General features: G+C 33.6%; 2 protein-coding genes across 2 annotated transcripts; one reads left to right on the top strand and one right to left on the bottom strand.

Moving 5' to 3' along the window:
• The first annotated feature begins 2,907 nt into the window (after positions 1–2,907).
• On the top strand, positions 2,908–38,262 carry LOC129231883 (protein shifted-like). Its single transcript, XM_054866274.1, has 8 exons — positions 2,908–3,039; positions 4,785–5,034; positions 7,198–7,302; positions 9,857–9,952; positions 13,696–13,791; positions 17,324–17,446; positions 22,342–22,431; positions 35,214–38,262. The coding sequence occupies exons 1-8, from the start codon at positions 2,908–2,910 to the stop codon at positions 35,249–35,251; spliced, it is 930 nt and encodes a 309-aa protein (XP_054722249.1). The 3' UTR covers positions 35,252–38,262.
• A 6,505-nt stretch (positions 38,263–44,767) lies between these two features.
• Positions 44,768–106,993, bottom strand: LOC129231464 (myc box-dependent-interacting protein 1-like). Its single transcript, XM_054865789.1, has 13 exons — positions 106,864–106,993; positions 106,005–106,085; positions 98,109–98,163; positions 86,782–86,876; positions 84,700–84,795; positions 81,273–81,380; positions 76,033–76,118; positions 72,632–72,796; positions 65,566–65,651; positions 60,606–60,727; positions 51,674–51,730; positions 51,431–51,532; positions 44,768–45,747 (listed from the first exon to the last, which is right to left on the bottom strand). Exons 1-13 carry the CDS (start codon positions 106,906–106,908, stop codon positions 45,673–45,675), a joined length of 1,173 nt encoding a protein of 390 aa, XP_054721764.1. The 5' UTR covers positions 106,909–106,993; the 3' UTR covers positions 44,768–45,672.
• Positions 106,994–144,179: the final 37,186 nt, after the last annotated feature.

Below are 144,179 nucleotides of genomic sequence, written 5' to 3'. Positions count from 1 at the left end.
GCAAATTTTGTCTGACGATGCGGCAAAATTCTGTAATCTATTCGGCAAAATTATCATCATTCGGATAAACGTTGCTCTTCAATTTTTCAAAAATGAAAATGAAATGTCCTAAAAAAGACAATCTTTGCTGAAGTTAAGAGAAGAAGTTCGGGCGGGCAACCTTTTCCCGATTTTTTGTTTGAAATTCAAGTCCTAAAAACGCAACTTTAAAAGATCTTTAATTATGTGAAGAGAGCATTAGGCACTCCTTTTATTTATTTTTTTAAAATTAAAATCCCAAAAACCCTTTTCTGTGCTATTTTTGATGAAGTTAGGCGACAGGATGGGGTTTGAGCTTCTTTGCGGAATACTTCCAAATTTAAGTTTTAAAATCGCAGCTATAGGACATATTTCAGGATAAGAGTTGCGGTTTAGAGAATCTCTCAGAAGTTTGATATTTAAGTTCTTAAACCGAAGTTTTAGACGATTTTAGATGATGTTAGAGGGAGTTGAATTCTGGACTCTTTCGCGGAAATTTGAAAGGATGAACCCTAAACGAAAATGTAAGATAATTTTAGAGGGCGTTGGGGGATCAGATACTCTGGTATGAGAGGGAGGGCTGCTGCAACCCCATAGCCATTCTCTTAGATTCGCCACTGAGATCAAGTATTGATGCTACTCTAAAATGATGCCATTTTTTCCCTATGTATTTTAAATTTCAAACAATGCAATAATATATTTTTACTTCCTTTTACAAAGTAAAGGAAGTATTGTATTCACGAAAAAATTTTGACCCAAAAATAGGCCTTAATTTCCATTTTGCTCGCCTCCGAATGAATGTTGAGTTTTTTTTTTTTTTCAACCCATAAGAAATGCTTCGCAATTCCCTTGCGGGTCGCGACACAGGTTGAGAACCTCTGCATTAAAGGCTGTTCATAAATGCTACCTTTTCCAACATTTTTGACACCCCTTCCCTCCCCCTCTTGTCGCAAATTGTCACATTTCCCCGAACCATCTCTTCTCCCCTTGTCACAAGTCACGCTATTATCCATAAAAAAAAAATTCTTCAAAAAAATGTGACATCACTCTTCTTGTTATCCCCCCCCCTCCCTTTCACGAATCCCCCCGCTGCTCCCGAAAGACTACATTTTGTGGACAACTCCGTAAACTTTTTTAACGATTTGGTGCTTCACTATTTGTTACTTCTTCGTTTTCTGCGGTTTAAGTCTGATTTTTTTTTTCTTTATAGCAATAAAAAAAAAAAACGCATCGCTTTTTGTAAGTTAACTGTTATCCTTATTTTAATAATGACTGCCGATAAGTTATTTTGCTCTCTCAGTCATTTGCATTTCTTCCGACAGAATCACTGCATAAATTATAAATAATACTGTACCCCAAAAAAATGTGGAAGAAATTATGATTTGCTTGGTTTGTGCCAAAACCAATAGAATAGGTCTAGCTCTCCTCGGCTAACACAGCCAACCGTGCTAGTTATTTATGACTAAAACATTCCATAGATGTCGCCACCACAAATTTGTAGCAAACCGAAATAGGGACAACTATGGAGCTGCAACCTTTTTTTTTTTAAATTTGTGTAATTTAAGTTAAAATTAACTTTTTTTTTAACTAAGAAATCTTGCAGAACTGAACTATTTTCTTGCCCACAATCCATCATAGATTTTATATGTTTTTGTGTTTCGGTACAATATATGCTGTAGCAGGGAGCTTCATGAGTAGTTTATATTTGCGTGAGTGATTAAAATTGGTGGCATCTGAATTTTTTTAAAAGCATCTTAAATATACAGCGAGGATAACATTTTAAGATCGAAGAACTTAAAATGAAGTTTAAGACTATCTTCAACAATGTTTGTTAGGAGGACGCTCTCCCGAAAAATTTTAGAAGTTAGCTTTTAAAACGTAGTTTTTAGAGTATCTTTGCTAATGTTGGAAAATTTCGTGGGCCCTCCCTCTGTATTTTCTGAAATTTAAATTCCAGAAATGTAATAGCAGATGATCTTCAATGATGTTTCAACAGGGAGTTCGGGTGCACTCCCCCGAAAAAATTTTCGAAATTGAAACTAAAATAGAAATTTTAGACGATCTTTGATGATACTAGAGGTTGAGGGGTGGTTCGGGGATACCTGGAAAATTTTTTCAAATTGAAGTTCTAAAGACAATTATTAATAATGAAACTAAGGACATGCGTTTCTTCAGGGATTTGAGGGGGAGCGTTTTCCTTGAAGCTTTTCGTAATCGACGTCCTAATTTAGTAGTTGGTAAAAGCCATCTCTGATAAATGTAGTGGAAAGGATGGAGCTTGGGTCTCCCCCGAAACTCTTTCAAAATCAAAGTTTCAAAAACACTTTTCTAGGCTACCTTTGGTAACATAATATGAAGGGATAAGTTTCGGGGACTTTCCTCCCTTTTGCTGTGTCCCTATCTTCTTTTTTGTTTTAATTGTTGTTAAAAATATTGTGGAATCCCCTTCTTGAGTTTTTCTTTTCAAAAATCACTTGAAGGCTTTGGTTTTAAATAATCTATTTTTTTTTCTTTTCAGCCTATTTTTATTTGTTTAAAATATTCGCGTTTGCGGTCTCAGTAATACTTTTAACATTTTAGACTTAGACTGATGTGGTACTTAGAGATACAGGATAACAGGAATGGCTCTCACCAAGGGTGCAACAGGAAGAGGAGCCGTAGATTATTTCGAAAAAATATGATTTTTTGAAGTTAATTACTTTAATGATTTTTTCGAAGAAAATTAGTTGCAATAAGAGTTGGAAGGAAAAAAAGAGACTCCCTCCCCCCTCAACCATAGACCTTCCCTGTCTCACAAAGTTGCAGTTCAGGAGACTGAGACTGTTCTCTTGTTAATCTCTTGAGATAACTCAAATTTTTGATATGTGTATTTCTATTACAGGTTTCCCGATGGATATTTTTGTCATTATGGATGCAGCTGTCTTGCCATACATACTTGATCCAAATTTTGAAAAATATTTGCCGGTTATTCCAAGCGAAGTCAACGAATTCAAATTTACGTGGAGGAGCCCGGAGCAAGAAGTACGTGAAAACTGTCTATATAGTATATACATATATGAATAATGTCGAAAAAAAATTATAACCAACAATTGAGTATTTACCCGCATTGAACTGTCGCATTTTTTCTGTTTTTCAAGTGTGATGGCTTAAAATAATGACTGAAGTCACTTAAATTTAAGTACAAAAAATTACTCTTAAATGGATGCTTCACTCGCCAAATCGATTAACTCCATAAAACAAAAAGTCGAGAAAAGTGATGAAGAAGATAGCGTTTTCTGTAGAAGTGAATGGGCCCCCGTGTTACATTTTCTGCCATCGCAGGATCAGAAATGTACTGAACGAAAGTTTAATATAAATTCACATTCTAAGCATTGATTAAGCACTATTAAAGCAGAAATGAGGATTTTTTTAAAAAGTGGAGTTAATCGATTTGGCAACTCAGGCATCCACTGAGAACATGAGGCAAGTACAAAAACAGTTTAGAAAGGGGTTTTTACGAGATGTACTAACGAAACTCAGTTATTTGTTTGGTGAATAAGTTTAAGAGAGAAGGAACTGTTAAGAATGTCAATGAGAAACAGTTCGAAAAAATGTTATTCCTGGATTTGTAAACACTCTTAGTGAAGATGATCGTGGCGGGAGAATTGAATTTTGTGAGTGATACCATGCAAAATTTCTAGAAACCGCGCGCGCACGCGATCAACTCCCATACACCTTCCTGCGGTCTTTGGATTTGACCTCGATGATTTTTTTCTGTGGGGGTATGTCAAGCACAATGCTTACAGCACAAAAGTTGCCATTCACGCAATGAGTTGAGAGCAGCCGCCGAGAAGGATTGTGCCCAAATACCAGTCGAAGTGATTTCAAACCCCGATAGGGATGCTGGTTAAATTCAAGGGTGGTGGGTGGGTGTTTTAGGTGCTCATTCAACTGTAACAGAATGCTATCGGATTGAATCGAATACGTTTAATTAAATCTACCAATCGCGCACCAAAATTTTTCTTTACCCCAAACCCAAGGAAATTTCTCGCTATGCTACTGGTAGATAGAACTCGATCTAATCGAACAAGGTCGAGTAGAACGAACCCCTTATTTGGAGATTATACGGTAGAATAAACCTTTATTGTTTATTATAGGGCAAATAGCCAAAAAAGGGAAAAGAAAATATGAGACTTACAAAAGCAGAATTCCTGTGAGCTTCCATGCACATTAAGCTCAGACTATAGCTTAATGGCTCTGAACGAATTCAAAGGGAGTTCATTTAGTAAATAATGCTGAGTTGAAGCTATAATCGGAACTGAAACAAAATTTTCTACACAATTGACTTCTTCCCTCTTCTTTCGCTTCTCGATCAAGAAAAGCTACCTCTTATGTACCAAGGTGCTTGGCTTTCTTCAATTGATAGTGTTTGATTTTAAAATAAATAAGTAAAGGGAGGCATCGATGACAGAGTTTACACACGTATACCTGTTGAGACAGAGAAAATGCTCATTTACTTTTAACATAGGTTATGCTAGGGAAAACAAAAATTTCCTAATAATAAACAAGGAAATAATTATAGGAGCAGGGGTTTCTTCTCACGTAACCTATAGGCCTAACTAACCAACCCTAGCCTAACTGACTCATTTATTTATTTTGTTAATCAAAAACCCATTTATTCAGCACCTAAACATAGTAAAAGATCTAGTGTTGATTTTGACTTCTTGTTGCGTAAGTGTATTTCAGTATTCTTTATTATTTCATGATTTTTCTTTTGTGTTTTTCAGTACTTCTACGAGTTTTTCAAGCTCAAATCCTTGCAAGATAACATCTTGTCGGATCCAATATTATCTATCGATAAGAAAGGCAAAGTACCAAGAAAGAATAAATCATTTTCGGTAACTCTACTCTGTGCTGGTAACAAAAGTAGTGTTGCCTCGTTTGAAATTGGCTTAAAAATTGAGAATGCACGTGGATTTTTTTTGCCTGGAACTCCATTGCTATTGCGACTACGTAAGCAGTGTTCAACCCAAACTGGTAAGTAATTAATGATTAAAGATTTTTTTCTGAAGGGCAAATTCTTAAGTCGCAGTGGCTGGTAGTTACAATTTCATTAGAACTGCATATACTAACTATTTATACTATAACAATACTATCATCTGCATACAAACGAAGACTACTTACCCAGAATTTGTGAGCTTTAAGTTTGAGGGGAAAGTCGGGGAATGCCACTCACTTAAGGGAAAACATGAATAACTAGTCGAATTTTTCGCCCAAAAAAAAAAAAATCGAAGTATAACTACAAAGTCCTAAAAACAGTTTGCAATCAACTAATTTACATGAAAGTTTCATGATTTTTTTTTTTAAATCGTTTATATAACTACACCATTGATTGATCGGTAATAACCGACTTGGTAGGTTAATTGCGCTTATTGGATACGATATTTAAGTACGACAAAAGTCATATGTAATTGCGTGGGCTGTTCACACCCCCACCTATGTGCTTGACCAGTACAGGAGGCTTTATGCGACCACTTTCCACATACTGTGACTACGTATTGAGTATAGCGAAATCCCGTTTCGTTATCTTATCCCGCAGATTTATGTCTACATATCCTTTTTGATTGGCAGAAAATCATCTGGATCATCATCATCATAATACAACCGAGATCCATCAATGTGAGCAGGTTTCAACCACTCACCTTTACCCTAAATCGCCATGTTGAACTTCTTGAATGCACTTTAATTGACGCAAAAAAAAAAAAAAAAAAAAAAACTACAAAGATGAATAAAAGCATGAACGCCCAGCTAAACGTATATAATGTATTTAGTAGCCGTAATGAATAAATTAACATTTGAAAACAAGAATGTTCACTTACTTGAAAGTTAGAATGTCATAGTGAAATAGCTGCAAACTAATTACGTAAGGTCACAAAAACACCCTCCCTCCGGCAATGATTATAGCTATACTATAAATTGATAATGGTGTTAGCTATATGGTGGTACCATTGAGAAGAAATAAAAGGTGGAGAGCGCATGAAGTTTTTTGCTCTTGAAGCAAAGATCCTAAGTCCCATGATAGTATTTGAACTGAAGTATTGGAAGAAATAAGGTTTATTTCATTAGTTTTACTCAAAGCGTGTCGTCCATTCGTCGTAGTCGAATCACGTGACTTGGAATCTTTGCTTCAGCTTTTCCCAAGACAATGATTGGACTTGCTCCCTCCAGTTACTAATTCCTGCTGCAAGGGTGTTACCACGATTGTTTGTTTTTAACTATATACTATTTAGAGATGGAGGGTGAGTGAAATTACCCGCTGAGCCTCATTAACCTACTTTCCCCTAATACGTAAAATGACACACACAATTGATTGAAAGTTAGAATTAAAGCGTAGCTTTTCAAGCTTAAATTTCAGGTAAAAGTTTTGTAATAATAGCATATCTTAATCTAGTAAAGTATAAATAGTATTAACATATGGCTAAGTATTATCCTCATAATTCATTATATATTGCACTAAGTATGACAAACATATTTTATAATTTACTGCATTTAATGCTACAATGTTTCACAGTTTATTTTATTACCTTTTCCAATATTATTCGGAAAACCAACTACTATATTAAAGTTTTTAATCTACTGTACTTAACATTAAAATTTAGGCCGAACCGTATATGTTTATATTTAAAAAATTTCAAGATTTCTTAGAACGAGGCAAGAGGGAAAGTAATTTCTGTCAGACCAATGTTTTAGAGGTTTTAAAACGTATGGCGATCTTTTAAAATGTTGCCCCATTTTTTAGTGGAATCAGAGCATCATGTCAGCTAAGTGTCTTCTCCATCAAGTTTCGTTAGCAATTTTTGGTGTTTCTGGGCAGTGAGATAGCAAATTTTTGTACAATAAACCTTTGGTCGCAGTGCTAGTGCTCTCTGAGCCGCCCCAAAGAACAAGTCATAAGATAGCAAATGAGAGCAGCTTGGTAAAAAAGAACACAACTTAATTATGAAGCAAATTTGTAAAATTACTGCCAGAAGGGTTAGGCCTGTAGTCCAGAAAATCTCGTCTAAACATCACTTTTTTGTGCCATTTCCTCTAAATTGAAATAACATTGCTATGCATAGGGTACAGGTTAGCATTTTTATACATTGTTTTCTGATATTTGTAATTTATGACTTTTTGAAGCATTTTCAAAATTGTTTTCAGGTCCTGATCCCGAATGTGATAAAAAATGTGCTAACGGAGGACGATGTAATAGTAACAAATTCTGTGAATGTCCTAAAGGATATATGGGAAAATATTGCGAATCAGGTAAAAAAGAAATATTTGAACATGGTTTTTAATGATAACAATGGTAGTGCAGTTTGAAGTAATTAAATAAATCTAAATAATATGTGAATAAAAAGTTATTTTGAGGCCAGGCCCGGATCTGAAAATTTTGGGTCCCCCTGCAACAAAATTTGTAGGGCCTCTCCCCCGAGGCCAGCACTGTAAATTTGTAACGTCTGTAGCACTGTAAGTCTTAGTGCTAGTTTTTTTTTTTTTTTTTTTTCATTTTTTTCTTCATTTTCTTGGGTTGTTGGGTCCCTTAAAGACGTCCCCCCCCCCCGCAATGCGGTGTCTGCGGGTACGCAGATCCGGGCTTGTTTTAAGGCATTGATGTACACAACCAGTGACGGCGACTTGGAGGGAGGGAGGTATGGGGGATGATCGCCCCGGCGTAAGCATATTTTTCATCAACAAAGATTACCTAAACGTTTTAAGATTTTAATTTCAAAAAAATTCCAGGGCGATCATCCGAACCATGTATCTGAAGATAGCTTAAAATTGCAATTTTAATTCTCTATTTCAAAAATTTCCGGTTCAAAAATTCCCAAGTTAAGGTACTATCCCAAGTATGGTAATTTGACTGTAATTTGTAGTTAAAAAATTTGACAATGTATTTTATTATGCCTGCTAAAAAAAATGTTACTTCAAAGCACCTACAAGGTGTCCTGAAATAGACTGATTTCAAAAACTTATAACAGGAAAACAGTTAATGATTAAAAAACAAATTCTTGCAGAAAATTCATGTGGTGGGCCGTAATTCCCCCCCCCCCAAGAGTTCCGTATTTTAGTTGAAAAATTTTTCAATAGATGGCGCAGCAGATGGCGTAAGCCTTTAAGGCAAAAAAGAAGGAATGAAATTCACCGATTTTTTCTCAGATTGCGACATGTGGCTGCAGCCGGCGGTAGACATTTTGAAAATATTGTTGTGTAGTTTTGTTTATTAAAAACATTTTTCGAAAAACTAGGATGCAATTTTCTATCTTTCTTTTAGTTACGTCTTTACGATCTGCAGCGCCATCTATTAAAAAATTCTAGAACTTAAATTTGGAACTCTGGGTGACAAAACTTACGGCCCACCACATGAATTTCCTGCAAGAATTATATTTTTATCATTAACCGTTTTCCTGTTATAAATTTTTGAAAACAGTTAGTCTATTTCAGGACATCCTGTATTTACTAACTTTCTAGAAGTTTTATACTGTGGTGCTATAAGCTTTTTAGAAGAAAGGTAACAAAAAAAAAAGTGTTTGATGATATAAAATCCCAAAACGCCTGATCGCCCAAGGTGATTAGTTTATGATAAATGCTATTTCATTTTTTAAAAAGCAACTTTGCAATGCTACTTTTGTGACATTTATTTTGGACAGAAGGAGGTGGTTTTTTGTTATTCCGAAACACATGTGTGAAATTTTTATGGCTATTGAAACTTCATCTACTTTGTTTGGTTCCTTATAATTCAATTTTTTCTGTCTTACTTTAATCAGTTATCTGTCACATTTTACTCAGACTAAAAACTGACAGAGTTATTACACTGGGGAATTCTAAAATTAAGCATTGATTTGTCGATTTGAAAATATGTACATCGCTAACCTGTGACAGTTTGTACACTGTAAATGATATTTCAGTGCTAGCTAAGACTTTTTGAAGTTCTACTGGTTCTTTATGTTTTTGAATTACATTTTATGCATATACATTTCCCTATACTGTGATGTCCTAATATAATATAGTGATATATGCTTTAAAAAAAAGTTTCATTTCATAACACGGGAGAAAACATCTGTACATCTTCTGGACGGCGGGAATTTTTCCAACCTTCTCGTAAATGGGAATCACACCGATTCAGTATGTTTAGAACAGCAAAAGTTGAGCTACGGAGCGATGGCGGATGAACTGGAAGTGGAAACAGAACACTTAATTTTGTAGTTGGTACAATCAGCGAAATTGGGCATGCAGTAAAACCTTCTCTGCTTTTGCGTTCTGCCTGATCCTACATATTACAAAATGAAGTGGTCAGTTTCTCTTTCAGTTCATCCGACGTCTCTCAAATTTAACAAGAAATTGTCTAGAACTAATCGAGCCTACTTTTCCGTTTTCCCATGTACAAACATAGAATTGGCAACTCTCTCTCTCTAAAAAGTAATTTGGGGGTAAGCAGACCGAGAGTCATGCATTTCCTTAGCTCATAATCCTATATGCAAATATTTTTATTTTTCATTATTTATTGAATTACTGGATCTATTTCAGCATTCATTTTTCCTTTCTTTTGCCGTATTTTTGCGATACATTAAGGCCTCGTTGCTACTTCTTTTCTTTCTTTAAAGTGCGCTAAAATTGAGCAACAGGTTTTTGTAAAAACTGCGTAGTTAAAATGTCTTAGTATGTCATAAATGTCTCTTACCGCCTATTTAAAAAAAAATAGTGGTTTGATTTGTGTGCATTTTTAATTTTTGCTGTGGTTAAAGTTTAAGCATCATGATTATCAAATTGCATTATTGAATAAAAAATTTTGTAACCTTTGTCAAATTGATGTTTTCAGCACTGTGTTATCCGAACTGCATGAATGGTGGAACTTGTGTCTCGCCCGGAATCTGCGCATGCCCGGATGGATATCAAGGCCCTCATTGTGAAGGAGGTAATCTATACTATTAAAATATGTACGTAGCTGTCTGTTAGGGTGGAACGAAAATGACTTTAAATTTTTTTTTCAATTTTTTTGGTTTGCCGTAGGGGGGAAAAGTTGTCATTTAAGTTTAAAAAGAAGCAGAAGAAATTTCATTGCTTTACTACAACATCTTTAGGTGCCGCAACGAGCTTAAAGTTTGATAATAACCGAAATTTCCATTTAACAATGAAATTCCTTTTTATGCTTTCCTACTGTATATAACGGCACAAAATATGGCAGTAAATACATTTTTTTAAGCATTATATTAGGAAAAAAATACTAATTACAAAATACAGTTTAAAAAAAAAAATCATAATCATTACTAATAATAAAGCTGAAAGTCTGTCTGAAGATCTAGATCGCTGTTTGGATCTATGTGACGCGCATAGCGCCTAGACTTTTCGGCTGATTTTCATGAAATTTGGCACAAAGTTAGTTTGTAGCATGGGGGTGTGCACCTCGAAGCGATTTTTTGAAAATTCGATTTTGTTCTTTTTCTATTCCAATTTTAATCACATTTACCCGAGAAAAATTATAAGATGGGCGAGTAAATTACCAAGTTGACATAACGTGGAACCGTAACATGGGTAAGCCAATTGGCGAGAAATTCTTCTTACATTATTTGTAAATATACAAGCAAACCAAATGACCTTTTAATTTTCCTACAACGGGCAAAGATGTGCCGGTATCACTAGTATACTATAAAAGACATTAACAATTCCATTTTTACCATTTAAAGTATTCTTAATGATTGTAAATAAATGGTTAAACCTGTATGATGTTTGTGTCTACTTCTTTGACACATTAAAGTTTTTTTTTTTTCTGTACCAAATAACTTTTTCTTCCAAATAACTCTTGAGTCTATTTTTCCTCTCCTGCGACTGGAACATACTTTTTAAGAGCCGCTTAGTGGTTACAAGTTTCACTTTGAGGGATTCACTAGACAAATGTTTTACCAAGGGGGGTTCGGTTATTTTATTTTCAACCCACGAGATCAAATCGATGTAATTTTTGGCAGCAAATATTATTTGTTGAACTTTAAACTTCTTAACCCCGCCTCTATTTTTGTTCTTGCATTCAACACACGTAGTAATCCCAGTTCTCCTACATTTCTACGCTCTTTGCATAACATAGCCAAATGGAGATTTTCTGTTGCATCAAAATACCCATTTCTTTATATAACCCGGTCTATAGTGTTCTTAAAATCATGAGAGAGATATCTTGAATGTAAGATACGTTCAAATAAATGTTTAGAGCCGTAAGTACGAGAAGGTTTTAACTTGATCTTAAACCACACAGGAGTATACGCTTTGCCCACTTGATCCGTACAAGAAATGGATCCTTTCTTGAAAATGTATGAATGAATAATGATTACTATTAATATATTTCAGTGTTATTATTTGTTTCAAACAATCTTAGCGAAATGCTACGCCCATATAAAGGAAACTACACTTTAACAATGTACTGAGTCAGTCTTGAGATTTTCAGTCGGATTTTTAGTTGCCACGTACAATCAAAATATACGGTTTGCAAATGTAAGTCATCTGGAGTGGGGAAGTTTTCCTAGGTTCCTTGAAGATAAATCTAGTGAACAAGTCCCACTTGATATAGTGACACACATATCCAATACATATTTGTGATCGGTACTTATGTCCTGTATGTTCTCAAAAAGAACGTTATTTTCAATAGGTAAGGAAGTAACCACAGGAAGATTAGAACAGGTTTCTAGCTGTTGACCTATTTTGTCTTTAAATTCGTTTGATTCTTTTGTTTTACCATCTAAGAACCCATTAGGCTTATATTTCTGTTGTCTCAAAGAAGCTCTTAACCAAATGTAATCTATTCTGGAAACTAAAAAGTCATATATATTTCCCTTACAGAAAGATCTTTTCCAGCCGCACTTTTTAGGCCGTGTCTAATAAAGCAGTAGCATTTCATTACATCTTCGTAAGTAGGTAGAAAAACTTCATTGAAATCGCTAAAGATTCCAAAAAGAGGACATTCTGACGTTTGTCTCGTCTGCACTTGTTTAGACTGAGCCATTGCAACTCACAACAATGAAGTATCTTACCAACTAACGAAATTTTACGTTACTCACTAACTCAACTCGACAAAGAAATTGACACTTGATCTGAGCTTGGCCCCACTCACACAAATCACTGCTGACCAGCCCCGCCCCATTTACACATCCGCTGCTGCAATGACTCAAGTTCCCAGATGCCAGTGCATTCGGCAAAAAGTGCGTTTTTGCGAAACTTACTTCGCTCTTGCGGCACCTCAAGACATAATCCGAACAACAAAAAAAAGTTATTTTGCGACCTGTTGAGCATAAAAGTTGCTTTTCGACAGCATTTGAAGCATAAAGATAAATTTGAACTTTAAAAAAAAAATTTTAAATGTAGCAAAAATTGCAATTTTGCAAAACTTTATGCTCTTTGCGGCACCTCAAGACGTGCTTCAATATTTTTAATATTTTTTTTACATCTTGTTTGCATGAAAAGGCAACTTTTCCGCACTACGGCAAATTGAAAATCAAAAACTTTTTTTTTCGTTCCATGTGTGTAAGTAAATATGTAATCCTATCTCTTCCAAGCTCTGTATACCAGGTCAATACTGGTATCGGGGGTTGACGAGCAAAGCGAGAAGGGGACTTAGCCTCCTAGTTATTCAATTAATCGTCTAAGAATTACAGCTTTTTTATCTATTTTTATGAGTAATAGCATTGGTTTTAGTGGCAATAATTTGACAAGAAGTTAATGCAAATACTTTTTGTATTTGAAGTAAGATTCACCGGTTTGCTAATTACTTCAAATTTAGTAGCGTTCAGAATGTGATGAACTAACTTGATATAGTGTTAAAATGATATTCGTTTATTCTCGCATTTCCCAACCACAATGTTGTGATTACCGTCTTCTATATAAATAGCTAAGCGAAAAGCAGAAACAAAATAGCAAAATGCATAGGCTTTTTGAGCATATGGTTTTGATCTATTAAGGTGAGGTCTGACCTTGAAAATATTAGTTTCTTCTCAGGAGAACATGCAGTAGGAGGAAGAAATGTTATATTTGTTACGTTGGGCATCGCAGTATGTTATTAGCGAGGGACTCATTTAGGCGAGCAAGAGCTGGCTAGATTTGCCTCCTGTGGCTGTTAAGTGTAAATTAAGCTAATTTAAGCCGCCTGATATTAGCAAAAGAATGTTAATGGATGCTTTTGAGGTGTAAACTACATTCCTTCACAGGAAAAGAAGAAAAAAGTAATACATCACATTAAAATGCAACTTAATCCACTCTCGCCCGAACCAGAAATTATGGGCAAGCGTCCAATTTTACTTAATCCATTTCACCGTACCAGACATTATTCATAGGTGGCCAACTGTTGCATCGCTCCGGTACGGATGAAGCACAGCTGAAGATTTACGTTTTAATTGATATCTTCCCGATTTCAAATCATACAAAGTGGAGACTGCGCTATCCATAATACTAGTAAAATTTCAGATCGTTTGATACCTCGTTCGACCCTCAGTTCTGTGCCGTTCTCAAGAAGTTCGAGTGACATATATACATAATTATTTTCAAATACCTTAAAAAGGCATTTCTTTCTCTCTATCTCTCTGAATTACACAAGATAATTGTATTTCAATAATAGGAAATCTTGAAGCTGTTTTTTAGTGCTTGCTTGATTCCAAATGAGTACTTTTGCTCCTTCTACAGGTTTGTGCAGTAATCCTTGTTTAAACCTTGGCAAATGTGTAGGAAAAGACAAATGCTTTTGCAGAAGGGGCTATTATGGACTCAGATGCGAGTATAGTATGTTGTTATTTTATTTATTTACTAATGTAATTTACTCACAAGGTTACAAATTTTGAGAGAAAGTAAAAATATTTTGTTGCAGTATTTTTTTTTAAATTCGATTTTAAGTTATGAAATGTGTGTTAATATAATTAATTTCATTCTTTGATTTTTAATTCATATTAAGTACAAAATTAGAAACAAATTGCTTTAAAAATATAAGTTTTCAAGATTTTATTTGTTTATTTTAAAGACTTCAATAGCAGTTGTTCAGTGTTTAAATTTTCAATCTTATTTGCCCTTTTCAGTCGAAATCGTCGTTGTGGCATGTTTCTTAGCTCATCATCGACGATCTTAAAATAGTTTTAATTATTTTAAGCTTTGAAATGCTTTGTTATGAAGAAATAATTGTAATGGACAGTCTCTCCATTCAACTACACTGAAGTGGGAAGGTAATACACAGTATCGGCAGAAGCGAGTTTTTGAGATATTTTTTTAAAGAAACGTGTTTCAGGTACTAACAATTGAGAAATATTGGAACTGGATTTTTTTTTTTTTTTTTTTTTTGTGCTTCATTTTCAGCAGAAACCAAATATGCAAGTTTGTACAGTAAAGCTTAAGTATAATAGATGACAGAAATGCAAGAAAAAAAATGGAAAAACTTATACCGCACTTTACCTTCCCATATCAGAAAAGTACATCTTTTTGTTCAATGTCGATACGGTTAATATTGTCTTGTATTTTTACCTGTAAATTTTAATTTTTTGTGGGGGCTGGGGTGGGGGGGGGGGGGGGGCGAAATTTACATCTTTTCTGATTTGGAATGAAAAAACTTTAGTTCTTCAATTTTTCCCTCAAGTTGTACACAGAATTTTTCTTTATTTATATACTTTTTCAAATTCTTACAAAATTCTATCGAGGGTTTGGCGAGCGAAACGAGCAGAAAGCGGAGTCCCCTAGTAAAACTTTTTGCGGACCTGTGAAATTTTTACCCTTTTCTAAAAACAAATAAAATAAATAATAATAACAATAATAATAACTCCGGGGCTGATAAAAACTTGTGAAAAAAATTCTGCGTACTGATGAGGGGTTTTTTTTTACAAAGTAATATTAAAAATGAATAAAACAATAAATATCTACCTACTTAACTTGGTATCAAAGAGTTGTCACAAATATATTTAAATTTAAAGACTAGTAATTATTTCAATAATCATAGTTAAGTTAATAATCATTTGTGAGAAATAATACATTTACTACTACATGATCCGTACCGAAAACCGGAAGTAAAGTGTAGAGGTACTTATGGATTATTTACTATATGAAGAGCCAAAATATATTCTGGGATATTAAAGTTACAGGAAAAAAAATCGTTTCACAAACATTCAAAAATTCAATCAAGAGTAACAATAAAATAAAATGCACATGAAGTTTTTTGACAGATTAAAAACTTAAAGAAATTCCTAACGCTATCGAAATATTAACCGCTAACAAGAAATGATTCAAACACTTGAATGAAAAAGCAAAAAAAAAAAAAAAAAAAAAAAGCTAGACGGAGATTTCTTTCTTTTTTTTTTTCGCTTGTGGTATTCTGTTGTAATCTACGAAGCACAAGAATCATTTTTATTCGGGTTCTCACTTGTTGATTATTGATAATCTTATTGCGGTTATTATTTTGGTGATTAAATGTTGCTTATCAAGTACTCAAGAAAACAATGATAGATATATTTAGTAGCGTTTTGAATGATGGAAATTTCACGACAGTAACGGTAACTGAAAAGCAGTAAACGTACTTTTAACTATGTTTGAAAGCCGTTAAAGCTAAAAAGTGATCAAAAGCTGTATTTAGTTATTTCGGAGATTAATTTTAGAAAAGTTGAGTTTTAATCCAATAGTGTACTTCATTCAATGTGAAAGACATAGAAGGCCACGCGTAGATGCAACCTATCATTCGTCCGCCATATCGAAGTGGTTGAGTGTATGCCGGAAGCGCATGCACCAGCAAGTCATTCAGCGATTGCTTGCTGTTTTGGCACCCCTGTCTGCGATTGTCTGCTGTTTTGGCACCCCTGCTCTATTTCCTGGCCAGCATGGCACCCTTGGGCACGATGCTTTTACCTTAGGGAGGAATATATTCACTCGTCTGGAACCCATGGTTATAACAGTGTAGGGCTTCAATTTTGAAAACGTTTCAGAGGGAAACCCTGAAAAGCATCACTTCGCCTCCTCCTTCCCATTGCTATTAGATAGAGCTGTTGTTTAACTGGTTTAAGACTTTAATTTCAAAAAAAAAAAAAAAAAATGGGATTAAGGGGTAGAGTCTCGAACACAATCTCTCATTTTATGTCAAAATGATGCTAACAATTTCGCTTTTGAGGATTCAATTTCAAAGATTTTAAGTCGGAAGTCCGGAACCCCATCCCTTTCTCTAACGACATCAAAAATTGTCTAAAATTGCGCTTTTTGAGATTCAGTTTTGGAAAATTGCTAGTGGTGAGTCCCTAAATCTCATTTCTGAATCTTCTCTAATGTTACCGAAGGTGACCAACAATTACGTTTTTAAGACCAAAGTTCCGAAATTGAATTGTCCTCAAACTTTTCTTCCCTCCTAACACCGAAGGTTGTCTAAAATTGCTGTGTTTAGAACAATTTAGAAATATTGTGGGGAACCCCTAATTTCTGCGTGAACATTACGTAATTCACCCGGTGTGTGTACGCCATTCTATTAATGATTCCCATCTAAAATGGAAGCTCTGTACCATTCTACATGTATACCATACAGTCAATACCCTTGAAAAAAAAAATTGCAGGCCGCCAAACTCACACACCTTTCTACTCTCAGAAACTAAAGAATCAACAGAAGTTTTTTTTACCATATGTTACCCCTCCCACGGATATTTATTTATTTAGTGAGGGAGGGGGGAGATAAGCCGAACATTAGTATAAATTTATAACTTGATGTTTAAGAATATTTAAACTTTTAATCAGACTAGGTACTTTTGAATTTATTTCGGAGGGGGGGGGGGCTGATAACCATTTCCCACTTCCTTCAGTACGCCCTTGCCCCCCAGCCCCCACCCAATTCTCAAAATATCCTCTCAGAGCAAAAGGTTTGAAGGAAAATATACAATCGATTCGCTAGTTGGCTTTTCTTAATTAGTCTAAATTTTCTATTCATGTCTAATGAAAGCATAACGCCGAGCATAGGAAGGGGGGGGGGGGCGGACGCTGGTGTAAAATTAAAGTAGGAGGACATCGACCCCTTGCCCTTGCGTTCCGTCTCGACTGTACCACTGGATGCACCGGATGAGGCGTTCTACGATGGCATTGTTGAATTGCGTCTGTCTAAAATGTGCATATCAGCACGTTTCGGAGACGGACTCCATCAGCTAGAGCTGAGAGCTATTCTCTCGTTACGCAGACTTTAGTGCATTTATTTGTGTTATGCAGCTCAGCCATGACACATCTTAGTAATACCTTAATTAATTCTTTTATTTATTAAGCATTTATTTTTGAGTGATGTATGCTATTTTATTACTTCTGAAATTTCTAGGTAAGTGCAAAAATGTTCCATGTCTCAACGGTGGAAGGTGCATTGGAATCAATAGATGCCGGTGCAAAAGAGGTTTTACAGGAAGTCAGTGTGAAAACCAAGACAAAGTCGAGATTGTCAGAGGTTAGTATTCATAACAATAAAGTGGTGTCCAGACATAATAAAGGCTAAACCCAAGCTGCTGGTATCGGTTCACCAAGTGGTTGTTCGATCGTTCAGGACAATCGCATAAGCTACACCCTCAAAAATGAAATTGCAACACAAAGACAGAATGCGTAAGATCATGAAAATTGAAGGAGCGATGGTGGTGAGATTTAACGAAAGTTGTTGAAAAACACAAAAATGATTAAAAATTAATTTATTTAATCAGTATCTAATATTGAAAGCTCGGGCAGCTATACATTCGGTCAGGCATGCTATTAAAGAGTTCATTAATGGTTTCTTAGGTAACCTTTGACAAACCACGTCTACTGTTGTGCGCAGGTCTCTTCTATTATTTGTGCCAGTGGTCCTCGGTTCATGTCTCGTCCAATGAGATCCCACAGATGCTCGATGGGGTTGCAATCTGGAGAGGATGCTGGCAAGGGAAGGATGTTAAATCCGATCAGGCTGTTACCAGTTCGCCGTGCAACATGCTGCCTGACATCGCCTTGGTGTAATACCGTGTTGGGTACGACCTGAAGAAGGGCAGAACAACTGGTTCAGGCCCGGATCTATAAATTTTGCCCCACCCCATGCAACAAAATCTGTAGGGCTCTCCCCAGAGGTCAGCAGTGCATAACATATTAGCAACGGAAATAAGTCTTAATAGTTACTTCTTTTTTTTTTCAATTTCTTGGGTCATCGGGCCTCTAAAAAACATGCCCCTCCGCTCCCCACACACACTGCGGGGTCTGCGCTTGTGTGACGTTGCGATCTGCTGTCAAACTGTCATTCAATTCAATAATAATAGCTTTAATATATTTTATTTTTACCTAGGTTAATTTTTTTTAATGTTCTTTCTATCTTTCTGATATAATGTTTGTATTGACTTTGTAATGTTTTTCGCATTATAAGTATCCTGCGCGATGCGGAAAAATTCAACTGCTTCTCAAAAGATGGCAATAATGTACTGTTAAAAACTTAATAAATGAGAGAAATTTCTCTTGTTGAGAGTGGTGGTTACGTAGCAAAGATGCGAAATTTAACGTTTGAGATCGATGCTTAACTGTCCCTGAAATCCTATCTGTCGGGGGACCTACCTCCCCCGATACCTAAAACTGATGAACCGTGCAAACGGTAGGTGCAGGGGACTTCACGATGCCATACCAGTTAAACTGCCGTCCATGTGTACATGGGGCGTTCAGTGATCAAACATAATGCCAATCTAAACCATGATGCTCGATGCAGTTACGTGCACAGCACAGGTATCAGCCACAGCGGTATCATTGGCTGTTCAGCACAGGGCTAGACGTCTAGCGTGGTGTCTGCGTCATCAAGCCTGGATCATCTAATTGCATCGGGCATTGTTCACAGATGAATCTCGTTTCTCTCGGGGGTGAAATGATGGCCCTGAGAAACGCTACGAATTAGCCTATTTCGCCGAGCGTCACGCTTGTCCTACCGCGAGCATCAGGTTTATTGGTAGCGTTATGTTTGATCATAGGACGCTCCTGGTACAAATTAACGGCAGTTTGGCAATGAACAGCTACATAACACGAGTTGTGGGGCCTGATATTCTGCCCTTGTTTCAGACCGCAACCAATACGGTATTACAGCAAGACATTTCCAGACCGTATGTTGGTCGCACGGCGAACTCTTAACAGTTGACCGGATCTAATATCCTTCCCGAGCTGACAGCTCTCCAGATCTAAATCCCATTAATCACCTATGGTATCTCATATTGGACGTGACATGAACCAAAAACTACTGGCACAAACCATTCATGATCTGCACACAGCAATGGATGAATGAGACTTGGCTAAGGTTACCTCGAGAAACCATCAATGAACTCATTGATAGCCTGCCTCGCCAGTTTGAGGCCTGTATAGCTGCTTTAAATAATAAATACATTTATTCTGTTTTTTAATTATTTGCATATCCAAGTCACCACTATCGCTCCTGCAATTTTCATGACGTTACGCATTCTTTGTTGGCGATGCAATTTCACTTTTGAGGAGTATATTTTGACTTCATAATATTATGCTTCATGTGCTCCTGTTCATTTCTAGACGCAAACGCGACTTTATATTAATTTCATTAATGTTCAGGGGCGGATACAGAAATAATTTTTAGAGGGGACACAAGAAATTGGAAAGCTCCCCCCCCTCCCGCATTTCAATTTTTCATAGCGCTTTTCTAAGCACATCTTCACACATTTCTTTTAAAATGTCAATTACTGGTTCCATCAAAGAAGAATTAATAGACGAATGGCGGTATTACGTTCCTTTGAGTTCAAAGCAGTAAGTTAAATTGCCACTCTGGTCTCTCCAGTATTACTTCTGAAGCAAACGAAAATGCTTTTATTCAAATAAGTTTTGTATCTTTTGTCTTCTTTTTTAATAACTCTAAAACATTTCTTCATGTTATATAGAGAAGTGAATGAAAAGAAATAGTTATATTAAGTTTTCCTTTTTTTTGGCGGGCCCCCTAAAATCCGCTACTGTTAAGACTGCTATCAGGATAGGGGCTAAGGGCCCTTTCTAGAACTTGATCTGGCAAGTAACCTTATGCGTTCATTCTCAGTAGAAAGAAAAAAAAAAAACATTTCAACCCTATTTTTTCTGAAGAAATAGGTCTTTTAATGGTGTGAAAATATGCGAATAGAAGGAAGTACATAAAAGTTTTCTTATTACTACATTAGCAGTCACTTAATAAAAGGTGTATAATGTTATGTAATAATGTAATAATTAAACACATAAAAAAGCGATATAGGATCTTGCTTTTAATTTTAACTTTGTTTATAAGATTAAAAAAGTATAGTAACACACACACACACACATATATATATATATATATATATAATTATTCAACTTGGAACTAGTAAACCGTATTTTTCTCCCTAAGAGTAAATTTTGGTTGCTGGAATATTAAATCAAGTAAGTGTGGAATTAATATATTTATAGTTATTGGTGAGACTTCGCATCTTTCTTCAAACAAACTAATATTTTCGCCCCCCGTTTAAACAATAACACCCCTATCTGAAAGCATTTTATTTTTACAATATTTAAATAAAAATCATAAGTTTCATAGTTGAGCACCTATGAGCAGAGATATTGCTAGCTTTTCTTTCCGGGCTTGAAAATACTACTTGACACTTTTTAAAGAGGACTGAAATTAATTTTGGAGGAGTGAAACATATGAAAACAATGCAGGACTACAATAGTGATCAATTCCTGTACAAATGTAAGTTTTTAAACATTAACTGAAAGACAACAGGTAAAATAGAGATGCGTGCTATTTTGATTTTTAATACTTAGAATGATTGACATTTTGTATTAAAAAAATAATATTTAATATTTTAAACATTTCCATTATGTTAACTTTTCATTTCAAACACAAAGCATAAAAATAAGCTTGACTAAAATTTTGAGGCGTATTTCCAATTGAGTCAGTGAGAAGTAAAGGGATGTAAGTGGCAAAATTAAAAATTTTGAGATAACCAGTACATGGTAGGTGAACCTTTCCTCAGTCTTGGGGCAAGAGATGGTACTAGTAGCTCTGGTAGTTTCTGCTATACAGCATGATTTAGAAAAATATTTCAATGAAAGCCTACCTAGGATGGTATCTTTAACGCGTTTTACTCAAAACTTGAAAATGTCCACTTACATCCCTTTGCTTTTCTCACTGCCTCAATTTTCTATGCGTGGAATACGCTTGCAGTGTTAAAAAATATCCCTGCTTATAATTCTATTCATGTATGCATCGATTCTTGTTTAATAAGTAGTTCTTATAAGTTGTTTGGACAAAAATTTCAGTCATAAACCTTGTTTTGCTATTAAGTATTTTGATCGTGTGAGAAAATATTTGATCAGGTTCGGCAACAACTTAGCACCATCAAGATCGTCCGAAGTGGTTGCCTTAGGGTAGATATTAATGATCACATGCGAGAGGAATTGAACCAGAATATGAATTACTGTCATTGACGGGATTTTGTAGCATTATATTTGAAGATCTTCACATTACATAACACTTATTATATAATGTGAACGTTATGTAACGTCTTTACATTACATACGCGGGAAACGCAAATGATCAGTACGAAAAAAAATTTTAATATTCACCAAAACCAAATTCAGTGATGAACAGGAAGTGCAGGAACACTCGCGACAGTGTTTTTAATGATCAAAAAAGTCATTTGCTCCGGAAAACAAAATATTTCATGTTATAAATCTTGTCCCCCCCCCCTCTCCGAAATGCTTTACATTGGCATGAAGATATGACTAATTTAAAGGAGTGGAAGGTCAACCTCATATTTAGCACGCATTCATTCTTTAAAGAAGTTTTTATTTCCTTTTCTGTAAAAAAAAACTTTTTAAAGATAGTTCTATGTCTAAAGTGATCCCCGCTCCCCCCCCCCCCCCCGTTCGCTTTATGCAATAACCAGGCTTCGATTGGCATACTACGTGGAAAAGAAATCAGATGTTTAATACTTCATTTAGGATACCTTTTATGGTGTATTACTATAGAATCTGCTCTTATTCTATGAACATATTTTGCAATTTTTTAAAGTAGTTTAAAATAAATGTTTGCTTTAGGATAGAAAAGTAGTTCCCTAGAGAGAGAAATAAACCCAAATATTTCGTTATATAATTTAGATCATGTTCTTTTTTTTTTTTTTCATCTACTTTTTTTTTAAACTGGAAGGTATTCTTTATAAATTACTGATTTAGTTCCAAAACATGTGAAATTTTTCTCTGCCTATTTTCATTTAAAGTAAAAAGAAATGAAGAGATATTTTTTCTGATAAATCTATGGATAAAAATGATACAGAAAACTTACATTTAAACTGTATAATATGCTTAATAAATTGATTTCAGAAGTTTGCAAGAAAAAATGCATCCATGGGATTTGTATCAACAAACATTGTTCTTGTGAAAATGGCTGGTTTGGTGGCAGATGCAACAGGAGTAAGTTGAAGTTATTTCTTTTTTGAAACCATTTTTCTTCTTCACAAAGCTTTTTAAAGATGCAAAACATTCAAGTCTTACGTTTTGAAACTCCGACATAAAGAATTTTTTTCACTATTCAAGGGACAAAAAAAAGTTCCTAAATTTCGAAATGAATGAAATTAATAATGTTTTCCAAAAGGCATATATGAATGAATTTTGGTTTAATTTGTGTAACTATCGACCCACAATACTACCTTTTGACTGAGGTAAAGTTTGACTACGGAGAGATGGTGGGTGAACTGGAAGTGAAAACGGACCGCTTTATTTTGTAATAGGTACACTTTAAGAACCAGAGGTGCCTAATAGGCAAAACGGTGCCAGCGCCTCAGGGTGAAGGGGAGGCTAAGAAATGTATTAAAGAAGCCTTTTGGCACCTCCCCCCTGGGTGAAGGACACTAATAAAGGTGCCCATGGACCACGCAATAGCAGGGTGACTCGTTTGCGCATGCGCTCTGACATCGTTCACTCACTTCAATGGCGGGCGAAAGAAGATGCACTTTCACATTGAAGTACAATATCGGATTAAAACTGAACATTTCTTGGATTAATCTTCAAAATGTCGCGTAAGTACAGGCATTTGATCACAGTGTAGCTTTTAAGACTATCGAACATGTTTAAAAGTGTTTCAAATTACGTTGGCTACTGCTTATTGTTCAGTTTATCGATATAAACACTGTAATGTCTTGCTATTTCTACGAGGGTTGATCCAAAAGTAAAGTTCCCATCACTTTTACAAATATACAGCACTGTCTATTCTCATTAAAATTTACATCGTTTGAAAGAAATAACGTTTCTGAGTGATTCCATACCAACTCAACCAAAAAAAAAAAAAAGTTGGTTGCATGACCAACTCGGATTTTCTTTAAATTTGGTACACAACTTGATGATATAAAGGCATGAAAAAGTCCAAATTTTTAGGTTCCTGCTCCACTTATGTTTTGAGATATGGGTCCTCGAAGTTTGTCCACCCGCTCAAAATGCCAAGCAATTGATGTCATTTATTTTTTTTCCCTTAAAAATTCTACTCATACAATATAGAAGTGTTTGGTATCTATGAAAATTAGTCACTCCAGGCATTCAGGAAAAAAATATTACAATGTTTAAAATGAAAACGGTTAAGGTACAGTGCTCTTAGAAGTTACTACCACAAAAATTTGATTTTGCCGATTTCGCTGAAATTGAGACATTGATTCCAAAAAAAAAAGGGAAACAAACCAATGGTTTGTTCACTTTCTGGTAGTCTACCGGTGTTCCCTATAAATAACTACACAATAAATTATTTGGGTTTCACACCCCTTCTTGGAAATATTTAAGCTGAAAAACAACCCATAAGGCAAAAAAAAAAAAAAAAAAAAAACGCAATTTTGACCATCTTGGCAGTCATTTTTCTCCTAAAGGGAAAGCACTAGGAACTTATTTCTTTTTTTTAAGTAAGCTACTGATATGTTAGCTATTCACAGGAAAAGAGTTCCCTTTTGGTTATTATTTGCATGAAGAGATATCCCGCTGATCGCATATGCATGTTTTCCTCGTAATACCATATGCTTGTGTTCGTCCCCTCAGACTTAACAATAATAAAAAAGAAAAATAATGCATTTATTAGTTGTACTATACCTAGAAGAATTAAAAAAAAAGTAGCATATTACTGCATTTAAAAAAATACTATAATTATATTTTTTTAAATATAATAATTATAAAGTACTAATTAATTTTTTAAAAATCAGTTTTAAAAAAAGAATTATAAATATTTATCTCACAAGCAATATAAGTTGAATTTACCGTAATATTGAAAATTGATACATAAATAATTTTATTTAGCTGCAAGCGTAAGTTCCTGTATTTTTTTCTTCCCTACAGCAGATACTTTAATCTGATTAGATATGTTTGCAGCCACAACAGATACCAAAAGCATAGATTCACTGATCGGAATAAATTTATGGTATTCTCTTGTACCCTCAATGTTGCAGCAAAAGCTACTTTTTCAGAAAGCACAAATAGGATTTAGAAATAAAAAAAATTTGTAAAGCATAATGAAAAGAAAGAAAAAAAACTTTATTAATTTCAGACTCTTCACGCATATGGTTTTAGAAGGAAATATGCTACAATAAAGCATGGTCTACTTTTGTAAAATTTTAAATTTCACTTTAGTTAAAATGTTTATCGTTCAGTTCCTGTAGCGGCTTAAAAATTACCACTTCAATAGTGCTTTACGCATTTGGTATAGTTTACTAGAAGTAGCTGTTAGATACAACTGAGTGAGCAGTTTTAGGAAGGGTTCTTAATCTTCATTCGGGATTGATAAATGGACCAAGACTAGCCTAGCTGGGCCCAGAGCCTGTTGCTTGTCGTCACTTTTGTTTTTGAATAAAATATATTATTGTGAAGGTAATTTTAAAATGATAAAATTTTTCTTTGCATCTGAAGAACATGTAGCAAACACAAGAGAATTGCTTTCTGAAAGACTAGTTTTTGCCGCAACAATTGAGGCTACAAGAGAATACCATACATTTATTCCGATCAGTAAATCTATGCTTTCGGTATCTATTGTGTCTGCAAACATATCTAATCCAGTGGTTGGAAAAACTACATTTTTTTTTGTAGCGGACTACAACTACTTTATGAAAAATGTAGTTAACTACAACTACTTTTTTCAAAATGTAGCAACTACTAACTACTTTTGAAATGTAGTCGCTACTTCGCTACTTTTTAAAAAATATATAAATAAAAACCTACACATACACACCGTTTGAGAATTGAACAAAAAGAATTCAAAAAGTGGTTTAGACTAATAAATTGACTAATTTGAACATGGAATTTTACTAAGAATTATTTATTCTTTCCTTCCTGTAATTAGCTAATTTGTCATTCGAAGCATTTTTTACGATTTTTACGAATACAGTAAAACCTGTGTAAGTTGGCCACTCGCGGTGCACTACTTTAGTGGTCAACTTAAAGAGGTTGATTTATATGATAAGGGCTAATTCCGTGCCTAAAACGAGCGGTGTAATTGGACAGGTGGTCAACTTACAAAGGTGGTCAATTTCACAGGTTTTACTGTGAACTTTATTCACTTTAGGAAAGGATTAAAAGTTGAAAGAATGGGGTCGTTTCCAAAATTTTAAAAGTATTTTTTTTTTCTGAACGAGCATGCTTTAAAACATAGGCTCTGACCATTTTTTTTTATAAATTTGTTTACGTTTAATAATTTTAAAAAATTACTTTAATCGTAGCCTTTCATTTTTTACAGCTTCTGCCGATGACATCACAAATGATGAAATGCCATTCAGTGTTGCCATTCACAGTGCAAAATATTTAATTCACATCTGAATTGGCAACGATATGGTTGATAGCAAGCGTAGAGCGCAATTTTAATTCGTTGCTGGGTCATTAAATAGTGACTAACGTAACATTCGCAGCTGATTTTCTTACTCTTTTTACCTACACCGGGAGTAAAAAAAAATTTTTTTTTTTTTGATTTAATATGCAGATTTAAAATGTACAAGGTGACTATTTTTCATTTCAACCAAGAATTTGAAACAAAATAAGCGCTGGCAAGTATTTTTTTTACAAAAAAGGCATCGTGACTAACGTAACATTTTTGCAACCCTGAGAAACAATGATTATGTTACGAGGCAAATTTTTCTCAAAGTTACGCAGACATTTAAAATTGGCCGATACATTTGTAAGAGGCAAACAGTCTATTTAAAAAAATATACTACAGATTTATTACACATGAATCTTTTTTGGCCCTTAATGGTGCGTTTACGGAAAACTGTGTGTGACTAACGTAACGTGACCAACGTAACCATCGGATAACCAGCAATGAATGCATATAAAAAACTTTTTGTAATTAATCTTTTGCTCTTATATTACTTTTACACTTTTTAGGAACTTCCTTTATGTTGCAATAAGGTTCTTTCTTTACTTTTTTTCTGTATTAGTGTAAGAAAGTGAATGGAAGGATTCAGTTCAATTAACTCAATTTGAATGTGCGAAAAAAAATTTAATAAATGAATAAACAAATAAAAAAACTGCTTTTACTAACTGAATAACCTCATTTTTTTGGCTAATTAAATTCTAAATATCTCGCTTTTAAAAAGTTAACTTTACACAAGTTGATAGTTTCACCAAATTCTAGTATTCTGCCGATATACTAGTTATCGTCATAAAAAACTCCGTAGTACTTTTCAACGGCATATTATATTTTGAGGTATACTGATTCATCGAACGAATAGTGTTGTGCATCCTGAATTAAAAAAATGCAACATTGAAAAAAAAATATTCAAACATTTTTGCAGAATGAATTTTAATTCCGGATATCACCGCAAATGTTTGAATTTCTAAATGATCGTTCTTACATTTTCTGAAATGTATGGCAGCAGCTCTTATTCTCACTGTATCATGTAACATCTTCAAATGTTTTCCCCCCAACGAGCTGCCATTACTTCATTTTAATAATAGGTGGAGATGTATTTTCTAAAAAAGTGACGTTCTTCTTTGTTAAGACTGTCTTTATATTTTATTAATTATTTAGCTTGGATTCTTGTGTTGAATGCACATTCAGCAGAGTACTCATTTTGCTTTACTCACCTTTTTTTTTTTTAATAATAATTCTTTAAATTGAAAGTATATTTTTAAAGACCTTTAAAAAAGTATTTTTTTTAAGTAGACAGAAGGTCTACAATGTGATATTACTGGTATTTTTCACCCTTTATATTTTTAATCAATATAGAATGCCTACTTATTCAAAATTGTTCATGAAAATGTACACTACATTAAATAAGTTTTAAATATTAGCAGTCATTTTTAAAATGTGACCTTAGTTACATGCGAGCTGTTACGTTAGTCACAGCTCAAATGTTACGTTAGTCACACTAATTATTTTATATCTACTGATACTAAAATAAATATTTTGCACTTTTTAAGTAGATATGACACAGATGTAAGAAAATAAAAAGTGCTGTTTGGTTCAATCATCTGGTTTAGTTTTTAAGCAGAAAATAGTACATTTTCGTGACTAACGTAACTTAAATATTTTCAGTGAAATAACTAAATTAAAATACTTATCTTATAATGTATGCAAAAAGAACAGTCAATTTTATTGCGCCAACATCTATTCTTTTAGAATAAACATAGTTCTTTTAAAAATTTTCAAAAAATTTTACGTTGCACAAGAAAACTTAGACGCATGTTTTTAGCGTATTTTAAGCCTTTTCTACAACCTCGCACGTTTAGAGCCAGAAGAAAAATACCGAATGAAATTTTTGCAAACTGTTACTGGATTTATGTACTAGAAAGTATGCTGAATGAAATGATAGGCCACAATTAGGGCTTTGTGGGGAAAAAAAAAAATTCTGAGGTTAAGGTTGACATTTCTATGGGATGACCCTGCTTGATTATCATAACGTGGTAACGTAGTAGAAACATGCGGCAAAGTGCATCATTTGCGACGTCATCAAGACCACGCCTTGTTTGAAAAATCGGACATTTAAAAAAAATAATAAAAAAAAACTTAGGAAAATGAAGGTATTTTCTGGGTCCATGTTTTTTTTTTTGCTCATTCTATCCATTTCAATGACTAAAAGTAGTACTTTTGACTGAAGGAAACCATACCCCATTCAACTTTCAAATTTTTAATCCATTCCTACAGTGAATATTTAATTCAAGAAGTGCAACTTGGCTATTTGAAAATGTAAATAGATGCAGTAATAATTTAATTTAAATTTTACACAGACATACATATTCATAAAATTGATTTTAGATGATGAAAAACATTTTTTAAACAAAATTTAACTATCATTATAGGAGTTAATTTTATAGGGAACTTATATTTTTTGTAGGAACTAATTCATTGATTTTGAGCATCAAGTAGGTGGTCCGGACCTGGACACTATCCCCCTTTTTTTGCCACTGATAAAATGAAATAAAAGCATTTTTCAATTTTACCGAAAGTCTCAAAAACTAAAGTATTTAATAATTGACTTTTATTAGGTTAATGTATCAACACACTCAATCAGTAAAAAAAAAGAAAAAAGAAAGAAATAGAAAAATAGCGAAAACGGTACTAGTATTTATAATCGAATACTAATAAATATTCGAAATATGAAATAAAAACCTAATTCTCTTCAATGTATAATTTTAAACTACAGTGAACTCGCGCGGCAACGCGATTCGATTTATGCGGAGTTTTTCTCGAGTAACGAATTTCGGAACTAAAGCGAATTCCTCACCCGCAGCACACTTAATATTAGTTTCGTGAATAAACTTTCCCTTTAGCAATCACTGCAAGCGGAAGTTCCCCACACCGTACTAGTCCAAACATCGCTTTGTCAGTGTACAAGTCACTCCACTTCTTTTTCATTCTAAATATGAAGTTAATGATACATAATTTCCCATAAGTTTATCTGAAGTTCAAAAATTGAAGGAAAAATAGAAAGTTTCTGACAACTAATGAAATGTTAAGATTTTCTATATGCTTGAACAACTAAAGAGTGTGTAGAATATAATTACTGTATCCACTGTACAGTACTATTGTAATGTTGCATTTTATTATAGCTACATACTATACGTACAGTACTGTTTCACTTTATGCCATTCTCCTCCATTGAATTTGTGCATCCTAATAGTGCTTTTATTCAATAACACAGCTTATTATTATTATTTATTTTTTTAATACAGTAAGATTTTAGTTCTCTATATTTAAATTCGGTACCATGAAGTTAAGAAATGGGTTAAAACAGTTTGAGGGATGCTTTTAAATGTCAAAAATTACAGGTATGTTCATGAAATTCGTATAGATACCTTTTTGCCCCCCCCCCCCCCTCTGTCAGAAAACACAAACGCGGTACTAAATTGGCAGCTATCGCTTTTTCTTTTCTTTCTAAGCCATGCTCTATTCAAGGCGAATATTTGGAAAATGAAAATTTCGATGCCAAACTAACGGCGTCAATAAATGGAACGTATGGCACCAAAATAATGTGTCTGAGGTCAGCTCGAATTTTTCAGTCTTACAAATTTGATTGGTGCAAGTTATACTTGTGTAAAACTTGCACCCGTCAGATTCGCTAGAGAAACCTCTTTACTTTTTTTTTTTGAAAATTTATTTAAAAGTAGTTTTCAGAAATCGCTACAAACTACTTTTTTTTGTATCGAACTACTCGCTACTCTACTTTTTTAAGAAAGTAGTGCGCTACACTACAAACTACTAAAAAATGTAGCTACTACAGTAGCGTCGCTACTTGTAGCGCGCTGCTTCCAACCACTGATCTAATCAGATTAAAGTATCTGCTGTAGAGAATAAAAAAAATACAGGAACTTACGCTTGCAGCTAAATAAAATTGTTTGCATCAATTTTCAATATTATGCTAAATTCAACTTATATTGCTTGTGAGATTAATATTTATAATTCCTCTTTTTAAACTGATTTAAAAAAAAATTATTTAGTACTTTATAATTATATTTAAAAAAATATAATACTTTGTAATATTTTTTTAAATGCAGTAATATGTAACTTTTTTTTGAATTCTTCTAGATATAGTACAATTAATAAATGCATTATTTTTCTTTTTTATTATTGTTAAGTCTGAGGGGACGAACACAAGCATATGGTATTACGAGGAAAACATGCATATGCGATCAGCGGGATATCTCTTTATGCAAATAATAACCAAAAGTAAACTCTTTTCCTGTGAATAGCTAACATATCAGTAGCTTACTTAAAAAAAAAAAAAAATAGTTCCTAGTGCTCTCCCTTTAGGAGAAAAATGACTGCCAAGATGGTCAAAATTGCGTTTTTTTGCCTTATGGGTTGTCTTTCAGCTTTAATATTTCCAAGCAGGAGTGTGAAACCCAAATAATTTATTGTGTAGTTATTTATAGGGAATACCAGTAGACTATCAGAAAGTGAGCAAACCATTGGTTTGTTTCCCTTTTTTTTGGAATCAATGTCTCAATTTCAGCGAAATCGGCAAAATCAAATTTTTGTGATAGTAACTTCTAAGAGCACTATACCTTAACCGTTTTCATTTTAAGCATTGTAATATTTTTTTCCTGAATGCCTGGAGTGACTAATTTTCATAGATACCAAACACTTCTATATTGCATGAGCAGAAAATTTAAGAAAAAAAAAATGACATCAATTTCTTGGCATTTTGAGCGAGTGGACAAACTTTGAGGACCCATATTTCAAAAAATAAATGGAGCAGGAACCTAAAAATTTGGACTTTTTCATGCCTCTATATCATCAATCTGTGTACTAAATTTAAAGAAAATTCGAGTCGGTCATGCAACCCCTATTGGTTGAGTTGGTATGGAATCACTCTTCTCTATTTTTATACATATTCGCCATCTTTTTCTGTGCATTATTGTGAGGTGCCCTAACTTATGTATCGAGTGTCACAGAATTCCACAGCCAACCCGTTGAGCAAGCGTTTCACCCCTTTTTTGACTTCGTCGTCGCTCTGGAAATTTGGCCATCAAAGTGTTAAAGCATAGGGCAGGCCTATCACAGGCATAAGTTAAAAATTTCCAGGGTCGAATTATGGTTCAAAGTGTGCCGTTTTCGTCATTTCGAGCCTAAAAAGTCAAAGAGGGAATTACAGTAGGAGGCTAATTTCAACTATGTTGCAATAGGTTATACATACTATAGAAACACAGGAAAAAAGAATCTGATACTAGTTATCCTTCATGATGAAAAAAAAATTGCTTAAACTTTAGAAAAGATTTAAAAAAAAAAGGATTTTTCACTCCCCACAAAACCGTTCTGTGGGTTAGGTGATAAAATCTGAAAATGTTAGAGTAAGAAGCTGTTATGTTGTCCTTTAAAACGAAACAAAAACTGTCTTGTTTTTCTAAGGCGTAGAAGAGATTTAAGTCTCTGAAAAAATTATCTGTTTTTGGTGAAGAATTATGTTTTGTAAATGTAGTTGATAAAAATTGAAAGCTATTTGTTATTATATTTCAATGAAATTTGGTTAGATGGTATTCTATAAGGTATTTATTCTGTCTACTTAGTCTCTTTTAAGTAGTGTGCAAAAGTTATTACTATATGACTTTAAAAACGCTTACATCTTTTCTTTTCGTCTTAGAAAAACAAGACAGTTTCCGTTTCGTTTTAAAGGGCAATGTAACAGCTTCTTAGTGCAGCATTTTCAAATTTTTATCACTTTAACCCACTTGCCGTTTTTGAGGAGTGAAAAAAACTGATTTTTTTTCTAATTAGCTTTTTTTTTTTCTTTTTTCTTTTATACTTCTAGTATACATAATTAACTGTAACAGGAAAAACAAAAATAGTCTCCCACTGTAAATCCCTCATCGACTTTTTTAGGCTCAAAGTGACGAAAACGGCATTTTTAGATCCATGATTTGAACCAAGAAAATTTCTAACTAACTAGGCCGTTTTCATCATTTCGAGCATTAAAAAGTCAATGAGAGACTTACAGTAGGAGGCTATGTTTTCCCTGTTGCAGTTAATTATGCATACTAGTAGAAGTACAGAAAACATAAAGCTGATACTAGGATTCCTTGATAATGAGGGCGGGGGGGGGGGGGATGCTTAAACTTAAAAAAGAAAAATGGGTTTTTTCCCTCCCCAAAAACAGCCTGTGGTAAAAATTTGAAAATGCTGGGGTAAGAAGCTGTTACATGGCCCTTAAAAACGGTCCTGTTTTTCTGAGGTGTAGAAGAGATACAGCCATGGAAAAAATAAGGGCACGTTGAAAAATGAGTGTTATATACAAAAGTAATCCTCAACTGCAAACTGCCTTTGAAGTAATAATACAGTAATAACTTTTGCAAGCTACTTAAAATAGGCTAAGTATAACTTTAAATTTTTATTTACTAAATATAATTTTTCACCGAAAACAATTTTTTTTTTCAACGGCTCCTATCTCCTACGCCTTGAGAAAAACAAGACTGTTTTCGTTTCTTTTTAAAGGACAACGAAACAGCTTATCGTAATTGCTTCTTTGTATTTTCATAAAAAGCTCAAACCTTCCTTGACTTTTCCTGAATCATCATTCTGCATACTAAAGTATGCATAATAATATAAAGTTTTCAAGAAAATTGTTTTTTTTTTTTGAAAACTCAAACTAAAGTAGTAAACCTATTAGTCTAGGCAGGCGTCATTTAGATACCTTTGAGAAAAAAAGAAATGCAAATACATTTACTGATGCTAAAACAGAGCAGAAACTCAAAAATGCCTCTTGTTGTCGTATGTCAAGTACAAAATGAAATACAATTAAAAAAAAAAAAAAAAAAAAGAGAAATTGTGAACCGAAAACTTCAAGAACGGCTTTGGCGACTTATTTCCTTTTCTGTGTAGAGCGTTTGCTTTGTGCAGTTCAGGTCAATTTTGAAGACGGTCACTACGATGGACGGGGCAATTGAAAATGTGTTCCGGGTCAAAGTTGTTTTGCCTGGGCAATGTAGGGAATCTCAGAAGATTCTGGATCCATCAGGTATAATCTTCATGCCCTTCAAGTGCCCCGTTCTAAGTCTTGGTGATCGTGGTAGTTATGTCTCTGTTGTAGTTCAGTTCAGGTAAGGAGTATTTTTTTATTGAGATAGTGCAAAGTCTCATTTTTGCGACTGCACTTTCGTCGGACGATGTAGTGGATAAGGGAGTAGGATCAACAGTTCTAGCTTTCTTGGCAAGAGAATCGGGTTGCAACAGAATCAGAATTTTTAAGAAACCGCTTCGAGGTGCACACCCCCATGCTACAAACTAATGCTGTGCTAAATTTCATGAAAATCGGCCGAACGGTCCAGGCAGTATGCATGTAACAGAAATCCAGACAGAGATCCAGACTTTCAGCTTTATTATTAGTAATGATTAGGTTTTCCTCTCCTTAAGAAAAGGAGCTTTGAAAACTGATTGAGAATAGAAAAAAATATTTCAATCACTATTCCTCTAATAAATTTTACACTAGCATCTTAATAACAAAATCTAGTAATCTCAAATGATTAAATTCAACAATACATTGATTAAACTTATTTTCCATTATTTCACCAGTTTATTTTTTTCGGGGGGGGGGGGGGATTGTTAATTAATAAAACACCAAGCATTTGAACTCCAAAGTACAGTTTACTTCTCAGAGATATTACAAAGTCTCATAATTAAGGCAACTGTTATTTACTTCCTATTAGAATATGGAATGCTTCAATCAATGAAAAAAATAATTTGCAAGTTATCAGAAACACTAATATCAAGAATTATGGATGGCTACTTTTGTGGTTTTTAAGTTCAATAGAGCCTGATGACCAGACAGGCTCAAGAGGCAAAATCACTACCTGCTGTTATAAAAAGAGTCAAATTCTTTCAAAAATTTTAAGAAATACTAATAGATATAGTAATGTTATAAATGTTGACATTTAATTCTCTCTCAGAGGTCATTTTGATATTCAAGATTTGAGGTCAAGATAAATTATGTACCTCAATTTTAATGAACCTATTTTGAAATATATGGGTCAGTCTTCAAAAAGTAACTTTCTTTCACTCCCCTTTTACAGTAAAATCTTTAAAGAACAATTCATTTAACATTTTTTAAAAATTTCATCAAATATATCTTTAAAAATACCAAAAACTTTTAAATAATTTTTATTTTAATATATTTTTGTTTCACAACATGCGAGTTCTCACCTCTCGTGGTATGTCACACACATGTGAATGTTTATGTTGCTTAATAACTTGTTTAATTATGGTATATATTTATTTATTATTTCTTTCACAAGTATCTCAAATGCTAAGAGTTTAAGTATATTTAATTTTTTCATATAGTGTTCTAGTGCGTTTTAGTAGGATAAGGAATTGTGTCACAGAATAAATTTTCACCTCCGTTACCCAAACACAAACTGCCATTTCTCATTAACAAATGGCAGTAATCACGTCACATTTTATTTCCCATGATACAAGGGAGCCCGCTTGTTTATTTTCAACCATAAAGAAGTTGGGAGATTTTTGTTTGAAAACCAAAGTATAGTTATTAGGAACTCTCACTTCTGTAAAGTTGAATTTCAGGAGTGTAAATGAATGTAAAAAAAGAAGTGCACATGTTTTCATATGCTTAACATGTGCAAATTGTAGCAACAAAGAAAACAAAATAATACCCTGAAAAATGTATCCAGTAGGCCTATATTAATGGAAAATTTCTCACCTCCCTGCGACCTCATCAATGCCATTATTTCTGAGGTGAGAATAAATGATGGAGGGGAAATACATTTTAATTTTAGGCCGTTAACCAAAATTATAAATTACCAGTATATTCTCAAATTCACTAATTTGGAAATATAGTAATACTATACAATTTTTTAACACAAATTTAAACTAAAAAAGGATAACTAAAATTTAAGCCATGCTTTAATTCAGAGAGCTTAATATTACACACTATTCATTAAAATAGCTCATTGTTTGCACAATGAACAAAATTACTACTTTGATATTAAGTTGGCCTTTATTTTCAAACACTGAAAGTATTTTTTTATTTCCGTGAATGTGTAGCAGGGCCATTGCTTATGATTATGTGTAGTAGGTAACGCTTTCATGTAAGAATAAAAAGAAAACAAAAGGTTTTGAAATTGAAAATATTTTCGTTTGAAAGTTACATTCTGGAGAATGACCCATATGCATTATAAAAATACAGCAAAAAGAACAACTTGTTATCTATCATTTTGATTATTTACACAAAAAACAAATTATCCAAGAAATCATATTAACAACAACTTCAATTTTTTCTTTCTTCTAGGACGACAGAAAAGGAGAGGGCAACGGAAGCTACACTGAATAAATTAAGAACTTCATTTATCAAGAGCACAACTTCTCAATCGGATGATGAATTTCAAAGAGACTGAAGTTGGTAAATTTACCACTTGCTGTGTGTGCCAAAATATTTTTCTCAAAAGAAAAAAGCTAGAAGTTTAGGGCACAAATCATTGTGGTGTGTTTGTCAGGGCTTAGTAGAAAATAGGAGGGGGTAGAGCAGAGCGCATCTCACAGAACTCGCTATCCTAATTAAAAGGTTGTAAAATTTCACTGACTACAATATAAAATCAGATGCAAGGAAAAAAAATTATAATCTGAACTTCATCGTAAGATAAGTTTTTATATAATTTTGAAGTATTTAGGCCAATTTAATTTTTACTATTTTTCAACATGTGGTGAAACCAACTCGTACTTTTAATATAAAAGTAATGACTTTGCTTACACATTTTAACCATGAAATTACTGGGTGTTTGAGCAGTTTAATACACAAGAATGAAATTGTTTCAAGAATTCTCAAATGGAAGTTGAGAGATGTAAGAGGAACTTTTTGCAGTTTTGAGTAAAACATGTTTAAAGTTCAGATCCTACTCAGGCTTTCATTGAATTTGTTTTCTAAATCATGCTGTATAGCAGCACCTATCGGAGCTACTAGTACCATTTCTTGCCCCACAACAGAAAGATGTTTTCCTAACATTTGCACTAGTTTTCTCAAAATTTTTAGTTTTGGCACTTACATCCCTTTGCTTCTTACTGCCTTAATTGTAATACACACACACATATATATGAAGAAATAAAAAGGTGAAGACTAGTAACATTGTGATAAAAATAGACAGAAAATCACCTTTGTAGACATCTTAATTTTTAGCTGAACAGAACAAAGCCGTATTAGTCACATGAGTGTGAATGTAAATTGAATGGGATGTTCAAGAGTGAAAACATACAATCATCCAGCATGTGAAAGCCCTATACTCCAATAACTGGAAGGAAAATTAAAAAAATGTGTTTTTAATAGAAGCACAATGAGCTCAAAATTAAATTGGCCTAAACTTTGTCAGCTTACATCATGTACCAGATGACTGTAAACTTAGCTATATAGTTTAGGAATTTTATTTCCAATTATGAGGTGATGTCATAAACTTTTATTCATATAAATTATTCGAATTTTGAACTTCTGAGGAAAACTATATTTCTCTAAAATATAAACTGTCTAAAAATTTTATCAATTCCCTGCACTTTTTACAACAGATATGTTTCCAAAATTATACCATGATATGGTCATAAAAAACATGTAGAAGTGGAAGCTTTGGGTTAAATTAGAATATAATAATCAAATTAGCAAATTACCATTTAGCGGGCAACAACCATCATCCATATGAATAATATTCAAGCTAAAACTTGGGAGAAAACAACAAAAGTCCACACAGAAATCAAGATTGCATACATGGCCTTGTATGGGAAAAATAGACAAGTAGTTCAAGTCTAGCTTGCTGTAATCTAATATCAACAGCATCTAGGAAGTTCACAAGCACTTTGAGATTCATATTTTAACTTCTTTCTCAAATTCTCAAAACCTAACACAATCTACTTAAAATTTGTAATGAACTGTATATTATTTTCAAAATGTCAAATTCTTCAATAATGTTGTTAAAAAAATAGCTAATAAGTTGAAAATAAACAGCAAATGACAAGTAAATTTCTAGTTGATCATATTACATTCTCTTTGTAGAAAATATAACATCACATAGGTAAATATAAATACATTTCAAAGCAAAATTGAGGGAAAATATATAAAACAGATTGTTGCGAATATATCTTTAAATTATAAAATAAGTTAGCAAAGAGTGTACTTTGAATAGATCATGTATAAAGCTTGTTAAATAAATAAACAATTTGCATGAACTTTCTTAAATTTTATAAATAAAGCAAAGCATTATTTATCTTTACAAAACATAATTGATTAGTGCTACAAATTAATATAGAAAAGCAAATATGTTTGTGATGCAACCTGAATAATGGTATTAAACTAAAATAAACAGGGGTCTATTTCTTGCTATTTCATATAGGCACTTGTTACCAACGGGAAGGAAAATGGCTCAATTCAAGCCAACTAAAGGGACCTTTTTGAAAAGTTTCTTTTTATAAACACCTACAACTGGCAAAATTGATACAGATTGAAATTGGTACACAACTTTTTTTGGACTATGGTATGTTTTATTTTTGGGCACAAAAATATTTCACTGTAATGAAAGCAAGAGCTTGTATAAAAATCGATATCCTCGAATTCAGCATTTGGCAATGACACTGATTTGAAATCCTGGATCTTTTCTTAGAAAAGAGAAAGAAAATTATTTATAAATAGGGCTCAATTTAGAAATTAATTTTAAGTATTTAAGGACTTGGGGAGAGAATATTGAATATGGTTTCTTAGTAATGAATTGTTAATGTTGTATTAATGTATCTTTTGTGCTTGTGGTAGTATTACTTGAAGATAATTCTATATATAATGTTCACAAATGTTAAAAATGTGATTATGAAATGCATTGATAATTGTGATATTTCCCAAGATTTAAAAAATGGTAAAATATTGCATTTTGTTTTATTAATTTCTATAATAAAATGTTCAAAAAAATATTTGTTTTTGTTCCTTTGTTATACTTCAGAATTAACAATTAAAATTTATTTTCATAAAATATCAAACAATAAAAGTAGAACTCATTTCAATACTTGCTCTTTTACTTTTATTATACTTGTTTAAAATGCATTTAGTATGTTCAAGTATAATTCCATCAGTGTTGAACCTTGACTGACAATATACACTGCTCTAGTTTCAAAATATATATTACTCTAACCTTAGTTGGTAGAAAGATGCTTGTAAAATGAGTTTTTGGACCTAAGAAACTTTCTGCATGTTTTATATAATAGGATGGCATATTGTTGATGAAAAGAACATCCTTTGAGGCATTTTTACAGGCTGAATCTAGAATAGAATAGTGACAAAAAGGCAGTGATCTTGTACAAAACCTTTCAGCAAATTTCCGCTTCAATCTGTTTTTTGAACAAAACAATTTTGATACAAAATTATACGATTATGTTTGCCATGCTGTCTATGAAAATATGGATAAGTAGGGGGGAACTCACAGAGCACCAGCTTGGATTCCAGGTTGGTTCTTATAATTTTTGCTTCATATTGCAAAAGCTATTTAATTGCGAGTAGAATTATTCACTGGTTAATTGAGGAGCATTTAAAAAGGTGTTCTTATTATAGCTGTGAGAAGTGTAGAGATAAATTAATGTCAAAATGCATGAATGTTGATCCAAAATCTGAGCTAAAACAAATATTTGTACGTTTTTTGCAAAAAGGCTCGAAAATACAAAACTGTTAAATTGTCAGTTTTCCAAAAAATCACAATGTTTAAAATTCACTTTTCATGAGCAAATTTAGATAAAAGAGCATATTTAAGGCAAAACTGTGCAGTACACTGCCATTTACATTTAATAATATAATATAATAGAATCAGCCACACTGATGGTCCACAAAGTTGCAAAGTTTACTGTTCTGAATCAAAATTCCTTTAAAAGCCATGAATCAGGGGTCACAGTCAGGATTTAAAAAAAGGACACAGTTTTGACAAAATTTTAAAACCATAAATCAAGAAGAACAAACACCACTATTTTGAACATATACATCATTTTTGTCAACTTTGTTATGAACTGCATTCCCTCCACTGCTTAAGAAAGAAACTTTTATTTATCAAGGAAAACATTGGAAGTTCACACACAAAGTTTAAAATGTCTACTGTGACTGCAAGCAATCAATAAATAAATAAAAACCAGAAGTGAAAAAAAAAATGTATTGTTTCAATTAAGAGCACTTCCTCCAAAGTTATTGGGGGGAGGAGGCAGCAGACACATTTCCCCATTTCATAACAATCTGCTTCAAAAAAAAAAAAAAAAAAAAAAGTCAACATGTTTTATTTATTTTGTTGTCTTAAGATTTATTTTTACAAAACATTAAACATATTTCTTTTTCTCTCCCAAACATGAAAGTGGGCAAATAAAGAGGAGTTACTGTCTGATTTGTGTGAATTTTTAGTTCTAAAATATACAAATACAAGTATATAGCATCCCTTTGAATATATTCCATAAAATTTGAATTGAAGGGTAAGAACGGCAGTTAGAGTGTCTTAGTTAAAGCCCAAGAATTTCTATTTCAAAAAGCAAAACTTTTCAGATGATCAGATTGTGAAAAAAAAAAACAAGGCTAGAGATGGACAGATTTGGGGGTAAAGGAGTCAGAGTCTGGAGTCAAAGACTTTAAAACTCTTAGTGTTGAAGTAGGTCATTTTTCCTTCAAGTCTGCAAATCTGCCATGGCTGTAGAGTCAGAGTATAAGTTTGACTGATTTTGGTGTAAATGAGTCAGAGTTGGAGTCGAGTCAAAGGCTTTAAATTCTTGGAGTCAGAGTCTGACAATTTCCTTTTGACTCTACAACCCTAGACACCAAAGTTACATCATACCACACGCAGATCTTCATAGACAAATGATTTCTATCATGCACTAGTGTGCATGCTCTTCAACAGGAATTGTGATACATAAACAATGAATGTATATAAAAAAAAGACTAATAGAAAAAGCTTGAATCAATTTCTGTAGAACTTTCTATAAGCATGGTAAAATGATGAAATGTTAGGACATTCAAAAAAAAAAAAAAAAGAATTCTAGGAAAATTAGAACTACTCTTATTCTTGCTTGAATTAAGCAATGTATTAAATTTATGATTTTTGTAAGAAAGATACACAGTAGAAAGTAATGATTTAAAAAATTAATGTTATTCTTTCAACATAAGATTAATTCCTTTGCATTTAGTATTAGTTTAGTTTAGAATTCTCGCTGTGCAGCTCAGTTGTATCGATTCAGACCAGGAGCCTGATCAAATCTTGTTTCTTTCAATTAATGACTGACAGTCAACAAGCACTCAAAACTTGAAATTAATTGCTTGAGCATAAAAAGACATACAGTAAAATTTTCCATAATGGTATATTTAAAAGAGCTTGCTAGTACAGTCTTACAGAAGTAATGCTCATCTTGCAAGATTCTTTTTACTCCAATCTTTTTTCTTTTTACTCCAATCTTTCCTGGCAAAGAGCTGAATATGAGAAAATTACAAAGAATAACACTTTCATTTATTATCCAGTCAAAAATGAAAAAAAGAATAAGCCATTTGAACTCATATCGAAGACATAAGCACATCATAAATTACTGTATGCATGTTTTTACCAATGAGGAACTATTTTTTATCAATGCAGAAAAAGTCTTGAACTTTCAACTATAGTATTGATCATGAAAGAAGCACATGAAATAAATACTTTTGTGCTGAAATTTAAAACACAAACGTATGAAATACATAAACTTTCAAGAACAGAACAAATGTTTTGGGGGTTACAAGGAATCTTCTTTAATGCAAAAGTGAGCAACTGAATGAAAAGTCAACAAACAAAAAAGATGACAAAGATCTTAAATATTTGCTAATTGCAGGTGCAACTCAAGATGACTAATACTTTGATCATGAAAGAAGCACATGAAATAAATACCTTCGTGCCTAAATTTAAAACATAAATAAACATATGAAATGCATAAATTTGCAAGAAAAGCACATATATTTTGGGAGTTATAAGGATTATTCTTTAATGCAAAAGTGAGCAAATAGATGAAAAGTTTTCCAACAAAAGATGACTTAAGGATCAATATTTGCAAAATTGCAGGAGCAACTCAAGATGACTAATACTTGGAGAACCAAGGAGTGAAGATATTAAGGACTGACTAAATGAATTTGGGAAAATTAGATTAAAAGTTTTAGCTTGTCTTTTTTTGCACTAACTTAGTTTTTTCTGCACATTTTCCTTTATAAACGAAGTTTTAATTGGCTTTCTTCTTTTTTCTTCCCTGCAGTTAATTTGGCTTCAGCATCGATGGTAATTCCTAACTATTTCAATCAACTTTAATGGGGATTGTTGCATTCACCCCAACTTCAATGGGGCATGTCACTTGAAAGGATAGCAAAAAGGAGACCGATTTTACGAAATAATAGTTCCTTCACACATAAATATCCATTTTCATCAAATCCCTTATTTATGTCAATTTATTAAAACTACAGCACTTGACCCAGTAACTCCTAAATAAAATGAAATATTTTCAATATTATTTAGAATGACACTACCTATTCATGTACAGACACATTCAGGTGATTTTGGTTATGAAATCACGGATTTATAATAAACTACTTCGATAATAGTAGCCTTTTGCCTTAAAATACATTTGAAAAATGTTAAAAAAGAAACATTGTACAATGTCCTTTATTTCATGTAAGAAACAGATATTTAAATTGAAGAGCATAATAAGAAAATACTATTTTTCATTTCTGTTTTTTATAGATTTCATTAATACTAAGTTACAATCGAACTCATCAATTAGTCTTGCAATACAGAAGCAAACTTCAAAGCTAAAAATTTTTGAATAAGAGAAAAAGGTATCACTATTTCATGAACTGTTTCAGTTTCACTTGAGCATGATTTACATGACTTAATTTTCTAATAACACTTAAGAAAATTATAAGATGCATTTACCGAAATACATAGGCAGTCAAATACATCTTAAATAAAAAACAGGCATTTTAAGAGAAAATTAAACTATACAGGGTGAATTTGACCTAATCCAGGGTTGTCAACCTTGGGGAAACAATCTGAGGAGCATCTGTGGCGATTTTGAGGAGCACTTTGAAATTTTGCGAAGCAGCTCAGTATTTTGCATAAAATTCAATAAAAAAAACTAAAACCACTTATCTAAATTTGTTTTTGAGCTTTGAATCATTTTAAGCACTAGCATAAAAATAAAAAAAACAGTTTTAAAAACTATGTCATGCTTGAAATCGCTCGGCCGGGAAATGCAGAGTAAGATAACTTTTTTGCGGAGCAATTCTGCAAGATGCGGAGCAGTTGGCAATCCTACTAATCTGCCATACGAAAGAGAGTATTAGAAGAGCCTAAGTGAAGCATAGCACCACCCATTATCCTGTTCAATTTGTAACCGAGTTATGGTAGATAGAAGAGAAATGAGCCAAAAAACAAATTTCTGAGATTAAGACCGATTTTTGACATTTCTGAGAATTCTACACACAAAATAAGAACATATTTGAAAAGAGCAGACACAATCCTATACAATGACTTTCTTCATCGAGATAGTTACATTTTTCAGAGAGCTACAAGCTTTGAAACATTCAAAGTACTGAAAGTTGAACTGGTGCCAAAATCTGTAAACAGTATTTTCAAAAACAAGGGTTTTGAGCTACAACCGGTCAAATCTACTAAAATATGATCCACCCCACTAGCTTTCATGTAATACCACAGTAAATCATGTTAGAGATAAGGCTTGGCAGAAATTCAACCTTTTGTTTGAAAGATAAAAATCAGAGTTTGTCAAAAAATGGACTAGTAAATGAATCACAGCCACCTAAGTGCAAAATCCCTCTGCAAATTTCTACCTCCGTCTGTTTTTTTGAACAAAACACAATTCTTATGCATCATTATAAGGTGAGTATGTTTTCGCCTTGTTTGTCAAAATATGACCAGACGTCGGGGAAACTCGTTCGACTCTCTTAGATTTTGGGTTCCTGTTTTTGATTTTCGCTTTATATCGTAAAAACTATTTAATTGTGGGTAAAATAATTTAAGTTGAATTAAAAAGCATATAATTAGCTTTAAAAATGTATTTTTATAAGCTGTAAGAGATGCAGAGATATTTGATTCCAAAGTTCGATGATTTTTTGGAAAAGTGACTTTTTTACTCACATGTCTTTATTTTCTATGATTAAATATCAGTTTTCGTTTTAGCTCGGATTCTGGGTCCACATTCGTGAACCTTTAATTTAAATATGTCTATGCCTATAACAGGTTGGGAGTGCCACAATGCATTGGTAAGACTAGCATGCAAGAAATAAGGTTTCCCTATACTGGGTTCATGATCACTGTGTCATTATAGGCAATGAATTGGCTGATCAATTTGCTGAAGCAGAGTTCCAATATACCGGTTGTGGGACCCGAGCCTGCCGTACAATGCAGTTGATGGTGCTCCCATAGGGACCCACATGTTCCCATACGACGTTTGCTCTCAAACATTTTTTAGACATATAACGTATACCCTCAAACTTCAAAATTTTTTATGATGACATTATGTATATGATCGCATACACATCTTGTGCATAATGTATAATACCCTGGAGTATATCCATTACACACCCGTCAGAAAAAGAGATGTGAACATCACTAAATGCAGTAAGGATTACTACAAAGAACCTACTTATGGGTGAATCCTATTGTAGGTATCTTTAGTTTGACTCTCAAAGACATCCAAAGTTCTCAACCAGCAGCCTCCTGGTCCAGATCCAGTGAATTGCTTAATTTGAGTAGGAAAGAGATAAAAAGTCTGTTGGGATACTAACTTGACACTTCTCTCTTAATAGGCATCTTAATCTGATGGGCTAAACAATTGGTTAGGCAACTGCTGAAATATGTTTCTGTTATTGGGCACTATTAGTGCTCAAAGCAGGGATAGTACAAAAGACAGGTGGTTTCAGTGCTCACGCTAGTTTCAAGCACCCCCCGTTTCACTTGATACTTCATAACAGCTACAATAACAATACCGGTTTAGAGATAATTTTATGCTATTTAATCCATCATGAATTGTTTTACCCGCAAATAAATACTTTTTACGATATAAAGCGAAAACTGAAAAAACTCACCTGAATCCAACAGAGCGCAAGTTTTCCCGATATCCGGCCATATTTTGACAAAAGATGAAAACATTCTTATTATTATGAATAAAAATTATGCTTTGCTCAAAAAACAGATGTATGTAGAAATCTGCAGAGGGATTTTGTACTTAAAAGGCTGTGATACGTTTACTAGTCCATTTTTTTGACAAACGCCAATTTTAATCTTCCAAACAAAAGGCTTAATTTCTGCCGAACTTGATCTCGACAATATGATTTGCTGTGATATTATTTGAAAACTAGTGGCCAGTTTTTAGCAGATTTGACCGTTTGTAAATCAAACGATTGACTTGAAAATGCTGTCTACAGAGCACCAATTCCTTGGATACTTTGAATGTTTAAAAGCTTGTAGCTCGCTAAAAAATGTAACTATCTGGATAAAAAAAAATCATCTTATAGGATTTTGTTTGCTCTTTTCCAATGTGTTCTTATTTTGTGTGCAGAATTCCCAGAAGTTTCAGAAATTGGTCTTAGAAATGTGTTGGCTCATTTGTCTACTTTCTATCGTTACTCCTTTATGGTTATGAATTGAACACAATAATGAGTGGTTCTATGCTTCACTATGGCTCTTGTAACACCCCCTTTCGTTTGGCAGATTTGATCAAATTTACCCTGCATAAGTGATAAATATGTGTCGTAAAATTTCTAAGACAAAGTTGCACTGAATTCAAAGATGACACGTTCAGTACAAAAAAGAAAGAATACTTCACATAAGTTAAAGTTTATTCAAATGTAAAAATATACATTTATGATACACTGATGAACATTTTAAAAACTAATGTATTCAACAAATATTAAAGATTTTAAGGCACTATATTTGGTGGCTGAATTTACTATGAATACATCAAATAAAAATTCTTTGGAACTTTGAATGGTAAACACAAGAAACATTCACACATTATGTGAAGTTTTTGCATGTACACAAAATTGCATAAAATTATTTATATAGTGATTATAACTAATGGGAATGATTATAACGGGAGTGATTATAACTTGGAATTATAACTACTAATCCCAAGTAAAATAATTTCAAAAAAGAAAGAAAAATAATAATATAAATAAAAAATATATATAAATAAATCAGCTACAATAACAACCATATGGAATTTTTTTTCCAAGGAAACAATGCATGCAACAGAACCAGTTATCTGGTACAAGTTCCAATAAATGTTATGCATAGATTAAGCATGATTTTATCTAAATTATGCAAAATTATTGTTCAAATTTAATGAAATAAAAAAGATAAATCAATATAGTTAGATTTGCGTAGCTTTAATATTGCTCTAACTAGTCATTTGTAATGCATTTAAAAATTGTTCTGAATAGTAATCATTATTAGAAAAACTAATCTGCTCTACTTAAATGCATTAAGAGATGAACTGGTAGTAATTTTCGATTTTAAAAATACTATACGCAATTTATAAAGCAGTTGGAGCAATTGTACGAAATGTTGAATGACATAACATGGGCTACACAGTTTGGAGGATTAGAAGCTCTGTAAGATAAATTAATATTTGTTACACTAACAGATCCATGAAGCATGGAATGGCTTTTTAAAAATATCACAAGGCATATTATATATATATTTATATATATATAGCTTCTCTGAATACTAAATCTAAATACGTGATGTAAAATTGGCAGGAAATAAGCCTTTTTTTCCTTCGAAAACACCCATAAGCCATCCTTCCTCCTGAAAAAGTAAAAGACGGATTTAGCAATTTGATTAAAACGTTTTCTCACAGGAATTAAAAAATAAATTACAAAATCAGATTGCATTTTATTGGAACTTTAAATAATACTTTCTGTATTCAATAATATAAGATGAATGATTGAATAGTGTAAATTAATGATTAAAAACAATTAAGATAAAGAAGCATTTTTCCCCAGGAAAAAAAAAAGCACAGTTCCCAAGGTGACCATAGTTAAGATTCAGTTTACAATTGTAAACAACAGATAACATTAATGCTTACAATTAAAATTTAATTTGTTACCATGCATGTACAGTATGTTTTAGTTCCTTGAGTATTAGCATAGAAAAAATAATAAAAAAGAAGCTAAGTATCCTCAGTGAAGCAATAAACTGCTGATGTTTTTTTTTTTTTATTTTTTAAATATTAGCAATGTGATAAAAAAAATAAGAGTTCTACTTTTACTTTTAAAAGTAAAACCATTGCACTTGTATACATACTTGGTTCAGATGCCAGTTATGTTTCAAATATCTGATCTTTTTAAAAGCAAATGTAAATAAAATAAGATGTCCCATGATTTATTTTTGTATCAGGCGAGAGCAAATTTTGCTTATTACACCACAGTAAATACGAGAAAGTGATATTACACAGCAAGTGACACTGTGAACATTTATGTAAAACTAAATTGGTTTAGAACAAAAAAGAACTTCACCATGATGAATTGTCACAATGAATTGTATTAGTTAGAAACAGTATAATATCAAACTAGAAAGTGAAAAACATAACTTCCTCAATACCAAAGGTCATATATCAGCAATATTTTGAGTTAATTGTCAGATTTGAATGAAAAAAGAAAGCTAAAAACTAAAAGCATAACTCTTGAAAAACATTGCAAATAATGCAAAACATCAGAACTTCCAAAAATGATCAACACCTAGTAAGAATTTTTAGCAATTCTGATTGTACTGTATACTTGTGAAACTTTACTGCTCAAATATATAGATAATTTTACCGCTGGCCATAAAAACTTATACTATGGCCTGGGTTATTGGTCAATATCAATTTGGCCATTTGGAGTCAGTTTCAGTACAGATGTAAAAAGATGTTGCATTTATCCTAAATGCAACTTTTTACAAAACAGAAGTTATATTTGAGTAAATGTACAGCTAATCAGTAAGCGTGCATATTAGGGTAGCCTTTGTATTTTAACTCTAGCTAAATTCCCCCCCCAACCCTCTTATTAAAACATAAAATAAATAAAAGTGAGTACAAAATTTTAGCTCAGTTGGACGTACCACACCTAACATGAAATTTTTGCCTTTTCACCAAAAAGTCATTTTGCAGGGATTTTTTTATTTTCTTTTATTTTGAGGTAGCCTTTGTTTTGACTTTGAGCTACATCTTACCAAAAGTGTTCTTTTTTGTGACCTTGTTTGCTATTTTTCGACCCGGACATAAATCAAACTTTTCTTAAAGGTTGGAGAAGCAAGACACAGAAATTTAAGCACACATTTAACATAGATGATTGCCAAAGAATCAGCGCTGCATTGGGAAGGAAAATTTCTCTCAGCACTTACCAGTGAATCTGGTAAGTGCTGAGAGAAATTTTCCCTTCAATACATTGGCAATTTGGATTAGAAACATTATTATCAAGAATTCTTGGAGTTGATTATGATATTTCTTGGAGGTATTCTAAATAACAGGGATAATTCATTTTCCAAGATATGTAAGTCATGATAGGTGAACGTCAAAGGATATTTATCGTACTCAAAGATTTACTTGTTTCAAGATCAATTTCAATTATCTGAGAGAGAAAAAACCTCTATAAAGGTTATGAATTTTTCTAGATTGAGTGTTGGTTTCTATCACTGGAAGTGATTAAAGCGCCTATGATTATTCTTTATTGACTGATTGGTTACCAAGACCCAGAAATCAATACGATTGTGCTTTAAAAAAATTAAAACCCTCACTGGTACTCAGCCCCTAAAAGCTATGGATCTATTCCTATTTCATGACAATGTTCCATCCATGGCATGGGGATAAAACCACAATGCTAACCCTCAAAGGGGTTTTATTGCCTATAGACAGAGTTTTTATTTTTGGAAAAAGAACTTTCTTCACTGGATTTTCTAAGCAGTACCCATTACCTTGACAAAGACTCTTCAACACCGATGGATGATCCTGGTAGACGATGGAATTGAAATACTAAACAAAACAGTTTTTGTGAAAGATGCTATAGAAAGATGTGAGATACTAATCTAGGAGTATGAGATTATTTTCACTATAAATGAAAGTGAGAAACAATTTATTTAAAACTACTAATGTTAATTAAAAAAAAGACAAAATTATAAAAACAAAATCCCACTTTATTTCTGCTTCTTCCAAATCTTGAAAAAATTTTACCTAAAAAATAGTACATTAATTACTTAAAAGACAAAGGAGTAAACAGTTGCTAATGGGTCATTCCATTCGAAATGAGCAAAATTCGCAAAAAAGTGGTGGCCACATGGTAACAGACTTTTATGAAATTTGGTATACAGGTTCCTTTTATACCTATATAAAAGTATATATTTTTGCTTTAAATTTTTTATTTGAATAGTTACATGCGATTGAAAATTGGTCAAATTGAACAGCATTCTCATAAATGCTAAATGTTGCATTTCTGAAGGCATGTATCTTATCAACTATTAAATGAAAACATAAAAGTTATATGTTGTTGCAATCTATGGAGTAGGGTAATTAATCTGATGTCAGTAAAATTTTCAAAGTTATTATAATTAACTTTTAACTGAGGTTCAAAAACTGAAAATATTTCAATTTTCTCATAATTAAGCATTTTATTTTTTAATCTCAATCTTTAAGGAATGGATTAGCTTTGATGAAATTAATACCCAATAATGTGCTCAGTATCATAAAAGAAATATCTTACTTTTGAAGTTGTACTTTAACTCCTTTGGCTTCAAAATCAGTTTTAAACTTAGTGACATTTTGTAAAATGATGATTTTCCCTTTCACACAGACACAAAAATTCAAATGAGGGAAAATTCAGACAACTATAAAATTTTACAAGAATATAGAGCTGTGTTTCTACTATTTGCTTGAAGAAACTCGAAATTGGTTTTTGATTTCTAAACATAAAATAAAATTCAGAAAAATAGCATTTTCTTTGTATTTTATGAGTCAATCCATGCAGGTTCGACGGCTGGGTACGCTCGACCATTTTTTAATTTTTTTGAAATTCATATCCCTAAAAGCTGGATATGAAAGATGTTAAAAACCACTTTTATTTTTTCTCTCAACTGGACCTTAGATTTTTTAGAGGTCATCAAAAGTGATCTTCGTAGTCAAAAATGGGACTTTTAGATCTTTGCATTTTGGCCAAAATCTATTTGAATTACATTTAAGACAGTTAATTTAACGCTTTGATGTTAAAGTGCATAAATTGATAGTCTTACGTGCTGAGTTACGTAAATGTAAGTTAATAATTAAAATTACGGAAACAGGTTCAAGTTCAAGGTCAAATGTCAAAATTTTACTCATTTCAAAGGGGGATAACGGGGATGGAAAGACAAAATGAAATACGGCAAAAACTAATCACTGGAACTATGCTAAAAAGAATATGTAACTGTTGCTGTGTGTTTGCGCATCCGTTACAGATTACAGCCCCTCAAAAATCGACAAAATAACAAAAATGACATTTTTAGACCCCTGTAAACCAAAAGGGGATGGAATTAAAAATAAAATTTCTTGGCCAATTGAATATTCCATTCAAGTACTATACATGTTATACATATTGTTTTTTGTATTTGGTTTGTAAAAAAGATACAGGTCTTTGAAATTGAGCAATTTTGGTAGTCAATTCACACTAAAACAGAAATAAAAAGTGTGAAAACTTCATTGCACCTTCTTAAATTACGTATATTGTGCCCTATGTAATACATTATACTGAAAAACATATTGTAATTTTCAAAATACCCTTATATGAAACACACACATGTTGAACCTTGTGATGTGAAACACATGTTGACCCTTATGTGAAATTACGAGAATTCAAAAAACTAGATAAACGACTCAATGATGCAAAAGCAAGTATATCTAACATTGATTTCGATTTTTTAAAAATGTACATTTTAGCAAGTACTTCATAAACATGTTTTTGAGAAAATGAGACACGAAAGAAATGGTTAGTTTTGCTAAATTTACAATAAAGAGAACTAACTAATGAAATTTTGCCTTAGTTCAAGTTACTCTAGTAACAAAAATACGCTGATACCAATGATTAAAATCTAGTAGCATCTAAAAGACACTTCAATATGTTACGTAAAAAAAAAAAAAACTTGAGTAAATTTAGAGCATTCCCTCATCTTCAAAAACATATCTAAAATTGAGGAAAAAATGAAATTTTCGGAAATTTTTGATTTTTTAAAGTACGATTTCGTCATCAAGAAATTCATAAACAATTACTAAACTAGAGCATATAGTTAGTTATAGATAGTTTTTCAGTCTGAATCATTTTTACTGTTATTTTTTCATTAAAAGAGCTAGAAGAGTGATTTGAAATCTGAAGTAAATTGGCAAAATTTCAATATTTGTTAATATCTCAGATTCAAAAAAAGATCCGAATAAATTTTACTTTGCTCTTTCCCAATAGAGATTTGTTTATAGAATGCAGAAATATTTATTTTTTAAGTGTACGTTTATAACTTATGGAGTTATTGAGTCACAAACGGGCAGCAATGAACTCTGAAAATTTAGGCTTAGCGTAAGCATCAACTTCTAATTTCAATAACAAAGCAACAAACAGTTTTTAAACTTCCATACTTTGCATTCCCCCATAGATATGCATGGTTTACCTAAATAAAAATTTTCATTGAAATCTGTGACATGTCAGCCACAGCTGATTTGCTCATTTCGCATGGAATGACCCTAATGGAAACTGTTTCAGCTATGACTGTATGGTTTTTATTTTACACAGTCTGAATGGCGTAAGAGGAAAATTCCAAGTTATGTAAAATAAACAACTTTACAGACTACAGAACAGCCTCTATTGGTGAATCCTGCTGTAAATCGAGTTTCAATGTGTTGGTGCTGAGAGAGAGAGAGAGAGAGAAAAAAAAAAGCAGATAATCAGCTGCAGCATATTTCCTGCACCTCATTAATTTAAAACTTTTTTAAAAGATAATATGCAGGAAAATACAGTATTTATTTTTGCAGAAATACTTGATTTTTAACAAATAAGTAGTTTTTGTTGATTTGTTTACAAAATCAAATATCTTCATAAAATTTTTCAAGTAAAACACAGGTAGCTTACATTTTAACAGATCTACAAGAACTTTTTCACTATAAAATGAAAATAGTGATAATGAACATGTGATTAATATTGGGCAAAAAATAATGGTCACGGCAGCTTTCTTCAGTTAGAGAAAAGTAAGCGTACCGTGTTACTGCAAAAAAAAAAAAAAAAAAAAAAATATTCAAAGCATTTTTTCTTTTTTTGCCTTTTGAATATTTTAATACAAATTAAGGGTGAATTAGGCAAAATAATTATTTGCAGAAAATTTTTCAGTTAGGATTTGTGTTCACAGAAAGTTTTTCATTTTATTTAAGTCTGGGGGGGGGGGGGGAGGAAACTCTTGGTCAAATGGATTTTTTCTTCTAAGTAATATCACTTAATTAAAATCTTACTTGTTCATCTGGATCATCATAAGATATAACATCTATTATATCACCAACATTAAATGACAATTCATCAAGATCTTCAGCAACATACTTGTAAGTTCCTTTAACCTATGAGAAACCAAGTTTTTCTTTGACTTGATGAATTAAAAATATGCAAAATACCTTGAAAATATAGCAGTTGCAGAACAGAAATACTTTTAAACATTGTGACAAATTATGCAGTAAATAAAAGCAAAGAAAATTCAATACCTTATACAAAAAACGTGAATGTGCTTGAAGAGTATCGCCACCAGCCAACTTATCTTCCTAGGAAAACATAAGATTTGTTCATTGAATTCCATTTATATTGAGCATAATTTTGACTTCAACACAAAAAAAAAGAGAGAAAAACTCTCTTGTAAATTGCAAAATACAATAAAGGCTACTGAAATATTCTATTTTAATACCATAAAGATCTAAAAAAAACTTAATCAAAAATTTAATACTTAGATTTAGGCAGATAATCGTTAAACAAACAAGTTCAACTAATAACACTGGTGAACAAAGATCAAAACACATGAATCAATTATACTGCAGCTACAGATGCAAACCTTGAAGAATATCGTGTGTTAGGCACGCTGCTTTTAGGTACTTCTTAATGCCTGTCCGTAATTGGATAAAATCATTGGTTAGGCTTACTTAATGCAAGCCTCAGAATCAAATGTCTTACAGCCTTATATAGACCAGTATAAGTACAGGCAGGATTCATGGTACTTAGGGACAACCAGAGATGTAACTACCAAACTCTGTGGCATGACAGTCCATGAGAGCCAAGGCCTATTGTACCCAACTCAGTTTTCCTGAACGCGGAACCCTCAGTGTTTGGTTTACAAGTACGCTTGGAACTCATTTTATCGACCCACTGAAGGGATGAACCGCTGAGTCAACCATGCCCAACCCGAGCCTGAATGGTAAGAGTGCGAAGCGCTACCACTGAGACCTTGGACTAGGCTTCAGAGATGCAACTAGAGGGTGGCTTTTAGCTCCCCCTCAAACATTGTTGCAAATTTGCAGTGAGCAACGAATGAAGTATAACAAAAATAGATGCAGTAAACTCTCAATTAACTGCAGGAGGATTATCCGCCTGGTAATTTATCTGCACTCATTCACACTTTTTTTTTTTGTAGCAATGATTTAATGTGATTGAATGTAGAAAATTGTACTCATTTAACCTTAACAAGTGCAAAATCTATATTTTTAGACATTTCTATTTCTTCCTTAATCCTCTCCCTTAAAATGCCATCAAATTCTCCGAGGCCACCAAAACTTGACTAGTCGTAAACAAACTTTAACATCTATTCAGGCCTGACTACTACTTAGCTTCTAATATTTGGCTTCAGGGGGTCATTTTACATAATAATTTCCAAGAACGGTGTCAGAAGTAGTTTGAAGTTTTTTCTTCTTCTTTTTTTGGTTAAGCTGCACAGTGTTATTGATTAATAAAAATCAATAAATGGATAACTTAAAGATTTTGCAATTAATATTATGTATAAAGAATTTCATTAGAAATTTTGAAACTATTTTGTTTATTTTTAAGTGCTCTTCATTATTTTTAAGTCAGCCATTGCAAAAAAAGTCTTAATAATCCTCACTCCTGATTAAAAAGCATAAAATGATAAACGTTTCCCAAACTATAAACATAAACACATTTTGTTTAGTCATTTGAAAAAAACCCAGACATTATAGTTCAGGCAAACCTAACTTGGCAGCATTGTGAAGGCTAAGCAGATCGTAATAATGGCATTATTACGCTGCCAAGTGAGGTTTGCCTCAACCATAGAACCTTGTAAATAATGAATAATTTTATTAAATCTTGTTTGTCTTTACAAGATATAAATTTGCACAAGATAAATAATGTGAATTGAACTGTAAGGAAAAAATGTACATCTCAAATTTACGACAACAATTACAAGTATGCTATTTTACAATTACTAAAAAAAGAGAAGAAAAGCATCCAGCCCCTGGCATGTATTTCAATTTTGATGCCTTGAATTCTAATTATTTTATTTTTTTTTTGCAATCACAAATTGTGATAGGATCCTACTCGTTGGGTTTCTAGTTTCTACAAATGGAATGGAAAAGAAATTTGCACCTGTCATATTATGATCAGTGATTTTCTAGATTAGTTAATATGATGCATAACCATAAAAAAAGAATGGTAATTAGACTGTGGTAATAATCATATGGTTATTATTGCCTATTTGCAGCTGTACACTTATAAAGATTATATTGACAGCATGATGGTATTTTTTATTTCTTATTCATCTTAAATAATGGGAATTAGTAATCTGGGAAAATTTTATATTTGGATTAAGTTTTGCTTTTTAGGTGTTTAAAAAAAAAAAAAAAAAAAAAAAAAAAAAAAAACCAGTTTTTCAAAATAAAATCTGCTTGACTTAAGATTGGGTTAACAAAAATGAATGAACGCAAACCGCAGACCATTTGTATCCATGACAACAAAAATCAGTCTCTTTAAATACATGTTAAGAACAAGCTAGACATTTTCTCCATCATGATAATCTAGGAAATTAAAGGAACATCAACTATGGTCAAGTGAGGATAATAAGCAATTTGTGAATGCTGAAAAAAGCACTATGTACTAAAAACACTTTTAAAGAAGTAATGTGCTAGGTCTAAAAAAGCTACTTTATCAAGACTTCAATCATAAAATAAGACATTGAAAGAATAAACTGAATGTAATATTGAAATGATTATCAGGAAGTATAAATTCAAGCTGAACAAATATTTGTTTTGGAATCCCAAATTTCCAATGAATTAATTCTATGAAAAAGTTCCCATGTCACATTTTATAATGGAGCAGAAATTAATAACATGAAGCATCAAGTTTGGGGTCTTACATATAATTGTAAGTACTAAGTTTTGCTGTTTGCTAGGATTTTCAAATTCGAGTGTTACAGCTACAAGAATTGTGCAATTTACTGTCTTGGCAAAATTTCTAATTTATGTATAAATCTCAATTGAAACAACGATAACAATAAAATTCTTACGGTCATTGCAAAATCAAATGAGCTAATGTGTGCATCACATGACTTCCTTTTATGCCTTGGAGTAAGCAAAGAAACACTTTAGATATTTTTGCCTCAAGTTTGTTGCAAACTGAAGCAAAAAACCTTTTAAACAGATTAATTTTCCTAATATTGGACACGTTAATGTGATTCATTGGTTAACTCTCTAAATATCCCCAATAGTGGCCAAAATGAAACCAAATTTAAAAAAAAAGAAGAAAAAAAGCCAAATTTTTTGCTGCCTAGTTGGTGAAAAAACTTGCCGGCCAAAAGTTTGGCGATATGTCGCCAAGTGTTTGCTAAATTATAACACCACTTGAGTTTGCATTGATATTAACAATGATTTTCCCCAAAAAAGGAGTAAAAGACCCCCTTAGGAACATCCGAATGCAACCAAAAGGGGAGGTGCACAACTAGACCCCAATAGGAGTCTATGTACCGAATTTCAACTTTCTAGGACATACTGTTTTTGCGTTATGCAAGGCACATAAGTACATACAGACGTCATTAGAAAACTTGGGGGGGATCGTCAAAATGGATATTTCATTCTTCCACATGTGGTCGGGTTTGAAAAACATTCAACATTCATTCGGGGGCGAGCAAAATGGAAATTAAGGTCTACTTTTGGGTCAAAATTTTTTTCGTGTGAATACAATGCTTCCTTTACTTTGTAAAAGGATGTAAAAAGAAACAAGAGAGAGGGGTGAGTTTAGTCAGGGGTCTGAAATGGTAGTTTAAAAATTCAGTTTTAGACAATCTTTAGTATGTTAGGAGGGGGTGAGTTTTGATGGCCTCCCCCAGCAATTTTTGGAAATTGAAACTCCAAAATTGCAATGGTATGGAGTCTTTCATTATGTTAGAAAGAGGGGAGCAGAGAGGGTTTGAGGATTTGCTTCTGAAGCTTTTTCAAAATTGTAGTTCTAAAAAATAGTTTAAAACCATCTTGCTTGATGTTAGGAAAAATATACATTTGGGGCTTGCCCCCGAAATTTTTTGAAATTCAAGCCTTAAAAACATGATTGTAAGCTATCTTTGGAAATGCAAGAGGATAGGCAGTTTTTCAAAATGAAGCTTTAAAACTGCAATTGCAGGCAACCTTAGATGACTTCAGGGGGAAAGGTTCTCAGAAGTTTTAACCCTGAAAATATTTTAAAACTGAAGCCCTGAAAACCAAGTTCAAGACTATGTGTAGTGATGTTGGCAAAAGTAAGGGGGGGGGGGGGGGTAGGTGCTCCTTTGAAAACTTTTTGAACTTAGAGCTTTAAAAATGAAGTTTTTGTAGATTTTTGTTAATGTTAGTGAGAGTAGATGTTTGGTGGCCTTCCCCTAGGTGATTTTTCGAAGTTGAAACACCATAAACATAATTGTAGATTGTCTTTGATTATGTTAGGAAGAGGAGGCTTCAAGAGCTCTCTCTCGTAACTTTTTCAAAACTCGTTTTCCCTCCCTATCATTAGATGACTCTTAATGATAGGGAGGGGTGTTTCTCGGGACTGTGTGAGTGGATTTCTGGAAATTCTTCAAAACAGCCACAAAAAGTGACCACAAATCGATAGAAGACACACAACAAATCGACTCGAATAGCCACAAAAAGTGGGTCACACAGATGCACAATGACAAATATTTGCTTGAAAGAGTTAAAATGTATTCAGCTATTTAACACGCATCAAAATTCAAAATTGGAGAATTTCAACGAATCTAATATTTTCTTCAATATTTGTCAATTATAGAAGAAAGTAAAAATAATTTGAGAAAAATAGTTAAAATACATTAAGAACAAACTGCTCTACTTCCATCAGTAGAATCTAACATCATTGAAAGTTTGATAAAAATCCAACTAAACAACATTTATTTAAAAATTTAGAACTGGTATAAAAGATGGGAGTAAAGTGAAATTAAAATTTCTACATAAATTAAAGCTAGTTTATGAAGAAAATAATTTAATTGCCATGTGCAATTTTAAGTGCTGATTTTCATAAACTTCAAAACCAATTCTTAACCACTTCATTTGCGCAAATGAATCCACGAAAGACAAGTAAAGTGGTGAAAACTAATAAACAAAAGAAAAATAAAACAAACAATAAAAAACTTTTATTTAAGCTACTTTTGACCCCCCTCATTGCTGTCCCACATATTGATCTGAAATATAAATAGAAGAAAAATAAAGAATAAACACAATAAGAAATAAAATTGAACTTTTATTTGCTACATCCAACTCGTCTTTGAGGCTGCCTTTATCAAAAAGGAATGCAGCTACTAAATTTTGGATGGATTGCATCAAAAAGTATTATATATGCATCGATTTCTTTTTGAATAAGTTTAGTTATTTTTTCATTCAAAAATTTCATTTCCTCCCCCCCTCAAAACTTTTTTTTTTGATAGTGCAACTGGTGTCATAATCTCCCTTTCTCTGTGGGCATCCCTGTTTTACCAAAGAATAAGGCAACTAATAAGTGAAACATTAAACTTCATAAATAATCACATGAATTTTAAAAAAGCATACAAATAATCTTCTCAAAAATGCATTTCCTTTTCACATTAGCGTCCTTCAACTGGTTGATGCTACATGGATGCAAACAGATGAAAATCATTTACAAAATGGCAGGACAGAGTTAATTTGCCAGAAACTTAACATGATTGCTAGAATATACGTTAGAAAAAAACTAAATCTATTTAGAAAGGATAAATAAACTGTTTCTTGATCTTCGGTTTCTATAGCGGGGACACTACAACCCGAAAATAGAATACTTCTCACTTTTTGGAAAAAAGTTTATTCTAACCAAATATAAGTGCAAATTAAGTATTTAAATGAACGTGCTACCTTTCTTAGACCTTAAAGTGCGCATTTTATTTCAAATATACTCAATTAAAAATAATCTTAGGCAGAATAGTTTACATTGAGTCAAAAAATTAGAATATTCAAGTTAAAGGGGAAAACACTTTCGAAAGAAACAATATCAATGTTAGAATGCATTATTTTTTACTGGATTCAATGTTTTAATCCCTTCACATACAGATACTACTTCCTGTTTACACGAATCATTTCTAACACTGTTTCCATACCCTCTTCAATGCAGAAACGAGCTCAATTTTGCTGGCGGGCACCAGGAACCGCTTTCTTTAGATTTGACGGTACTACACTTCTTGATCGTATTGAAATTGGTTGAGTTGCTTTACCAGTTTAATACCAAAATTCCTCTTTCTGTTTAAAATCTACTAGTTGATTTAGAGACACGGAGTAGAATCTTGCTGAAAGATAAAATGTGTCACTAAATGCGAAACTGCTGTGCTTTAGATCAAGTATCTTGCAGTATTATTGATAAACAGCAGAAGTCAAGCATTGTTATGTTTTAATAGATAATTTCCTGATTCCAACAGCCCTTATGCACCCACAAACCAAAAAGAATGGGTCAAATTGGAAAGAATGTCTTCCACAAGATTTCTCATACACTTTTCTTTTTAAACCTCAAACCCGAATACCTATTTTTGCTCAGATATTTGAAAAAAAGATTCATCACTGAATAAAATATTTTCCCAACCTTGTTGCCCTTGTATGAGCTTTTCTTTGCTCTAGGAGAGTCATGCACATTTCTGTTTCATGTTTATTTTTGGTCTTACTTTGTAGATCCATAATTAAAACTGCAGTTTATGTAACCGTCCTAGTGCAGTTGACTTGTACAAGATAACTACACATTCTTATTAACACTTATGGATGTAAGAAGCATTTTTCAACGATTATTTTGGACAATTTGCTTTAATTTGGGTTCATTACTCCCAGGTGTAACAATTTTTCTACCTCGTTTACTTTGGTTACTTTTGAGTTGGTTAGTCCTTCTATAATCCTTTACAATCTTACATACCATAGATTGTAAAATGTTCATTTGAATTGAGTTGGATAGGGCTTTTTTTATTTAACTTTAAGAAATGATACAGTATGTAACATTTTTTTCTCCTATTTATCACCTTGATGACCCATTTTGAGCAATAAAGCTTGTTAAAAAAGTAAAATTATCTGGGCGCCAAGCTCAATTCTTGGGACAAGCTATCGGTTAACATCAGTTAAATATTTTATCTACTTTTTGAAATTCACATTGAAAGAATAGATTATTTTAATTTTTTAACCCATATAAAAAATCTATTTTTCCAATGTGTTAATGATCCATAAGTTATTAAAATAATATCTGAAAAGTTGTTTAAATTGATTTACCCATTCATGAATAATGAGTTTTACTCCAATTTGCATGCGTTCATTTTTCCCCGACTCTGGAACAACTTTTGTTCAAGTAGTTTTGATATTCTATTATCTTGAATTTGGGTTTTATAACAAAGATTTCCAAAAGCAGAATTGCTGATTCTATGTGTAGGAATTTTACCTTTAGCGATAGACACATACCTTCAAGGGTATAAAATATATCCGAAACTTTAACCAAATATGTGTCACAATCCAAACACGTATTGTAGGACTATTTTTCTGAAATTACTGCATTGGTCTCACTGGGTGAACGTAAAAAGTCAAGTACTCTTTTGCCAAATCACATAATCTTTGACTTTTTATGGAAAAGAACAAGTTTAATTTTTGTGTTTTTTATATTGCCCTTCTTTCATGTTTATGTAAAATAAGCTTTTTCCAGTGCCAGAAAAGTCATTGTTTGACTCATTAATCCTTTATGACACCCAGTTGCATACAACAAACAAAAAGTCTGTCTTTTACCCAGCAATCTTTGAAAGACTATTTCCACGCTTGTTTCTATTTTTCAACATTTCAGTTAGAATAACTTCTCTCTAAAAGATTGAAACACTGACATGATTTCAAGATCTAAAGTTCAGTTTATTGCTAATATAGCTGTACATAATATTGCAGAACTACTGTTCAAACTTTGTAATGTTGTTAAGATTAGAGACATTCAAAAAGAGTTTTTTTATGAATGTAAGATCAAATTCTTTGGGTCTAAGTACTTTTGTTGCAGAAAATTTAGAATGTATAAAAAGAAAACTGTAGCTTTATGTGTTGCATTAATGCAACAACTCTGATATGAAGCCTTGAAAATATTTATCTAAGGAACAACAAATGGCAAATTTGTGTGCTATTGTCCATTAGATTTAATTATAATGAATGCTTGGCTATTATACAAACATGCGAGAGTCAAAATGGGGGGGGGGGGGGGGAAAAGAAAAAAACTGGAAAGTTATTGAATTTTACTAATTTTTACCATGAAACTGCTGAAACGCCTTCCAACGAAAGAGCAAAGTTGAGGAAGGAATAGAAGAAAAAACATAAAGCGTCAACAACAGTAGGATATCTTAGTGTTTTTCCCAATTAGATGTCTTAGTGTTGCTCTGAGGCGACGATATGCCTCCCAAAACCAGTGCTCCAATATGAAATTGGGCTAACAAAAGAATCTCTTGTAAACACCCAAAATGCAAAAATTTTCTTCAAACATTTTATGAGAAATGTAAAGTAGGGACTTTGCTGAAACAAAAGTAACTGTTTTGAAAACTTTCAAAAAAAAAAAAAAAAAAAATGTTGGAAACTCATTGAGGTTTTTTATCTTGTTGCAAAAATACAACAATCAATTTTGTTTCTATAGATTATTGAACAAATGCTTCATTGTTTTAAACTTTTTACATTCTTAAAATTATGTATTCTAATGCATGAGTAATTTGTTCTAAATAAGAGCTATTGAGATATAGGGGCTTAAGAATGAGGTAGTCATATATCAAAGGTAATAATTATGAGCAACCACTCATTTTTTCAAAAACATACTTTTTTTTAAATGTTAAAACATCTAGGTAGTAGTGTACGAATATAATCTTTTCTAGTGGTGGGGAGAATTTAAGAACGCTTTGAAGCAAGGGAAGCTTTTTTTCTAAGGTGTAGATAAACATGGGAACAATGAGGTAGAAGAAAGAGAGGTTAATTAATAACAATTCTGAGTCAGGTGCATCCTTATTTTTAATATTTATACTTCAAAGTTTAGGCTTTTTTTAAAAGAAAATTGTATTAAACTTTCTTGAGAATGTATCAAACACAATGGCCAACAAATCTTGCACACCAGGAAAAAAAAAAGCATAAATCTTAGTTTAAAAAAATATGACATTATTAAGCATAAGGTTACCTCAACTAGAACTTCCACAGCTTTTGTGTCAGATGTCATATTAGGACGTAAATTTCTGTCTGCTGTAGTTGGAGGAGTTGAAAATACAGCACTACCAGATGCAGATCCAGATGAAGATCCATCTTTAAAAATAGAAAAAAAAAAAAATAACACATGCACATTACTATAACTACAAAAATAGTAAAGCTTTAAAGGAAAAACAAGTAAAATTCTAATCACAAATCCAACACCAAACAAATAACCAAACAAATAGCCAAAACAATTAACTACCAATGTATTAAAAAAAAAACATTCATATTAAAAAAAAATGTTTTAAAGGGACATTGTCACATTTAACATTTTCAATGTTCAAAATTGGTACTTTTAGCTTGAATTATTTTTTTAATGAATTTGAAAAAAAAAAAAAAAAAGGAAAAATGTTCAATAACTTATGTCTATTCTATATAGAATTATAATACAGTAGAGTTCTGGTTGTCATTTATTCTGTGTATCTGCTATACTAACAGCATTTACATTCTTTATTTTCGGATAATTTTTTGGCCAAGACTTGATTGAAAAGTTGAAAGGCAAAAATCTGAAATATTTGACCTATTGGATCTCAAGAATCTGGGACAATATCATGGCACAAGCAATAGGGAGCACGCACTAAGTCGTAAAATATGATAAGTTGGTGGCATTTCATAGATTTGATGATGGTGATGCCAAAAATCAACATTAAAATTTCAAACAAGTATTCACTATAGTGTGAAGAGCAATTAAAAAAGGCGATTTTTGTAAACAATGTCACGTGACTGAAAACGCAGTCATTGGGCCACGTCATAAAACACAATTCTTCCTCTGCTCTGCTACCGCTTATGCAGCAGGTGTTTACCAACACATTGCTTTTGCTACGTCATAATAATCAGGGTCCGAAAGTGGATAACCTTTCCTTTTTTTTGGCGTTTTTCCCGTTTTAATGAATTTTTCAAAGATGTTTGCAGCACTTTTTACTTTTTCTTAAAATTTTCAGGACATTTTGATCTGTCTATGAACCAAAAGTTTATCTACAAAGCCTAGTACAATCTTGAAGGGGCTGTCTTCTTGTCTGTGGAGGTTGATGGTCTTCATTGTTCACTTAGAAAAGGAAAATGAGGCGAACGAACAAAAAGAACAGGTTTTTGCACTCTGACTACATTTCAGATTCTGGATGCAATCATTTTCTTAGAAGTAGATTTCTGAAGACTGTGTTCTTCTCAATACTGAAAAGCAAAAGCATTAATATTTTTTGCAAAAGGCAGCTTTGGATGTCTGTGCCCTGATTCTTAGCAAAACAAACCTAAGGGCAAGTTATTAAAATATTTAAACTATTTAAAATAGGATTCTGATTTCATTCCAGAAGTGCAGTTCTAAAAATTATAACAGTATTTTTTTCAAATTTAACTGTTTTTTACGGTTATTTTTAGTTTAGTTGGGTTTTATTTAAGAGCATTTTTAGGGTTTTTATTACGTCATCATCTTCCGAGCCTTGCTTATAATCAACGGTGCTAGAATTCTCACGGTGATAGAACTCGGAAATAGTATTTTTATAGCTGAAAAATTTATTAATTAAAAACTATCTATACTATTTTTAACCCCTGGCTGCGACACACAAAGGAAGGGGGGTTATAAGTTTGACGAGTCTTTATCTATGTGTGGCACTCTAGCGTCTAAATGGATGAACCGATTCCGGAAAATTTTTTTCGTTTGAAAGGTGAATTGATCGAGATTGATCTTACCTAGGTTATGACTTCGGATGACATTAATTAACGAAGATATTAATTAAAAATCTCTAAAATGTTTTTCGGAATTTTTGCAGTGAAAACGTATTCAAAAATTTATTACTAAAATAAAAACTAATTTTTTCTGCGTCTGGTAGAATATGGTTGGAATTTCCATGTTATATGGAATTGGAATTATAATTTTTTATAAAGGCGATTTAAATATGGTTAAGCCTTTAATTGGTAACCAAAATTATTGTTGGCCGACAAGGAAAGAAAATGCAATGATTTAAAATGTGAATGAACCTGTTGTCAGTTTATATTTGTTAACAAATAAAATACTTGGACTTGATTTTGTTAAGAAAAGGCTTTTAAAAAGATCTTCATGTTTCCCTCTTGATGCTAAATTTGAAACTCAGTTGGGATTTTTTTTAAGTTTTAATTTTAGTAATTACATTTAACAGTATTATAACACTTATTATGTAACTGTTATATAAATAGAATTCTATCAAAGTAATCTTATTAAACTTTAGCCATAATCCTCAAGAACATCAGAGTTGCATTGCATTTTGAAACTACATGTATTCTTAAATCATAAAAAACCAAAACTATTCAAAAACCAAATTCGTATATCACAAATTCTATTCAATATCAATATTTGTCATTGAATCTGATTCATTTACAAAAATGTCTTCTTTTATTCTACATTTTTCCCCCCACTTGAAAAAAAAAAAAAAAAGCCTAAATTTTGCCGCAAAGTATAAAAGCACATTTTTTACCAACTGAATGCTTTTAAAATGAGCACTCTTTCATGACTATAAAAATTCCTTTCAAAGGAGGAATAAAACAATACATAAAGCCTAATGACTTTTTTATAGTATGTCTAAAAACTTGTGTTTGGAAAGTGTTGATTCCATGTTCTGGGTCTTGGTCATTGCAATAGCGCAGAATGTACGCAGGGGGAAAAGTGTTTATTGACATCACAAGCTCTTTCCACACGACAGCTTCGTTTTTGCGGGGATGTGGCCTAATCGCTTTTAAAACGCGTTTTAGTTACACTTAAATTTGTTTAAAGTGGGTGTATTGGTATTCATGATCTTTCATTTACTAGTGAGTTTGAAAATCATGCATGTTCCCTATTGCAAGGTTATGTTATTAGCTGATAGGCAAGGATGGAAAAACTGCTGAAAGCACACTAGAGGAAGCTCAAGAAAATATTTTGTCCCGAGTGCAACCATATCCCTGGATGTAATGATGCATCTTTGGTTGAAGTAAGAAAGTGGCTTTAAGGAGATGACTAAGATGAAACTACTGGCAAATAAATTGTCACACTCATTAAGAGCAATGATGCTGAAGATCTTGAAGAAGCCGAGACTGTAAAGCTCCATAAGGCAATTCAAACAGCTCAAAAAGGGGGTTAAGCAGCCGTTATACACTGGACCGCAAGGAGTCATAGTTGTCATCATTATGATGCTCCAGAGATGGGAAAACATGGCAGTAAAGAAGCAGGGTACACCAGGAAGGCAGATTTATCACTCATCCTGAACTCTCCCATTTAAAATTTCTGTATGTAAATCAACGGCATTAAATCAATTCAGAAGTTTCATTTAGTATTGTTTATTTCTTCCTTAATATACCCACACCCCTAATATCTGCCTTTCCCCAGTCCATATATGGCAGATAAGAAGGACTCAACTGTATTACTCAAAATTTTTTTTGACTGAAATAAAATTAAATTTATTAGCTGTCAAAGCTTAAAAGTTTGGTTCTTTGTTTGCTCTCACTTTTTGAGAACTGCCCAAATAGAATGACCTTATTCTCACTTTTTGTGAACTGCCCAAATAAAATGACCTTATTCGTCATAGGAAATCAAAATTGTCGCTATGATGGCTGCTGCTAAAATTATATATGATTTTTAATTCTGAAAAGTTTGATGCCTATTGGCATCAAGCTTTTATTATGCATAATTTAATCAAAATAACCATTTTTTTATGGCAATTGCAGGAAAAAAATTAAACAATATTTTCCCTGGCGAATCAGCTTGCCTCTCAGATGATGAAGCCATTAATTCATGGTTCATAAGATGTAAGCAGATTTTACGGACACTGGGTTAAAATAAGTGAACAGAGAGGCTTATGAACTAGAAAATACAGTACTCTTATTTAAGTGAAAAGTGATTAGATGCACCTTTTTGAATTTAACATCTTACAAACTTGATCTATTAAGGTTGTGTGCCCCTTAATTCTTTTTGTTGATTTTTTGACACATGTTCAAACAAAACAGAGTGCTTTTGAATTCATGCTTTTTGGACAATATGGAAATCAAATAGTTGCAAATTTAAGCAATTTTAGGGATTTCATGCAAAAATGGGTTAACCTACCAAGCAGTACTTTTGAGTAAATTGAGTTCTAAGCAAACAGAAACATATGGTCATATATTTCAAGGTTCACTATCTCAAAGTATGGAATAAATCCAACATGATACAGCGGTTTTCAACATTAATTTTAATATTTCACATGATATCGAGGCATAATGCTAGGTTTGACTCTTTTTGAATATTGTTCATATTATATTTACAGAAACATGTTAAGCCACTAATACACATTTTACTGGAATGATATGAAACTAAAATGTCATACACTTAGGTGACATAAAAAGTCAAATAAAAGGCAATAATAGTAAAAAATAGTACCCGTGTTACTTGACATAATGATGGTTGACATAGATGTTGAATTTCCAACACAAAGTAATTTAAAAAAAATCAAATATTGAAAAGTTTGTTACGGATTGAAAGAGCTCCTAACCAAAGCAAGGCACCAATTTGTCAAAATGTTTGTTAGCTGTATGTAAGTCAAAACAGAGAAACAACACTTCTCTACAAGTGCCCGTGTGTGGGATAACTGACTTTTGCTTCTCACAAAATGCATAGTTTTTTGGAAGTAGATTGACATTTTGTTCACTAGATGGCATAGTAATACTGAGTGTGGCTTAAATTTTTTTTGCATCCCATAGTAGGTCAATTTATCTACTAATCTATGTGAATACTATATTTTTTAAATGATTGTTGGTTAATTCATTTTTGCGTAACACTGTCAACATAATCTTTTCTTAATTTTCCGACTTCTTGGAAAGGATTGGGCTGGGAAAATAAATCAAGATCTTTTAAAGATGCATGGCAATCATGCTGAAAGAAGCAAATGGAATGACATATTTCAGAAACTAACCACATTCTTTCTCTGGTGAGAAAAGAGGAGTATGAGGAGGACTTTTTGAATCTTCACAATCTTTTTCTTGTTCATGCGCTTGAGATCTAGAAGTAAAAATTTCTGTAAGAAGCTGACATAAAAAGTTCACAAAATATTTGCTACAGTTAACAAGGAGAAAAACATTTTTCAATTAATGAAATTATTGGACGAAATCTGGTTAAAAGAATTTTTGTTCTTAAGGGTTTTACAATCTGGAAAAAATATAGTTTTGAAATTATATAATTCAATAATAAAATGCCATCAATAACCAAGAAATAATATTTTAGATATTTTACTTTGCAACAATGAAATAGATACAAAAACTAGCAAATATCGAATCGAAATTTCGAAACACAAAAATTAACATGCAGACTACCGTAATTTTTGAAACAAACATTTAAAAGAGAAGGAAAGTGAAATGAACATGTTTATGACCAAAAGGCACATTTTTTAGTTTATACAAAAAGGAGTCTTTTCTGCAACCATGTTTTTTGAAAAGGATTCGCTTTTGCAATTACAAGTTTCGGAAATTCTTGCTTTTACTTTTAACAAAATTTGGTGTTTTAGCCATGTTTCAATCACTTTTTTTTATAAATAAGCATTAATTTCCATACGATCAACTATCTCGAAAATTCCGAATCTGGTACTTCCAGAACTTTTCAAGTAGTCGGTTGTTTACTCTGTAATTATTTAGTCTTGCTTACCTATATCAAGAAGTGACAAACAATGGGTGTAGTAAATTTCAAAAAGTATAAATATATACATTAATAAATATGCAACATAAAAGCATACCTAAGCTCATTTTTAACCTTAATTATATCTGTGAATATGAGTTGAATAATATGGGAAGGTTCTTTGCTGAAAATCTGCGATTCAATTCTGCCTGTGAAACATGTGATGCTTCCAATATTTTTGGACATGAGGCTCATAGGAGCAAGCTCAATATTATGGTTTCGCACTAAAAGAGTCTTAAAATGAACCACCCAAAAAATCTGTTCTGTCACTTTTTGAAATATTTTGGGGGAAATACATCCACAAGTCTTAAATTAAATGTGCATGCTTTTGAATTTTAAACCCTCTAGCATTCCAGAAAAATGTTAATGGTCAATGTAATGCTTCCTTGCCCTCCAAATAATAGTGGCTATGAAACTATTGAAAACTGAATAAAATACGGGGGGGGGGGGAGCCATTTCCAAAAAGTAGGATGTGATGATGGGAAACTGTGATCAGAATTTGAATTAAGAAGGGTCATTTTGCATAAGAATCATCAAGAATGGTGTTAGACACAGTTTGAAGGGGGATCATTTCGCATAAGAATCAACAAGAATGGTGTTAGAAGCAGTTTGAAGGGATTTTTTTTGTTGTACAGTGTTATTGATAAAAAATCAACTTGATAAACTTTAACATTTTGTAATTAATATTACGTATAAAGCATTTCAATTAGAAATTTTAAAACTACTTCGTTTATTTTTAAGTGCTCAATTACTTTTTTGTTATCAATTGCACAAAAAGTCTTTGAAATACTCCCCACATTCTTAATTGGAAAGCATAAAATGATAGAAACATTTTCCAAACAATCAACATCAACACACTGATATTTATTCAAATGATTTTATTAAGGCACTATAGTTGAAGTGAACCTGACCTGTCAGCATTGAGAAGGTGAGCAGATTCTAATTGTGGCATTATGACGCTGCCAGGTTAGGTTTGCCTCAGCTACAGAACCTTGTAAATCATGAAGAAATATTCGCTTAAGTAACGAATTACAATGGAAAAAATTAAAGTACCTAGTTTCTCTAATTTTCATTTTCTAGGTAACAGTTCAAGTTAAAACAATCACTTACCAGCATTCATTATTTAACAGCAATATCCCCAACCGTTTTGAAATGAGCAAGTATAGGGATTTAAGAACATATCTTTGAAATGCCAAGTAAGAGTTTAAAAGACGTCTTATTTCATAAACTAAAAAGATTTCGCAGTGGCTTTGAAAAAAAAATTTGTGCACAATATTAAAAAAAATACTAGGACACAAATTGGGACACTTTCAATACTTTTCAATGCATGTGGTGTACACATTACTATACTATTGGACTTTATTTTTTTATCTCTGTATATTATATCTCTGTCTGTAAGGCAATTAATGTGTGTCTGAATTGGAACTAGGATTATCACCTGTGGCAAGGTCAGAGAGAGACATGTCTTGCCAGTGACACAACTTGAGGTGTGACTCACCTTGTCAGTCCCAGCTGAACCAATCAAGAAAGACATGTGCAATGAGCACTGTCACGAGTCATACGTTGCATGGAGTGATTCATATGAAAATCAGCTTTCATTGATAGTTTGCTTTGCGATTTTCACTTGCACTAGGCAATCAGAAATGCTGTTGTTTGGTCAATAATAGACTGCCCATTTTCTCTGTGCGATGGGACAATTCAAATTTTGTTTTTACACAAGTCTCTGATATGAATCGAAATGAGTCTCGAAATTTATAGTGGTGATTTTTTTAAATCCTGGCTGCTGTTGGGAAGTGTTAGTTTAATATACAGGAGTTAGATCTTATTTTTGAAATCCAGGCAATAGTCATTGCTTGAAATATCCATCTGTATTAATGATGCTATAATTTATACTTATCTATATAAATATATATGTATGTCTGTTTATATGTTCCCTATACAAATGTTTACCTCAGATCTTGACAAAATTTGGCAAGGAGATACTTGGGCACCCAAGAAGGAACATGGGGGGATTTTTGAATGCCAAAAAAGAATCTTAACAGTTTGAATTTTAGTTTTAGGAGCTGAAAATGGCTCTTTCTACCAGAAATAATTATCTGAACAGTTCAATTTTAACACCATTTGAAAGCCCGTAAAAAATACCCCTAGACTTCCTTTAAATTAAAAAAAAAAAGGGCTGTAAAATCCCAAAAAGAACAGTTATAAGCATTTTAAAGCCTAACGGAACAGGAATTTTATAATAGAAATCTATTGTTTGTCATATTTTCAGATGGTTGTCATTTTTTTCTCAACTGTGACTAAATAAAATTTTGTTTTTGCTTTGAGGTGAATTTTTTTCCTTTTGATTAGTCTTAGACCATTTATCTTCCTTTTTTTTATTTTTTGTACGGCCAGCAGAAGATAAACAAGAATTTTAATTGTGTTTATGGAGGGTTACGTTTTAAGTATTCAAGAACTTTTGATTTGTGCTTTCTCTCTTTAAGAATGATTATTTTGATGGGAAATTTTACAGTATCTTTGTTTCTTTACTCTAACTGAAGCCTCATTGTTAAACATGCGTCATTTGACATAATTTTTATTTTCGAGGTACACCGGACAAAGCAGCTAGTATCTAAATAAAGCTAATTGTTCATTTAGAAAAGTTTGAATTCACCATTTCAACTCTGCTAGTCACAGATAAAGAAAATGCTTAAAACAAATGGGTTCATCCCATCAACATCCTCCACTCCTGCCCCACCCCAAAAAAAATTTATACTTATATGTATTACAGACATTATCAAAATTCAATAGAAGTATTAGAGATTCAGTTAAAATATTCATAGAAATTGTTCTAAAAAAAATTAAAAATTTTGCAAAGTGACACTAATTGGGACATTGGTTAGAAAGTAATTACCAGTGAAAAGTGCATTCCGTTTATTAAGAAGGATTTCTAATGAATTAATAAGTCATTTCTTTTTTGATTATAATAGTGGGTGGTTTAAAATATATAGAAATTAAAAGGCAGGTCCCAATTGCAAACTTGCATGAATAGTTTGGATATCTGTTCTTGAGAAACCACACATAAATTTTACGTCAGCATTACAGGGAGAAAAGGGGGGGGGGGGGGATAGCACTAGCCAAATGCAGCAAGTTACTTTACAATGTAAACAACAATTGCAAGACAGAATGTTTTAGGTTTGTCTTATGAAGCACATGAATGCACTTCACATAGTATAAAAAATTAGGTGTCTACATAGAACAAATTATGAGAGAATTAATTGCCATTTGGGGAAAGAAGTTATTTTTGGATGCAGAATTGATATCAATATGTTCTAATTCAGAAAAAAAAGTAAAACAAAGATACATAAATATTTTTTTAAGAATCAGCATACCTGCTAACCTCAGAGAAAGAGAACATAGAAGATTTTTACGAAAAATAAAATCAAACAGAACACTTTTTTAAACATTAGCCTAATCTCTTTGCCTTAAACAATATAAAATTAGTTATGAATTTCATATAAATTGAACTTTCATTTAGTGAAAATTAAAATTCTCCACAAAAAGCTGTACTGGATTACATTATTAAAACTTAATACCAAGAATAACTTAACAAAAGGTAAAAATTCTTAAAAGTAACATAATATTACAGGAAACTACCGTATTTTCCTGTATGTAATACAGATTATCTGTTAAAAAAGTGTAAAGTTAATAAGGTGTGGATTATACACTGCTGCAGATTATCTATGATTTTTTCTCAACACAATGAATCTCAATATTTACAGTAGAATTCACACACACACAAAGAGACCGTCACCCCTGCCTGTATGTTGCTTCTTTTACATAGCTTGAATATCTTTTACCGCCTATAGGTTGTTTTTTACACAAAGCTTGAATGTTCCTCTTAGGCGATTCAGGCTATGTAAAATAAACAACATACAGTTACGGATGAGGCCTTTATTTGCACAAGATTAGACCGTTTGCTCCTTTTGTCTTGACTCTTTGTCTTTAAATAATTAGGGTAGTATTTTCATGACTTCAAGAAGAAATCATTGTTCTTTAGATTAATTTTGATAATATGTTACAAGTTATTACTTCTTCAGGTTTTTGATTTATTTGCTAAAATTATATGTTAAATAAAAACTTTATTTTTTACATCCTATTATCCATGGATTTTACGAAGATTTTTTTCTTCTTAAGGCTGATTTCAGGACCGGTGGATTATACCCCATGGGGGATAATACGCAGGAAAATATGGTAATATTTACTTTTTCACAAAGGCTGTTGTAGCTCCTTTAGCTTGTTTTAGAAAGTCAAGGCTAAAGATATTTTCATGACAATTTGTTTGTAGTGACACTTTACAAGAAGATTTTCTAATGTTCCCAACAAATGGTACAAAAAGTATACTTTCCAGAATGCAATTATATGATACAAGGGTAATCACTTGTACAGCTTTCTTTAAAAACTTTGGAAATAACATTTATTCATCTTTAAAAAAGAACAAAGAAAAAACAACATGAACTGAGTAAACAAGAAAAACGATAAATGGTGCCAAAATTGTTCCTCTAGTTGCCCCCACGACTCTTGCTTCGATTGCATCTCGATGAAGTCATGCGCTGTACCACTGAGTGACGTAATATTCTTCCTTAATTTCTACTTCTGCGATTCTCGTACAGCAACTTGGCCTGAAACATGGTGCCGCGTCCTGCAAAAGTTAACACCAATATTGGCGAGATACAATTCCCCCCCCCACAAAACATGAAAATCCAGAAGATTTTGTTCGTAACCGGAAAAAGCATGAAAAGCCATAAAACTTCCAGGAAATCCAGAAGAGTTGGCAGGTATGAAATCAGGAATATCAGGACAAAAAGCTAAAAATCCGGACAAAATATTTTTTTTATCAGAAAAATGAGGAATATTTGGACAACTATGAGCTCTTAAAAGCGAATTATAAGCAAGTAAATGTAGTTAACCTCAGTGGATCTGTGCAGAATGGGGTATAGCCCTCATAGAACATTTTAAGAAAAAAATGACACACAGTGAAGAACAATTGCAATCCTTGTAGCAAGTTGTCGAAGAAGATCAAAGAGCTTATTCCGATCGTAAAATGCAGAGTTTCTAATGTATGCTAAGGTAAGCAACTTGCATAACTATTGAAATATCATTGTTATATAACTATTTTTAACTTACAAAATGCTAGAGATTTTTATGAATTATAAATAAATACTTTTTTTAGTATCAGTTTTATTTCTACCTGCATTTACACCATAAAATGGAATAGGGCGGAACTTTGGGACTGTTGAGCTACCTCTAAATGTTAAAATTATGAGCTCAAACATCAAAATAATTATTTTTTACTCAGATGGAACCAAATGGGAGGGCAAGATCAATAAAAATCAAATTGTTTTTAAAAAGGACCTTTCTGAACCCTGACCTTTTTTTCGGCCATTTTTCAATTTGAAAATATTGCCACTAAGATGGAAAAAAAATTAAAATATTTAAGCTCAAGATTTCAATAAATAATTTTTAAATATCTACACAACTCATTGTGAGGGTAGTGATGGAGAACGTCTCATTTCTTTGCTCTTCTTTTGCTCCACCTCAACATTTTAGAGATATCGACCATTTTTGAGAAAAAATCATATTAGCACTAAAATATCTGAATCTAAGCAATCTCCTTTTTCAATCAATCATTTACTAAATGGTGTGCTAATGAAGAACTATCAACTGTCCCTCCAAAAAATGCATCAAAACTTTAAAAATAAAAGTTTTGGAGTAGCTTTGGCTCAAAATGGGCTATAAAAATGTGATCATTCATTTTAATGGTGCATGTCGGTGCAATTGGAACAGGTTTGGGCTCACTGTATGCTAGAAATACGATGTGGTTAAGGTAAAATCCTGTCTGTTACTATTGACTCATTAAATTTTGATTTTTCTTGAGAATTCCTGGTTTAACCACACTATACGAACCCTGATAAGTGAACCTGGTGTAAAAACTTGCTATCTTTGTGTTTATTGATCTAAAAATTTATCCAAAAAGCAATAAAATAACATGAAACAAGAAAAATAAGATTACTTTAGATGAAATTAAGCAAAACATGAAAATCTGCACAACAAAGAATCTAGCTCACAAACAGCAAAATAGGAGAAAATTATGTGTTTGAAAAAAAGAAATAGCGCTAAAGTAACTCAATTTGGAGCTAAAATAGGACAAGGCAAGCACTGTATTAAATATTTAAAGAAGTAACAAGTCAGAAATTTTTTTTTAATTACATTCTTCTATGTAACAAAAGATAAACATAAAAAATAAATTCGAATATGTTAAAGAAACTTACTCTTTTACCATGTTTTTGAGTTTATAACATGGATCTTTTTTGCTGTCTTCATCAAGAGATTCCAAAATGGAATTGATGTCAATGAGCAATTCTGATGCTTGACCATGCCACTGGGCCTCAGCTAAGTATAGGCACTGTAGGTAAGATACAAAAAAGGATACACGGCTGCAAATAAAATTTTGCATTATAGAATTAGGAAGAGTTTGTCAACTTAAAATGAGTTAGCTGAAAATGATCAGACAAAGCTAGCTTAACTATAAACCAATATTATAATAAAAATCAATAGAATAATAGACAGATTGAAACATAAACAGGGTTATCAAGACACGTTTGGTCAACATTTGAAAGGGGTTAGAGGGGTTGAATATAAAAGCATTTGCAGCATAATGCATGTTTGGATTAACAATGTGCATGTGATTTAGGTCACTGTGTGGGGCAGTCAAAACTAGAAGGCAATGCAAGAAGCCGTCCACACCTTTTTTTTGCAGTATGCAGCGCTATAACGCAAACTTCTCATCACTGCTGCATTTAAAGCAGGGGTTACAAAAGTTCTTTCTTTAGTTTTCACCTTTAGCAAAAAAAGCTAAAATGAGGAAAAGAGCTTTAGCAAAATGCTAAAATCTTTTGGGGAATGAATATGTTTGCATATCTTATTTGCCTTTACCTGCTTCATTTGCTGTTGATAGTTGAATTTCAAATTTAACCTAATGTTTCTCAACAAATGTAGCATTTAATATAAATTTTTAAAGTTTAAAATAATAATAGAGAATGATACATACCATCGAAAGAACACAATGTTAATTCTTAAAATGGCCCAAATCCCATTCCCACAATGAAACATTTAACGGTGGGAGAAAATCGCCATTAAAACTAAGTATTGTTAAACTTCATAGCAATTAAAAATTTTTAGCTATCATTTTCAGAGGATAATTTTTATGCATAAAAAATTTCACACCGTACTTAATTTTTCAACCTGTATATGATTTATTTTATAACTTAACAAGGAGTTTGTAGTTGTGCTAATAATATTTTCTGCATTTTATGATGCAGAATCATCAAGTAAATATTTATCTATTTGGACATTGATACACCTTGAGAGTAAACTAGTTCCTAAGAAAAATCGAAGTAGCAAATGATTCAAAATACGAAACCTTGCTGCAAGTGCATGTGAAATCGAAATGATGAAATCATAGCCGTCTCCAGAAAGAGCTCAAAGTTCAACCAATGAACTGCTTCCTCTAAAACTATCTTCCCCACACACCCATCCATCCAAAGCTCACTCCCCCCCCATTGGAGAAAAAATATCACCAGAGAAAAAAAAGTTTCCCCCCTCACCTGGTTCCCTCTTTTCATCCCTCCCTTCTCAAAAAAAAAAAAGCATTTGGTTTTTATCTGCTTTGTTTGTATCCCCCCCCTCTTTACAACTTTGTTTGATGTTTTGTCTTTTGAACCCGCATACTCCTTTTTTCCCCCTTTCTCTCTTTTCTACTCTTTTTTTTTTTGCATGTGTCTGACACTTTGCAAAACGTTTGAGCAAAAAAAGAGAAAATGCTTTGCGACATTCTTGTAATTACGAAAGTCTTTTTGCATTTTGCGAAAAATGCAACCGTAGTGGAAACTCTGATGGAAAGGAGTACATTACATTAACACCAGTCGTGTCCTACATACCTCCAGCAGTCCTCCACAGCATCATCTATACCTTTCATGTGGAGTATCTGGACTTGTATTATACTGTGAATGCTTGTGACCTATCACCAAAAGTATTGCGACACTTTCAGAAATTCACATTTTCACAGATTTCTCAAGGACTAGGAGACTAATTGTACATTGATCATATAAAAATATGCTCCAGCTGTCATCCCAGCAAATTTAATCACCAATGCATTTAGGGGACCAGCAACAAATTGATGAAACCAAAAAGGCTTTTTGATCCTCCTTCATCGTAAATAGCTATGAATAAGCTATAAATTTCAGCAATTAGTTTACTTACTGCATCTAACAATTTTATTCATTTTTGTGAAAGTATCACTTATATTCCTGAAAATATGAGCATTTCTTTCAAAAATATCAAATTTTATTGCATGTTTTTGACTCATAACAAGCAGAGTTTTCAGTCCTGGCTTACCAAACTTTCAGAAAACTTTACTGCATACAAATATTTTAATACTAAAATTTGAAATTAAAATATTGAAAACTTGATAAAATATGAGCATTTACAGCAATCAATTTTTCGCAGTGCATGCACAAAAAATAGTAATTTATAACCTTCACAATTTAGAATCCAACTACATTCCTCAACTAATGATATTTACAGTATTAGCATGACATTATGCAGTTTAAATTTAAATGCGTATCTCCAAAATGACCAATATACAATAATAAATATTACAAATTCCAGAATAAGCATTACTTTAACTACATAATTTATAAAAGAGCTATTTTTAGGATTTTTTTGCAAACACCAACACAAGCAAGTAAAAGTGGTGATACAAAAAATAAAAACTAAACATTTCGAAAAGTTTGATTATCAAAATAAGATAAATTTTTTTAAAAAGTTTTTCCGATGATTTTACTATACAATTCAAGCACAAAATCGAACTTTCCTAAAGACTATTCTGAAAAACTAATGGTACTTAAATCTAGATCATGTTTGCTTGTTTAGTTATTTTTCATACTTCATTTAAAAGTAATTTAAAAATGAAGAACTTTTAGCCATATCTTTCATTTTTTATTGGGTTTTATTCAACCAACAAGTTATTTTCCCTATTTATCATTTTAATACATATTTCACTAATAAATTGAAGCAGCTAGAAACAAAATGAGTGTAAGTGGGAAAATGAAAGGTTTGGACATGACTAGTACACAAGGGTTGAAGAAACTTCCTCTGTCTTGGAATGAGATGGTTCTATAGCCTTATTAGTCGATGCTACATAACATGAATCAGAAAACTTTTTAATGAAAGCTGATCCAGGGTTCATCAAAGTGTTTTACTCAAAACTTAAAACAGTTCACTTACATCCTTTTGCTTCTCATTGCCTTCATTCAAATGATTATGACATAAGAATTTTAACCCTTCACAACACCCAATTTCATTTGAATGGCAGGCTAAAGGCTAAAATCTCTTACTGAGATAAGTTTAAGAAATAAGTTTCAGCTCGTCTTTCCAAAAAAAAAAAATCTTTATTTTTGTGTTTTAGGGGGAAAGGATAAAGATTACTATAAATATATTCTTGAATAGAACAAAATGCACACACAAATTTTTGTTAGCCAAACTGCACACTAAAACAGCAACTGAACATTTCGCAAGAGTTCATCAAAATGTGGACACTCGTGACCTAGTAACAAACTCGCATGAGAAATACAACTAGAATATGAAAGTATTTATTCAAGAAAATGTATACCTATCGTATAATGCAGGCAATTCATCATGTAATTCAGTGTTAATAACTTCAAAGTGACTACGAGCATCTTCAAGTTGTTCTTTGGCCTATAATCAGAAGTTAAAAAAAAAATCTAATTAAAATTTTAATGCCATTTGAACAAATAAAGTAAAAAAATACCTGAACTTTTTATTGTGCAACACAAATGACATTTTTTTTTTTTTTTCACCTAATTTACCAGCCAAGCATTTATATATCGCATTTTGACTGATTTCAACTTCATTAGTTAACAGTCAAAATAAGGAGATTTATGCATAAATTCTGCTGCAGCATGATTGTCTGGGACCAGCATGTAATTTTCGATAACATGTAGAAATGGTGTTGTATCCAAAGAGGAGTTTTTTTTTTCCTAGTTCGAAAGTTCTTTCACATTACATGTATTTTAAAAGTTAGCACTAAAAGTTGAAGTTTTAAAATGTCAAAATCATTTTTACAGCACACATTGTACAAAGTTTTTACTATTAATTTATCTATCACTCCTTTTTGTAAATAGAAAATAAATTGCATTTTACTTTGCTCTTTAAGTCTACATTGATTGTAATCGAGAGGATAAAAACACATCTGAAGCATCTTATTGTGAATTAACACAAAAGTATTTAGTGGCAGTTAAAAATACCACAGATAAGTTTTTTTTTTGAATTTCTCAATAAGTTTTTTTCTTTTTTTTTTTCTTCAGTTTTTAACTGAGGACTGCTCAGGAGGGCATCAGACAGGGCTAAAATTTAATATTAAACCTACCTGTAAAGATTATAAGTTTAGAAAAACTAAACAATGATTTTTGATTTTAAATAGCAAAACAATTTTAAAAAAAAAAATTATGAAAGCCTTAATACTTGTCCCAGACCAGAGAGAAAATATTGCTCACTTAATTTTAAGTAATCAACAAATTTTTCTGAAAAAAAAAAAAAATGTGACTAAAGCTTTTTTATCATTTGCATCAGAACCAGATTTCAAAATTTACACTCCTTACTGCTTTAGATCTACACTACTTACTGCTTTTTATATCTACACTATTCATGCATGCAAACGAGTTGAGATGAGTTTTGTTTGAAAAAATCCCTCTACCTTCCTCTATTTGTTTTTGGTTTAACCCAGCTTGATCTGGTTTCATGATATGCTGGAGTTTGTATGTAATTTGTTTGCAATAATAAGAGGTCTAGTTTTAGATTTTACATAATTATTTTTTCGTTCCCTGTTATAGTATTTAGCTGCAGCTTACTTGTATATGAGTGTTATTGATTTTTTAAGTTATTGCATACACTAGTATCATTTTTCAATTATTGTGCAAATTATCTGCAGAATTAACATATTGGCGGTTACTGTGATAAAATATTCCACGGATAATCAGGAGTTCACTGTACAAAAATATAAAAATACAAAATGATAAAAATTAACAGTATTAAAGCACAATAATGCATTCACAGGGACAAGAGCACTTAATTTTTTTTATCAACCTTTGTATCAGCAAAATTAAAGGATTGTATCAGATTTGGAGCAGCAAAATTCGCATCCACCAATTAACACTTATGAGGCAGATATGCTTTCCTTTCCTCTGCAGACAGGAACAGATAGGAATAATATAGTGAGTCACTCAGCACACAATCCTGCAACTATCAAGAGGAGTAAGTTAAACGTCATTCACAACAGAGGGCGCAATGTTACGTTACACTTCTCCGACTGTGCACACAATCCACTTTGCTTAGGTATCGAGGTAAATGCAACATTCAGTGACTCAGAGTTCGGAAACATTTCCAATCATTGGGTAACTAACGTAAATCTTTGGCAGAACAGATACAGGAGAAAATACACGGTTTCTGAGCAGGAAAACATGAAAACTTTTTTTTTTCACTTCGTATCACATATTTTAATTGGGGCACTGCTGTGGTCCTTGTATTTATGTTTTTTGAGTTTACAAGGAACTATTTCCATACAGAGAGAAAGTTGTGAGTTTGACACTATGCAGCAGTCATCAAAGAAGACAAATTATATAAAAGTTTCTTTAGTGACAATTACTTAATGTCAGAAATTCAAAACCTATTCTGCATTTCAAAAAGAATTTCATGTTACCTCAAAACACCTATAAAGAGCATTCTTACACCTGTATATAACTTTCATCTTTAACTAACAATGCTAGGGTCAAAAGAATCAAACCTTTTGAACTTTACCCAACTATCTAATAATTTGTTGGTCAAACATCAGCTGTTTTACTAACACATTGAAACTAGGATATTTTAGCATATGTATGGTATATGGAAAAAAAACTTAGGTGAATCGTTCAGAATTAGAACTTACTTGATGTATAGAAAAAATGAAACCAAATCTTCACTAAGGCTCACATAATGCTGCAGCTGATGTGCCAATTTCAAAACCAAATTGTTGTAATGATTTGATAAAGGAATTTCCGAGAATAAACTAACTTTATCCAGGGGTAGGACACAATGAGTACAATGATCTTTTGGAGCAGCTTAAATGCCGCTTTGTAGTAGACTGGAGTAAGGAAATCATTTTGGAGTAGGTCGGGAAAGGAAAATAATTTCAGCATAGGTAGGAGCAAGAAAATTAGAATTTTGATGCAGGATGAAGTTACAAAAAATTTGAAGCAAAACACCATCACTAACTAGCAAGAAAAATAATATTGTGGTGCAAGCTGAAGCAAAATAATTACGGGTATAGAGAAAAAAAATATAAACCAGGGTTGGTCAGTTTGCTAGCAGAAAGGTATTTTTGTTAGGACAATAAGAAAATTGGTAAAAAATGGCAGAAACCAAAATTTGCAGAGCTAAATGAAATTTATTTGAACAGCAATTAAAAGTGTTTTTTTTTTTTGAGCAAACAAAAAGTATAAATTAAAAAAACTATACAATCCCCTCCCCTCCTCCTAGCACTACTTCTATTTTTTATTTTTGAATTCACCATGTTTTTTCAGCATAGTTGAAAGAATGTAATGAACTTGTTCACATCAACTACCAGGAAGAAGGGGAATGTGGGACATAGTGAAATGGTGAAATATTTACTCTGTAGTATCACCTCTCTAATATTTTAACTATTAAATAGCTCTGTGTAATTCCATTCCGGTCAAGAAAAAGTTGCCTCTGAAGATCAAAGCAAATTACAATACAAGCAATTTTCAAAAATAAGTATTCATATTGTAATATTCTGTTGTAAGAAAAAACCATTTTCTTATTAAAAACTAGCCACCTGCGGCGACCAGCTGGTCCGCCTTTTTACGCAATTCGCCTTTTTGCGCCAGGGTTGCCGCTTTCGGCGGCTGATTAGTCAATTTAGCTACGGTATTAATCAATGTTTTTCTCTATATATCAATATTATCATTCGCCTCTTTACGCCAATGTTGACTTCTTCGGCGGCTGCTTAAATAAATTTTGTGTTCAATAAAGTATTTTCTAGATCTATCTCCTTTTATGTCCTTTGTAATATTTTTAAAGGGGGGGGGGAAGGCACAAAGGGACTCTTCATGCAAATTTTGTTGGAAAATAACAAAAAGCACTTGTTAGCATTGTTTTTTCAAAGTCATGGTGTGTGTTTGTGTGTGTGTGTGGGGGGGGGGGGGGGTCATTGATCCCCCGTTGAAATTCCTCTATTTCTTACTGTCCATCTACTGTATCCACCTCTATATTTGTCCATATATAGTCCCTCTTTCTCTCTATCTATACGATCCATGCATATCTACCTCTGATAGTAATTAACAATCCTTTTCTATGTAAAAAAAATTAAAAAAAAAAACATTTTTTGCTCACTTAATATCTCTCTATCTACCAAACCTAACCAACAATCCCTACAAAAATCATGCAAAATACCGCGGGCTTTATTTATTTACTTAAAATTGCATGCAAAAAAAAGCTCTAAGTACCCATAAATATAGCAAAACGTCCAGGAAAAATAAAATAAAGAAGTTGGGAAAATAAAGATATGAAATCTTTGAACGTTGGAAAAAAAAAATGAAGAGAAAACAAACGATTTCAGTTAGGTCACGTGATTAGGAAGTGCGGAACTCAGCTGGTAATGCTTACAGGTCGCGTCGTGTTCTGCATTTAAAAAATTGTAATAAAAAAACTTTTGCGTATTTTTAAAAACTTTTTTCTTCTGAAGGGGGCGGAATGTTTTTACTATTACCAACTAAAATTTTGGAATTAAGGGCTCAATACTTTTTGCAGGATGGGTTTCGAAAAAAACTAAACCCAGAAAAAAATGCAAAATAAAAGTTTTTTCAAAAATTTATAAAAAATACAAAAATTCCTCTATCTTCAAAATTTTTTCATTCATCCTATTTAAAATTAAATTTCCTACACTGTAGTACAAAAAATATTTGTGTGGTGCGTTTGGTTCGGGGTCTGTGAGGTAAAAAGTACTAAAAAGTGCAAAAAAACAAATAAAACATTAAATAACTTTTTTTCTAATTAAAATATCAAAAATCAAAGCCCGAGGTGCACAACTTCAGCAAAAACTACACCTGTATACCAAATTTGATCTTTCTAGGCCATACCGTTTTCCTGGGATGTGCGCCCCCCACACACACACAAACATCTTATTTTAGTATATGTATAGATGATAAAGTTCTTGCTATTAACCTTTCAAATACTAATTGAGATTCAATCATATTTGTTGCATAATTTACTTATTTAATATCAAGCTTATTTTTATTTTAAATGCTTTATACAAGTAGCCAAGTGCATGTGGGGCAAAGTGGATAATAAGTGAAATAGTTTATTTTATTTCCTTATTCAATCATTTTTTTGTAAAATCACTTGGTATTCAATTAATAATTCATTCACTTACATTCCTTCAATTCATAACTGACTTATATGTTCACTCATCACTTATTTTCTCATTCAATCAATATTTTATTCACACATTTATCTTTTCTCATACAATAGAGCTCCAATTATTGGAACTCTGACTATCCGAATCACTTTCAGGATTCAGAAAACAAAATTAAGGGGAAAATGCATTCTGAAATTTGTTCCTAAAAACCTTTTGTGGATAGTGCTTCTTGCCTGAAAAGAATGTAGTGTACAATAAAACAGAGTTCTTCAATGTTTAATAGTTATTTGAATAGCCACATTTATATATCTGCAGTGAAGAAGGTTTTTAGAGCTTTATTAAGGTCTAATAATAATTAGACAATTTTAAGCAGTTTTTGAAAATAAAAGGCTATAATCAACTAAATGAAAAGCAATGCATACCTTCGATATTTTTGCTTCTTCACGTTTTCTCATAGTTTCAAGATTTTGCAAATTATGCCGAGAGTTGTCATAATCCAGAAGCTTTCTATTTCTTTTAGAAATTTTATTCTATAAGAAGAAAAAATGAGGTCAAGGTTTCAAACACAGTGTTGGAATATTACAGAGAAATAATGAAGCACTCATTCATATTTAAAAAATGAACCATCAATGAGACATAAGCTGTTGAATATTGTGAATATTAGATTAATTAAAAAACTACTTCACATTGAGAAAGATTCAAATATCATACCCAAATAAATATAAAAACAAGAAAAAGCCACCATTATGATAAAAAGTCCAAACTTGGAATGAGGATAAGGCACTTGCACAGCTAAAATTTTTTTCTTGTGGGTGGGGGAGATGAGTTAAAAACAAGGATTCTGGGAGATTTTAAACCTTAACCCCACTTACTGGGTCACTAGGTCATCAATTTCCAACAAAAATTATAATAACAAAATTCTGGTTCTGACAAAGATGCACAACATATAACGTAGTGATATCCACTATAATATTAAAATCTGTTCGCGTCCGTCTGTCTGTCTGTCTGTCTGAAGATCGATCTCCTCGAGAACCGCTGCGAATCGAGAGTCGAACGAGATACCGATCAATTCGAAATTTTCCAAAGAAAACAATAGAACCAATCTCGTAATTGTACGACTTTAATTAGCAGAGATATTAATTAAAACGTTAATTAACATAACGTTATTCAGGAATTTTTATTTCTTTCCTGTTGCCATTTTGCGTATGAGCAAATAAAATTCTAATAATTGTTTTAAAAGAGATTTTTTTGGCTGCTGTCCAAATCTTAAAACAACGTTTCCATCCAGAATTTTATTTCAAATTAGTTTAAAATTGGTTGCTCTATTCGGATATAGCCTTTATTTTATCGTCTGTCCTTTTTTTATTTTTTTACATTCAACGTTCTTAACTCTTTTCCTCATATAAAAGTTGTTTCTTTAGCTATGTTTATCGATTGTAGTGTAAGTTTATCATTCACCGGCCTCATATTTTGCTACACTTAGGATGTGCTACTAAATATGTTTATTTTGTTGGACTTTTTCCCGTCACATGGGTGAGTTTTCGAATTGTAATAACTCTCTTTTTCCTTCCTGTTTCTATTTTCGAAATACAGTTTGTATCGTTAAAAGAACATGTTAAATTAAGATTGTTTGGATTTCTTTAAGTGAAACAGAGTTGAACAAAAAAATTGTTTTTAAGGATTTTAACTAAAGCTATCTTGGAATCTGATGACTTGGTATTTAATTAATGCTTATTGGTATTTATTTAGTCTTGGTGCTTTAGTTTCACATAAATCAAAATGTGTGTGTGTCATTTTATGTAAAAAGATGATCGTAATTGTACATAAATATTTCAGATATAATCTATCAGATTTAATTCAGTTTAAAGTGACCAGAGATTATAGTTGATAATGCATATATTTTCATCTTTTGTGCTAATTGAAAATACTCATAACTTGTATCATTGATAACTATGATTAACGTTAAAGAGAATTTTGACAAAAATATGCTCTACTGGTGTTTTACAAACCTTGCATTACGCGTATTTATTTACTTCTTAGCGCTTTAGAAACTGATGTCAGAGTAATACAAAAACATCAATTGGACATCTCTTTCATTTTTTAAGTAGCCCGTGCAACGCCGGGCACGCAGGCTAGTTATGATAATATTTTTTGAATTAATGATAAAAAGCAGATCTGATTCTGATGAAAGCAGATTTTGCCATGGTACTAGTGATTTCCGTGTGTTGATCAGAAGCAGGGGAACGCCTGCAACCAGTTATCTGCTACCTAGACACGCTGGACCCACATTTAAAGTAATGGACTGGGGAGCAGTTTCCTATGACAGCAGGAGCACTCTCGTAGTTGTTCCAAACATACTAACTGCAAATTTGTATGTCAGTCTGGTAATTCAACCTATAGTGCTGACATTCATGAACAGCATTCAATGGGGAGTTTTCCAACTGGATAATGCTTGACCTCACACTGCTGTTTTGTGCACTGTGCTATAAAGAGTTTTGATATGTTACCTTAGCCTGTGAGATCACCAGATTTGTTTTCAATTGAGCATGTATGGAATATCATTGGACGACAACTGCAGCATCATATGCAGCCAGTACTGACCTTCACAGTATTGACACACTAACTACAATCTGCACAGAACTCCATATTACAAAGTGACATACATACACCTGTATGACATAATGCATGCAGGCTTGTTGGCTTGCATTCAAAATTCTGGAGGTTACACTAGCTATTAAAGTAAGAGCATTTCACATTTGAAATTCATTTACTTGAGCTTAAAGTAACCTATGATCGTGAAAATTTAAACGATTAAACATTTTAACTAGACTATTGCATAGCTCAAATTTCATTACTTCACAACAATTTATTCTTGGTGTTGGGATTCCCTTTCCTATCAGTGTAATTTAAACAAAATCAATAAAGGAACTGAAAAGGACAAGAAAGTAAAAGTGCACTTTTTAACCTTCTTTTATGCGTACAGTGAAACCTCTCTGAGCGGACACCCTTGTTTAACGGCCAGTTTCGCATGGCGCAAAATTTTTGGTCTATGCGCACAATGTTAACTCAACCCATCAGAGCGGCCACTCAAACTTCTCTGAGCGACAGGGTTGTCGCCTGCCTTGGCTTTGAAATCCACTGGCGACTACTCTTTTAATTCTGTTTTTAATTTACTTATTGTTAGCTTTTCGTTTAGAGAAAGGCCAGGTGTTTTCTATGTTTAGATTTTTGTTAAATGAGGGAGGTGTGACATTTTGAGCACTGTAATCCCATTTTTGTGCCTTTTAATCGCTATTTCAAATTTAGATGACAAAGTTCCTGTAATTATTTGTAATAAACAAAAGGCCATGTTCTCGACTCAGCAAACTTGAGAAAATTGACGACATCAATGCTAGTTTGGAAGCCATGGCTGTTAACTCAATTTGGGATTTGTTTTTACAAATTAAAAACAAACTTGAAACAAAATTGGTGTCTGTAAAACTGGGAAAATGTAAGCACACACAAACTGAATCATTTTTTCCAAAAAAGTAGAAAATATCATGAAATAAACCATTTTCTTTTCTTAATTTTCTCAAAACAATTTTAAAGTCAAGTACAAAAAAAATAAAGTTTGTATTAAAGTGTTGAATTGTATCATTTGTTGTACAGTCCGAGTTCTATGACCAAAACCCTTAAGAGCGGCCAAGTTTCAACGAAACGGAGGGGTAGCCGCTTGGAGAGGTTTCACTGTATAATTTATCCTTATCCACCTTATAAATCAGAATGATTTAAGACACACAAAAGGCATTTTACAGATTTCCATATTTTTTACAAAAGATATTTTGAAATTTTAAACTGCATTTTACTTACGCTATACTCTGGAAATTGCACTGTGTATGCAGCAACTGGATTCAAAACTTGATTATTTATCTTCTCACAAAAATCATCAAAACTTTTGTTAAGATCCTAAAAATTACAATGAATATTTATTAGATACTTTACTTGAAACAAAAACTTTGAAGTTAACTCCTGATTTATTACAGCCGAAATTCCTATCCTTCAGATGGAACTTATTTTAAGAATTCAAGATAAGTTTCTAACCCTTTCACCCATTAATGATTTATCAAATTTATTGCAGGCAGAGAAAATATGGATTATCCCTTTTGTATGTAGGTGCTCCTGTCATTCAATCTGGAGGATTATTCCCAATGAAACTCCACCATTCTTTTCTGATAAGCCTCTGTTGAATTCTATACACCACATCATTCCTCCTTGCCTCAGTTTGTTTGTCTTTTATTGAGGGGCTATTTACAAGAACTTATAAACAGAAATATTATGCTTTATTGCCTTCAAAGAACACTAATAGTGATACCACCATATTGCTTTACATATTAGAGTTGCTAAAAATCACGATTTTTTAACTTTAACCCGAGTGTAGTCCTTATATTAGGTGAGTGCTTACGTTTCGGTCTTTTCCCCGCCCTAGCGATCCATGAGACGAAAAAGAATTTTGAATGATTTCTTTTAGTTTTTGCTTCAACTAATAGAACAGATACCATTAACTACACAAAAGTATGTAATGAAGAACAATACTTAGATTATACTAAAAAGCGGATACAGATTACCATTTTAGGGGGGGGGGGTCATGCTGAGGACCGATCCTCCTCCCCTCTGCCTTCTCTCAGGGTGGTAATAAAATCCTGAAAAAAAATTTCTGTGATAATTCCCCGATTTAGCTACAAAAATCCTCCCCCCCCTCGAGTTTAAAATCGTTGATATCACACATATCTAAAGGATAAAACCCCATTAATATTGCATACCTGCAATTTTTGCAAGAAACATAAGCCCGGGGTTCTTAAACTGGGTGCTGTGGCACCCTGGGATGCCGTAGGAAGAAGTGAGGAGTGCTGTTATGTGGCATGATTTTTCCCGAAATTTGATAACTTAGAAAAGTAGATAGTAGTAAAATAGTACCAGGGTTCGCCTTATTAACACTTTGGTGTCCGTATAATGTCACACCGGAGTATTTGGGAGGAGGATATGATTCTGTGCTACATATACTATACATATAAGCACAGGTTTGGGGGGAAACCCCCCTAAAAATAACGACTCATTAGTTGTTTACATAACAAAGATGGGCTATGGTGTCGTGAGAAAATTCTAACTAATCAAAGGGTGACATGAGTCGAAAAAGTTTGAGAATCCCTGATACAAGCAGTAGATTTTAGTTTGAAAAATAGAGGATTTTTATGTTAGAAAGCAAAAGAGAAAGCATACAAGTATATTCAGCGTATACAAGTATACTTACACATGCAAGTATGCTTACGCATGTAAGCATGCTTTTGCACATAAGCATCAGTAATGCAACGAATATCCAGCTTCGGCCGAAAACCTAGTTAACTATTCGGCCTTGGCAGACTACTATGCAAAAAGTGTATTTATTTTATTGTCATGCATTGAAAGTTTTATAAAATCCTATTCATCATGCTTATCATATTTAATGGGTATTTTGATTAAAATCTTGTTATACTACAGTGCATTACCAATTTAAGTGTATTCATTAGGGATGAGCACTGTAATATACCAATATATATTTATTACCACGGTAACCATATTCAGAATTAAATCTGATATATCGCCGGACCACCCTTAACTAAGAACTAATTGAAATAATGACTTAAAAGTGTAAATTTATTCATAATTATTTATGCTTAATGAGTGGATTATACCTGCCAACTCTTCCAGATTTCCCGGAAATTTTACTGATTTTGAACATTGAGACATTTTTACAGTCATGCAGACACACATATGCATGTTTACGCACGGAAGTAGATTTCTGCATGTAAGTATGCCTATGCACGTAAGGAAGCTTATTTTATTATGAATTACATTATTTACATCAAGTCCTAGATCTTAACTTCTTATTGAAAAAAAAATCTAAAAAATAAGTACCTCAGCTTTCACTAGAAATCTGTCAACACCAATCCAACAAGGTTCATACAGTTCACACACAGTATCCATAAGACTTTTCTGAGATGCTTGCATAGCTTAAATGGGGAAAAAGATATCAAATACTGTACATGAAATCATTTAAAATTAACAAGAAATTTTTCAAAAGTGTACATATTAATGTGCAAAATGCCACAAATAATACAATAGAACCTCTCAATAAGGGGCACCCCTTTAATATTGTAACGGATTCGGTGAGACTTCCAACTTTCTTGAAAGGATGACACAGTTCTTGATAAAAACACAGGAAATTTATTTACACTATGTACAGGAAAGATCGTCAACAACTGCTAAATTATTCATCAGCAATTAAGCAATTATCACACAACACCGTAAACTCAACGTTTACACACATATTTACTTCCAAACACGAAAACAACACAACGAAATGCCTCGCAATAAACAGAGCTAATCCACTCACAGCACAAATTCTCAATCGAAACTAAACTGTTTATCCATCGCTAACGGCTTATATACACCGAAAAGAAATCTCTCAAATATTCCAGAAAATGCTACAACGTTCTACAACTACACTTTCATTGATAAAATCAGTGAATGAAATAAGAAAAAAAAAGAATAGGGGTTGTATACTTTAGCCATATGTTAATTGGTTGTATATTCATTACGGGAAACTATTTACAGGTTACGTTACTACAATAATTACTATTAACAGGATTTGTAACATTGCCCCCTTCCTAAGGACTGCACGTCCCGGGCAGTACAATCCCCAGAAAGGGTGCCAAACTTCTATCACAAGTTTACAAATATACACATTAATTAATAACTAACAAATACAGAAAACACAATAATAACAAGAAATATTACTAAACATTAAAAGCAAAAAAATTATCTACAACTTTTATGTTATCAACCATGGTTGTTTACGTAAATTTCATGAACTATGGCCATAGTATGGGGCTAACCGATCATAATGTACAACCCTAGGTTTTGCATTAGGTGATTTTTGGATCCTCACTACGACGTCATTCAGTCGGTTAAGGACTTTGTAGGGTCCATCCCAATGCGACTGCAATTTTGGTGAAAGACCTTTCCGTCGGATGGGATTCCATAACCAAACCTTGTCGCCTTCGTTGAATTCATGTTCAGTAGACCTTGTGTCGTATCGGGTCTTCATCTTCTCCGCCGCGATGTTGATTCGCTGTCGTGCGAAGTTATGAACGTCTTCCAACCGGGCCTGGGATCCTGGATGTACTCCTCAGGCGATGCAGGCGCATCCGGAGGACGACCGAAGACGAGATCACAAGGTAGCCTTAGCTCTCGTCCGAAGAGCATCTGAGATGTGGCATATCCGGTAGTCTCGTGGACAGCACTGCGGTAGGCCAGCAGGAACAAAGGTAGCTTCTTGTCCCAATCCTGCTGATTTCTGGATACCATAAGTGAGAGATTATTCAGGATTGTGCGGTTAAATCTCTCCACCATGCCGTCCGATTGTGGGTGTAGTGGCGTTGTCCTAGTTTTCTCAATTCCGAGAATTTGACATAGGCCCTTAAACACAGCAGAGATGAAATTCCTCCCTTGATCGGAATGAATCTGCAAAGGTGTTCCGTATCTCGAGATCCAATGTTGGACTAGAGTCTCTGCTACGGTGGTAGCCTCTTGATCTGGAATGGGATATGCTTCCGGCCATTTGGTGAAGTAGTCGATGGAAACAAGAATGTATTTGTTCCCATCAGCAGTTCTTGGTAGAGGACCCAGGATGTCGATCCCAATTCGTTCGAAAGGAGCTCCAACGTTGTACAGATGTAGCTTCCCTCTGCTTCTCTTCTTCGGTCCTTTACGAGCAGCACAGGCGTCACAAGAATGGCACCACTTCTCCACGTCATCCTTCGCCTTGCTCCAGAAGAAGCGCTCCCGAACTTTATTGAGGGTTTTCAAGACACCAAAATGTCCTCCAATCGCACTACTATGTATTTCTTTCAGAACGTCTGAAATCCTTGATCGGGGAAGTAGTAACTGCCACCTAGATGTTTTGCCGTCGTCAGATTCCCATTTCCGGTGTAGTACGCCGTTCCGTAAATGGAGCGAGTCCCATAAAGCCCAGTATCTTTTTGTTGCAGAGCTGAAGATGGAAACGTCCTGCCAGCTAGGTCGCCGACTGTCACTCTCCATGAACTCTAAAATTGGTTTTATGTCGGGGTCTTCAAGTTGATCTTTTCGAACTTGGTCGTCACTCCATGGATCAGGTTCTGATGATATAGGAGTCACTGTCACCTGATAGGCGGTAGGGCTAGTCGTTCCATACTGTTTCTCGATTCGGGAACAATAGTGGCAGTTCTCAGGACAGGGTCTTCTTGATAAAGCGTCAGCATTACCGTGAGATAACCCTTTTCGGTGTTTGATCTCCATGTCATATTCCTGGAGTCGCTGTATCCACCTGGCTATCTGGCCTTCCGGATTTTTGAAGTTCAAAAGCCAAGTTAACGAGGCATGATATGTCCGAAGCAGAAATTTTCGGCCGTAGAGGTAATGATGGAAGTGTTCTACAGCTTTCACTATGGCCAGTAACTCCTTTCTGGTGACGCAGTAATTTCGCTCCGACTTTGATAAGCATTTGCTCCAGTAAGCGATGACATGTTCATTTCCATCAATTTCTTGGGATAAAACAGCTCCGATGCCCTCGTTGCTCGCATCAGTGTCCAGGATGAAGGATTTTTCAGGCTGAGGATAGGCGAGGATAGGCGTTGATGTTAAAGCCTCCTTCAGTCGTAGAAATGCATCTTCGCATTCTTTGGACCATTCAAACTTTTGCTTGCTCTCCGTCAGCTTATGCAAAGGTCGTGCAATGTTGGAAAAACCCTTTACAAACTTCCTGTAGTACGTGCAGAGCCCCAGGAAACTTCGCAGCTGATGGATATTTTCGGGACGACTCCAACTCTTGACCGCAGATACCTTTTCTGGATCGGTTTGTACACCTTCAGAAGAGATGTGACCAAGGTAGTTCACTTCCCGGCGGAACAAATTACATTTGGACGGGCTTAACTTCAGATTGGCTTCCTTAAGCTTCTGCAGCACCTTCCTAAGATTTGCCAGATGTTCTTCGAAACTGCGTCCCACGATGATGATATCGTCTAAGTAGACTAGACAGGATTCGTAGGAAAGTCCTCTTAACACTGTCTCCATAAGACGCTCGAACGTAGCTGGTGCATTGCAGAGGCCGAAGGGCATCACTTTAAACTGCCATAAGCCTTGTCCAGTTGTAAACGCTGTCTTCTCTCGGTCATCAGGGTGTATCTCAACCTGCCAGTAGCCGCTCTTCAAGTCCAGGGTCGAAAACCACTTGTGTCCGGAAAGAGTGTCCAAGGTGTCGTCTATCCATGGAAGAGGGTAACTGTCTTTCTTGGTGATTTCATTCAGCCGTCGGTAATCGACACAAAATCTGGTGGAGCCATCTTTCTTTCGGACCAAGACGATGGGAGACGCCCAAGGACTGGATAACGGTTCGATTACATCGTTCTCCTTCATCTCTTTCAGGAGGGTCTCAACCTCTTCCTTCTTGGCGAACGGTAGTCGTCTTGGATGCTGTTTAATAGGGAGGTGTTCTCCAGTGTAAATCCTGTGCTGCGTTAAATTCGTCCTGCCCACATCCTCCGATGTAGATGAAAACAGATGCTTGAAGTCATCCACCAATTGTTCCGCAGCAGTTCTTTGATCTTTCGATAATGGTGCACTCCCAATTAACTTCGATGTCAAGGACTCAGAAGACACAGTCTCGGGGGAATTGATTCTTCTAATGATGCAGTTTACTGGAGTACAAGTTGCCAACACTTCACCTTTTCGGATATTCCTTGGCCTTTCACTCACGTTGGCGACTCTCACAGGAACTACATCCTTAGAAAGGTCCACAAGCGTAGATGCTACCAGCACTCCTTTTAGATTATTGTTTTGGTTAGGGTATTCAACGAGTCCAAATCGAAAACTATTGCTTTCTTCAATGGAGCCAGATATTAATGATTCTGACTTTGAGGGAATCGATAAATCTGTTTGGGCTATTATTTGATGAGCGGATTTTACATCACTTTCTGCAGGGAAAACGGCTATGTCTTCTCTCATCGAGTGCAGCTCATTAGTCTTGAAGTCGAGGTTGAAGTCATACTTCTTTAAAAAGTCCAATCCGAGAATGAAGGGGTCCGTGATAGCAGCAACGAATGCCGTATGATGGTAAGTGGCATTTCCAAACACAATTTCTAAGTTTACTTTACCTTCAATCTCGATCTTGTCACCTGTCACAGTTTGGAGGGTAACGCAGGGCGGCGTCCATAGAATGTCGAGTCCAAATTGACGAGCCACATCTGTTCTAATGATTGTAACATTGGCTCCAGTGTCGACAATCAGTCTGCAGGGGTTCCCATTTACATGTGCGTAAATGAAAAGTCCATCACTGCCACTACTAGTAGAGGAAATCTGCAGAGCTCTGGTGGAGGTGATTTCTTTCCCTCGCGTAGCTTGGCGAGCAGGACAACTCCTTCGCAGGTGCCCTTCACTACCGCATTTCCAGCACTTCTGCTCTTGTTTCTTTTGGGCTGTTATGCTGTTCAGATGTCTTGCCAAGTCATCGAGTTGTCTCTCAAGTTCAGCGAGATGGGATGACCTGGAATCAGACTCATCAGCTTCCAGAGTTCGGATGGGATGGCGATTCACACGGGTTGCTTGCTGGGCGGCCTCCAACTTCATCGCATACACAACAGCAGAATTCAGGTCTTTGACATCCGCCATCCGTAGAGCTTTCTGGATTTCCGGATCTTGAACCCCGTCGATGTAGTAGTTGAGTGCCAGGTTGTCTCGAACATCCGCAGGACAGTCGCAAAAAGCAAGATGAGACAGTCTCTCGATGTCCGCCGCTAGCTCTTGCAGGGTTTCCCCGGTTTTCTGGAAACGGGACTTCAACTGGAGTCGGCTGAAATCTTTCTGGCACTTCTCACCGAAGCGAAGCTCCAACGCAGCTGTGAGGGCGGCGAAATCCAGGCGCTGGCCGTCCGGAAGGGCCTGAAGAATGTCCGCTGCGTCACCTCTCAGGGATGCTGCAAGATGGCAGGCCTTGGTAGCAGAGTCCCATCCGTTCGCTTCCGCCACTATCATGAATTGAGTTTTGTAAACCTGCCACGAAGTTTTCCCATCAAATGTGGCAAGTTTAATGGGCGGTCGAGCAACCGATGTGGGAGCGCCAAACTGTACAGAGCTGCTTTCCGCGGTCGCCAATCTCCTTTCCATGTTTTTAATTTTCTCATCTACATGATTCTCAACTGTTGCGATACGGTTTTCTACTGTTTCAAATTTTTCATCAAAAGCATCAACTCGATGCTCTATCTCATTAAATTTATTTTCCATCACAGTCTTTACCGAAGTAAGGTCGTTTTTAATTTCCTCTTGGTTAGAAGCTAAATCATTTTTCAGCACCATTAAATCACTTTTCCATTGTTCTTGATTAGCCGCCAATTCATTTTTCAATTGTTCTTGATTAGCCGCCATATCATTTTTTAATTGTTCTTGATTAGCCGCCATATCATTTTTTAATTGTTCTTGATTAGCCGCCATATCACTCTTCACAGAGTTGATTGCATCAAGCAGTTGTTTTAATTGTTCATCCATTGCGCGAGTAATCATCATAAAAATAAAGTCCAAATTTAAAAAGTCTTTATGAAAAAAATGTCCAAAGTCACACTTACTGCAAGAAAGTCCTGAAGTAGCCCCACGTTGGGCGCCAATTGTAATGGATTCGGTGAGACTTCCAACTTTCTTGAAAGGATGACAAGTTCTTGATAAAAACACAGGAAATTTATTTACACTATGTACAGGAAAGATCGTCAACAACTGCTAAATTATTCATCAGCAATTAAGCAATTATCACACAACACCGTAAACTCAACGTTTACACACGTATTTACTTCCAAATACGAAAACAACACAGCGAAATGCCTCGCAATAAACAGAGCTAATCCACTCACAGCACAAATTCTCAATCGAAACTAAACTGTTTATCCATCGCTAACGGCTTATATACACCGAAAAGAAATCTCTCAAATATTCCAGAAAATGCTACAACGTTCTACAACTACACTTTCATTGATAAAATCAGTGAATGAAATAAGAAAAAAAAAGAATAGGGGGTTGTATACTTTAGCCATATGTTAAGGGGTTGTATATTCATTACGGGAAACTATTTACAGGTTACGTTACTACAATAATTACTATTTACAGGATTTGTAACAATATCATTCCTAAAATAGAGGCCTCCTTTCATTGGAGGTACTTTATGAATTAACACATGCAGTGTATAATGTCTGTACTGCCATGAGGAAGGTAAAGGGCAGTATCTGCAGAAATGAATCTTTGAGATATCTGAAAAAACACATTTTCGATTCCACACCAGCAATTGTGAAATGTGTGAATTTGAAGTGTTTTTTCTTGCTTTATTTTCAAGGGAAACCAAAAAAGCAAGCTCGTACAATAAAGCAAAAGTTCAAAAATGATTTAAAAAAAAAAAAATTAAAAACTTACAGATACTGCTCAGTTTTGTAGAAAAATTATGCCTTGAGAAAAGAACATAAATCTGAGCTAATATGGTTTAAATAACTATGCAGTTCAACAAATTAGCATTAATGTGCATTATTTTCTCCCAATAAATCCATTATTTGGTGGGATTGGGGGGTGGAGGGAACTTGTACCGCTTTAAAAATCAAAACTTCTGTTTTCTTAATGGTAAGTAAGCCTTTCAACACTGACTAAATAGTCATCAGTAGCACTTAAAATACTACGACCAACAGAGTACAAAGATGTCTGACATCTTAAAACACTTTTTACAAATGTGAACCACATAAATTTCAAATAATTTTCAAGTACTTCAAAATTATTTTAAACATTTATTTACTTTGGATTGGGCTAATTTCTGCAGCGACTACAGAAATTCAGTTGCAGTTGGAGGGTTTGAAGCATTATTCTAACTTTATTTCAAATTAAATACATATATAGAGGGGAGGAGGGAATTATGGAATATTCGGGAAATAGGGAATACCGAGGTTCCGGCTCTGCTTGGTGCTACTATCTCGTGCAAATACCATGAATTAGTTAATAGTAGAAGAGCAAACGGTCAAATTTTAGCTCCTGTGCGATTTTTGTGATACAATTATGAGAGTTAGTTTTTCAGAAGGGCATTGGTACGAGGAAATCGAATTTGAATGTTGCCAACCACAAAAATGGTGCAGGGGTGTGGTTATAACTGAGCTGGGGGGCAAGTGGTTTTCCATTCAATTTTTTTGATACAGTTATGGGAGTTTGCTTTTCAGAAAGGTATTGGAACGAGGAAAACAAATTTGGATGTTGCTAACCCTGAAAATGGTGCAGGGGGCAGGGGCAGTTATAACTGCACTGGGGGGGGGGGGGGACAAGTGGGTTTCAGTCATTTTTTGTGATACAATTATGGGAGTTTTTCAGAAAGGTATTGGCACGAGGAAAACGAATTTGGATGTTGCTACCCCGCAAAATGCTGCCGGGGGGGGGGGGGGGGGATTTGTTCCCCAGATGACCAGAATGGAACCTGCCCTACAGGTGATTTTAGAATTGGTAAAATGCTCATGCAAAAAAACTAAATGCGCAACACTTATATGCAAATGCAGACACAGCGATTTTCCATGCATGGACATGTGCGAATGTTTAGATCTGGATGATGCAAATTACTGTTTCAACTGGAAGGGACATTGAGAAGAGATAAAATGGAGGAGGGAGTGAAGACTTTTATTCTGGAACCAAATACCTCAAGTCATGTGATAGATTTTAAAGCAAAGCATTGGATTAAATTAGGTTTCCTTCACTAGTTTCACTCAAAATGTGTCAACCATTCCTTGTTGTTGAGTCACGTGACTTGGAGTCGTAGTCTCAGCTTTTGCTAAACGAATGATCGTACTCGCTCTCTCCATTTACTAATTTCTGCTCTAAGGGAAGAGGATAGCAGTTCTGATGAATCTGACAGTGAAACGGGGTTTTAATTTGTGTTATTGATTAATATTGCTTTGGTGACTTGGTGCATTGTTCAAATGTGTTGATAGCAATATTCTGAAAAAAACATGTAAAAAAACTTAATGGTTCAATTAAATGTATATTTTCTTTCAAACACTTAACTAAGTGCCTATGTGTTGATATCTGTAAAATATAATTCCACATTCTTGTTTTTATAACTGTTTTGGTAGCACCTAGTTGTAATGGAAAATATGTAGTTTTTCCATTCCTTTACCTAAAATTTATAATGTTGGCATAGTATAAAAAACATTCCAATCTTCTTCTGAAATGGTTTTGTATATATAAAACTTATTTTAATGATTAATTGAAATGTATCTTTTCTTTCAAACGTTATCAAAGGAATGCGTACGTGTTGAGATCTGTAAATATAATTCTACATTCTTGTTTTTGTTTAAATCTTTTGGTTGCCATTGTAATGGAAAATATGCAGTTTTTCTGTTCTTTTACCTAAAATTTATAATGTTAGCGTAATAAAAAAAGTCAGTTTCAAAAAATGTTTTGTTCCGTTCAAAAATACTTTTTATAATCTGAAATCGAAAGAAATACCTCTGCCAAAATAAGAAACTAATAGGTTTATTTTGCATTATATTATCATTTGGCTGAATACAGATTAAATATATTTCGCTCATTTTCGTAATTTAAAAAAGTAGGTACCATATTCCAGGCCACTCACAACTGAACGGATTCAGGTTAAATATCAGTGGTTTATATTATTTACAGAACATTCATAATTGCATATAAGCATCCTTTAGGAGTGCTTTAAGCTATGAAAAATTGTTGCGGGCGCATAAATTATGAAAATATGTTCACTTCTTTTTTTTACATTAATTTACATCCCTGAAATTCAAGTTCACAGAGGTGAGTATTCACAATAAACAGTCACACGAGATGTGTGTGCGTGTGTGACAAGCCATGGTTCTGAGAATTCACATGTTGTGAACCAAAAAAAAAAAAAAATTAAAATAAAAATTATTTAAAAGTTTTTCGCATTTTTTTAAAGCTATATTTGATGAAATTTTAAAAAATTGTTAAATTAATTGTTCTTTAAAGATTTTACCGTTAAAGGCAAGTAACAGAAAAGTTACTTTTTAAAGAATGACCCATAAAACTTGTTAAAACAGAGCCAGCAATAACAATTTGATTTTTAAACTTACATTACAAATATATATATATATATATATATATATATAATGATCAAAATTTGATGTAAAATATTCTACATTTAAACAGCGCAATGTTGCAGCTAAAGTAGTTAAATGTATTGAAAATATAGTAAAGTATGTAGTTTCACATACACGGGTAGCACAGAAATAAGTGTATGTAACAACGAAGATAAACAACAATAACAACAACAAAAATGAACATGGAACGTTAAAAATAAACTAGGAACATTGAAAACAAGAATTGATGAAATCATGGGTATTAAACTGCTGCTACGTTTACGAAGAGCTGGAGCAGCTGGCATATTAAATATTCTGCAAGGTTTCTGTGCGGGTCAGTACCATACATGCAGCAAAATTAAATAGAAGTAAAAGTATATGTATTTGAATTGACGAACTTATATGTGTAGCTACTTATATATATATATATATATATATATATATATATATATATATATATATATATATATATATATATATATATTTAGAAAAAATGTGCAGTGCAAAACAAATTAAAACACTGATTATGAGAAAAAGCTCGTGCTTCATGTGTTTACAATTAAATTAAGCCCTGATTGTTATGCAATGCGTACTTTCCGAAATTGCGGATTCAGTTTAGCGGGAGAAATTGCAGTCAGCGTGTAACAGCTGCTGCCCTGAGGGAGCATTATCTTCTGCTGGCTGCTGTCCAAAACGGGGTAATGGAAATTTTTTCACCTCCGTGACAGACTTTATCAATGTCATTATTTCTGTGGTGAGAATAAATGATGGAGGGGAAATACATCAATTTTAGGCAGTTTAACAAAACTATAAATTGCCAGTACATTATCAAATTTACTAACTTGGAAATATATTAATATACTATTTTTAATACACATTTGAACTAAAAATTAAGCTGTACATACATTAAGAGATTAATATCCGAATCACACTAATTATTAAACAAGCTCGTTGTTTATACAATTAACTAAATTACTTTTCTGATATTAAATTGGCCTCCTATTTTCAAACACTAAAAGTGGTTTTTTTTTCCATAAACAAGGTATTTATTTATTTTATTTTTTATTTATGAGTAAAATAACTGGAATTTAGCTGGGCCATTGCTTATGGTTACTTCTAGTGGGTAACACTTTCATGTAAGAATAACAAGAAAACAAAAAGTTCTGAAATTAAAAATATTTTCGTTTAAAAGTTACACATTCTGGAGAATGTAAGTTTAATCCCTAATATGATACTAATTCTGCTCTGTGTATAAAACATTTATAGCATGATGGGAATTATAGCAAATAATACTTGGTTGTGCAAGGAAATTAAATTATCTTAGAGCGTGCATTCACAAAGTTAATGTTTTTAAATGGGATACTGAACATAAAAAAAAATAGTAAAAAAAAGTATTTAGGTGTAAGTATTATATCATTCTGAATTTTCTATTTTGTGCTATAAATTGAAAAAAATTTCTCCAAGTGGAAATAACCCCCCTTTGAGTTTATTTTTCCAAAAAATTTCAGTTTTTTTCTCCCAGACCATTCTTATCTCTAAGAGTTGCATTATTTGTTTAACTTGAAAAACGAGAAAATTAATATGCTTTGAATAACTATCAAAGAAGAAGATTATGTAGTATTAAAACTAAAAATGCAGAAGTTTTGAAGGACTCTTCAAAAAAATTTCCTAAATGAAAGAATACTGAAGAGTTTTGAAGGAGCATGAAACCCTATAGTCTTCAACTGAAGATTAAACGCATTGCTCCATCTAGAAAGGGTGTGCATGTACTCCTTAACCTTAACCATTTTGCTAAAGCTTTTCTAACTTGAGCTTTTTTGATGAAGAACATTTGAACTCGTCAAACCTTGCCAAGATTATTGCCAACACATTTTTTTTATCATTACTAATCAAATTTCTGTTTATGAAACACATAAAATTATTTACAAAAGACAAAATTCAAAAATTTCCTCCCTTAAGATTTCTGAAATCTATTTTTCTTTCATTGCTACTTCAAGCTCAATAAAAAGTCAGGCAATATGTATTTCCCAAAAAAAGGATATAACAGCACATACATCAAAGTATTGAAGATTATCATACCTTTTAAACACTGATGATAATTTTTGAATTCTTTCTGCAACCTTAATACAGCAGCCTAGAAGTAAAATAATTGTGAAGTAAATAAACAATAAACATTTATACTTTTTAGATTTCATATTAAAACTATTTCAGCATTTAAATAGAAACGTCAATGTGTACTAAGACAAATCTTATGTATTCATATCAAATCAATTTTCAGCAAAAAAAATAATAAACTCACTACGTCAAATTTGATAAAATTTGGCACAGAGGTAATGTTTAGAAATGCAAGAAAATGTTTAGTTTTTTTTTTTTTTTTTTTTTCAAAAATAGAAACCTACTTTGAAGATAAAAAAAAGTTCTAAAACATATTTAAAAAAACCTCGATAACTCAATTTTCAAAATAACTTGGAATTGTTCCTAATTAAGTTAGAATGATTTAATAAATGATATTTAACACAAAACTTTAAGATATTTTCAATGATACAAATCAACATGATTACAACAGAGAGGAATTAAAGAGAAAAAAAATGTCATTTTGAAGATTTTTTCCCAATGATATACGACTAGAATTATAATCAACTTGTTTTATTGTTTAAGCTTCAAAATGAACCATTCCACGAATATTGAACTGATACTTTGCCAAGCATTTATAATGTACTGTAGAATCTATAAACATTTCATTATATGGGACAAAAAACAACTTGATGTATTTATACTGAAATATGCAGATAATTTTGCAACACCCAAACTCTTTATTTAAAAAATTCAATTTTTTTTTCTGGTAACAGAATGACATATTCTAGATATACATATTGAATTACTGGATGAGATATGTACATTTAACATGAAAATAGGGGGAGCTGCTCAAATGGCAGGGTGGTTAAAAACAATTTATAGAAATTCGGTCAACTAATGTTAATAGAAAGGAAGAAAAACTCAATCCATCTCAACATGAAAATGACATTTTTAACTATGAAAGTTGGTGCCAAAAAATCTTAATTTTTTTTTTCCTAAAAAAAGTTTTTAAATGTTTACCCTGTCAACTAAACAGTTGCAAATTACAATAATCAAACCTTAAATCAAGTAGACACTTTTTGTTACTTTGGGTTTTTTTCCGGAAAATAAATTTTCATAGCGCCCAATCCAAAAAAAAGTGGACATGAGGGTGAAAATTTAAATGTTGTTCAATATGATTCAAATTTTGCACATAGATTGTTAAAAGTGCACTATTTTATATTTTATTGAAAAAAAATACCATTTTTGTCATTAACATAATTATTTTAATTAATGAAGTGAAACTTTATCTATGTCAAATAGACAGCACCAAAAATGCTTATGTTTTGTGGTCTCTCACAGCTGAACAAATAATTCTACAAATCTATAAATTTACACACATAAACTGACATCCATCATTGATAGTTTTTGCCTACAGAGAAGTGTTCACTAATGTTCATCATTAAAGGTAAGCATATTTAATTATTCTTAATTACTGTGTCACACCCGCAACAAAAATCTGCATTTATGTTCCCACAGAAAAATCTATTTGCTTGTAAGTTATGAAACTTAATATTATAAAATAGTTTCTTAAAGCACTTTAAATGACAGTCACAAAAAAAAATTAATTACTATTTTAATTAGAGTTATTAAGCGTTGCGGGTGTGACATGTTCCTGTTGCGGGTGTGACATTTAGTTGAAGTCACACCCGCAACATCTTTTTAAATTAAACACAGATGCAATCCTAACAAATTATGAAAAAACTTTATTAAGTATAATTTGCTGGCAAGTGGGTAGATGGCAGCACTAATGAACTTTGACCTAACAATAGGAGAAACAAAATAAGGAAATGGCTAAAAAGAACTCTAATTGTTGAAGAGGCTTTCGGGTATTACTTGCAGCTTCATGACCAAACCCCTCTTCAGTGCATAGAAAAATTATGTTAAACCTGTTTTGGAGTACAGAAGGGAACTTATTGCCAATGCTTCTAATACTTGCCACAAACTTGTAGATTTGACACAAAATAAGCACTCAGACTTATTACAGGGGCAGCTGGGTCTAATAGCTGCCATAGAAATCCAAACTGGCCTTGAACCTCTAAAAATCAGAAGAGAAAAACAGTTGATTTAACTCCATGAAAAGTGAACGAGTTTCAATCTCCAACATTGGCAAGACATTGTCACTCCAACCAGATTGCAAACTCATAAATGTTCATGACAATTTTGTGTCAACTCAACCACATCCTATTTTCCGCTAATCTATCTCCCCTCACTAGCATTATCTCCTTTATATTGCTTGTCTATTGGTCTTGCTACCAAGAAATGTGCTATAGTTCCTGAAACTCTTTGAGCATTCTGCTTTGAGGTTATAAATACAACTTATCTGAGGGATGAATGGATTCATGGCTACACTGATAGTTCTGCAAGTGATGGAAACACTGGTGCTGGTGTCTTCTGTGAGATATTGTTTGAGAAATCTTGTGCAGTTGGGTTTCTTGCTTCTAACTTTGATGCAGAGATCTATGTCATAAAAGTTGCAACTTCAGACCTTCTGAGACAAAACAGACGGCAGTATTTTTCATTAGACTCTCAGCTGCAATCTTGGCAACTGTCTCGCGATTCTTTAAGTGATTGCTTTCTTGTTGAGAAGATAAAAGATTTACTTTTCTCGTGCTATCACCGAGGAAAGTTTCCCAATAGATCCCCAGTCATTTTAACATACCTGAAAATGAGAAGGCGGATAATATTTGCTAAAAATGGTTCTAAATTTCAGCAGTTGTTTTTCCTGTTTTACATTTTCCAATTTTGTGCAAGTTAAAAAGACAATGACAGAAATTTTCTCGCAAGAATTAACACAGGTTTTAAATGGCAAAATATGGAGAGACCTGCTTCTTTATCTTGTGCCAATTTTAGACTAACAATGGGTCATGACTTTCTTTATGAACACTACACCATATCGGTGAAGTAATAATTCACTCTCCTTTGTGCTCCTCAGGTAAAGTAATGAATCTTTTACATTTGATGAGAAATGCTCCCCACTCTCTATTTTTAAGAATTTTATCCCAGACAACTTCAACAAGGCAAAATTATATTCAGCTGCTAGGGGGCTTAAGGCAGATTACACCACAGCCTTATGATGGGGGGGGGGGGGTGACCTATGAAATGAATCAGGCTTAATAAAGTCTTTTGCTAATTAAATGACAAAGTTTAGTTAAAAATTACTTGAATCATATTAAAACAATTTTGTGGTCATCAACTTACAAACGGTCAGAAGTAAAAGTTGCAAGAATTTTCAAAACAGAAATTTTTTAAAGCAAGAAGAGGATGAGTCTCAAATTTAAATTTTAAATAAAAGGACTTTATATATAAAAATAAACGCAGTGGTTGCAGATCCGACCGCCGGAAATGTAATGAAGCACCGACCAACTTCTGCGCATGCGCAGAGTAGAAATTACTGCCTGGGGTCGGGACTGTTTTATGAACCCAACCAAGGGGGCGTTACGATGGGCGGGATCTAATTTCAACAGCCGACCAATGATATTCTATGCGGTCGGACGAATTATGTATGGCCGACCACACAAATTAAGACTTTCCCGATGACATTCTAAGCGGTCGGACGAGTAATATATGGCCGACTACGCAAATTAAGATGTATACGCCGAGCGAATGATAGTTCTGGAAACAATATAGATATTAAAATGGCATACACGATCTGTAATTATGCTTTAATCATAATTCAATTATTCGCTGCGATACATCGACCATCTCCGGCCCATGCCCTCGGGTGCCGTTGCTTTGGGTCGGACATGATTTAAATAGACCTTATGAATTTCCAGTGAAATACTATGTTCAGGGGTAGAAGTGACCGACTTGTTACATATAGGACATTTTCCACAAAAAATATAGGACAAATATAGGACACATTATATGAATATTTTTGCTATGAAAAAAGAAATAATACATATCATATATTATTCAGTTATTCTTATCAATGATTTTGTTTAAAAAAAACTTCAAACAAAATACCTTACATCTATAATGACTTTCCTGTAGTTGAAAGTAATTTTTGGAAAAAGTGTACTTTACAGACTAAATAACTAACCAAAATTTGAACAAAGATAATTTTTATTTTTTCTTCCTCACTCATGACCCAAGTACTAATTCCACTGCTCTTAGATTTTATGAAACTGAACCCTTTACCACCCCCCCCCCCCCCCGTTTGTACCCTTTGTATTAAGAACAAACAGAGCTTGGGAAGGATCCTTCTGACGTTTTTCAGAGTTTTCTTTATGCTTGAACAAAACAAATGGCTGTTGCCATTTGTTTTGTTCCCCCCCCCTGCCATCCCTCCCAAATGCAAAATCCTAAAACCAACTATACCATACTATATAAAACCAGCAATAGTTCTCGAAACTCCACCCACTATAGAGTGACGTCACATTGCTGTAGCTAATGAGAGAAGATGCCTGTTGCAGAATTTAGTCATTTGAGTTTTTTAATTTGAAATTCGTTGGGGCACGTACTTTCAGCGAAAAATCCGATGTCAGAAAGTTTATTTACAGTTCTTTTTAAAAGATATATATGGTATAAAACAGGAATATAGGAAATATAAGACATTTTTGAAAAATATAGGAAATATAGGACGATTTTGAGGCTTTTTTTTGAAAATATAGGAAATACAGGATATATAGGACTACTTCGACCCCTGTATGTTTAGCGATAATTTAATAAGAATTTAGATAGATTTACGGCGACTAACCGACGTCACCTCCGGTCGTATAATACAGCAGTAATTCTTTTCCGAACTCGGACTCATGCCCTCGAGCGCGAAATTCTAGGGAGGTCGGAAGTTGGTATTTTAGGTCGGGACAAGCATTAGCAACACGATTTGGATAGCGCTTTCTAGCTGCTTCCAAACTTCTGCAATCAGTGATGAAAAAATCCGAATAACTTTTCATTTTGAACTCTTTTAAACAGTTTTCGAATTCAATGTACGATTTGAAACTCGCACCGCGTTCCATGATGGTAGCCATTTTTACCAAGCACGCACGATGGTTGGAAGTGGCGAAGTGGTAGGAACTGTTAGCATAAAATATTATTTTATTTAGTTTTTATTCTCGGTCCACAGCCGATAATTTAAAGAAAATAATTTAAAGTTAAGTGTACCTACTTTAAGCCCAGTCTGGTAAAAGTAGAACCTGTCAACTAGTTGGTGCTAACACTTCAATCGACGATTCCCCCACGCCATAATTAATGGCGACTGTTTACTGAAACCATCGGAGATTGCATGTCTCGATGTGTCGATTCAGAAAAGTTGAGTTGTCACCTGATCGACTCGAATTAATTCCACTCGTTGACCGCACGTGCTATGGAGAGGAGTACGAATATTCGCGGCAGTGGAATATGCAAATGAGTGATGGTCGAAGTAGAAGTTAGTGTGGTGATGTCATCGAGGCATGGAATCTCATTGGTTGATAAAATATATATATTGTGGCGAGTGGCAGCGATCAGTCTCTCGTCCTCTCTTCTCTCAACGATCCCCAGTTGTTGCGTTTGATCGTGAAGCCTAGTCCGGCTCACGTGTGGGGGGGTTTTTCCCCGCGATGCTAGCGGGGGTTTTTTGGTATGTGATATTTAATCTTCCAAGTCCTGGAATTAGTGAGTCCAGGTGAAGAACCAGTTGTGTTGTGTCCGGCCAATTAAAATGTCGGGGAAGTGTGTTCCACGTGTCTACCTGTGATGCTCACCGATCTACGAATTGTGTAATGTTGCCTGTTCAGTATGGACATTCCTGAAGTGTGATTCGGCGGACCTTTTGTGAGTCTTCAAGCTGATCCTTCGGAGTGGCAAGCGATTGCATCGACATTTTGTTGACATTTTTCTTTATTTTCTGGAACCACTTTTGTTATGATATTTTGGGGGTGTATTTTATGGGGATGTTATTCTCGTCATATTTAATAAATGTATTTTTCTGAAACATGTTTTTTGCTTGTCTCCAACTTGACATTACACGGCCAGTTAATGTTGGCTTAGTTTAAATATCTTAACTTTTGGATTTTAACCTTAACCTAAATTTATGCCAACAGGAACTGCCACGCCGCGCGAAGCGAAGGAGGCGTGTCAATCTGTTAGGCATAAATGTCTGTTAATAACAACAGTAAATAATCCTATCTCATCACCTCACAACACCAAGAGTAAAATAATGTTTTTCCTTACTTATAAAGTATTACCAATCATTCTGCATGACTGGGGTAAAAGAATCTTATCAGCACTCATTCACATTGGTCGAATCGACCGAATGTTTGTTTCACTTTCGTTCACCTTTGGCGGGAACTCCGTTGTGGATGACGTCATAGATGCTTCTAGAAGAAATCTGATGGCACGTGTGCTTAACGATAGCAGTGATGTGTCCGTTCACGTGACTCGGATATGCTAATGACCCGGGGGGATATTTAAACTGCTCGCGGCTTTAGTTCGCTCTCTCGTCGTTGCAGGCGGTCGCTCGATCGGTATGCGAACTTGCTTGTTCGTGCCGTTCGCCCTTTATTAGAAATGATGAGCTGGAATTAGCTGATTTCTCAATGGGTCTACTTCATCAAAGTTTTTAGTCAATAGTCATGCAGTTTGCGTTGCAGTGTTAGTCATCTCATGCAAAAGTAGCATGTGGAGAGATTATGTTGTTAGTATTTATTTTTATCATTTACAGCGTGTTTTAACTACTTACATTATTGTTTAAATAAACTTCATGAAAGTTAGAAATAGTTTGTTAAGTCTTATTTCCGAACTCACTCTGCTAGTATCAAATAAACATTGGGGAGATACTATTAGATTAGAAATTCTCCCCAACACAATCCGTTGAAAGTGTCAGATTTGCGCATGCGCTAGTTTCTAGGTCGGATGGCAAATCCAGCTCCGATGGTCGGTGCTGCAACCACTGCGAAAAATAAAACTTATGTTTTACAAAAAGTGCTCAAAAGCAGAAGATATTAAGAACACACTGAAGAATTATGATTTGCTTAAAAAAATATAGGTATATATAAAAAAATTACTTCACTTGATTTATTTCTCAGCATTAGGCAATGAGTAACACTTTCAGACTTCATTGTGGCTTTGAAAAAAATCTTTGAAGAATCATCTAGGGGATGGACCAGCATAAGGATGTCAAATGCACAATGGCAACGTGTGTTCCCCAAGATATAGTCAAACAGTGATGCAACATCATGGTGCTGCTAACAATCGAAATTTATTAAAAACATGACTTTATATGCCATTCCTGCATCCAGGAGTATGAATATAACACTGACGACATTCCAGTCTGTTATGTAGCATCAAAGGTAGCCAAAGCCATAGACATTGAAGCTGACAGTCCATACTGCTACAAACATTGTATGCATTTCATGTATTGTCTAACTGTTTGAGCAAACTTATTTGTACGAACAGTCAAACAACAAGGTCATTTGTCTTGCAAATAACTCCATTTCTCAACATGGGGCTCTTGAAGTCAGTGTGCGGTTCACTAAGGCCATGCCGACAAGATGTCTATCTTATCAGTTAGTGACTGTGCTTCTAAGATCCAGTATGGTGTTCTGTACAACTCTCCTAAGCCCATCAATTCCATACTCAGAAGACAGTCATAGGATCCTGACCTCCATGAGCAGCAATACTTTGTTACAATAAACCGCAATCCCCGTAAGCTACAACCAAACCTCTATCCCGCTCAAATTTCTTCAGAGAAACAGATTTTTTATTACATTGGAATTCGTTGTCACGGGATATCACTGCATACATAAAAATAATACAAAACACCTTTTATGCAATAAGAGCTTAACTGAAAATTTCAATTAACTAAGTGATCAATAATTAATAAATCAATGAACAGATTTTTAAATAAAAAACATGCATTAGGAAAAAACTACATACTTGCTGTTTATTAAAGTTCTTGACACATAAATCAAAATCTTCATCAGTGGTTCGATCTGCTTTACCCAAATTTTGCAAAATCTGAAATGATCATTTTTATTACTTTAATGTGTCATTAAAATATGGGTTAGCTGAAACTAGAACTTAATCGCTAGCTTTATTAAAAATAAAAATCCACTAAAAAATTGTTTAAAAGCATTAGCTAAAATCATACAATCTATCTTGATTTTAAGAAATTGAGATATAACACAGTTGGGGGAGTTGCCACTTTTGATACCCCTAAATGAGACCTTAATTAAAAAATGAAATATTACACAGCAATGAGTTGATATTAAATAATGAAATTTTGTTAGCAATGGAAATAAATTATAAGTCCCCCACATCTCCATATAATAAACCATACATTTTGATTTTTTTATTAGGTTATTTAATCGCATCATCGAAGATAGTTTTAAAAAGGCTTTCGATCATCTTACAATAAATTAATTTTTATCACAGCCTTGATCTACCCTTTGCAGCATGCCGAACCATTAATCCAAAACTTCTACTGCGAAATTTAGTCAAAATCTAGATTTCATTCTAACAATTAAATTACTCATGATTAAGTACACCTGAACTGTGTATCATTCAATAAATATTTAAGAACCAAAATTGAGATCAATTCAAATTCGATTCCAATATTCTTGAAATACACATTAATTTTTAAAATGAAGAAAAACAAATCGATTGATTCAACAGCATTAATTAAAGGGACGCTATCATAAAAGGCGTGTGTGGTATTTGACAGTTCGAAAAACAAAACCGCAATACACTTAAATGAAGTCATGCGGTATCAAACAAAGCTGCTTCACAAACTCACTCGCTCTTTAGCACGACCGGCATGTTTTTGAAGAACTTTAGCCATAATAAAATTTTAAAATATAACTAAATGAACATAACAAGACCAACAACACATGCACGAAACACGACACTTTTAGAAAATTTACTTCAATGTATCACGATGCCAGATGTGCTTAGCTAATTTTTTCAAAGTCATTGTGTTGCCAAATAGAGTTTTAAACATGCGCTTTAAATGTACTTTTTTCAGGCAAATTTGTATGTACTATAATAAAGGTTGAGAAACAAAATAGATTTGTATCTTTTGTATAAAATATTCCGGTTACTTAGATAACATTTAAATATGAACTCAACATTGGCAGAATGCATTGAACATTCTTTAATGCTGACGCCTTCCTCCATCACACTTAATCGAATAGCGAAAATGATCTCCGGTACGCAGTTCTCAATGTATGTGAAGAATGACGCTGTTTATATTAACTCCTGTATAAATAAATCTATACTAATATTATAAAGCTGAAGAGTTTGTTTGTTTATTTGTTTGAACGCGCTAATCTCAGGAACTACTGGTTCGAATTAAAAAATTCTTTTGAGTTGAATAGTCCATTTATTGACGAATGCTATAGGCTATTTTTTTTAAAAAACCAGATGGACCGAAATATTTGTAAATGCAAATTAAATGCTTGTTTCGTTCTATGAATTCCTAATAGATGGCTGGGTAAGTTTAGTTCTATGAAATCCTAACAAACGGCGGGGTAAGTTAACTCATCGAGCGGGCGCTGGCCAAGTGTCGATTTCTGCGAGGAACTATGCCCATGCTCCGCAGTTGTGGTCAGCAAACTGATTTTTGAATGCTTTTTTTTTCGATATTCAAGTACATAATTTGATTTTGTAGGATTTTTCTATTTTGTTTTGTCTTCCTTATTTCTTCAACGTTTATAACGTTTTTACTATAGTATTGTGTATTTGGCGAAACATTTCAAATTGCAGAAAAAAACCCCGCTTCACTCGCTAAAGGTCAGGGTTACGGTAGCGCGGTTGCTTGACGCGTTAAGCTATGAACTATACTGTTGAAGGATTATTTTGAGTTTTAAAGCTATTATTAATCTTTTTATGTGTTTTGGCGAATGGTTTTAAATTCTAAAGAGACTTTAATATGTGTTTTGAAAAGGTGCGCACGCATTTTAGTTGAAGAAAAATGATCATTTCACATCAGAAGGGGGAGGGGGGGATGGATTTAATTAATTCAATGGATTTCCTTTAATTTCTTAGCGCGGGCATCGTCGTGCGGGTACTGCTAGTAAATAAATAAAATTTCTGGCAGCAAAGAGTAAATTGTGGCCCCCGGACCGAAATCAGTTTTTCGACCAGTTTCCATTTCCAACTTCGTATTCAATGATGAATCTGAATAGTGCCACTGTCATAGGGCTAGCTAATGTAATGAACAACTTCCCTAAGCCTTGAACCAGTGCTCAATATTGAACAAAAGAAGTGCAGGAAACCTATAGCTATATATATAGACTATACTATCCTATTAGTCCATATTCCTATAGTCCATAAAATTGTAAATAAATGAATATACCACAGAAAAGTTTAGAAATAAAGAAGCAGATTGGAATTTTCATCCAATATTCAGTGTTAGTGCTATAAAAATTCATTTTATTTAATAATCACTGGACTTTATCTTCATCGTGAACACGCGTAGGGCTAAAACATACTTATGACTGCATTGAAAAGTGCTGAGAAAAGGAATAAATAAAAAAAGAATGAGTTTTCATCTTATTTCTGAAGACGCTAAAAATCAGGAAGATACGATTACAAAATACGAAAGGGAGTATTTCGTACTAAATGTACATCAACATTCTTTTACAGCATTTCTAAGTTAAAAATATTCGAAAGAGCTCATTTTTAAATAAAAAGAAGAATTTATAAGCTCCAAAAATGCATGTGGTAACACACGCAGCAGAATCTAGTTTTCGCCTGCTAAAGTACCCACATGCCGTGTAATACCGTTTTTATACCGGCAGTGACGTCAGGTGAATAGAAAAAAAAAAACAAAAAAAAACGAAACCATAACACCCCCAACTATTCCTACGCATGGTGTTTCTTTGCTCAAATACATGAAACACAATTTGCTTTCCAAGTTTTTAAAAAATGCACTTTTACTAGAACTGAAAGTTGTTATCATATTCACCCCCCCCCCCAATACACCACACCTTCTAAAACAGCAAGTAATAATAATAAATACGGATTAAGAAATGTATTAAAGAAAAACATCAAAATCTGTCATTTTTTTTACAAAATATTTAATTAACAAATATAAGATAGATTTTTCATGCCTCCAAAAGCGTCACAAATGATCTTTTTTCCCCCCCGGAGTACATTTTGTGTTTGCCACGAAGAGCATTGACAACGTAATTAAATTTCTCCATGGTTTGTCTTCACAAAAATATTTTTGCCATACAGGATACTCTGCAGCAACGTCTTTTACTCCAATCTTGATAAGAGACGAAAATAGGAACATCATATTTGCCACTATGGCGGCTTCCTGCTTTACGTGAAGTGAATCCAACACAGCAAAACGATCATATTATTCTGTTTACTGCTTACCCTAAAAAAAAATAGTCAAATACAACTAAATAAACCCCTCCTACTTAATCAAAAAGGGCATTTACAAATAATATTCCAATAACTCAAGTTTACAAAAAAAAAAGGCAGTCATGGGACTTTTCACTCCAGAGTCCCGCGTACTTGCCACTATTTGTAGCTTAAGCAGCTGGATGGAACCCTGAAGACATCTTTTTTGGGCCAGACCAGTACCCGAGCAAGCCCTGGTCCAGAACCCCAGAGGTATCGCTTCCCTTGGAGGACTTTGTGTTCACGAGCACATCCACATTTAACGTCCTCCAGTCCCCATTGATGAATACGGTGGATCTACGACCAGCGAGGATCGAACCCGGGACCCTCCTGTCGTCAGTCCGATGCCTTACCGATCAGGTCACCACGGCCTTGCATTCATGGGACTGCAGACAGAAGTGAAAACTTAAAACTACAAAATAAATTTAGTGTGTTTGTGTGCACGCGCATGCGTGCGTGTGTGTGGTATGTGTTTAATTTTTATTTGAAATTAATTGTAGTTTCAAAAAACTAAAATTTTAAATTTACAAATTCAAAATATGAGCTACAGTCTAGTTTTTACGTTTAAGAGCAATCCGGGCATCAATTATATACATTTTGGTATGGTTTATTTCAGTTTGTATATAGAGTAAATATTGATGCATTCATAGAAAATATTTGAAAATAACTTCTTAGTTTGTGTTATTCAGTTTTCCGCGCAATAAAAATAATAAACAATACACATACTGAACTTTCCACGTAATCAATTAACTATATTACCTTTAGCCAACATGCCGAAAAGAGCCGACATGTCGTGAGATTGGCCGGGAAATTCGAATTTTGAGGCATACCAGATAATTCGGAGTTTATTTCGAAATAAATAAATAAATAAATAAATAACAATAAAAATAAGACGAAGAATGAAAAGACATTTGGCTAAAGCCAAATATCGATTTGTTTGCTCAGTTTATATTCATTTATATTTACAATTATGCAATCTATTTTAAGTTTGATTTGAATCATATATGCAGCTGCATTAAACTGGTTTTGCATGATGATATGAAAACGTTTTGGTGACGCATTATTTGAAATTTAATTTTTTCTAAATTTTTAACATCGATTTTAAGTTTAGTTATATTTAAAAGAATTAATTAATCAATTACGAAAATTTCTAAAGCCTTTTTAAAAAATAAAAAAATCCTATTTAAGTACAGTAGACCCTCGTTTTATGCGGTGGTTACGTTCTACGAAAATGGCGCATAAATCGAAACCGCGTAAACTGAGACCTAATAGTAGTGTTAAAATAGGGGGTCAGGTTCCGTAGATAAAAAAAAATACTTCATTCTAGTGATGACTAATTGTACACTCCTGTTTGTGAAAGCTGCAACACCATGAAGGAAGCATCATAGTTGAATGAAACTGAATACACAGTTGAGTGGTAATGGTAAAAATAAATGATCACATTTTCAAACCAAACAAACAATAAAAAGAGATAGAAATAAGTACTTTGTGTGACCACCACGCGCCGCAATAAGAGCTGCTACACGACTCGGCATGGAGTGAAACAAAGTTTGAATATCTGCCTGCGGAAGAGTATTCCATATTGTTTGTTTGCGCAACCAAAGTTCGTCTATCGAAGCAACAGGACGAGGATCACGAGCGAGACGCTGGCCAACGAAATCCCACACATGTTCAATCGGTGACATATCCGGGGAATATGCAGGCCAAGGAAGAAGCTGCACCTGCTGCGAATCAAGGTAGGATTTGACAGTCCTGGCGACATGTGGACGGGCATTATCCTGCTGGAATACAGCCCCTGGCAATCCTTGCAGGAAAGGAATAGCTTGGGGCTGTAAAACTTCGTTTATGTATCGGGTACTGTTCAAATTGCCCACAATTCGTAGCAATTCTGATCGCCCAATGGCACCCCAGACCATAACTCCGGGTGTTCGTCTACTGTGGCGTTCGATAATGCACTCCGGAATGTGCTGTTCATCGGCATAGCGCCTGACACGCATCACTGACACACGCCATCATGGTGCCACAAATTGAAGCGGGATTCGTCAGAAAATACGACCTGCTGCCAATCAGCACGCCAGCTTCTATGCACAATGGCTCATTGTAGCCGCAGGCGGCGATGGTTTTGCGTGAGAGGAATCCTGTATAAAGTAATCCTTGGCAGAGCCCACGCTGCAGCAGACGTCTCCGAATTGATGAAACACACAATGAAACACCTATAGCTGTTGACCACTGTGCTGCCAATCGTCTAGAAGAAGCTGTGCGGTCCGTCAGCGCCATACGCACCAGATGTCTGTCATCGCAAGCTGACGTCACATTTCAGGGTCCACTCCCGGATTTCCGAGCTGTCCGACCCTCGTCCGTCCACTGCTTACAAACACGCATGATTGTGCTGCTGTTACGCTGCACACGAGCGGCTACTGCACGATAAGATAACCCAGCTTCACAAAGTCCGACGATTCTGCTCCGTTCAAACTCCGAAATTTTCTGAAATTTCGCTTTCTTTCGTCGAAGAGGCATAGTAAAGATTCAGTTAACGTTTACTCTAGCATATAACCACCGATAATCATACAAGCCTCACTACAGCCGTCTATTTATATTCGGTTCGATCCGCCGTTCAGATGGTGCTGCTCAGCATACGCATGCGATACCGGTCATTTTCATATCAGGCCCTACTTTACATTTCCTGCAATTTTCAGCTCACTCGCGTAAGTTCTTCGTGGTGTTGCAATTTTCACAAACAGGAGTATAATAAGTTTAATGTGTAGGGGGAGACCGGGGATAGTTGGTGAACTTTTTAAACTTAATTTTTTAAAGGTTGTAAATAAAGTTGAAAATTTTTATTTCATTGTTGGGATAATCTGTATGGTATTAGCAATAAAACTGTATTTTTGTTTTCACAGTACTATGCTTCGTCTATTTTTTACATATTTTTTTGTGAACCTTTGCAGAGTTCGCACACTTGCCCTGTCACGGGGTAAGTTGGCGAGCTGTATGGGGTAAGTTAACGAATTGAGAAAAACTCATAATAGGCACAGAAAATTTCACATAAAACCTCAATGATGCTTTATATAAGGAAATAAAACTTACCAATGAATGAAATAAAGCGAAATCAGTATTATAATTGCTTTAAAATTAGGTATGTTAGACCATAGAAAATGTTTAACTGATTTTAGAAGTAAATGCTGAAAAATGCAAACATTATTTGAAATGAACTATTTTATTTGCCTCCGTTCTTCTTTTTTATGTTTCTTTTGGGTTTGCATTCCTTTTTTCTTGGATTCAGAGATTTCTTGTATGTTTTGGGAACTTTTTGTGATGATTTTCGTTTTTCTGCTAAGATTCTTTCTTCCTGAAGAGAATTTTTGACAGGAGTGTTAAAGAGTAATGCTGTATACCTCTTTCACTTCCATCCATTTTTGATCTGACCCTCTCCAGATTTAGAATTAGGTCGTATATGATCTGAAGTAATACTCAGAGATGAATTCAGGGTTTAGCTGAGGCATAGCGCTATCTTCAGTAAGAAACTCTAAATCTGAATTATTGAATGAAGTTGAAACTGAATCTCCTGCAGTACAGGTACATCCAGTTTTATTATTTTCTTCCAACGTGGTTGCCCGCTGGGACAAACAGATTCACTAATAGATCCAGGAGATTGGGAGTCTGGTCAATTAGTGTTATAACTTGGCATGAAGTTACAAGTCCTGAAAATTTTTTGATTTGCTGGGAAACACCCAAGTTCTTTTGAAACCATTCATAATATTTATGGGCCTTGATTCTTGTGGAAAAGCAACTGCTACCACCGTTGGTACGTCGTAAATCGTCATTGGCTTTCCTGGATTATTCACCATCCAAGAACCACAAGCGGAATTAACATACTTTTTCAATGGGTCATGTAGACTCTTACCAAGAGACAGAAACTTATGGCTACAATGTGGTGGGAAAGAGAGTAGTGTTTATAATATGTTTAAAGTAGTGTAGTAGTTTCCTTACAAAAAATCAAGTCCTTCTATTATCATGGGAGTCGTAAATGTCTAGTAAGAGAATCAGACGTTTTTCTTTGAACATCTAGTGCAAAATCCTTTAAGAAATCTGGGCACATTTCAGCTGTCATCTACCCACTAGGGGATGCACCATACATACATCTGGTGAGGTTTTCTTGTTATTGGTTCTTCTCTTGTATTTTCTCATTTCCGGGAAGAAAAGCATGTATGTTGGCAATTGCATAAGCATGTCTATAAGAAATGATAAGCTTAAGAATAGTGCAACTAATGCAATTATTTCATTAAATTGACAATTTACAGAATTTAAATTTCAATTGTTTAATGTTTTGATTCTTGGGGCAAATATGCGAATTCGCACACTTACCCGAAAAAAGTTCGCCTACTAGCCCCAACTCGCCGTAATGAAATCAAGTTACACGGATTTAAAAATGGTTTCATAAAATAATCCGAATAAAACGTCATTTGTTGCGTAGAACATGCATAAAGAAAACATAAACTAATTTCTTGTTCTGTTTATGAAGAAGAGCTGGCTATAATAGTCTTTTGGCTGTCATTAAGAAATTTTCTTTGTAATTCTTTGTAGAGCATTAACGTATCCATGATCACTTGCGTCATTTCCATGATAGAATCTTCCTTCACTAACAAATCAGAAATATTATTTCTATTGTCTAGGAATGGCTCAAAATTTTCAATGTGAACGTTTTTGGTTGTGTGTCACCGAAGTCGGTATCCTCGTTGGTTTTGGCCTCCTTTGTCATTCCTAAAAGCTCTTCTTCCAGTGAGTTCCGTACTATGTGAATTTAATAACTTTACTTCTGAAAAGAGCTCTGGAACCAATCGCATTAAATGTCTCCAGGGGCCCAAGTTCGGTTATTAGCACGCCAAAATGCAGTTTATTACGTGTAATCTGCAATCTTTAGGAGTCTGGATTTTGAAAGAGAGGAAGAAAATGTATTCTGTTTACATTGCCGCATCCGCGTAAAATCGAAACTAATCAGCGTAAAATAAAATAAAGGTGTCAAATCTTAAACCACGTATAATCGAAACCAAGTAAAATAAACCTACGTAAAACAAGGGTCTACTGTAATAAAAATCTGATTTAAATCAAAAAATTTTTAAATTTTTTTTTCAAAAAATCATGATATTTTTACCCAACCTGATCATTATCATTTTTATCATTCTATTCCAAAACTGATACTATTTAAGTTCTAAATTAGGCAAGAAACAATTTTGATTCGATTCTATTTAAATATCTTATAAAGACTGCATCAATTGTAGTTTTATATCTCGTTGTGCTAAGATTGCGATCATTGAACATCGCTAAATTAAAGTATCTATTTAAAAATTCAATTAATGGTAGATTTTTATCATCTGCAAAGTTGATGTTGAATTCCAAACTCAAAATCATTGGCAAATCATCAAAGCTCTTCCCAATTTTATTTTGAAGTAATGCAGAAGCGTCTTTAGAAAAAATAAACAAATTTTTATTCAAAAATTCTTGTATTGCGTTTATAGACTAAGTCGGTGAAATATAAACAGCAACAATTACAATTAGCTGTTCATTTGCAGAGTGGCAAGGACAAACACGTATATCACCAATATCAAAAACATCATTGTTTTACCCAACTCAAATAATACCCAAAGCGTCTAAAGATGTTTTCCCTTTAAAAATATTATATAAACGTAAAAATGTTTTTTTTTCTGGAGGGGGGGGGATGAAATGCGTTGACCAACTCAACGGGTGAGGATCCAATTCAAGCTCCTTGAGATTACTTACTCAATAATCAGATTATGAGACTCACGCGGGTCTGACAGCGGTACCGAGGTTCGCAGTTCCCAACGAAAGCAACGCAGTAAAGGAACTGAGAAAAGCCGCGCATGCGCTGTATTCCAAATGTCGGCGAGGTGATGGTGCCGCGAAATGAATAGTTTTTCCTCAGCTCAAAAATGCTAAGACGCCTAAAGAAGTTTTCACTAATTGAACGTCACAGCCATTCTTTCCCCTATTTATCTTTTAAACTTAAGCATTTTTCTTATTTTCAACTAACGTACTTCGATGTTAATGCCGATAAAATTACTGAATTTTTCTGAACAACTGAAACGCTCTTTAAATTGTAGGGAGGGGGGGGGGGGGCAGAACAGTAAAATATCAGTTTAAAGTGTCTTCCTATGGCATATTAAACATGCTAATGGAGACATCAGTGGAACGAAAACATCATTATTTTTACTGTCAGTAATTTTTTAAACGATTTATTTAAAAGTGTGTTTTTTGTTCCATTAATTTGAAACGGTAGTTTCAGCGTATCGCATTTTTACTGTTGTGAATTTGGTTGTGAAATAATGTGTCACAAAAACATTTGCAGACTTTATATCAAATTAATTTTCCTATTGTCTGGTGAAGGTGCATATTAGTTGTAATCAACTAAAAAATTTGGCACATTCACAAAAGTCCACCACAGCTTTATTCCTAGAAGAAAAAGTTTAGTTTCATACTTGAGTTTCTTTTAGTCCTGAATGAATTACCACGGTCTTTTTCACAATGAACATTTGCCCTTGACCATATCTGACATGAATGGAAAGATTTCTGCACTGATTTTATTTATGAAATCAATAAAATTGTGCGATGTGTCTTTCATATCGTATGTGCAATTTCTTTCTCTCTCTCTTTTGTAGTGCGCAAGAATGCGTTGGTACTAGGGTTGCTATTTTATCCACGTTTTTGAAAAACATCCGGGACGCCGGAAGAAATTGGACGTAAGAACGGATACAAGGGAGGGGCGATGGGGGCGAACGCCCCTCCCTTGATGGACCTTCATCTGCAAAACGCAAGTGTAGGTCATCTTTGACGACGTTAACGAAATCTGATTCGAATCTCGTTCTTGGAAACTTTTCGGAATTGAAGTTTCCAAAAGGCAATTTCAGACGATCTTTGGCGATGTTAAGAAGATGAGTTTTAAGGCCTTCCCCCGAATGTTTTGTAAAATTTAAGTTTTAATGACGCGATTACAGACATCTCAGGTAGTGCTAGTAGAAGAAATGGGTTCCGTGACTTTCCTCCGGAAATTTTTCGAAACTAAAGTTCCAAAATTGCATTAAAAAAAATAATAAAAAAAGATGATGCTTAATGGTTCTTCTAATTAGACTTATCTATGCGTGCATACTCATATTTTATTACTCGGTAAAATTCGGATTTTTATTCGGCACATTGAAAGTTGTAGACCTCCCAAGAAATTCAAGTTCAGGTAGCCCTTGAGCATATCTGTCCATTATAAATAAAATTTTAAATTAAGTAAGTCTGAACTAAGTTATTTTCATTTAACTAACAAGTATTAATTTTTATTTCATTTATGCTTATTTTTTTGAACACTTCGATAGATTGTCTCATTGGAGAAGCCTATAGCAAAATCTCCTTAGAGGTAAAATTTTCCTCCTTACGCGCTCTTTGTTGGTATTCGTAGTGTACATCAGCCTTAAAAAAGAAAAAGAAAAAAAGAAAAAAATTCTTATAGTGAAGTTTTATGCCCATATATTTATTAGCACATGATGGACATACAGTGGCGTAACTGAACGATGGTTTCGGGGAAGGGGGGGGGGGGGGGGTTATATCCTGGGTCATCGCGAAGTAGAAAACGGGGCAGGGGGGTGGATTTGGAATCCCCCTTTTCACACACGTAGATATATGTATATACATATTTTTGGAAAATCCAGACTTCTGTTGTCCGGAAATCTCGGAAAACCGAACATGATTTTAAAAATTTCTTTTCAAATCAAAAAAAGAAAAGATGCGAATAAATATTTTGAAGAGCATGAAAACAAAATGTTTTGAACGAATTTTGGATCGGGCATTCACATAATTTGTGATCGCACATGAGAATGGTTTGCTGTAACTGCGATTATCTTAAAGGGCCATTTTCGCGATTGCGATTTTGTTAACTTTTGCTTTTATTTCAAAATAATTACGAAAACATTTTGCTTTTTAGATTTTTGTAACCTTATTATATAGAATGCTTTTACTTTACTTAGAACTTTCACATACTCAACAATATGGAAAATTTGTATATCAGAAATTCTGTATTTCACGCCTTTTTTGGGCAGTTGGAACTTGTGTCGTGTATTTTTGGGTCTATTTAAATATTATTAGGCGGTCTCTTTTATTTCTATCAGAGCTAGTTTGAGTTTTGTATTGCATACTTATCTGCGATGTTTCCAGCAATTTTCTAAAAAGATTAAAATCTATTTTTTTTAATGCCTCCATAACCAGAAAAACTTCTTTATCCGGATTATCGACATATCTACAGTTCTACACAAAGAAACACAGGAATTAGCATTATGAAATAATGCTCTCAAAAAAAGGGGGGCGGGGCGCCGTGGGTTTTCCCCTGGATTTTTTCCGAAACTATAGCTCTAAACACGCAGTAGTAATAGACGATCTCGCAGATATTAGTAGGAGGGGAAGTTCGAGGGTCCTCCTCTCAGAAATGATCCAAAAATTGAAGGCTTTAAAAACTCAATAGTTGGTCATTTTTGGTAACGTTTTGGAAAAGAATAGTGTCCAGGGTTTCTTTCCAGCAATTTTTCGAAATAGAGTTCCAAAAGCGCATTTTAGGAGATCTTCAACGATGTTAGGGTGTTCGGAGTTCTCTGAAAACTTCACCTCAAACTAGCTCTACAAATGCAATTCTAGACGACCTTGGTGACATTAGGGGAAGGAGAGTTTCATGGACTGTCCCCTCGGAAATTTTTCGAAATTAAAATCTCCAAAGCACGATTGTAAACATTTTGGAACTGTTATGGAAAATGATTTTGTTTAGGGCCCCCCCAGCAATTTTTGAAACACAATTTCAAAAAATTCATTTTCCAATGATCTTAGAGATGATGTAATGGGGAAAGGGTTAGCGGATTAGCCTCTGAAAATGTTCAAAGTTAGCTCTAAAACGCAATTCTGGATGGTTTGATGATGTTAGGGGAGAGGGGAGCAGGACTGTCATTTCAAAATTTTGCAGGAGGGGGGGGGGGGAGTCAAAGAGTATGTACTCAGTGAATTTTATAGGAAAAAAAAGCATCAAAATACATGCAAGTTGCTTAATTACCATACGTTTTTAAATTAAAGGACGAGGATGTCAATTGATCACCATGATTGCCCAAATGATGGGTCTAGAGGGGAGTTTCAAGGGCTTCTCAGTGGAAGCTTTTTACGCGACTGTCGGCACTTTTTGGTAACATTAGAAAATGAGATGGTGTTCAGAGACTTTGGTATTTTTTGACATTTTTGTCCTAAAGCAATATTTAGGCGATCTATAATGATGCTGTTGGGGGTGGAGGGGGGGGGGGTCAAAGGGATTTTTTCAACATATTGTTCAGAGGAAAATCGTTTTTTTTCTTTTTCTTTTTTTTTCAGGAAAAAAAGTTTTGCGATTTTTTTCCCCCTGTGCAATTTTTGTTCGGACATGCGGTTCGGAACGCCCCCCCCCCCATAGTTACGCCACAGTTGACATACGAACTTTCACATTACTTGCGCAGCTCAGTAGGTGAAGGTATGGCATATCTTGCAGAAAATAAGCAATTTTTAGATTTTCATGAATCGCTATATTTTATCAAGAAGCATTAGAAAGACGTTTAAAAGACTTTATTAAAATTTTGGATGCAGTCAAAATACGCTATTTTAGTTAAGTTAAAGGAAGTAAAATCAAAGTAAAACCTTGTTTTCAAAAAAAAAAAAAAAAAAAAAGAAAGAAAGAAAAAACACATGACTTTTCAAAGAGAAGTCAAGGTTATTTATTACAAGGTCTTTTAGCTTCGCTATCGTAAAATATATTTTGATAGATAGGGTTCAATTATATAAATTAATGTTTTATTAATATTACTTGACCAATGTTTAGTAGTTGACTAAACACTGGTCAAACTTAGATAATTCAGTACAGAGTGAAAGTTTATTCCTTAGCGTGAAATATTTTCCTTCTTTGGAAATTTAGTATGAAAATTCGGTCTTGAATTTAAGGGACAAGGAATAGTAAAACGTATCAAAACTATTGAATTTTTTTGTTATGCAACTGAAATATCCAGGGAAATGTACTAGGTTTACTTCTAGTAGATGCGTTAGCATGCTTGAATTTTAGGTGAGGTTTTTAGTTTCATTAACACTATATTAAGCAATGACTTGTTTCAAACATCAGTGCACAATGTGAAACAAAATATGCATACGGACAAGAAAAAAAATAGAAAGAAACATAATGGAGTTCACAATTATCAAAATCATATAACAACTTACAGTGTCAGAATTACATAAATATATTGCTTATGAATATCAGAAACCGATGCTATTTAAGAAGAAACTCTCAAATGGAATAAGAGTTTTTGCCACTGATAGCTAAAAGAAATAATCTTGCCAAATATGGCCTGTGCAGTATCAGATGATGTGTGTAGGTTAAGAAACAGTCAGACAACTTCTTTTTCATCTCTATTGAGCCTACACAAATAAGAAGATGAAGAAGGAATGACTAGTATTAATTTTACTTCCGGGTTGCAAAAGGTCACTAACTCCGCTTTAGTCACGAGTTGAAGCAAAAGAAACCTAATCATTTTTTAAATTCGAAATCTGGAACGTGGAATGAGAAAATCTCGCCACTGTATGAATATGTGAATCTCGGGTAAAACGAGAAAAGAAAAATTCTGGCAATCGCCAGTGTTATCGTTACTAGTAACAAACGAGCGATGAATTAAAGCAATACTAAATGAGAAATAACGTACTAAAATAAAAAATGAATCGAAAACAGGATACTAAACATACTGCCAACCAACGATGTCAGAAAATTGCTCTGAAAAATTCTCAAACAAAGTCTGAAACCAGAATGAATAAACAAATAAATAAGAAAAGTGGAACAAAATGAATAATTAAATGCTAAAAAAAAAAAAAAAAAAAAAAAAAAAAATATTTTTCAATGAAAGTAAATTTTTATTAAGTACCACTGTATTTTATGTTCCTTTTAGAGCACGAAATTCAACAGTTTCCTGATTAGTCATACTTTTAAGCCATAATGTATGTATTTGAAAAAAAAAAGTCCTTGACACATTTAAAAAAATTCATAGAAAACCAACAAAGTGTCGTATGAATTTGCGGTTTGCACCATAATACTTCACAGGTTCTAGAGTTTTTATGACATTGGAAAAAAAAAAAAAAAATGAAAAGGGGGAAAAAAAGAAGAAGAAAAAAGACATTTCGCAGCCAGGGTATCAGTATATGCTATGCTTGTAATTCTTCGTTTAGTAATTTTCATTCCTTTTTGCGTTTTCCCGTGTCAACGAAAACGATTTAAAAGAAACTTTTAAATTTAACTAATGCCTTTTTTCTTCATCTTTTTTCCCCCTTTTCATTTTTTTTTTTCGATGTCATAAAAACTCTTGAACCTGTGAAGTATTATGGTGCAAACCGCAAATTCATACGACAATTTGTTGGTTTTCTATGAATTTTTTAAATGTGTCAAGGACTTTTCGGACACCCTGTATATGGTTTCAACGACAACTACGCACGGCCACCTTGTCTGGTGGTCAGAAGTAGTCTGAAAGGGAGGTCCTGCGCTCTCGAATCCCGGCTCGGGCATGGATGTACTTTCTCTCCTCTGTCTTTGTCCATTCTTTGTGTGAATGTGTTGTGCTGTGAATGGTTGACTACTATGTAAACGGGTCTTTATGGCATGTGTGTACATTTTTTTTTTGTTGATGAAAACCTGATGTTTTAACTTCTAAACGCTGTAAAAAAAATCATGAAAAGAAACTTGACGTTGTTGCCTACAGAAGCTTATTTCCTAATATAGTCAATTTGAGTTCTGATTTTAGATGATCCGGTAATGTAAGTTACACCGCAAGGAAGCATTTTTTTTTTGAGACGTCACTTCGGCGGAGAGTCGCTATCAATGACTCATTTTTTCACACCAATGAATGTAAACTGCACAGAATATTAATCAAATACTCTTATGGAGGGTTGGTGTACAATGTACACCTCCGTTCCCCCGAAATACCAAAGTATTTAACATTTTTATATACTTGATTGAATTACCAGAAATTTTAAAAACATAATCTCTCAACTCCAATTTTTCCTCTCCCTTTAATTTGCCGCTGTCTACCTGTGCTCATGTTTGCTTCTGAGCGTAGCTTTGTTTTTGATTCGGGCACAAAGGATTTTCTATTTTTATTTATCAGTAAAGTATCTATAGGATGAAAAATAAATGAGGGACTTGGAACACCATAGATAGCACTATTTTCTATGCACAATAAAATTGCAATTTACGGTAACTGACGCAATCTTCTCTGCCATTCATACCAAAAATAATACATTTTTATTTTCTAGTTGAACTCCTGAACGAGGTAAAGGCAAAAGTTTAAATTAAGTGTCAGATTAAACAATTTGTTTAATCATACGCCACATCTGTGTTTGCACACTGCAAATATTTTCTTCTTGTACATTTTTCTGCTTCCAAGTATAAGAATGCACTCTTTCTTTTTTGTTGTTATAGTGTTACTTTTTAAAATAATATATTCTGATCCGAATACGAAAGTTGTCATATTTGTCAGCTTTGAAACTCTAGTTTTCTGTGCATCAATCTAAGAAAATATTTATATTCAATTTTTTTTTAAATTATAAATGATATTATTTATTTATTGACTTGTTCCTAGAAACGTATTTCAAGACAATATTCAAGTTTAGTGCATGAGATTGAAGAATAAAATTACTAAGCAATTGAGCAGGTCCGGCTTTAGGGGTAGGCGACCTAGGCGGCCGCCGTGGTCACCTACCCCTAGGGGCGGCAAATTTCGGGGCGTCATATTTCGATTTTAGGGGCGGCAAATTTCGAAATTGAAACTTTTTTTTTAAAGTTTTAAATATTTGTTTCAGTGCCATAAGATACGCAACTTTAATGTTAAAAAAAATAAATAAAAAACAATAATTTAGAGTTTGTACCAGTGTTTGAATATGCAAAACATAGTTCGGAATTCAACTAGAAATTCAGTTTAATTTGAGAGGCGGCAAATTATGCGATTTAAAAGTCTTTGGAAAATATTAATACATGTTTCAGTGCTACAAGATGTGCTACTTTAATGTTAAAAAAGAGTTTAAAGTGTGTATCAGTGTTTGGATATGCAAAAACCAGTTTGGAATTCAACTACAAACTCACTTTAGTTTAAGGGAGGGAAATTGCTTGATTTATTTATCTACTAGCAGCTTTGCACGGACTACCTAGAATAATAAAAGTTATGTCAAGTGACGCGTGTTCAACACCTGGGCTTAAATAATAGAAGAAAAAATATACTGTAAAATTTCCCGTCAAAAAATGATTCTTAAATTTTGTCAACGGTTAATCTTTAAGTCCTGAATAAATTAAACGCAACCCTCCATTAAATCAACTAAAATCCTTGATTATCTTATGCTGACAGTACAAAAAAAAAAAAAATGCAAAAGGGGAAACTTTTACCTCAAAGCAAAAGCAAGAATTTTATTTGTTCACAGTCGAGAAAAAAATGGCAACAGATCCAAAATGATTTTATTCACGTTAACTTAAACTGAGCTCGTTGGCAAACGATAAAGTTCCGACTTGATAACTCTTTTCCTGGTGATATATAGACTTGTTTTTTTTTTTTTGAAATTCGAAGGAAGTGAATCAACTTGAAGGGTGTTTTTCGCGGACTTTCGAATGAGACCTAAGTCAAGAAAATCGGGTCATTATTTTGGGTAGAAAGAGCCATTTAATGCCATTTTGCCTCACAAAATGTGTGTGAGATTCTGAGAAACACTTTTTCATATACATTTTTACGATTAAAAGTGTTACTTTTTACTTATTATTGTAGAAAAGGGTATCAACAATGTTTTATAGTTTCCATTAAGCGCTTTTAATAAAATGTATCTGAAGAATGTAAACATCAAACATTTCATTTAAACACATTTCAGGCGTACTGATTCTCTGCCCTCCGCTTTCATTTCTTCCCCTTTCTCTAGTTCACAGAAAATAAGAAAGTCTTCTAACGACTTCCGATACACATCTCTCTGATATCATCAAAAAGACGATGAAAATTGAATTTTTAGTACTACAATTTCGAAAAATTTAGGGGGGAGGAATCTCTGAACCTCCTCCGGTACCGTCATCGAAGAACGCTCTCTAGGACTTCAATTTTGAAAAGTTTCCAGCGGATAGCCCTAGTAGTATTTCCTTTTTCCCTGACATCACTGAAGATTGTCTACAATTGTGTTTTTGGAACTTCAATTTCGAAATGATGTAAGGGAGATATAAATCAAATCGAAAAATCGATCAAATACAATCTCTGAGTCAATTCATTTTCCATAACGGCCACAAATATGGTAAGTAATCGCGTTTTAAAGACATCAATTCCGAAAAATTTCCAGGGAGGGTATTCAAACTTTTTATTTCTTTAACATTACCACAGATCGTCAAAACCTTCGTTTTTAGGAGTAGAATTTCGAAAATGTTTCCCGCGGAGAACCTCCGGACACCTCTATTTCTACGTGCTCTACCTTCGAGTACTGACCGACCCCTTTCCAAAACCAGAACTTTTATCACCTCATTCTCTCCATATACAATGTATATATTGGATATGATTGAAAAAATTGCTGGGAAAGAGAGAGAGAGAGAGATGGAATGATTGACGTCCATATCAAATGAGAAAATCCCCCCCCCCTTGCCCCTCCGCCCTAAAATTAATTTCTAGTTGAGCCATTGCTTCTGCCTCTTGGATCTCTGACACTTCCCACTATGAGCATCTGCCCCCATGGGCGCCCATACGCAAAATTTTAAGGGGGGGGGGCTCAGATATTTTCCCCATGGCTTAGCAGGATATTTTCCCCATAAACATCGATTCCAGTACAGATTAGAGTTATTAAAGTTTGACATTTTTAATAAATTTTTCCTTAATGGCTGGAGAAGAGGTTTACGTTTTTGCAAAGAAAAAAGTACTAAGAGTAAGGAAGTTCTAATTTCTTAGGAGGGAACTTGAGCCCTCTTACTTCCCCCCCTATATGGGCGTCCTTGCCTGCTCCCCCTTGTTTTACAAAGGTCCTATACCACTGATGCGTCTTGTTTAGAGATTCCAAACCCGTTCTGCCACTGTTTTTAAAAATAAATTACTTTTAAATTAAAAAAAAAAAACGCCTTCAAAAAATACCCAGGAACTAAAAAGTAAAAAATAACTGAATACACTTACATTCTATTTCCTACCCAAACATAGAAATGGAATTTATTTTACAATTAAAGTACAAAAATCAACTAAACACCGAATTATGAAATAAACACTGATTTAAATTACTATACGATGAATTATTTTAAATACCTAACTAATTATATATTATCTCTTAATTTTTAATAACCTTTTGAAGTCGGGGCCTCCTATAAACAACTACATAACGTAACTGACAACCCACCGAATCCTGAATTAAACACTAATTTAACCATACGCGAAATTAATCTTTAAAACTAAACCTACTCAGTTACGTTAGATAGTAGTTTATAGGAGGCCTCGACTTCAAAAGGTTACTAAAAATTAAGAGATCGTATATAATTAGTTAGACATTTAAAATAATTCATCGAATAGTATTTAAAATCAGTGTTTATTTTATAATTGGATGTTTAGTTTATTTTATTTTTGTACTGGAGTTGTAAAATAAATTTCATTTCTAGGTTTGCGTATTAAATAGTATGTAAGTGTAATCAGTTATTTTTTGCTTTTTAGTTCGTAGGTCTTTTTGAAGGCTTTTTTTTTATTTAAGAGTAATTTACTTTTTGCTTTTCAGTGGTGTAAATATAAAATAAGTACGTAGGATAGAGTATGTGGCACATGTGGTTGACGTTGATCTCGAGTGAGAAAACGTCGATCACATGAGTCTGAAAATAACTAAGATGAGCACGACAGAGAAAGAAATAGACCACAGCGTCTCGGGGACTTCCGACGACTGTGAAGAAAGGCTTTTTCAAATGCATAACTAATGTACAAAAAAATTTGTTTTCTCCATTAGTTCTACTTTATCAAATTTTGCTTTCCGAAAGCAAGCGCGAGTCACTAAAAAAAAAAAAAAATCACTTTAAGTTTAAATTTGTAAAATTGTAAATTTTAAAATTGTAACATTGCAAATTGTAATTTATGTTTCACAACAATACGTATCACACAACCCTCGATAAAGCTGTCATAGATTTAGGAAAAAAGAACTAAGCGAAAAGACGAATATACGTAGCTCTCAGCAGACCTTAATAATAATGTTTTTTAGTACTTTCTTTAACTATGGGTAAAGAAAGTACATACGGTGTTTTATGGCCTTTTGAATATCTATATATATAAAAATCTCGTGTCACGATGTTTGTTCGGGGTAAACTCCGAAACTACTGAACCGATTTTTTTACCAAATTTCGTACCTATCTGTAATTTGGTACAACTTAAAAGATAGGATAGTTTTTGTATTTTTCTATTGCAAATTAAATATCAATTATACAATAATAGTGTGTATTGATTGTTTAGTTCTAAAAATTCCTAATAGATGGCGGTTTAAGTTACTTCATCGATACAACTCTAACATCGTTTGACATACTGCTAAAACACTACACTAAATTAACTCAAAAATGTTATTGATTATTTCCGTAGAACGTTTCAGGATTTTACAGGTTTTTATTCACTTCCCGAGAAAATCAACTATATTTGTCAAAACGTATTTTTCAAATCGGTCCAGTAGTCTTGGAATAATCAGAAAACATACATAAAAAGCCGCAAGACGAAATCATAACCTCCTTTTTTTGAAGTCGGTTAAAAAATGGAATCAAAAGGTAACTTTCTAAAGAAAATATTGATATATTGACTCCTTTACAAAATAACTTAAAACTCATTGACACCTAGAAAAATATAATTATACAATGCAGTTCCAAAGATGTGGACTTAAAAAAAATCGGAAATCTCGGAACTCCAGCGTGATTTCAATAGATTAAAAAAAAATCATTGAAATAAATAGCCGTCATTTTATTCTATTTTCCCCCGCCATTGACGAAAAATAAACAAATGATTCACATCGAGAATGTTTCTTGAAAAATTATTATAAAAAAATCGGATATTTTTGAATTTCCGCTGTCAGGTGCGAATTTTTCGCACAGGTCAACTTGCTATGTTCACATACGTTTTCGAAAGACATTTGAGGCAGTGAGAAGCAAAGGGATGTAAGTGGACATTTTCAAGTTTTGAGTAAATCGCGTTTAAAGAATAAGTCCTAGGCATTCATTGATTTTTTTTTCTAAATCATGTTGTATAGCAGCAATTACCAGTGCTACTAGTACTATATCTTACCCCAAGACAGAGGAGAAGTTCACCTACCATTTGTGCTGGTAATTTCCAAATTTTTAATTTTGTCACATTCATCCCTTTGCTTCTCACTGCCTCAGTAAAAATTATTCAGTTGTAAGTTCCCGCCCCAAAGCCAGGGCTATTTAAAATTATGTTTCACTGTCTTATTTATAATTCCGTTTTTCATTCTACTTCAAAGAGAAGTAAAGCTACTTTTCATTACATTGAAATAAGAAATCGGTACCTCAGTGCCAGCAGGACGTAAGTCACATTATGGGTCATTTCCCCTAAACAGTGCAATTTGGACAGGGCAAAGAATGGCATTCACTTTGACAGGGGAAGGACACTTAGAGGAAATAATGCATTTTACTGACGGTATTATAATTTTGTGGGAAAAGGAAAAGGAAACACTATTTTCAGAAATTTTAAAAAATCCAATGTGGTGGCGTGCAAAAAGTAGTCATTGTGGTAATTTGTTTCCCTTGCATGTGACAGGGGAATGACAAAAATTAAAGTTAACTTGTATATTGTCATAACTGCAAACAACAAAAATCAATGTCACTTAAAGTAAGATGAAAAAGTAAGGTGAATTTTTGGAGCAAGGACAAGAATTTAGCAGTTTAGAGAAAATCACCCTTATGATAATTTTACAGGAGAAAGAAAGTTTTTTGTTGGTGCATGTGAAGGACGGGACCGATGGGACAAGCGCTCTTTTAACCCCGGTAAAAAAATTTACAAGTTTTTTTTTTTTTTTTTTTAAGAATTACGTTCACATAACTCGATGCGACTTCTACGTACAATGCACTAATAAACAGAGAATTGTAATTTTTGGACTTACGTCACGATGGCTCTGACATATAGAAATGTGCTTCTGGTCTTGCTCTTTAAAAGCTTTGGTAACAATATTTCCTCATTTACCTTTACACACGCACACGGTGGTACTTTTAGTTTACACTGTAGTTCTTAGCACACATAAAAAAATTAAAATCAGTCAAACTTCAATGGAAAAATTAATATCTAGCGCTGCACATTCAATGTAAGAAAATTAGAACCTTTCTATTCAATGACAAAACAACATTTTACATGTTCTTAAAGTGCAGATTTTGAGAATCCATGCCATTTATGAAAGAAATAAGGAATAATTCTGCATACATAGTGAGAGAAAAATAAATTCTTAATTTAAAGAAATAACAATTTTACGTTTTAAATCTTTTGTTTAGGAATTCGGAATGCGTTACCACGATCATAAGGAGATTAATATATATAGGCATAAAATATAGAGAGAGGGGGGGAGGAGAGAGGAATACTGAAACAATTTATTTAATTGGAATTTCAAACTTGGCTGTATTAATAATAAATATTGTCTTTAAAATATATGAATACATCAGTAAATTAATGATATAATAAAATAAACTTTTATCAGTTTTATAATATTGTACTTTTCTTCTACTCATTACTAGAATGACTATAACGTTAAAAAATAAAAGCAAATAAATTAAAAAAAAAAAAAAAAAAAAAAAACTCTCCTTCTTCACTAGCTGTTCAATTCCCATAGAAACTTGGTGAGTTCAAGCAATTTGGATCGATGGTTGACCGCCACGTTTCAAAAATCTGATAGGTAATTTGAAGTTCAGTCACACTTTTCCACAACATATGTTCATTACGCGTGCGAGTTTTTTTTTTTTTTTTTTTTTGTACCTTCTGTATCAACTTCATAAAATACAACGGGAAACGTCAATCAAGATTATCAGAAAGGCTTCTAAGATGCAAGATATAAGTTTTGCTTGGCGTGGTTTATGTTTTCGAAGAAAACGGCACGAGACACGCATTTTTAATGATAAAAATAGAAAATAAGATGTTTTATTACATTCTAAGATGTCAGTCTTTATTTAGAAGAAAAAGCTATTTGCTTTAGAAGGAGATTGAAGTTATTCTTTGCGCTAACACTATTAGGAAGGAAGAAGATAAGAAATAAAGAGCATTTTATGCATTAAGAATAATTTGTATATTTAAAAGCATCTAGTATGTTAAACATGATGTTAAATATTCACATGTAAGTTTGGTTTTTACTAAATTATAACTGATGTTATAGTTGAAAAACACATTGCAGACACGTGTTTCAATGTCGAGTGTCAGAAAGTCGAAGCAAGATACCTAAGATTTATTTTTACCTCTTACGGCTATATTCATCAGCCTTGCTGAACTTCAGTCAGAGTTCTAAATAATAGCGCTGATCGATAGATGCTTTTTCCTATCAATCACATGGCTTCAATCAGCAGTTGGGATGTCTGAATGAGGCTCAACTCGGCTGGTGAATTATGGCGGTAATAAGGCATTCTTCAGCGATTCGAGTGGTTCCAGGCGGCTACGAAATAGAATCAAGTTCTAGACTTCCAGACTAACGCTTTTGCCCTTTCAGATCTTTTACCTCTGCTATCCCACTTTCACTCGACAGCTATAAGTTCATCGCTTAAAAGCAATTGTCATTCCTTTAAATGCAACTTGCATTTAAAGCAACTTGTAGTGCAACTTGCAACGCAGCTATAGGTTGATCACGTTTCGTAAAGAGATTGTAGAAGTTTTATTCTTATGCCAGAGCGGTGTCCAAGAGCAGGAGGGAGGGGATACATGAGTCAGACTGTACCATTAAAATTTTTAGGGGTGTTGAAGGGTCTTTTCCTCTTTTTTTTTTAAAATCTTTTTGTTGAGAAGGGGGGGGGGGGAGCTCTCATTTTGGTGAATACTACGTAGCATTTAAAGGGGGTTGCACCATTGTCCTTTGGATGGATAGGCACCCCTGTTTAAGCAACTAATAATGCATTTTCTCTCAGAAAATTGGTACTTTTGAGCCTTTGTAGCTAACTAAATGGTTTACTTAATTCTAAAATAAACAAATAAATCTAACGAAAACTTTTATAAAGTTACTTAACTTCATGTTAGATCATGAGTGATAAAACCAACAGAAAGGTGCGTTTATTATATCTGTAGAGCTTTGTGTTTTAACGACTGCACTGTTGCATTTAGTTTTACATTTATGCTTAATTAAATATATAAAAATACTTCTTCTTTTCTTAGATAATACAATTTTATCATACAGGGGGACAAGAAATAACTTGGACACATATGAAACATTATAATTTTGATGCTAATGGAAGTATTACGACCAAACTTCAAAATTAACATGAATGCATTGTTTCATCTAGTATATTTACTAATTTTCAAAGTGGCTACCTTTAGCCTTAATACAGGGCTTTAAACGTGTCCCAAAATTTTTGGCTATGGGCCGATATTCACTTACTGATCGTTTATCCCATTCCTTGCATAAGGATTTCTTTAGGGATGCCAAAGTTTTATTAGGTTTAGCATTCACCCTTGTCTCTAAGGTGGACGAAACATAAAAATCCATTGAGTTTCAAGTCTGGGGAATACGATGGCTATTCTTGAACTCCAATCAAGTCCGGAAAATGGGTCTTGCACCAATCTTGAGTGCCTTTATCTCTGTGTGCATGTGCGGAATCCTGCTGGAAGGTCCTTCTTTTGTTTCCAAAGAACTTTTGCGACCAAGGTAAGAAAACGTCTCCCAAAATGAGTTTACGCTACATTTCTTCATTAATCTTGACCCCTTGATCAACAAAAAGAAGTGGTATTTTCCCATCAACAATGCAAGAAGATCTTGGAGACAGGGGTGCGTGCTAAACCGAGATAAACCTCATAAAACTTTGGTGTTTATAAAAGAAATCCTTAAACAAGGAATAGGATAAATTATCAAAATGAGTTCCGACTTACAGTTTAAAAGTGCGACACGTTTATAGCCTGTATTAAGGCTAAAGGTTGCCATTTTGAAAATTTGTACCAATTGATAAAATAATGCATGCATATTTTGGTCGTAATATTTTCATTAGCATTAAAAATATGATGTATCATGTGTGTCCAAGTTATTTCTTGTCACCCTGTATGTATTTTTTATTAAACTATTGCAAATTACGGGCAGGTATTTATATACTGCCTTTTATTTATTTATTTTTATTTTTTTGTAGACAGTTTTTGATCCATACATGGAAAGATGAGCCTTTAAATTCTTAATTGAAAATATGACATTTGTAAAACATCTTATTACATTCTCTAGCATAAAAATTACCTATGAATCTTTGTTCATTTACGGCACCTGTTTCATTAAAAAAAAAAAAAAAATGAGAAAAATAATTTAAAAAAAAAGCAAATCAGTTTCCCTTTAAATTTTAAATATGTGAACTTATTGAAGTTCAAAATTTTTTATTCAAAAATTCTCTTAATAAAAGCTTAGTATTAATATCTTGAAAAGACTTGCTAAACATTTCCTCCCTTGCTTCTTCAGACCACAGGGCGTACTCACTGAAACGAGTTCAAGTACAAAAATAACTTTTTACTACGTAATTGATGTCACGGACTCCCAACTCCCTAGATATTAATTTACCAGAATTTTGTGAGTGCTTTTCCCATTATGAAATTACTCCCTCTCCTCTACGCACTATTGATTTTCGGTACAAAATAAGTGAAGCAGCTAATCAATAAATATTTAAAAAGTTAACTGTTTCTTATATTGTATATGAACCATTATACTGGATGTATGAACTGGATATAGGTCATTGAACGGAATAATTAACTAAGTTTGGTGTAGACTATCTGATAATTTCTCTTCATTTTGCATGAAAATACTAAAATTGACGTAAGACACTTCACCAATTTACTACTATTGAATTAAATACAATTTCTTGAAGTTACAGGTGGGGAGATATTTATGCATTAGAGGGTTGAAAATTTGTTCATGACGTCAGACGTGACGCGAGTTAGTTCTCTAAAATAATCTCTTGCTTAACCAGTTAAAGTCTCTGGCAATAGCACACATAAAAACGGAAGCTTTTGCGAGCTTAGTAAATATGTGATAGCGTTTAGGAAGAAAATGTTATCTACCATAAAAAAAAATTATCTCATATGTTTTCACATACAATCCTTCCAAAACTTCGAAAGAACAATACTTTCAGCAGATGTTTTCTTGAAGTACTGCAACAGACGGATGACAACCATACACTGTTAAAAAAATAACAAATAAATAAATAAATAAAATAATAATAAATTTAGAAAAAAAGCTGGAATGCTCCTGGAAAGTAATGGTCAGCTCGTGTGCTTAATTTCTACAAGTAGCATGTCAGGAAAAAAAAAACAGAAAAGTTTTCCAATGAAAGTCAATAACCTTCCTGAATATAACCTGGAATATTTCTGAAGAATTCAGAAAACTTCCAATAAAAACTAGTCACGTTTCTAAAATGAATCAAGAACTTTCCAAGAAAACTTAAATATGTTTATAGTAATAGGTTGGCACCTTCCAGCTTTATCAGGAAGACCCTTAGGGCATTATAGCAAATATGATCGAAGCTACGACATAATTGCAAGCAAATAACAAACAGCGTGTTTGTCTGCAACGTTTGCAAAACTATAGCATCCAAAGACTGCATTTCGCCCTCGTTTGCTGATCAGTCAGTATGGAGAGGCCGTAACATAACTGCAGGCGAAACATCTAATAATGAAGATGAGAATGTTTTCACACTGGTAACTAAAAATATTTCCCACAACGACCGTCTTGTCTTTCTTTCACGTGTATCAAGGGCTTAATTTGTAAACAATTGGGATCAACTGCCTCCGGATATCCGAAATCTTCCAATAATCTAAATGGCTTAAATATTGAGAGTATGCACAGCTCTTCCTCATTACTTAGCTATTAAAAGTGCTGTAGCGAAATAAAAATAGGGTTAGTCACACCTCCCCTGTAGTCAAACCTCCCTAGTTTCCCCTACTCAACATTACACACGTACAAAGGGTACAATATATGTTTTCTTCTGTAGTTCAAATTTAATTTGCAAAGGCATTAAAAAAAAAGAAACTTAAAGTAGCGCAATGGAAAATGGCAACTAAAAAAGTCTCTCCTCTTTGCCACATAAGCGCTATATACTCCTTAAACCGAAGAGTCCTACACATCCTACATATATTAGACGGTTATCCTCTTTTTTCTATAGACCTTACCTACTCTTAACATCAACACCATTTAGTACCTGTTGAGAGAAAACGCGATTCCTCCGGTTTTCACCCACGTGTTTGCAAAATATCCTCTTTACCTTTCCTCGTGGATTATTATCGGATGAGCTCTTGCGGCACGAAGAAAGCTAGGCAACGTTCGAATATTTTAAAATGCACTCGTTTTCATTCACTAGCGGTAGAATTTCTCGCTAGACTGGAGCTGCGTCTTAACAGTTCACTACACTGGATCATTGAACTTATTTGAAAAATTTCACAGCGTAACATGTACCAAGCATAAAGCTCTGCGTTAATTTCTTAACTCTTTGTTTATTGATGGAACTTCAAAATAGTTTTTAACCCTCTTGACTTTTTAAACGCATTTAAAGCTAGTAGGGCTTTCAAGTTCATTTCCACTCAGTTTATTTAAGAATTTGATTGCAACACAAGTTGATTTTCGCTTAGCTATTTCTACAATCATGCCCTTTCTCTTTCCCTTTTGTCTTCAACACTCAAAAGAGATTGAAAACGAAAGAGTGATGAAAACACGTGCACTGCGGCACGCGCCATGAAAATTTAGGAACAATCACTCAGGCTAAGTTTGAGCCACATTGAAGGCTTGATTACCACACAGGCCCCCAAGGCATGGTCCTGGGGCCCCTTTTTTTCTAAGGAGCAGCAAATTACTTAAAGAGTTATGATAGCATTACAACTATACGAAAATGCACACATTTTTTAAATAATCGTTAAAAAATAATGAACTGTTAATTGGAAAAAAAAAGAACTTTATTAAGGGAGAATTTTTATTCATTTACCATGTCACAATCAAGAGAGGCCCCGAAGGAGATTCGTAAATGTACCTGATAAATAATTTACACAGTTATGTGATAGACAGAAGGGCCCCAAACCTGTCAATTCACCAATGTATTCCGCTTTATAGCCTTCAGGGGGCCTCCACATTATTGTGGGCTTAGGGCCTCACTTTTAGTTAGTCGGGCCCAAACCACATTTTCTCTGCTTCTAACTACCCGGTGTCTGTTTTAATAGGTTGCTGCATCCATTTGCATAAAACGAAAGAAAAACTGCAAAGGTATTGTGTAGTTATCCAAAGTTAAGAAATAATAATTATTAAAACCAATTAAAATAGAACATTAACATAGCTCAAAGTTAGCCTGACATTCAGGGAAACTTTGGGCAACGTGAAAAATGCGTTGAAATATCAATTATTTTAAAAAAAAAGTATTGTAGAGTGTGAAAGTATCTGAAATATATTATTCATAAACATTTAAAAACTCCCCATTTCTGCTGTGTAGTATCAAAAGCTTTATATAGATCATTATTATTACATAAAATACTATATGTAATGTAGCAAGAGCGGAAGACGAAAAACATCAATCTCAAGAGCAAAAAAAAAAAAGTTTATTGTTTGTGTAGAAAATAAAAATGCAAAAGAAAAGAAAGTTTTCAATTAGAGTAATCTAAAAAATACATCTTTTTTTACATAATTATAGTGGTAAAACTGATCAAGAAGAAGGAAAGAAACATAACTATGAAATGTATTCAACGTTGAACTGAATTGCCTCAAAGTTCTACGCCATTTAACGAGGAATATATTTTTCGCATGCGTTACTATGGCTACGGTAGAGTTTCAATATGATTTCAAATTCATAATTGAAAAAATGTTTTGGCTGTGTTTGTCAGTTATGTAACGAAAGAAAGTTCCGTTTGGGTAACAAATGTAAATAAAATTAACATTTTCGTTTGTACATAGAATACATCCGTAATAGATGAGTAGTTACACTAAGCCTAACGTAAAGGTGGCTCAAAATTAGCTTGAACCCTGGACAGTAGAAGCCACTTCAAAGTTTATACTTGAAAAAAAATAGGATTTGATGCACTTTTGAATCCATTGGGAGACCAGAAACTCTACTTTTTTCAAATATAAACCCTAAAGCACTATTTAGCACCGGCCACTACTGTTGTATCTACCTTACAGTTTCTTAGTTTTTGTCATTTTACTAAATGTTACTAAATAAATTGTTTTAGATACTGAAAAATTCACCATATATAAAAAATGAAATGCCTGAAAAATGAGTATAAAGTTACTTACTTCAAAATATCAATAGGATTTCAGCAACTTCAAATCGACATTCCAAATTAGGTTCGAAATAGTAACTTCAGATTTGTTGTGTTTTACAATGTGCTGCGTACAGTCTTGCGAACTTTTTTCAGAAAATAAAGAGTTGAAAACTGATTTTATAGAGACAGCAGAATGCATTACTGGGTCTTCTGTTTTTTTTTTTTTTTTTTCATTTCGAATGCACAAAAAAATCTGTAGCGATGCAAAATTAACCTGACTGGCTCAAAATTATCTTGAATGACTGTAGTTGACTGTAGTTCAGTTTTTAAAAGGGCATGCAGCAGTGCATGCCCTTCGTTTATCTTCCCTTTTGTCACATTGAAAACGAAAGGGAAAGGGAAAGCGCGTGAGTGTGGACAAGGCTTTTTGAAACTTGCTGGATGAAAGCTTTAAAAACCTGTAATTAAAGATTTGAAGCACAAGAGATTAATTCATGTTTTTTTTTCTGATTTTCAGGGATAATAAAGAAATTTTAGTATAATACAATAGCCGGCTGGTGGCGTGATGGTTAGGCACTGGCCCACTGTGAATCCGGGTTCTGACCTGGGGTGGCCAGGTGGTGGATTTTCAAGAATCAGAAAATAATCAGCGTCCATGTCGTTTGATAATGCGCATGTAAAAGATCCCTTGGGTATTCGTTTGGCTTAGAATTCCCGAGGCAAAATTAAATTCCTTTTGCAGATTCGCATCAAAGAGATCCCAGGTGCCTCCATCTGGTTGAAACTGGGTTTCAAAATTACCTGTGCTATTGACATCCGTGCCTTAATGATGGCATATGAAAGACTGGATGCTTTATCAGGGGATTGCACTAGGTCTGGCAAAGGCTAAATAACCTGATGCAGACTCATTACAGGAAAAAAAGTATATTTCAATTTAAAAGCATTACATAATCACCAAGATGCAGAATGCTCTCAAGTAAATTTTAACGCATAGGTTAACTTTGAAACTGCAACAGAGTGGTGTAGGGGTTGGACAATGGGCTCTTACGCCCAAAAGCGTGGGTTTGAACCTGGCTCCAGTCGGTGGATTTTCACGATGCAGAAAGTTGACATAGTTCATGTCGTATGATTATGACTTTTGCTAATATTTTTTTTTATAAAACATTAAAATTTCAGAACTTTTCAGATTGGGACAGTGAAGGAATCAGCAGCTACCGCCAATAATGCAGGACACTCTTTTGCATTTTTTGCTAATACGTTTTAGTAACTAATATAACTGCTGATGCCTTCATGTTCCCACTCTGAAAATATTTAGATATATTCATTAAAATACATTAAAAAGCATTTATTTTTTCAATACTTTCAAGAGACACTATTTTCAAAGTTTTTTAGTTTTTAAATTTCAAAATTTTCTGGACCAAAATTTTATTTTACTCGAACAGTAGTCAAGTTACATATCAAATTACAGAGTATGAAATCTTCTTTAAAATGTGCTGCTAGGCACTCTGTAGCTCCGAAATAACATGAGTTATAACATTTTAAAGCACTGGCAGCAATTAAAAATAGTGCTTTTTAACGAATTTCACAAATTAATTCCTCATAAATTATGAATGAAAGGTTTTAAAAAAATACATATCAATTTAAGATGTTAGGTTCTCGGATTTTTGACTGATAACTGAGTAGATTTAGTTTTAAAGACTACTTTCGTGTTTAGATAACTTAGTGTTTAATTCAGGATTAGGTGGGTTGTCAGTTACGTTAGGTAGTAATTATAAGAGCGACTTCAAAAGGTTATTGAAACTTAAGAGATCGTATAATAATTAGTTTGGTATTTAAAATAATTCATCGTATAGTAATTAAAATCAGGGTTTATTTTATAATTGGGTGTTTAGTTTAGTTGATTTTTGTACTAGAATTGTGAAATAAATTTCATTTCTAGGTTTGGGTAGGAAATATTATGTAAGTGTAATCGGTTATTTTTGCTTTTTAGTTCTTAGGTGTTTTTTGAAGGTGGTTTTCTTTTTTATTTAAAAGTATTTTTTTTTACAAATGAATTTCTCATGGAATCGTCTGAATTTGTCCCCATTTTCGCATTACGTGGTTTAACAGTTTTTGATGAGGTAAAAATACTTGTAAAGTATATAAACAGTATGATAAAAACTCTTAAATCATAAAATAAATTGAAAAAAAAAAAAAAAAACAGCCCTTTGGAATCAGAATTCAGGATGGATCAGAGTGGGACAATCTCCCCCTGCCCCAACTACAGAGCCGGGCCTTAGCAGATGCGGGGCCCGATTTGAGAGATCTGACAGGGCCCTAAACAGAACGGTGATACAAATTCGAGGTGCCGACCGATTTTTCTGATTCGGGCAAGGATTCGAAACTGCCCCAATTGTCCGTCTTCCTTCAAATTTCTACACCACATTTCATTTTTTTTTAAATTTTATTATTATTATTATTAAAGAAAATAATGAATGAATGACCACAAAAATAAGTGTAAATTTTAAGAACGTAAGAAAAATAGCTCTGAGAATATTTATGCTCAATCATATGCGTTTGGTACACGAGAAAAGGGGGGGTGAAAATAAGTGTGGGGGTTAGGGAATGGCGCCTCGGCTGCTGATTTCTTGTTTTTTTTTTTTTTTTTTTTTTGTAAAATTGGACGATATTGTGGGATTTTAACATGATTGATTAAATTAATTCCAAAAAATGTGGAATATGGCCTCCAAAACCGGGACGGATGACCACTGTAGACTTTCTTCTTTCAATTCAAAGTTCGTTTATTGTGAAATAACACTAGAAAAGTCCATTTAGTTAGAATTTTATTTTCGTGGAATAAATCAATCCACCCATAAAAAATCATTTTATGTATCGATCATTATTGTGTAACTTTGAGAATATGAAAAGTGAGGGGGCAATTCCCTTCACCATTGGCAGTGAGCGGGCGGCTGCTCCCCCCGCCCGAGGAGGGGGGGGGGGGGCTCTCGTACGAGCCGCCTACGCAATTTACAGCTTAGACGGAAAAAGAAAATGCACCAAAATTTATCAGTTCTAAAAAAGGAATTTTAGACTACATGCAAAAAATCAGCCGTCTTTGGGATGTCAGAAGTGGAACGGAATTGCAGGGAACGGGGGAGCTCTTCTTGGGTAATTTTTCGAAATTGAAGTTTAAAAACAGCAGTTTTGGTACGGAGACAAGGGTTTGGGGAGGGGGGGTTGGCGTTAGAGGTCAGATAAACCACCCACGGTCCCCGGAAGGGTCTTCAAAGCCGACGTCTAAATTCGCAAATTTGGACAATTCTGTGTAAAATGAAGGGAAAGGAGTAAGGCGGAGGTTCCCTGCCTACCGAATTATTTTTAAAATTTAAAATAACTTTAGATTAACTTTGGTAATGATAGGAAGTTAAGGGTTCCTCTAAAAAAAAATTTCCGGAATTTTAATCCCAAGGTGATGTTGATGAAAATGGAGATGAAAGAAATTTGGTGATCTCCTATCGAGGGCTTTAAGGCGCAATTTTAGACTATCGTTGGTGACGTTAGGGCATTCAGTGACTCTTCGAAAATTTTTCCATATTGAAGTGTTAAAAACTCAATTTTAGGCTCTGTTTGGAAACTATGGAGGAAAAGGGAAGAGATTCTTCCCTTATTTTTTTTTCGAAATTGAAATCAGTTTTATGCTATCCAAGAGAAAGAAGGGTTCGAGGGTTCTCTCGTAGTAGTATTTTCTAAAACGAAAATTTTAAGCTATTGTGCTGATTCTAAAGAAAGGGGTCATTAGTTAGGAAAAAGGTTTCAGATAACTTTATCAGAAAATATTTTAAAATTTAAATCTTAAAAGCACTATTTTAGGCTGTCTTTGCGGCAGGGGGGGTGCACGGGGGGGGGGAGGGGGAAGGGGCAAGAGATGGGGCATCTGTTGTCCCGGGCACGAGCCTGAAGGAGATCCAATATTTTTTAAACTAGGGGTGAAATATAGGGGTAAACAATATAAAAGGGAGGCCGGGAAAAGTCATTTGTGACGGCCCAAAATTTCTGTGCTTTGGAGACGTTAGAGGAGAAGAAAGGGAGGAGGGTGGTGAAACTTATGAATTTTCCTTCCTTGGAAATCCTTTAAAATTGAAACTGAATGATGTACTTTTAGTCAGTTTTTTTGTGATAAAGTTGAGGTAAGGAGTAGCCTCCTCCTGAATTTTTTGAAATTGAATTTTAAAAACGCATCTTCAGTCACGTTAGGAGATATGTCAGGATTTGATGGATGCCCCAAGAAATTTTTTGGGCTTGAAAACTTAAAAACCTATTTCCAGGCAATATGTAGAAACGTTAGAAGATTAATGGCAATTTGCTTTATAGAATTGTTATGGAGACGTTTTACGCTAATAAATGCACGCAGTATTTGAAGTATCTTTTGTTTGCTTATTTTTCAGAATTGCACCTACGTTAGTGTTAATTGTGTATTAAAAAAATTGTCATTACTGCTGAGTTTTAAGATTTTTTATCAACACAAATGAAGAAAGTAAAAAAATAATAAAAGTAAATATAGAAATGAAATAAATTAAAAAGATTGCTTTGGATATTCCTGAAATTTCGGAATCTCGGGGGTAAATTTCCGCATTGCCAATGTGATAGTAAGATCCTGGGATAGGGGCCCGTATTAATTGCTGATAATCATTAAAAATTTGTACTTTGGTTCCCCACTACCTAGTTCCTTTCTCTTGACCGAAAGTTATAGGGTACAGCGGGTATGGCCTTAGATATGGATTTAAAAATGTTCAATCGGCCATATGTTTTTTTTTTTCTTCCGGAAATTTATCTGATACTACTAGTTTCAGATAGGTTTCTAGGGACAGATATTTGCTTACTTTAATAGGGATGCTAAAAGTCTCAGGGAATCAACCCTACTCCCTTAATCACACTGAAAGTAGCTCCATACCCCCAGCTTAAATATCAGTTAATTATATTATAATTATTATCAGTTAAGTTCATTTGAACTTTTTATTTTCTTTATTTTCTTGTTTATTTTTGCGAGATGAAAATTTTTTTTTAGAGCGGGGCCCCTGCTGGCGCGGGGCCCCATTGGGCTCTTTTGCTCTAATCGGCTTAAGGCCGGCTCTGCCCAACTACGACTGTCTCATTGTACCCCACTCTGTCGTTTTCTTCTAATTCAACATTTTAAGGAATTCGCTTAAAACTTATCCTAAATATTTTGAGTGATAACTAGCTGCAGCGGTAGAACAATAAAAGATATCAAATGGCTCATTTTTATTCATAAAAGAAAATTTTATAAATCAATTCATGCGAGAGTCAAAAAAAAAAAAAACTGAAATCAGAAAGATAACGATCATTTGATTGCAAACACAATTAACAACTTCATATCCCAGATTCCACCTGATCAGTTGCAGCAGATTCATGGGTACCTAGCAGGATTTACCGATTATAATTAAAACCTTCAAAAAATAGCTTTGTCTTACTGTACTCCACGTCCCCACCCTCTGCTATCCAAATATAAAATCTTCCATCAAGCATATGGTACATTTAAAAACTATTCATTTTATATAAATGTTTTTTATATAAGACTCTGAATATATGTTTTTGAGATTTACGTTTTGCTGTTCTAAGGCTTGTTGGAAAGTTGTTCAACTGTCTACAACTTTTTATTCTGCGACCATTCAATTGCTATTGCTTTATTTATTTGAAAGCCAACAAGATGCTGGCAATTTTTGAATGCAGTCAATCGTTGCACTAAATAATCAAAAATTTGTCAGATTACATAGATTTTAAAATTAGGGTGCGAAATGATATTTTAAAACTTTTTTTCAAAATCAGGGTTTAGCTCAGAGGCTAAATCCAAACAAAACAGACAAAAAACGGTGCATCACTCAAGATTTAGTATACGTTCAGAAGTTCTCTGAGAAAGTGAAGAATGATCATAAATTTGATGCATTGCATTTCTTTCGCACATTTACGATATTTTATATTATCAAGATTAGCAAAAAGAAAATTCGGGCACGTTTGCTGGCTTTTCTCCAAATTACTCTTTACGGCGGTATTCATATGAATTCAGAGTTATCTAGTTTTCACTATTAGGATATAAAAGGAAACTATTTTAGGTAAATTTTTCCTTGGGGAACAAGAAGAAAACCACTTTTATTTCGAGAATGGAGCATGTTATTTTTTTCTTCCTTTTTCTAGTTTTCTATCCTTTCTTTCTAATTCAATAAGTTCTCTCTCTATCTTTTTTTCCCCTTTTTTTTTGTTAAAAACGTAGCATTTAGTTATTCCAGTTTTCTGTTTTATTCTGATTCATCTAGATTTTAACTAATTTTTTATTAGTTTTTCAAATTTCATGGGGAGTTTAACCTTTAGGTCCTTAATTTTTTTTAAACTCCATGCAAAGCGATGGTAATGTTTGCAACCATTTTAAACTCAACAAATTCCAGTCTGTAATATTCTGACAGTAATCTTTCGATGCATGTGAAATTTCTGATTGAATACTGTAATTTAGCATGTAAGTAAACATTTATTAATCATGTAAAAGGAAATAAAATTGGTTAAATTTTCATATAAGCGCGTATTTAAAGATGAGAATAGGACTAATAAAGAAAAGTTATAAAAACTTGATTCGTTTTAAACCAAAATTTAATTATGTGATAAGTATGTAACTGATTTGTCAAATAAAAAATTATGAAATCTAAGTAGTTCTTTTTTTTAAACAAATGAAAGAAGCGAATATCTCAAAAGTAAGCTTTAGTTAGTCTTTAAGACCTTAATTAAAGTATTTTCACTTTTCCCATTAAAGACCAGGCATGGCTTCAATAAGTAAACTTCGATTTAACCGATACCCGATTTAACAATTTCCTCAATTCAATGATACATTTCACTGGTCTGATTTAACTGCATTGAATGTATATGCTCCTAGATTTAACGATATCCTTGATTTAACGATAACTTTTTCCAGTTCCTTGCTAATTGTTAAATCGGGGTTTACAGAGTATTCAGCTGTATTTATTGGCTATACATCCACATCGGAAACGTAATGTCACTTTAGTATGTAGAGGACCCAAAAATGAAATCAAGATTGAAATAATTGAACTCGTATTTAAACTGAAATTTTTGAAAAAGAAGAATTTTGATTGGGTCGTTTTCACACATTTTGATTTTTTAAATAATGCCTATCATGTACCAGAAGCAAGTCCAAACAAAGAAAGTTTTGAGAGGTTCTTCGCCAAAATAAGATGACTAGCTCAGAAGTCCGGAGCATTGAATTTTCAAATCAGAGCTAGTAAATATACATTTTCCATCTTTATCAAGAGACACTTTTAATTGCTAGATATTCAACAGCGTCACTTGAGTCTGGAAGTTAACATGTTTTAAGCCTTTAAAGACTATGGGACATTAATGCCTCGCAATTCAAAATGTTGTTCATAAATTACAGAATGTAAATAATTTATAATTTTTTTCTATGTTATTGAGGCATCAGAATCTTAATACTATTAGCAAATGATAATAATAATAAGGATAAGTTATAAAAACCTACCGTTTTTTTTTTGATAACAGCATATAATGATACATGCATATAATGTCATGCTTCTAAATTAAGTTAAAAATGTTTTTTAATGGAATATTATGTGTAGATGATGTCATTAATTATCCGAATACAAGTTGAAGAACAAATGAATCAAATTTTAGAAAATTGTAGTAGTTTTACATTTCTTATGAACAATACACACAAATACTCACTTTACAGAGTGAGATAATGCCGCATTATACGTACCAATACAATATCAATATAAATAAGTTAGATCAAGTTACGCGAATGATAAAGCACAGTGCAGCAAATTTTTAACCATCTGTTATAAAAACAGAACCCTGTATCATACTGTACCTTTTCCTTTTTTACTTGTTACATTTTGCATTTTGTAGTATACTTTGTTCCATTTTTATATTGTACTCTCTCTTCATGTGTACTGAGTGCACTACCTATGTGCACTCTAGTCACTGAATTCCTATGTTTAAGTGCTACTGCTAAAAAAAAAAAAAAAAAGTAACATGCTGTACCCCGTTATTTAGGGGAACCAGGGGAGCAAATGCGCTTTGGCTTTAGGAAATTATTGTATTTACATGTGAATGGGCGTGATTTTTGGATTTTTGCTGTTATTGGTATAATTTACATTGAATATAAACCTTTGTCCCCCTCCCTCCAGGAAAAATTCGGAAAGACGGCCTGGTCACAGTCAACTTGGCCCAATCTAGCTTCTACTGTCACAAGCTCACCACCCGGACGCGCCCTGATGGGAGGTTACTGTAGATCAGGCCAGACGAGAGGCCATGTCAGCCTAGTTGGAAACTAAAAGCCTGTGCCTTGGGCGTCCGGCGACACTGACGCAAAAAAAGAAAAAAAAAAAAAAAAAGAAAAAAAAGAAAGCAAGAAAGAGACAAAAAAGAGGAAAAGAACTCTGAAAAAGCGAAAACGTAAAGATAAAGTAAAATTTACTCATTTGGTATTCATCTTTGTGGCACTTAAATGGAGTTAATTGTTTTCTTATAAGCCGTTTTGATTTTTTTTCTTTTTTGTTTTCTTCTTCCTTCTGCATTTTTTCTCCTTCTTTTTTTCAACTTCTTTTTCTTTCTTTTTTTTGGGGGGAGGGGTGGGGTGGGGGGCGACGACACAACTGGCAAAGGGGCCCGCCTTGCCTCACTGCGGCCCTGCTGCAGATCACTTGACCTCTCAAAATTTCCTTATTCGGCAAATTTTGTCTGACGGTTCGGCAAAATTATCATCATTCGGCAAATTTTGTCTGACGATCCAGTGAAAATTATTATCGTTCAGCAAAATTTGGAATTCCGTTCGGCAAAGTGAGTTTCTGCCTTCCCCAAAATTTAACTTTGGGTAACCCTTGTATAACCCCCTTTGTAACCCCTGCGCGACCCCATTATACGGTAATACTTTATTTTTTCACCCAATTTGCTGCAAAATTACTAATCAATAAATATTATTTTATATTCTTTGGACTTCTTAAATTATCTCTCTCTCTCATTTTAATTATATTTAATACACCAGTTGAGTATTACGTCATTGTCATTACGACGTTACCTTAACAGTGTATTATTAGAGTACAAAATTCCAAAATTATGTCGTCGAAGCTCTTTTAGGAACATCCAAGTTTATTTCTTAGAAAAATACAATAAGCTTTCAACCAAATATTTCCAAAGAGTATTGTTACCGATCAAAGGGTCTCCCGACAGGAATCCT

This window comes from Uloborus diversus, chromosome 10 (genome assembly GCF_026930045.1).
Source record: "Uloborus diversus isolate 005 chromosome 10, Udiv.v.3.1, whole genome shotgun sequence".
NCBI lineage: Eukaryota > Metazoa > Arthropoda > Arachnida > Araneae > Uloboridae > Uloborus > Uloborus diversus.
Note: the sequence above shows the minus strand (reverse complement) of the source record. Positions and strands in the feature narration are given on the sequence as shown.

What these genes read in the sequence shown, in the direction of transcription:
- LOC129231883 (XM_054866274.1), top strand. Translation starts at nt 2,908, where the DNA reads ATGGATATTTTTGTCATTATGGATGCAGCTGTCTTGCCATACATACTT. An exon ending in TGGACTCAGATGCGAGTATA is followed by an intron (nt 13,792 to 17,323) that starts GTATGTTGTTAT and finishes TGAAATTTCTAG; the next exon opens with GTAAGTGCAAAAATGTTCCA. An exon ending in TGGTGGCAGATGCAACAGGA is followed by an intron (nt 22,432 to 35,213) that starts GTAAGTTGAAGT and finishes TCTTTCTTCTAG; the next exon opens with GACGACAGAAAAGGAGAGGG.
- LOC129231464 (XM_054865789.1), bottom strand. Translation starts at nt 106,908, where the DNA reads ATGGCTAAAGTTCTTCAAAAACATGCCGGTCGTGCTAAAGAGCGA. An exon ending in CCGGTCGTGCTAAAGAGCGA is followed by an intron (nt 106,086 to 106,863) that starts GTGAGTTTGTGA and finishes TGATCATTTCAG; the next exon opens with ATTTTGCAAAATTTGGGTAA. An exon ending in TTATCATCAGTGTTTAAAAG is followed by an intron (nt 86,877 to 98,108) that starts GTATGATAATCT and finishes TCCCCATTTAAG; the next exon opens with CTATGCAAGCATCTCAGAAA.